Consider the following 108,484-nt stretch of genomic DNA (forward strand, 5'->3'; position numbering starts at 1 on the left):
AAGGAGACATCATCATACATCCTTAAAAATTTCTTTAATAGCCAATATGCACAAGAATCTCTCATGCACCCCTTTGGAATTAGAGGGAGGTGGTTGTTGTTGAAGGATAACATTGATCTTTTATGGTTCATGGGATAGCCCCTCTTTTGAAATCGCAAGGCCTAAGAGATATCCATGTGAGACTAGGAATGACACTTATGAAGCCGGAGACCCAAGAGGATGCACTTGACGAAGACCAATAAGAGTTACCCAAAGTTCTCATCCAACACCATCTCCTTGGGTATACGCTTGGTATCTAAAATTTTTGGAAAATCATCCAAGAAAATTTTCAAAAAACCATTTATCATTCCTCAAATATCTTTGCGGTTGTGTGCTGGAAAGACGCTGAAGCATTGCACCACCCATACATCATCACATAGGCATATGTGATGAATGTTGTTTTTAGTTGGTCGGCTAGAAAATCTACGGCTATGTAATTGCACCCACTCAAGCCATCTGTGAAAGAGTATAGACCATGGTCTGCCACATCTTCCTTGCTTGATGAAGGGGAGAGTGAAGTCATCCCTAATGGTGCTTTGATTGAGTGTCCAGAAGTCCACACATATATGGATCTTGTTAGTTTTGTTCTTGGGGATGAATATTATGGGAGAAAACAATTCAGGGTGCTCAATGGGGATAATGATGCTTGCCTCCTCCATCTTCTCTAGCTCCTCCTTCATTACTTCTAGTTTATGTGTTAAATCTCCTTTCTCACCAGTTGCATCCCCTCCTTTAATGGTATCCTATGGGTGGTGCTAATGCGAGGGTTGATGCTGCCAAGGAGGTCCTTGTAGGTCCAAGGAGGTCCTTGTAGGTCCATGTAAAAACTTCTTGTTGTTGGGAGAAGAAATCTTTAACTCACCTTAGGTTGCCTGCATCCTCCCACACCCATACCACCACCAAGATTGGTCAGGGAGCCTCATCGGTGCCTAAATTGAGTTCCTTAAGATCATCTTGATAAATAGTTAAAGAGAGAGGAATGGCCTCTATTGTGTAGCCTCATGAAGAAGGGGATCAAGAACTAGCTGCATCTAGGAAAATCTCCACTGAGCTCTTCTAGCCATGCTAAGGGTAACTTCTCCACTATTAGAGCTTCCTCCTTGAGCTTACAATGTGCTACTTGGCCCTCTATTTGATTGCAGGGAGCAAGATGGGGAGTAGGGTGTGGTGACTCGATTTGTCCTACTATCTCTTCGAGGGACCCACCGATCGAGTACAATAGTGATGATGGAACTCGGGCTCCCTAAGGCTAATCACTTATACTAGTTCTTTTGTAGCTAAGGGAGAGAGAAGGCCAATGTGCTTAGAGATGAGGTCCAGTCCACCATGAGAGTTTTCTACACAATCCATTAAATCCACTAGGTTTTCTCCATCATTAGCCTTATGTTGAGTGGGGAGCTCACTGATCTCCACCATGTTGCGTTCCATAAGGGCTCGACATCTTCTCCTTTGAGACCAAAGGGTTCCAATGTGTCATCTATAGAGAAACATCACCCCATTCTTTGTGAAATAAGTCCTTACCCAACCAGGCTCAAATCGTGAAATAAGTCCTTACCCAACCAGGCTCAAATTGTGTCATGAAAGGAAGCTACACCAGATCCTTCATGTGCCCCTTTTTATAATGATAAGAGCACACATCTTTCTCCCCATTGGGCTTGCAAGTTGTCCCTTCTCCCCAATCATGGACTACTTGAGCCAATCTTGAACATGCTAAATAGGTGAGCTTGCAAGATAAGTATGCCATAACTCGGTGGGTGGAGTATAGTCAAGCTGTAGAATCATTGGAAAAGTTCCATCGTGTCAGCTACCAAATGTGCCAGTGATATAAATGTGGAACGGCCACCTAGGCACGTTGTGAGTGTTAGCTCAAGTTGATCTTTAACATCTCAACACTGCCCCTCAAGCTCAACTCCATCTCCAAGACTCCAAGCATGCTACAAAATCTGTGAAGCTTCTTAGCTCCCAAGGCCTTGGTGAAAATGTCGGCAACATGCTCCTCTGTGCTGATATACACAGGATCAATATCTCCTGCCAAGACCTTCTCTCTGATGAAGTGATAGTGAACCTCTATGTGTTTGGTCCGTGTATGAAACACTGGGTTCCTAACCAATTGTATGCTACTAAGGTTGTCACAATATGACAACCACATGCAATCCCATATCTCCAAGTAACTTGTGTAACCAAGCTACCTCACATTCTTGCATCGCAGCACCAATTATATGCTACTAAGGTTGTCACAATAAATGACAACCACATGCAATCCCATATCTCCAAATAACTTGTGTAACCAAGCTATCTCACATTCTTGCATCGCAGCACCTTAATGCCAAGAAAGTATCTTAGCTCACCCAAATCTCTCACCCTTTCACATATCCTCTCATCTCATCATTCACATCCACATCCATTTTCATTACATCACATCTTATCACATCCTATTTACATCTTATCACATCCGTTCACATCCCATTTACATCTTATCTCATCCACTTTACATCTTATCACATCCGTTCCACATCTTATTCCCATATAGTAGTTTTTATTACTTTGATATCAATAATGGGACTTTTTCTAAATTTCTATCAACCTAGATAAAGTTTCTTTTTTTCGACGACTATTTCCATATTCCTTCTCAATTCTTCAATTGAATTATATTCAATATTCCTCTTTTGAATAAGAGAATTCATGGGATTCACAAAAATTAATTCTACCCATATTTCCACTTTTGATGATTGAATAATCATAAATTGAATTATACTAAAAATTCCTCTTCTTCCCATTTAATTTCTTGGATCTCAAATACCATGGGAATTCCTCTTTTTGCATTTGATTATTTGCATTGCAATATCATGGGAATTTCTCTTTTATCAACAAATAATTCTCATAAAATAAATTCCTCGAAAATAAAATATCCATTAATTCAATATGCTAAGAATTCCTCTTTTCCCATTTAAATGATTGAATTTCAAATGTCATAAGAATTTCTCTTTTATCATTTAAATATTTCTCATTGATAAAATAAATTTATCTAAAATTTATCATTGAATTTAAATAAAATATCCATTAATTATATGCTAGGAATTTCTCTTTCTCATCTAAATGATTGAATTTCAAATGTCATAAGAATTCCTCTTTTATCCTTTAAATATTTCTCATAGATAAAATAAATTTATCTAAAATTCATCTTTGAATTTAAATAAAATATCCATTAATTCCAATATGCTAGGAATTCCACTTTTCTCATTCAATTGATAATTCCAAATATGGTGGAAATTCCTCTTTCATCATTTAAATTTATCTAAGCATAAAATAAATTTAACTAAAATTTCTCTTAAAAATTAAATAAAAATCTCCATTAATTCTATTATCCTAGAAGTTTCACTTTTCTCATTTAAATGATTGAATTCTAAATATGTTGGGAATTTCTATTTAATCATTTAAATTTATTTATGCATAAAAATAAATTTAACTAAAATTCTTCTTTAATAAAATATCCATTATTTTGGTATTCCAATTTTTCTCTTTCTCCATTGGAATACATGGACTTCCATTGTCATGGGAATTTTACTTTTATCATAAAAAATGAATTACTAGAAATTTCTCTCCCTTAATTAACTATTTATGCATAAGCATTAAAAATTAAATTTTCCATGGTTATGAAGAGAATTATTCAATTAACCTAGGATGACTAATCCTAGAATATGGTAGGAAGTCCTCTTTTCATATTATGTATGAAAATGATTTATGTGTTAATTTTTCAAAAAATTTACCATAGCTCCGTTGCTATTACTGACAATTTTTAATTTTTATGAAAAGAATAAGACATAGTAAAATAATTATGATAGTATAACTATCTTTTAGCATTAAATCTAATTTATGGATTTATCCCATAATATTACCATATTTTTCAAGCATATAAGTATAAAAACCATTTTCTTAAACCTCTAGCTTCACAAGCCTAGAGTTTGATTTGTGAATAGAGAATTTCTCCATGAGAAGCATTAATTGAATATAGAATAGGTCATAGGAATGACCATTCTTTAGGGGAGAGAGATATTCTTTTTAAAAAATATTTTAATTTAAGCATAAATAAAAACTTTATGTGTTTAATCACTAAAATCCATTAGAGAGCTTCAATTGCATTAAAAATATTTTAACTTAAGCATAAATAAAAACTTTATGTGTTTAATCACTAAAATCCATTAGAGAGCTTCAATTGCATTAAAGAGCCATTCAATTGAATACTTCTCAAGCTTGAGAGGGGTTGAGAAGTGAGAAACATTTAGAGATTAAGAAAAAGACCATAAATCACACTTTACCTCTTATTTTGCTTGATTCTTTAGTCTAAGGAGAGGCCCCCAACCAATCAATTGGTTTAGTATGTTGATGAAGACTCCAAAGAAGGTTGAAGAGAGAGAGAGAAGCTCCAATCTCTTCAAATTATAGAGGATTTTTAGAGGATAATAGAAAATATCATTATTTCAATATAATATTGGCATGGTATAGTTCACATATTTTTTTACAAAGGGCTAAGGATCTATTTGTAGGTGAGGGAGGCCTTTAACCAAGTCCAACTAGTTTCTAGAATTTACCAAATTCAGTTTGGCTGAATTTGGACAAGATTTGGACCAGTTTGGCTCCCTTTTTTATTTGGTTTGATCCAGGAGAAAGGAGAGATAAAAATATCTTATTATTTTTGAGTTTAAAACTCCTCCACACATGTGAAATAGGTGTCTCCTTGAAGGCTCCCCCTTTCCTTACCAAGGTGTCAAAAATGAATGATTACTCCAAAATATCTCATTTTTTTAGTAATATTTCATAATTTTTAACTAATAAATCTTGTACTCAGCCAACTCTTCATCTTATGTGGGCATTTACTCATTTTTGGGTATTTTCTTTTATTCATTGGATTTATCTCATCCCAATACTTGGATAAATCTTATTGGTCCATAGGAACCTTAATTGGACCATAATCCAAAATTTCAAAAAATCTTGACCCTTAGGCTAAGGTCTTTTAAATCATTTTTAATTAATTTCAATTGCACCTTGGAAAATTTATTTTGATTTTCTATTTCAGGGAAACATATATTTTGATATTTGTAGAATTTACATATCCAAAAATATCTCAATATTGAATTTCCACTCTCTAGAAATTTTCATCTCACTAAGCTACAACATTTGAGAATGTTGCATCAAGACATCCTTGTGTCGATGTTATCCTTATTGAATTCAATGAGGATAGCGAGAGGGAGGTTCTCACAGTGAAAGCTCGATTAAACAAGTAAGAGAATATATGTTTTGAGACTCTTTGAATTAGGAATATATGTTTTGAGACTCTTTGAATTAGGAATATTCGACCTACTATGTTTCAATCTTTCATCATAACCTTAAATTTTGTTGCCATAGGATGAATCAAGTGGGCTATATTTCTTCTTTCCTTATGAACAAAGTGTGCCTCATTAGGGCACTTGGCAGTGTTGGGGCAAACAAAGAAACAATTATGAAGCACACTAGAGAGATAAGCAAAGCATGGATAGACAAGCATGCCTCGACACAAAAAAAAGGGCCGCCTATCTTGGTATAACTGTGAGCTTTCCAAACTTTCCCAAATAGTATTCCAGATAAACCTTCAATCTTTAGACACTTGCAATATATGATTAACATTTACATATTATCCACTAATGTTGTAATTCATGAATAATAAGATGAGTACCTCGTAGTAGCATCCACCCGAGATATTGACCCTCTAGTAGATAATTTGCATGCATATGAGTTTGAAGAGAAATGGAGAACAAAATTTTATAAAGATGAAAGAAAGTGGAGGCATGCTACAAGGCGAGTGGCAGTGATTGCAAATCCTGCACAAGGGGAAGGTTTCTTTGAGTAAGAAATCCTACACTTTTTCCTTTGTCTATTTCGTAGGCAACAACATTTTATGGTTTTAATGTTGCGGTTTAATTTTGGTATTGTGTTGTAAACGACTAGTGCAAGTTAATTGGGGACGAGAAACCAGATTGTTTGACAGAGGATAGGCTATATAGCCTCGCACAGCTAGCTCGTTGTTGCCAAATGACCACAAAGCACAGATTTTGGATATTTTGATTGATGGCGATTTGCAAAGGTTGAGGATTCACAAATCCCTAAAAGTACGTAATTGATATTTACAAAGTACTCTATTTTGTTCGAATAACAATTTCAATGGCAACGTAGCAAATGCAAGTTTATTCAGGGATCAGCTTTGAAGAGAAGTCATATGGCATGAGATTGGAGCACAAGGTGTAGCCGTCCTTGTAAAAATATAAGAAAAGTACAAGGTAATTTTTCCAGATACATTCCTGGAGGACCTCACCAATCTTAAGAGTTTATATTTTGGAAAGCTGTTCAAGGAAATGGTGGGATCCCTAAAGAAACAAGGTGTGGTAGCTTCAAACCCTGCTGTCATCAAGGCTACCGAGAGTGCTGTGTTCAGGTGTGTAACATTCTACAAAGCGTACTTACTACTTAGTTATACTCTTTATATTTGTAAACTGAATAGAAATAATAATGTGTAGATGGATTTGTAAGTGCCATGCGGAGAGATCTATTGTAGATGTGCCTGTAATCTTAAAAGACTGTCACAATCCAAAACATGAGAGCACTATGTATACACAGCAGCAACTTCAAGACCTTTGGGATGCAGGGATATACGAGAGATGCCCATTGTTCCTTGACTTTCCAAGTGGTAAATTTTCCAAGAGTGAGAAGGAGATGTATACTCTGGCTTGTAAAGCAAAGCAATCAACCATGGTATGAACTATACAATTAGATATTTTACTTTATTTTAAATATTGTTTCTTATATCTTTTTGAATCGTGAATTCTATTGTGAAGCCTAGAAGTCTACGTGACAAATCACATGTTCAAGGCAAGGGTAAAGGTCTTATATATATGAAAAATGAAGGGGATGATGATGATAAAGGGGCAAAAGTGCCAGAAAAGGATGCAACGAAAGGAAAGAGAAAAGAAAAGGCACTACAGGAAGAGGACGACTCTGATACCTCTCCATCAGAATATGACGAAAGCGATTCTGATGATAGCACTCGCAAGATTGAGGTAACCCCAAAAGTTGAAGAAGTTGGTCATGCAGCAACACATGCAAAGGCACTCTTTTATTTGTGGTTCATTGGTATTATTGTTACATTGTTTGGATACTAACATAGATTAAGTTATGGATTCAAATAAGCTTGGCAAGAGGTGAAGCGCCAAATGCACCATTGCGATCTATTAATCCACCTAGCCTGGGTGACCTGACTCTAATCCAAATAAATTTGCCAAATATGATTTTACTCATTGGTAATGATAATGTAAAGAATTTGTGTGGTGCATGCACTTATAAAATGTATGCTTTGTAAGAGTGTCTCGTCGTATCATGATAGTAGTCCTCGACGCTCCGAGCGAACATCAAAGTGCTAGTTCCTCTACCGTTATAGAAGCCTCAGGGTTAACAGGTGTAATAATCAATTGTGACCATGTGTGAAAAGATTGTAAAGGTGTGTCTTTTATATCATGTAATGATAATTAATGTATAACTCTACTCAACATGGTGTGACAAGACATCATTCTACAAAGATTACTGTGTATCAAGTGGCAATCATTATAGCTCACACCGAGTGCTCTGGCTTTTCCTTAGACACCCTGGTGAATGTGCGATATACAACGCAGATTGGAAAGGCCTTTGGACAAGCGGTAAGCAACACTAACCATAGAGGTTGCCAATGAACATCACTTTTTGCAGAGAGAGACGTTATTTGCACGTTTAGCACACGTGGCAAAAAAAATGTGAAACCAAATATCATGGAGGATATATATACATAGCAATGCCCCTTTGTGTAAGGACTCACACGAGCATTTCGCAGCGCGTATTAGAAATACTATGAGCTGCCACCATGCAACTTGGCACTCTCCACACCATGGAATGTATGCCTTGTTGCCATGTCGCACCGGACAGAAGCTCTTCCCCTGCGCTCAAAAATCCTCAGCTCGCTTTTGGAACGGGCGTAAGAGCTCGCTCCTTGTGGTGGAGAGTGTGGCGAAGCGCAGCCCCAAACGACTAAAGTACCAATTCACCAGCACAAGAAAGGTAACCCAATTGGGAAAACTTCACCTCATTCACATGCTTTCTTTCATTCTGTGGCTCCTAAGTTCGAAGATAACCTAATTGGGAATTGTCACTGAATACATCTTTATCTGCTTAGTTCAAGGTAATCTTATAGCTTTGCAAGTCTAAGGTTAACCCAATTCTGAAATGCCTTCAATCCCACTGCACAAAGGTCTAGGAAAACCCAATTGGCTAATTACGCTAATTTCACTGGCCATCCATTAAGTTCTTAGGTAACCAAACTGCTTTATGTATCAAAGTTCTAAGGTAACCCAACTGCTCAATTTTGCTCAATCTTAAGGTAACTTAAATGCTCAGTTTCACTCAGAGCTAAGATAATCCAAATGCTCAATGACACTGAGTTCTAGGTAACCCGGATTCTAGATGTCACTAACAACATGGTAGCATGTCCGAGCCCATCAACTTATCGGTGGGCAGCCCTACTGCTGGATGCAACTGCAGCCTTGCAGTGTTTTTGACAAGGGTGTTACGATGGGGAATGTTGTGAAGCCACCCTAAGTTCTAAACTAAACTCAAATGACTAAGTTTAAAGTAACCCAAATGCACAATCTCACTTAGTTCAAAGGTAACCCAAATGCTCAATTTTCCAAAGTTTTAACGAGAACCAAATGTGTAATTTTACTGTTCTTACTTGAGTTTCAATCTCACAAAGTTCAAGATAACCTAAATGTCACTGTTTTTTATTGAGTTCTTAAGTAACCGAATGTCACTGGCGTAACTCAATTAGCATAAATAGCATTGTCTATCCAACAAGTTGTAAGTTTACCTAATTGCTTGGCCATAGCATTGAAAATCTAAGGTAGCCACTGAGCTAAAAGGTCACTCAATCGTAGTCATACCCAGTAAAGTTACTTGCATTTATTTTCTAGTTACTAAGTTCAGAGGTAAAACAAGTGCTTCATTTTATGTTTTTTTTTGTTTTCTAGTCACCGTATCCAAATGCTCAAATCTTCTGGAATCTTTTGGCTAGCCATTACGTTTTAAGAGAATGCAGTAGGTATAATTTCATTACCTAGGCCCCCAGTTCTAAGGTGATTGATGCCTGTGAGGTTTATTCACTAAGTTCAACTGCTGCCCCCACCTCTCCCGCTTTACCCTTGCTGCCCCCACCCATCTTCTCCCGCCTCTGCCCCCCTTCTTCTGCACCCGCCTCTGTTGCTCCCGCATTCTGCTTCTGCCTTGCTGCCCCCGCCTTGTCCTCCCCCGTTTCCCTTTTTATTTCAGCAGCATTTTTATTTGGATTCAAGTCGGCCGCCCACACTTTCTCGATTGGCTTTATGGCTTCTTCTGCTGCAGCCAATCTTTCGTCACCCCCGCTAGCCAAGAGAATCATCAATTTTTCACAAGATGAGCTCACCTCTCTTTAGCACGACATGTCCAGACCACCCTTGTTGCGAGAGTTTATGGTTCCCACCCCTCTCGTTCGCAGGCTTGTGAATGGCTTCTAGCAGCTCTCCCTTCGGAGCTGATTGTGCACTTTGAGGATACTCGTTTGCTTGGTCGAGGCTTCTTCCTAGTGGACTTTCATTCTTCAAAAGCTACTTCTCAGGCTTTGGCTGGCAGCCCCTTCCCTCTTGGCCCTACTAAGATTTTCTTCTTTCAGTACCAGGTGGGCTTTGATCTAGTGGCGGAGGATCAGCGCCTTACCCCGGTCTCACTGCGGTTCCTTGCTCTTCCTCAGTCCTATTGGAAGCTTTTAGCTTCCATAAGGGCATCCTTTGGCTAGGTTCTAGAGGTACGAGTCCTTCCAAGCTCAGCTTCCGCAACTGTTACCGCCACTCTTGACAGTGTACCCCGAGTCCTTGTGCTAGTTCCTGATCCATCAATTGTTGACAATCATATTATGCTTCAGAGACCTGACGGATCTCATTTCCGCATGGAGATTGCAGGCAAACTTGACCAGTGTCAGATTTGTCGTCGACAGGGCCACATTGCTAGAGATTGTCCCAGATCGAGGGGCCATACTAGGAGGCGGCGTGGTCCTACCCATCAGATGCCTTCTGCAGTTGCCAAGACTCCAGTTGCTCCTTTGCCACAACAAACCACACAACGTTGGGTTGTGGTTAGGGACGGCAGGCACCCTCGGACCCCCGTACCTGTCCTTTTACCCACACTCCTTGTAGAGCACCCTAACCCTTATGCAGCTCTTGCCTCACAGGATGTTGATCCTTCTTTGGAGGATGAGGCTTTGCAAGCACATGGTCTGGATCCTTCACAGGAGGATGTTGCATTTGTGAGGATTATATTGTTAATCTCTCATAGTGTGTACTAATTACTACTTAAGTACTTAACAAGAGACTTCAGGAGAACACTTGAGAGAAGATTGAATTGAATTCATTAAACTGAGTACAATAGGTCTCTTATATAGGAGATGAAGAGACACATTTGAAGAGGCATGTCCTTTGACGAAAGGACATGACCATAGACGAAAGGACACAACTTTAGGCTAAGGGATTTGTCTATTCGATGTAGAGGCACAACCATTCATCAAGGGATACAACCATTCGTCAAGGGATACAACCATTCGTCGAAGGGATGTGGCTATTCGATGAAGAGGTACATCCTTTGGCGAAGAGTCGCAACCAGTCGAGGCTAGGGGTTCCCTTGGCTGGTTACTCTTTGCATCTGCAACAGGAATCAGCAATGAAGAGAGAATCTGATACATACATATGTCACAATCGTGACATTCCCTCCCAATTAAAATAAAAACCATGTGTCAAATGATAGACATCCGTTTGTCAAAGAACTCCTGAAGAAGATTAGGGTACTGCTGCATGTCTTCATCTGTTTGCTAAGTGGAAACAGACTCATCCAAATCCATCCACTTCACAAGAAATTCTCTAATCAACTTTCTTCTTGTTTCCTTCTGTCGTACGTCAAGAATTACTTCTGGAACAAGGATAATATGGTCATCTTCAATTTTTGGTACATATGAAGAAAAGTCTGGAACAGGCGAATCTCCTTGAACATACTGCTTGAGCCAAGAAATGTGAAAAGTCGGATGAACCTTCCCCCATGAAGGTAAGTTCCAACTTGTAACTGACAACTGAATTTTTCTGAAGAATCTTGAAAGGTCCATAGAAGCGAGGTCACAACTTTGGAAAAACTGACTTCACTGTTTTGTAGCGGTGAGGTGCCACATACAACAAGACCAAATCTCCTTCTTGAAAAGCTGCATGTCGACGATGCTTGTTGGCCTGTTTTTGATATTTTTGTTGCACATGGACCAATTTATCTCGAACTTGCACAAGCACATCTTGCATCTCCTGAACCAACTGATCTGCCAACGCCACTTTGTGTTGTAAAACAAAGTTTGTAGGCACAAGAGGAGTATGCCCATATGCTACTTGAAATGGTGTCAATCCAATTGCTGAATGATGGGAATTATTATAAGCAAATTCCATGAGTGGCAAATAATCTTCCCACGATGCCAAACGGGCTTGAATGTATTGTCGAATCATTCTGAAGACCACTACAAGAATCTAAGCATTGCCTTTGGATGAACGAGGCAAAGTGGTGATAAAATCCATACTGATACTTTTCCATCTCTCATTGGGGACTAGCAAAGGTTGAAGTAAACCTTGAGGAAGTTGTCGAGAGGCTTTCATTATCTGACACGAATGACAAGCTTTGACAAATTTGATAACATCTTGCTGCATCTGAGGCTTGAAGTATGTAACAGACAAAAGCCGATATGTCTTGTTGATACCCGGATGAGCAACATAAGGAACTTCATGATGCTCTTGAATGAGAATCTTCCGCAATGAAGTATTGTGAGGCACACAAATGCGATCAAAAAAGAACAGCAATTCATCTACGATGGTGTAGGCTGCAAACATGTTTTTTTTTTTTCCGAGAAAAGATCCTTTCATTAGTTATATAAAAAACGCCCGTAGGGCTACAAAAGATCTCGCCTGCTTAAGAGAGACAGAGCAGTGAATACAGCATGGCAGCCCGGGAGACTCTCCCTAGGTGCTGCAAAATACAAGCATCAGTACAAAGAACTGAGAGGCTAAATCATACAATAGGGGGGGGAAGAGCCAAACAGGTGGCCTGTAGTGCCAACGGGGGATCCCGTGTGTAAGGTGTAGAAAGGGCCACAACGCCAAGTGGTATGAAAGGCCTGGCGCCGTAAGATCGCCTCATCCGAGTCTCCCCGGATGCGGTCGTACTGTCCTCGCAGGGTGTGGATCAACTCCTGCCAAATCCCCCGTACAGTCTCTGCTGGTGACTCCAATCTCCCCTCAAAGGCCGTAAAGCACCGGGCCCTCCAGGTGAACGAGATGGTGAGGCTGCTGAGGAGCTCCCATCGTAAATCCCTCTCCTGTGTCCAGCTGGCGGACGAGAAATCCGGTGCCGGAACCAGGCGAGGCTGGCCCCTAATAAATCTGATGGCCTGACTGCCCTGCTCCATCTCATAGCCCATAGCAGGCCCTGACAAAGTCGACCAAGTAGCGGCACCCCACGTAAACATACCCTCTGGAGAGAGGGGGGCCAGAATACGCAGCATCCGCAGCCAAATCTGCTGCGCCTGAGGGCAATCCCAAAGGCAATGCCTCTGTGTCTCCATAGGGTGGCCGCATCGGACGCAGGCCGCCGGAAGACCGCTGTAAACAAGCCAAGTACCAACTGCTGAGCCCCTGTGGGGCGACCAGCCACCACTGAAAAGTCGAGATCCTGCGGGCCTGTCGACTAGCCCAGAGTCGAGCCCAAAAATCCTCCAGGAACTCCTGTGAGAGTCCCTGTAGTCGCCAATGCCCCGCTGCCGCTGGAGAGACCGTCCTCCTCGCCGTCAAAATATGTCGCCCCAGCCGAACAGTATACTGGAAAAAGGTGATCTCTGTGGCCTCAAGGGATGCGTAAGGATCATGCCACTCGTACTCCCCGGGGTCCCACTGTAGCCGGGCCAAGGGGCGCGATGCATATGCCCATATGCGCCAATCCGGGAGCACATCAGCAGGGTCGGGTCAATATGCCACTTCCGAGAAGCGGCAGCCACTACCCGAATCCTCTGAAAGGTGCACTCTGCAACCAAAGGCGACTCCACCTCCACTCTCTGGAGTCTGCCCTCATCCTGAATCTCATAGTAGAGGCAACTGCCATCCTCAGTGCAAGCTCTGACAGCAATCAGGATCTCCAACTGTGTAAAGGCTCCCATCCACCGTGGGGCCACTGGCTCGAGAGGCGTGAACCACTCCTCCGTGAGTGCCTCCTGAATATCATCCCTCATAATCAACCCCCCTTTGAAGTGACTCAGCCTCTCCACCTGGATCTCCTCTGGTAGACTGCAGAAGGCCTGCCAGTCTCCAAAACTACGAGCTGGGCCTGCCGCTAAAGGCCCCCAGGCTAGCCGAGGCCGAGAACCCAGCATATGACCCTGCTCTGTGCGAATCGCTGGGCTCCAGATGAGCGGCTGTCTGGCCCGCTCCTCAACACAAGAAGGAGGTCGCTGAGAGAGCCCCGGTCTCAGCAGCTCCCAAGCTCTCAGGATACTCAAAGCAAATCTGTCCTCCCATCCTCTACTGAGGCCTGTCCTCCTCATCTCGATAAAGATCCAGCGAATCTCTGGTGCCCAAGTGCCCCCTGCTGGGGGCGCCCGAGCCTGCAGCCGCTGCAAGAGGAGCTCTTTCCAAGGCTCAGCGCCCGGAAGCAACCCCCGAACGATAAGCTTCCCCAATAAAGCTCTACTCTGATCAACTGGATCTATAATGCCCAAACCTCCCTGAGCCAGCGGAAGTGTAATAACTGCCCATGCAACCTTTGCCCGAGTTGGCTGACCGTCCCGCCCAGACCACAGAAAGTTCCTGATCAGCCTCTGTACCTGGCTGATGCAAGAGCTCGAGAAGATCCAGCAAGACATAATGTACCACATGGTCGCTAACAGCACCTGATTTGCCACCACCACCCTCCCAGCCAAGGATAGTCGAGCTGTACTCCAATACAAAAGCTTCTTCCGAATGCTCAGAAGAAGCGGGGCAATCTGCTGCTCAGGTGACAAATCTAGGCCAATTTGGCATCCCAAATACCGCACTGCTGTGCCTGGAGGAATCCATCTAAAACCGGGGTCCGGGCTCCATGCCGGAGTGGGAGCACTACTGATCCAAAAGGCCACTGTCTTGCGCCAATTGATCAATGCTCCCGAAGCTGCACTAAAAACCTGGAGCGACTGCTCTGCCCGAAGAAGATTGGCCTCTTGGCCATGCAAAAATAAGCCCGTGTCGTCTGCAAACTCAGCATCAAGCAGGTCCTCCCCCCGGACTGGGAGCTGAAGTCCTCTCAAACCGACCTCCTCTGCCGTCAAATACATGCTCATAGCCTCCGCAAAGAAGAGAAAAAGAAAAGGGGCGAGGGGACACCCCTGACGGACTGATTTGGTCAGCTCAAAACTCGGCCCCCGTCCTCCTGCAATCAACACCTGGCTGCGAGCTGTGGAATACAGAGCCGCCACCCCTCTGATCCATCCTGGCTCAAAGCCCAGGCGAAGCATAGTGCCCTCTAAGAAACCCCAATCAACTCTATCGTATGCCTTCTCAAAATCGAGAAGCATCACGACCAAGTCCTCGCCAAGAAATCTAGCTCGGGCCGTCGCCTCCCAGAAAGTAAAGATGTTGTCAAGGATACTGCGCTCCTTGACAAATCCTGTCTGAGTAGCATGAATCAACTCCCCCAGGAACGGCTGGATCCTCAAACTCAAGGCCTTTGCTAAGACCTTGTAGACAGTATTGAGGATCGTAATAGGCCTCCAATGCCTAATATCATCTGATACTCCCTCCCCCTTGGGGATAAGATAGATCAAGCCCTCTGAAAAGCTCTGCGGCATCATCCCAGTGTCCAAAACATGCTGAAAGCCCCTGCGGAGGCCTGGCCCCAAAAGGTCCCAATAGCGCATAAAAAAGGCCGGCGTCAGTCCGTCCTCCCCTGGGCAACTATGTCGCGGCAGGACCCTCAAGGCCTCGGCAAGCTCAATCTCTGACAAAGGCGCACCTAGAACTGTACGCATACGGTCTGTGACCCTCCTCTACACATGGGCCCACACAGTCTGTCTGCAAACATCTCGATCCTCAGTGGCAGGCTCCGCTGAAAGCAGGTCTCTATAGAATGCAGTGGCAATGGCTCTGATCTCCCCGAGCTTAGTAGCTACCGATCCATCCGGTCTACCAAGCTGGCGGACTCCTGCTCGCGAATGACGGGGCCCAGTGATCTCAAAAAACTCTCCAGTCACTCTATCGCCAAGCTGCGTCCACTGAGAGGCCTGACGACGATAGTAAAACTCATGTCTCTGCTCCTCTACCTCTCGAACCTCCTGGCGTGCCTGGCTCAGCTGGGATGCCACCCACTCACATGCAGGCTGCTGCTCCTGAAGGCGCTGTAGCGAAGCAAGGCTGCGTCTCAGCCGATGCTCCCGCTCGCAAATCTCTCCCAACCGTGTCAAAGCTGCAGCATGCAGAAAAGAGCTAAGATCGATGAGTCCCTGGGCACACTGGCCCGCTGCATCCTGGTCAGAGCACTGACTATCATGCCAGATCCTCTCAATGTCCTCAGCGAGACTGGGATCTGTAAGTACCCTCTCTGGGATCCTCAACTACAAGCTGGGCTCCCGTGTCCTCTCCTCCAATGTCAAGATAACTGGCGCATGATCTGAAAATGAGGTGCCAGCGAGAATGCCGACGGAGCTCCCTCGCTCCCCTAACCAATCGCCCACATAAAAGCGATCAATCCGTGATAGATTAGTCCCTCCCTGTCGGCGATCCGACCGGGAGAAACTAAGACTGTCCTAAGACCGGGAGAAAGCCCCATGCTGCCATGCATCAGTGATCCTCAGTCACATGCACAACCGATCCCAAGCTGCAAGCTCCGTGCCGTGCACTGTAACATGACTGCCTCCCACCCTATCTGCCGGGTCCTCAAGCATGTTGAAGTCTCCCCCGACACACCAATGTGCGGCCTCTGGCAATGCATCCGTAACTTGGGTCCAGAACTCTGCTCTGGCACTAGCATGATTGGGCGCATAGACGTTGAGCACGCCCAATAGCTCATCATGCATCCTCAGAATGACATACTGTGCTCTACCAGGCACAATGATCCCTCGATCCACAATGGCCTGCCGCCATACATCTGCAATGACCATGCATACTCCTCCCTGTCCACCCAAAGGACCAAACCCTGCAAACCAAAAAGTGTCCCATCTACCAGGCATCACGGAACCATATCTCCGGATCCTGCTCTCACCCAAGTGGTGCTCCTGCATCATCAAAATATCAATGCTGCCACCAACCAGGCATCTCTGAAGCTCCTGCCTCAAGCAACCACGATAGCGTATAAAATGTGCTCCGCCAAGGTCCTGTACATTCCATGAGATGATCCTCATGGATGCCCTGCTGAGGTGGATGCTGTCTCAGCCATACGGCGGGCCTTCGCAAGCGGCTTGGATGGAGAGTAGTCCCCATCCGAGCGGCTGCGAATCTACCCACCCGGTGTGCTGCAAGAATCCCGGATCAGGCGCCAGTGGCTGTGGCCCATGGCGACTGCCTCCCGCTCTGACAAAGCAACCTCGTGTATACACACATATCCAGGGTCGCGTGCTAAGTCTGCCACTATGCGAACGACCAAATGCCGAATCCCTGAGGTATCCACACTCCCGGGATCCAAGAAAAAATGAGCCAACTCCCAAAGTCGGCCTATCACATCTGTCACCTCCAGATTGCTCATGTGATGAGAAAACTCAACTGCCTGAGTCTTCAAAGTGCTGAGAGCGAGCTCTAGAGTCCACTCCCGGTCGCAAGGGCCACATAGAGGGAACGAGAAGGCCACCGCTGAGTCTAGTGCCTCCTCTCCGCGGGCCGGAGGTATCACTACATGAACTCGGATGGGTGCTGGCTCATGGGGGCCCTCTGCTCCAAAAAGCCGTGTGAAGGTATAATCAAAAGCCTCCGAGCGTTGTCTAATGCCAAGGCGACTCAGCCGACTGTGGATAGATGAAATCCGTGAAGCCCTAATCGGCATAGGTCTCCTCTGTGATGCTCGAGCGAGGTCAGTGCTCAGCGCTCTCCGGACTGCAGGTGAACGCCAGGGAACTGCCAGGGCCTCCCGGGAAGGTGAGGCGGGCGGAGGGGGAGGAGGGGGAGGCGAGGGGGGTGGAGAGGGAGCCGCTGCCGAAACCGGAGCGGAGGCGGGAGGAGGCGATGGTGGAAGCGAGGCGGTGGGGGGGGGACGGGGGTGGGGGGGGTGGGGGTGGGGGAGGGGGTGCTGGCATCTCCTGGTCCTCAGTCGGCGCCGCGGGGGTCTCCTCCTGGAGGGGAGAAAAGCTGTTCCTCACGGGAACCCAGTGAGGCTGAGACTGTGGCTGCTGCTGCAGCGGTCTCTGGACGTGCTGCTGTGGCTGTCTCCCTCGGCGGCGCCCCTGTCCAGGCTGCCACTCCGAGGCCTCTGTGGCCTGAGCAAGTGTCCCGGAGGCAGCCTGCCGAGCCGAATCTGTGGGCGGGCCATCAGTAGCCTGCTGTGGTGAGGGTCGGGGTCTCCTGTGAGGGCAGGCCTTGGCCAGATGGCCGACCTGTCTGCAAATGAAGCACTGATTCGGGAGCCCCGAGAACTTCACTCTCTGATCTATCCATCCCCCCCCTATCCTAGGTAGCTGAATGACCTTAGGAAGGGAGGAGATGTCAGACACCAACACTCTGACCGAAGGTAGCCCAGCTGCTCTGGCCACCACTGAAGCAGCTGAGGGGCCAGTCTCTAGTACCGAGCCCACCAATGCTCTGAGCCGTGGGAGGAGCGGAAGATACTCCCGGCGGAGTCCAGGGAAGCAAACTGTAACATGAAAAAGGCGCTCTCCCTGCTCCGCCGCTGCTGGATCAAATCCATGCTGCCAAGGTCTGAAGAAAGCCCGAGCACCCCGGATGTCAAGGGGACTCATGGCAAGGACCTTGGCAACACTCTGGGCGGCCTCGAACTCGATCTGGTAATGTCCACGGCCCAATAGCTGTACATCCAGGATCTTGCCCACATCTGCAAGAAGGCGGGCCTGAAGAAGATCCCGGATCTCCCCTCTGCTGGGGTGAGTGCCGACTATACGGCAGATGGTGGAATGTGCCTGGAGGCATTCCACCTCTGGGCGAGGCTCGCTTCCTCTTCTGGCGAAAGAGAAAGCCTGATGGGGGTATCCTCAGGGGCGATCGAGGGGGCTGCAGAAGAGTCCCTCTGAGGTGGGGCGGGAGGAGCCTCCATCAGAGTCTGAAGCTGTGGCGAAGGCGGAGCGAATGCGATACCTGCAAGAACCGAGCTGCACGCGAAGGGCGGAGAGGGAAGGCGGGAGGATAAATTTTTTTTTTTTAAAGAAAAGGAAAAAAAAAAAAGAGGAAGGGGGGGATAAGGTGACGAAGAAACAGGGGGGCGGGAGCAGCGCGAAAGGTGAAGTGGGGGCGCGAAGGCGAACTAAAGGGGGGGGGGGGGGGCGAAGGCGAACTGAAGGGGGGGGGGGGGGCGAAGGCGAAATGAGGCGCGAAGGCGGACTGAAGGGGGGGGAGCGAAGGCGAACTGAAGTGGGGGGGAGGGGGGCGCTTCAGCGCGAGAGAGGGAGAGAAAGCGAGGAGAAGAAGGGGGGGGGCGTGATGGCGAGAAGAGGGGGGGGCGCAAAAGCGCTGGAAGGCGGGGGACAGAGCGCGAGGAAGGGGAGGCGAGGGGCGAGCAGCGCGAGCAGGGGGGTGACGGCGGGAGCTTCAGCGAGCGGCTTAAGCACTCTTCTTTGGCTGCAAACATGTTTATTTCTGCAAGACTGGGATTAGAAGATTTGAGAGCACGGAACGCATCTCCAAAATCTCTATCATTCAAAGACTCATTCTTGAAACAAGCAGGGATTTCCATTTGCACATCTGTGATGGCAAAATTAGTGGCTCGAGGCATCTGCAACCACATTCTAAAGACCAGGAACATACTGGATAGTCATGTGAAAATTAGCCAAGAATTCAACCCATCGGCCTTGTCGAGAGTTCATTACAGGCTGAGTGAAAATGTACGTCAGAGATTGATGATATGTACGTACAACTGAATCTGCTCCAAGAAGATAATGTCTCCAAGTCCGATAAGCATGCACGATTGCCAAAAACTCCTTATCATATACAGGATACCTGCTTTGAATGGCTGAAAACTTCCTGTTGTCAAAAGCAATGACACGATCATTCTCCACCAGAAGCACGATCTGAGGCATATGTCATTACATCAAAGGGCTGGGTGGGATTTGCAATGGCCAAGACCGGGGTTGTCGTCAAGGCATGCTTGAGATCATTGAAGGATTGCTTAGCTTCAGAAGACCACTTAAGTTTATCCAGCTTTGTCAATTCTGTCAAAGGGGCATCAATCTCTGAAAACCTATGCACCTTGTTGTGATTAAAGTTAGCAAGTCCCAAGAAAGATCGAACATCTGAAATGGTGAGAGGCAAAGGCCAATCCACAATCGCTTGAATCTTCTTAGGATCCACTGCAATCCCATTAGCAGAAATGATGTGACCAAGATATTCCACATGGTTCTTGAAAAATTCGCTCTTCTTCTTGTTGATGTACAGCACATTGGTGCGTAGTACTTCAAAGACAATCTGTAAATGCTCTTTGTGATCGACCAAAGATCGTCTAAAAACCAGAATATCATCGAGATAAACGATCACAAACTTGTCTTGGTACGGCCTAAAAATTTCATTCATCAGGGTCATGAAAGTGACCGGGGCATTGGTTAACCCAAAAGGTATGACCAAGAATTCATAATGGCCTTTTTTTGTCCAAAAGGCTGTCTTGCATTCATCACCATTACGGATACGAATTTGATGATAACCGGACTTCAAATCAATCTTGGCAAACATCTTTGCACCAAGCAGCTGGTCGAACAACTCATCGATGCGAGGCAAAGGAAATTTGTTCTTGATTGTCAGCTTGTTGAGAGCACGGTAATCAATGCAAAGCCGCATTGATCCATCCTTCTTTTTGACAAGCAAAACCGGGGCTCCGAAGGGACTTTTGCTGGGACGGATGTGACCTTTTTCCAGCAACTCCTGTAATTGCCTTTGTATCTCTTGAGATTCAGAGTAAGAAACACGGTATGGAGCTCGGGTTGGAGGAGGTTGACCTGGGACAAGATCAATCGGGTGATCCACAGGGCGACAAGACAATGTCCGTCATAGTGTGTACTAATTACTACTTAAGTACTTAACAAGAGACTTCAGGAGAACACTTGAGAGAAGATTGAATTGAATTCATTAAACTGAGTACAATAGGTCTCTTATATAGGAGATGAAGAGACACATTTGAAGAGGCATGTCCTTTGACGAAAGGACATGACCATAGACGAAAGGATACAACTTTAGGCTAAGGTATGTGTCTGTTCGATGTAGAGGCACAACCATTCATCAAGGGATACAATCATTCGTCGAAGGGATGTGGCTATTCGATGAAGAGGTACATCCTTTGGAGAAGAGTCGCAACCAGTCGAGGGTAGGGGTTCCCTTGGCTGGTTACTCTTTGCATCTGCAAACAGGAATCAGCAATGAAGAGAGAATCTGATACATACATACGTCACAATTGTGACAGCATTACAGTTACAGGATGATTGTACCCTTGAGGATGATGTTGCGCATTCACATTGTCATGATACCTCTCCAGTTTTGAGGACTAGCCTTGGCTTTTCCTCGGAGTGGGAGAGAGAGGTAAGGTTTACATCGTTAGATTTTCGCTCCCTTCCGTATGTGAGACGTACTTCCGTCTCTAAAGGGGGTCCTTCGTCGACCACGAGATCTGGTCGTTCCTACTCTGAGTCCTTATGAGGATTGTCTCTTGGAACATTCAAGGTCTTGGGGGGTTTTTTCCGCGTTGGCGGAAATAAATTGTAAAAACACAGCTTCATTGTGCAGTTACAGGTAGACCTATGGATGTATTGCTCTTGCAAGAGCATAAACTAGATGCTAGCCAGTGTGGGAGATCAAGCAAGCTTCTCTCGGGACACAGCTTTTGGTCACCAACTGTTGGTATCAAGGGTGCTGTCTATATCCCTGTCTCAGCTTTGATCTTGCCTTGCATCATTGGACATGGTGTCATTTTGCCTACGAGAGTGCAACGGATCCTTCTTATGCAGGGTACTACACGCATTGGTATTCTCAACCTCTATGCTCCTAACCATAGAGGTGAGAGGATTGTCTTCTGAAAATCTCTCACTACACTGATGCCTCTTGCCAACCATTGGATTATTGGTGGGGATTTTAACATGGTTGAGATGCCAACGGATAAAAGAGGTGGACATGAGGGCTTGGTGCATCCTCTTGAAAGAGCGTCCTGGGAGAGGTTTATACTCTCCATTCATGGCAGAGATTGTTGGCATGAGGAGGACATTTCGAGAAGACCATCCACTCTTCTTTATTCATGGTCTAACAAGAAGGGATGCACGATGTATTTATGCACTGTTAGACAAATTTTATGTGGATGATTGGATGCTTGACAAAGGGAGGCATACTTTTATTGCTACAGGCACCTCTAAATCGGATCATTGCCCAATGGTTTTATGTATTAGAGATCCGAATTGCCATGGATCAGCACCCCATGTGCGCATCCCTGATCATCTGTTTTTAGATGCAGAGCTATCACGTCGTATGCTTGATATTTGGAGATCTCATGATTTCTCACAGGCCTCTCAAAGCCTGGCCTCTGCTCTCTACTCTGTGATATTAGTGACTTTTATCACACATGTGCCCTATCTAAGAGGCAAGGAGCCTTGGATTTAGAAAGGGCTATTAGACATAGACTGGCTGCCTTACAGAAAGAGCACGAGAAACATCCTCATTTTTAATGGGTTGCAGATTCTTTATGTATTGTTAGGGCAAAACTTCATCTCTCTCTTGAGCAACGTGCAAAGTACCGTTTCCATGCCCAGGAATCCTTTTGGACACAGATGGGTGGCAAATGCAACAAACATTTCTGTGCTACTCACGGCCCATCTCATGCCAGAGAGAGTGTCAGGCAGTTGCAGGATTCACTTGGCACCCTTTACTCAGATCCTCTTATGGTTAGAATCCATTGCCACATTTGATCACTGAGGAGATGTGTGCCGCTCTGGATGCCCCTTTTTCTATGCAGGAGTTCAGTCATGCTCTTCATTCCTTACCTCATGGTAAGTGTCCAGGGGAGGATAGCCTCTCCCCTGTTTTTTCATTACTTTTTGGGATGAGATTGGGACTGAGATCACATCGGCTCTCCAGGAGATGTGGGACACAGGTTCTATGCCTTCTTCTCTCACTGAGGGGCTTACTTATCTTATTCCTAAGAGTGGGGATAAGACATTGATTGGCCAATGGAGACCTATCACCTTACTTGGGACTGCATATAAGATTCTTGCTAAGGCAGTGAGCATCAGATTGCAACCAATTTTGCAGGATGTCATCTCGGATACTCAGAATGGATTCTTATATGTTAGGAGCATCTTTGATAACATTTTCTCGTTTTGGGAGGCCGTCAAATGGGCTAAAGCGAGCAATCAGCCCTTAGCCATTCTGCTCTTGGATTTTGAGAAGGCCTATGATAGAGTGGATTGGGACTTCCTTGAGGGTCCCCTTAGCCATATGGGCTTTTCTCAGAGATGGATCAAGGGAGTTTCATGCATGTATCGTGATGCCCACAGTAGAGTTCTTGCTTGCGGTGATAAAGGAGAGCGGTTTTAGATTTCTCGCTCAGTACGACAGGGCTGCCCATTAGCCCCTTTATTATATATCATAGTTGCAGAGGCCATGAGCATCATTCTCCGCTCCACTGTTGGTATTTCAGGATTGAGGTTGCCTCTTCGTAGTGATGAGGAGTTGGTTGACTCTGAGTTAGCTGATGACACAGCCCTGTTTTTGGAGGCTTCACATATATGCTTATGTTCCTTCCAGGTAGCACTAGAGGAGTTCTGTTTGGCAGCAGGGGCACTCATTAATTGGCACAAATCTATTGGTTTTTGGATTAGTGATTCACCGAGAGTTGATTGGGGTGCAGAGCTTGGTTTTACTTGGATCAACAGAGGATGTACTGCTAGATATTTGGGATGCCAAGTTGGGATAGATATTTCTCCTGCACAGCAGTTTGCTCCGGTACTTATGAATATCCGGAAGAAGCTCCTCCATTGGAGCTCCAGGAGATTAGATTTAGCCTCCAGAGCTATTGCCAGTATTACAGCATGGCAGATCTAGAGAGCTAGATGCACGGAGGCTGTTGAGGGTGTCCAGATTTTTGGGTCTCAGTGCATTAGTACTATATGGGGTGATATCATCCACACTCTTATGGCTACTTGGGCTCGCATTCAAGGGCCCTCTCGTTCTGCGTAGGCGAAGCGTGTGATATTTATGCGGGAATGGGACCATGGCATCTTCTTTTCCTCTAGTACCACAGGTCTTACATGGCATCATGATGCTCCTCAGTGGTTGAAATCACCTTACATATTGGGGTGATTCTATTCTCTTCCGGCTTATAGCTGTGATTGTTGTATGTTTTTCTCATACTTAATAGAAGTCTCTTTCTGAAGAAAAAAAAAATGACAGGCTTCTCCTCACTCGACAGATGCATAGGATCCCTACTCTCAGGCCTTATTGGGAGAGCTATGATATTTCTCTAGTGATACAACGCAGATATTAGCGTAGACTTTGGCACTCATACAGAAGGAGCCAGATCTCTCATTTCTTTTGGTTATTCTTACATGGTGGTCTCCCCACCAATTAGTGGAGATCAGTTTTCGGTGTAGCACCTTCTTGCCCGAGATGTGCGGCAGATTCTGAGACAGTACAACATTGTTTATGGGGATGCAGCACTGCACAACATATTTGGGGTTTTGTAGCCCAACTTATGGGCAAATTGAGTGGCCGAGCCATGCATGTGACTTGAGGGACAGTTGCTTGGCTCTCCCAGTCTGGTTCGCAGCTCTTTTATGAGGGCAGTGATACAGATTCTGCTATTTTCATTCGTAGAGGTATTGCCCAGCATGGTTTACTGCAGGATGTCCCTCACTCGTGTCTAGATTTTTGGGTCGTGCATTAGTACTATATGGGGTGATATCATCCATATTCTTATGGCTACTTGGGCTCGTATTCAGGGGTCCTCTCGTTCTGCGCACGCAAAGCGCGTTATGCGGGAGTGGGACCATGGCATTTTCTTTTCCTCTAGTCCCACACGACTTTCATGGCATCATGATGCTCCTCAATGGTTGAAATCACCTTACATATTGGGGTGATTCTATTCTTTTCCAGCTATAGCTGTGATTTTTGTATGTCTTTTTCATACTTAATAGAAGTCTCTTTCTTTTTTTTAAAAAAAAAGTGCCAGTACCCATCACCCAGCCATGTCAATGGTTGGCTACTCTCCAGTTTTTCTAATAAGGAAACCTCATTGCACTTCATGGATATTTGTCCATCTTTTTTCATATTGACTTTGACGACGATTCCCCCCCCCAATGACTGTCCCTCTTTATCGCTGAGATATAACCTCTAGTTAAGGTTATCATTTGGGGCATAAGAGTTGAGTGCTTCTCTCTCTCTCTCTCTCTCTCTCTCTCTCTCTCTCTCTCTCTCTCATGATTCACAGTTGTATCCAGACACATGCACACTTTTTCTTTTCTTTCTTTTCTTCCGATGACCGGAAGAACACAGTTGTATTATTTTTTGTCTCATAGGCCGACTTTGGCCTCTCATAGACGTTAATATATATTTCTTTCTTTCTTTCTTTCTCTCTCTCTCTCTCTCTCTCCGCCTCCCTGACCTCCATGACAGATTTCTTTGGGTCACAGCCACCAACTATAGTGGCCCGACAAGAGAAGCAACAGGACCAAGGACGATCCGGATTTACAACGGGCACTCAAAGGTAAACAAGTTACTTCCCAAACTCAAGTTGATCAAGATTTTACCACATTTTCAGATTTGGCTAAGGGAATGACTGTAAAGCCCCGTGAGCTTGCTCTAGCTTATCTCATCAAATGGGGTGATGTGATGGAAAATGAGGCAATGAGGCTGGTGATCTCACTCTTGTGAAGCCACTCTGCCTGCTGCCCAAACAGCCTGTGCAAATGCAAGAACCTGGACGCATGTAGTGTTGGTGCATTCCACCAAACTTTGCCGAGTCATTGCTTGCTAGTATGCCACTGGCAAGGCCAGAAGTTCATACAGTTGACTTGATCCTTGGTAGTTCGCCACATAACCGGCCGGCCCATCGGGTTAGTACGAGTCAGCAGGAGGAAATTATGGCATAGGTGTTTACACATCATGGAATGCCCAAATCCATAGTGGGTGACAAGGACCCAAGAGTTACCAATTTGTTCTGGAGCATCTTGTTTGACAATATGGGCACCACGCTTAGCTTCTCCTTAGCCTATCATGTATAGAGTGAAGCTGCAAATTTTTTATGAGAAAACCATGTGGGTAAAGTATTTTCATTTAGTGGAGTTTGCATACAATAACATGTTGCGCTCCTGCACATGCAAAGCTCCTTTTGAGATTCTTCATGGTAAGATGGTGCTACAACCAATACTCTGCACAAAAGATGAGATTTTTGTAGCGGTTAAGTAGTGTAAGACATTTGCAGGATGCCTTTGTGTGGACAGCCATTCAGAAATCTCAAGAAAGGCACAAAAGGATAGTCGACAAGCATCAATGAAGGGAGATGGACTTCGTGGTTGGCGATTGGGTCCTGCTAAAATTTGATAAAGCTAGGCTCAAGAATAGGTCTAGTAAGGAGGGAAGCACTGCCAAGATTTCCACCAATAGATACTATGGGCCATTCAAAGTGATCAAGAAGATCAATGAAGTGGCATACAGTCTTGCATTGCTGAATTATTGGAAGATCCATAATGCCTTTCATGTTAGCCTCCTACGCAAGTATGTGGGCTTGAGTCCACTGAGCCAGTGATGGAGGATCCACCAGAGGTGGAAGAGATTTTATAGCGAGAGCAGGTTGTCTTGTAACACGCAGAAGCTCTGAGAGTCTTCTTTCAGCCCTAAACACTCCTGGCAACATTCTGATGCAAAACGCAGATATAGAGAGAGAGTAGAGAGAGAGAGAGTTGGAAATTCAGGTATATTCATATAGTACAAAAAGATACTCTTACACACAGCCCTAGGTTGCCTTGAATAAAAGGTGAATAACACCCAAAACTGTCCCCCTATGGGACTCCTACTGACCCAAACCCCTAGAGGGTTGAATGGTTAGAACTATGAGCATCTTGGCCTATTTATAGGCTCTTGAACCAATAAATGAGCTGGCCGACTGCTGGTCGGCCAGCCAACTGGCATTAATATCCTTAAAGGTGATGCGCCTCTGCAGCCGCCTTAGTCTGGTCAGCCGACAGCCATTTTTAGCAGCCGACTGGCATTAATATCCTTAAAGGTGATGCGCCTCTGCAGCCGCCTCAGTCTGGTCAGCCGACAGCCATTTTTAGCAGCCGACTGGCATTAATATCCTTAAAGGTGACACGCCTCTGCAACCGCCTCAGTCTGGTCAGCCGCCGACAGCCATTTTTAGCAGCCAACAGTCCCCTCTTGCAGCCTGCCTTGTCATCCTGGTCCCCTACAGCCAATTCAGCACTTGATGCTCCAAAATCTAGTCTTTTTCCGGTTCATAGTCTTTATCTGGTTGCCCCCTTCTGGAATTCGCCTTGAGAAGGTACATGGCATTGATCATGCACATGACATCCCCCTCTGCTAAACTTGATGACGGGAATCCAACCTGCTCTTGGATGACTGTCATCATCCCAATCTTTTCTCAAAATCCCTCTGTCATCCATCCATCCCTGGCAACCCTTTTCTCTGAAAGCCCGGCCTGTTCTCCAAAACACTCTGTCTCAGACGAAGATCTATGCATCTATTCCATCTAGTCCACAATCCATTCCTGCCCCGACTCTGAACACTGTCTTGGTCTTCATTCCTGAGAAATGAGTCTGGCACTCTCACATCGCCCTTGGAGGATAAACCTCCCTGGGACCGTTGCCCGGGAACCTATCTGGCTCACAGGACTGCCATCCCCTTTGGCTTTGTGGAACACCACCAACAAACCTCCTGGGAGTTCTTCCCGATTCTGTGCTCCTTGCCTTGGGCTTTGAATCCGTGTACTTTCCTTTACCTTGGACCTATACACCATCATATGGGACTGAATTAGTGTTTAGCTTTGCTGAGCCTGATGCTCTGATACCAATGTAACACGCGGAAGCTCTGAGAGTCTTCTTTCAGCCCTAAACACTCTTGGCAACATGCTGATGCAAAACACAGAGATAGAGAGAGAGAGAGAGAGAGAGAGAGAGAGAGAGAGAGAGAGAGAGAGAGAGAGAGAGAGAGCTCGAAATTTAGGTATATTCATATAGTACAAAAAGGTACTCTTACACACAACCCTAGGCTGCCTTAAATAAAAGGTGAATAACACCCAAAACTGTCCCCCTATGGGACTCCTACTCACCCAAACCCCTAGAGGGTTGAATGGTTAGAACTTTGAGCATCTTGGCCTATTTATAGGCTCTTGAACCAATAAATGAGCTGGCCGACTGCTGGTCGGCCAGCCGACTGGCATTAATATCCTTAAAGGTGATGCGCCTCTGCAGCCGCCTCAGTCTGGTCAGCCGACAGCCATTTTTAGCAGCCGACTGGCATTAATATCCTTAAAGGTGATGTGCCTCTGCAGCCGCCTCAGTCTGGTCAGCCGACAGCCGTTTTTAGCAGCCGACAGTCCCCTCTTGCAGCCTGCCTTGTCATCCTGGTCCCCTACAGCCAATTCAGCACTTGATGCTCCAAAATCTCGTCTTTTTCCGGTTCATAGTCTTTATCTGGTTGCCCCCTTCTAGAATTAGCCTTGAGAAGGTACATGGCATTGATCATGCACATGACATCCCCTCTGCTAAACTTGATGACGGGAATCCAACCTGCTCTTGGATGACTGTCATCATCCCAATCTTTTCCCGAAATCCCTCTGTCATCCATCCATCCCTGGCAACCCTTTTTTCTGAAAGCCCGACCTGATCTCCAAAACACTGTCTCATATGAAGATCTATGCATCTGTTCCATCTAGTCCACAATCCATTCCTGCCCCGACTTTGAACACTGTCTTGGTCTTCATTCTTGAGAAATGAGTCTAGCACTCTCACATCGCCCTTGGAGGATAAACCTCCCTTGGGACCGTTGCCCGGGAACCTGTCTGGCTCACACGACTGCCATCCCCTTTGGCTTTGTGGAACACACCAACAAACCTCCTGAGAGTTCTTCCCGATTGTGTGCTCCTTGCCTTGGGCTTTGAATCCGTGTACTTTCCTGTACCTTGGACCTGTACACCATCATATGGGACTGAATCAGTGTTTAGCTTTGCTGAGCCTGATGCTCTGAGAGTCTTCTTTCAGCCCTAAACACTCCTGGCAACATGCTGATGCAAAACGCAGATAGAGAGAGAGAGAGAGAGAGAGAGAGAGAGAGAGAGAGCTCGAAATTCAGGTATATTCATATAGTACAAAAAGTTACTCTTACACACAGCCCTAGGCTGCCTTGAATAAAAGGTGAATAACACCCAAAACTGTCCCCCTATGGGACTCCTATTGACCCAAACCCCTAGAGGGTTGAATGGTTAGAACTATGAGCATCTTGGCCTATTTATAGGCTCTTGAACCAATAAATGAGCCGGCCGTCGGCCAGCCGACTGGCATTAATATCCTTAAAGGTGATGCGCCTCTGCAGCTGCCTCAGTCTGGTCAGCCGACAGCCATTTTTAGCAGCCGACAGTCCCCTCTTGGAGCCTGCCTTGTACAGCCAATTCAGCACTTGATGCTCCAAAATCTGGTCTTTTTCCGGTTCATAGTCTTTATCTGGTTGCCCGCTTCTGGAATTAGCCTTGAGAAGGTACATGGCATTGATCATGCACATGACATGTCTTCCACAAAGAAACGATTTTGCCTAGAGGTCGCCTAGAAGGGACATTGGGGAAATTCTGCAACTATCCGCCATGGATGCGAAATGGTTGATCAACAAACTCTGAGAGAGTATCCACATCTGTTGGAAATATATTTGGAGGCTTTTCACATAGATATATACATACATACATACATATACATATACACACACACAACTTAAGAACATATTCATGCCAAGCTTTGCAAGAAGCGGTGATAAAAGCCATCGAGTAGTGGGAGATGTCACCATTTGGCTCCTTAAGCATGATAAGCTATGATGTAAGTGCATCATTAATTCCAAAATCTCTTCTTTGGGACATAATAATTACTAGTGTGACTGGCGATTGTGTCTATTTTTTAAGCCAGTGTGATTGGTAATGCTACATGGCTAGTATAACTAGTACCAGATCAAGAGGGATGCTCAGTCAGATTGGCCTCGATTTGTCACCCGAGCAGCAGATTGCCCCGCTTCTTCTGAGCATTCGGAAGAAGCTATTGTATTGGAGTACAGCTCGACTATCCTTGGCTGGGAGGGTGGTGGTGGCAAATCAGGTGCTGTTAGCGACTATGTGGTACATTACGTCTTGCTGGATTTTCTCGAGCTCTTGCATCAGCCAGGTACAGAGGCTGATCAGGAACTTTCTGTGGTCTGGGCGGGACGGTCAGCCAGCCCGGGCAAAGGTTGCATGGGCAGTTATTACACTTCCGTTGGCTCAGGGCGGTTTGGGCATTATAGATCCAGTCGATCAGAGTAGAGCCTTATTGGGGAAGCTTATTGTTCGGGGGTTGCTTCCAGGCGCTGAGCCTTGGAAAGAGCTCCTCTTGCAGCGACTGCAGGCCCGGGCGCCTCCTGCAGGGGGTACTTGGGCACCAGAGATTCGCTGGATATTCATAGAGATGAGGAGGACAGGCCTCAGTAGAGGATGGGAGGACAGATTTGCTTTGAGTATCCTGCGAGCTTGGGAGCTACTGAGACCGGGGCTCTCTCAGCGGCCTCCGTCTTGTGTTGAGGAGCGGGCCAGGCAGCCGCTCATCTGGAGCCCAGCGGTTCGTACAGAGCAGGGTCATATGCTGGGTTCTCGGCCCCGTCTAGCCTGGGGACCTTTAGCGGCAGGCCCAGCTCGTAGTTTTGGAGACTGGCAGGCTTTCTGCAGTCTACCAGAGGAGACCCAGGTGGAGAGGCTGAGTCACTTCAGAGGGGGGTTGATTATGAGGGATGATATTCGGGAGGCACTTACAGAGGAGTGGTTCACACCTCTCGAGCCAGTGGCCCCACGGTGGATGGGTGCCTTCACACAGTTGGAGATCCTGATTGCTGTCAGAGCTAGCACTGAGGATGGCAGATGCCTCTATTATGAGATTCAGGATGAGGGCCGACTCCAGAGAGTGGAGGTGGAGTCGCCTTTGGTTGCAGAGTGCACCTTTCAGAGGATTCGGGTAGTGGCTGCCGCTTCTCGGAAGTGGCATATTGACCCCGACCCTGCTGACGTGCTCCCGGATTGGCGCATATGGGCATATGCAGCGCGCCCCTTGGCCCGGCTGCAGTGGGACCCCGGAGAGTACGAGTGGCATGATCCTTATGCATCCCTTGAGGCCACAGAGATCACATTTTTCCAGTATACTGTTCGGCTGGGACGGCATATCTTGACGGCGAGGAGGACGGTTTCTCCAGCGGCATCGGGGCATTGGCGATTGCAGGGACTATCACAGGAGTTCCTGGAGGATTTCTGGGCTCGGCTCTGGGCTAGTCGACAGGCCCGCAGGATCTCGGCTTTTCAGTGGCTGGTCGCCCACAGGGGCTCAGCAGTTGGCACTTGGCTTGTTTACAGCGGTCTCCCGGCGGCCTGCGTCCGATGCGGCCACCCTATGGAGACACAGCGACATTGCCTTTGGGACTGCCCTCAGGCTCAGCAGATTTGGCTGCGGATGCTGCGTATTCTGGCCCCCCTCTCTCCAGAGGGTATGTTTACGTGGGGTGCCGCTGCTTGGTCGACTTCGTCAGGGCCTGCTATGGGCTATGAGATGGAGCAGGGCAGTCAGGCCATCAGCTTTATTAGGGGCCAGCCTCGCCTGGTTCCGGCACCGGATTACTCGTCCGCCAGCTGGACACAGGAGAGGGATTTACGATGGGAGCTCCTCAGCAGCCTCACCATCTGGTTCACCTGGAGGGCCCGGTGCTTCACGGCCTTTGAGGGGAGATTGGAGCCACCAGCAGAGACTGTTCGAGGGATTTGGCAGGAGTTGATCCACACCCTGCGAGGACAGTACGACCGCATCCGGGGAGACTCGGATGAGGCGATCTTACGGCGCCAGGCCTTTCATACCACTTGGCGCTGCGGCCCGTTCTACACCCTACACACGGGATCCCCCCGTTGGCACTACAGGCCTCCTGTTTGGCTCTTCCCCCCCCCCCATTGTATGATTTAGCCGTTCAGTCCTTTAGACTGATGTTTGTATTTTGCAGCACCTAGGGAGAGTCTCCCGGGCTGCCATGATGTATTCACTGCTCTTCTCTCTGTTAGGAGCAGGAGAGATCTCTTTTGTAGCCCTACGGGCGTTTTTTACATAACTAATGAAAGGATCTTTTCTCGGAAAAAAAAAAAAAAAAAAAAAAAAAAAAGAGGGATGCTCAGTCATAGTGGATTCAACATTGGATTATGTATTACATGTGGACTCGAGGGCTTCTAATCATATGATAGGAGGACATGGAGAGTGGTTTCATGAGTTGAAGCCCATGACTAGTGTAGGTTGCTTCACTCTAGTCACTAGTAGGACTAGAGTCTAGGGGCTCCGCTAGTACTTTCCATCTCCAGTGTGACTAGAATTAGCTAGTGTGACTAGTTGTTTCTTCTCTCCACCTAGTGTGACTAGATGAGGCCATTTTGGCTGGCAACTGCCCTATGGATTGGTAACAAGATGGATTTCCAAATTTCATGTATGGACTTTGACAAATTTCAAGCTAAAGTGTTTGCACTCATGCAATTGGAAGGCTGGGCACCCTCTACACCCATAAGTGCCAGACACACTCTCTATGGCCGACAGGGGGTGCTCAAGACCATGTTAAGCAGGGTGGGTATCTTTGTGGGCTGGCATTACACTTGGCAGAATAACCTCATGGCCATTGTTGGCCGTGTGCACTCACTCTACATTTAGCTCATGGGAACCCATTTATCTATTTCATGTGAATGTACTCTTAGTACCTTAGTATTTAGGACCTTTCATATTCCATGACTTTTCATATCCCCACATATGAGTGCATAGAAGCATAACCATCATCTTCCGTTGTGTTTGAACGCTCATGAATGAAGTGTGTTCAATGGCAGTCTCTCTCTTTCTCTATGTATTCTTTGTGTGTGTGTGTGTGTGTGTTCATTGTTACACTTTGGTGACCACGATTATTCGAATCCCCCTCTTTGGTGAATTCGGGTGCTTGGGAACTTCAAGATTCGCCGCTATCCTGGTAACCTTATTGCTCTAAGGTTGTGGGCTGCATGAATATGGCGGGCTTTGTGATGGCGGTGTTAAAATATAAGCCCAACATTGTCCCTTAGCCATATATCAAAAGGGGCATAGGATATGTACAAGCCTAAGGTTGTGTGTAGCTCCCAATGACATAAGCAATGATGTCAATCCACTCATGTATCCAATCATATGGGATGTATCTCTCAAGGCTATTTATGCCTCATGTAGTTGTTCATTTGTATAGGATCAATGATATGAATGTTATCAACTCTCTTTCATCATGAATGGCTCATTCACTCTCCCGTCCTAAATCTAACATGGTATCAAGAGCAAAATCCTAGGAAAAATAGGGTGATATTCTCCCCCTGGAATAGTGGATCTCACCTTTTTTTCACCAACCCCCTGCCAGTGGAGGACTCCCAGCAGCGAATCCAGGCCGCTTTAGGGTGTGATTTCAACTAGAGAGTTGCTCATTAGGTCTAGGCGCACCGTTTCGTACAGTCAATGCTTGGCGTTCGAGAACAGCAGCTGCGGCATTAGCAGGCTAGCAGGCTAGCGCATTGTTTTCCCTAGCTTGCTGGTCGTACCGCAAATGCGTTGTATAGCGGCTCCCTCTGTTGCCATTGCCTTAGGGCTTTTGAAGCCCTGTATTTGAAGCCATTGCCTTAGGGATTTTGTCACAAATGTGGCCCAATCATTGTTGTGTACACCCATTTTTTCACACCTTGATGTTGTAGAGAAGAGAGCACACACCCTTACGCTATAAAGGGGGGCCTCTATCTCATTGTTTCAAGGAGGGATGTTGTTAGGCAAAACCTATTGTTGAGTGTCAGTTGTCCATGTTTGGCTTAAGGAGGGTGTTAAAATATAAGCCCAACATTGTCCCTTAGCCATATATCAAAAGGGGCATAGGATATGTACAAGCCTAAGATTGTGTGTAACTCCCAATGACATAAGCAATGATGTCAATCCACTCGTGTATCCAGTCATATGGGATGTTTCTCTCAAGGCTATTTATATTTATACCTCATGTAGTTGTTCATTTGTATAGGATCAATAATATGAATGTTATTAACTCTCTTTCATCATGAATGGCTCATTCACTCTCCCGCCCTAAATCTAACAGGCTGGATCTGCTAGCTTCATGTGTTACAAGACCTAATGGCGATACTCCTCATGGAGAAGGGGGCTAAGTGGTTTTGAAGGTGGCAGTTCCTTTGGCGATGGCAGACGGTCCGACATTTGCAAGGGGACGGTGACGTCATCCGAGGTCGGATAATCATCTCTACCGGTGTTGGAATTATTAGAATTATTTGGCATTTATGGATTTATTTGATGGATATTTATTTTATATGCAAGTGATCAATCTTGTCACATATTTTGAGCTTAAATTGTGAATGTCAGTGCAGATCAGTGGTGGCAGGGTTAGTGTGTGGAATGTGCATGGATCCACTGGGCTTGCACCGACGGAAATTTATTGACGCATGGCGCGTGGCGATTATTTATGATCGGCAATGGCAGTGATATTTTATGTGCAACATTTTGATATACATTAGTTCTATTTCATGAGTGAACCTTAAGAGTGTTCACACTTTTGTATTTAGGCTTATGCAAGCCCAAAGTGGAGATCCACTCTCATGGTGGGGGAGATTTAACCCATTCTTGTGTCGCGTGCATAAGCTTTCATCTATTTTGAGTCTTGATTATTCTTCTCATGTTTATTTTTATGGAGGGTCTACCGTGAGCTTCCAACAACCGGCACCCACCGTTAGGCGTGCTAAAGACATTAACAACGTTAAATTTGGTTGGTTGCCGGAGTGATCAAGGTGCTCAAGTAGTGTTGCTGCTGTGCATGATTGAGGCTAACGTCTTTGCACCACGCGCGGCGCAAAAGGAAGCCTGAGGAAATAGGTGGCGATCCGCTCATGCTGACGTCATCGAAGATGGCCAGCATTGATCTGGGAGGTTGGCGCTTCTAACAAGGTGGCAGTAGTTATCCAAATCCAGAGGTTGACCCCGACAGCTCCCAAGTCCTACATCATCACCCATTGTCTGCATCATAGCCTGTCCGCCAGCCTCCAAATCCGAATTCCGCTGCCGAATCAGAGAGTCCATCATCTCCACTCTCATATCTTGAAGTTGCCGTTCCTCTGGATGCTGATGTTCTGACTCTATCCATTGCCTGTCTTGATGTGGTGCTCTAGCTACCACTACTGATGGCGCTTCTGATCTGATCATGCCTATTGCTTAACATTCATTCTTTTGAATCAATTCGTAGTTCGGTGTGCATAGGGTGGACTTGAGCCTGACTCATAGTAGGAATGCACAAGGTGACCATGTCGGAGTTCGTGGAGATGTAAGAGGAGCTTTGCAGCATTGTGTCCACCCATCGACAAGGTCTACCATTGTTCCACGCTGAGGGGGGTCCGACGTCTGAATCCGAGCAGTTCCGGATCAGCATCAAAGGTCCGAATCTAGAGTCCGGGAGTTCCGGCCAAGCCGAGCAGAACTGGGACGAAGTCGGACGTCAAATGGAGCCAATCCAAGAGCGCTTGAGTTTGATATTGACCTTGATTGCCATTATGGGGTGGATATGGTGGGAGTGGAGAGTGCATGGGAGAACCATGAAGGCCAGAAGAGCCAAGAGGAGCTCTCGAACGTACCTAGCTTCATATGAGATGGATCCCAGGGTTTGGGAGATGGTCAGGATTACAATGATGCTATGCAGTTTGGGCATAGAGTTGCCAACGTGATTCTTGATGTTCCTGATGTTGTGTCTCGTGATGAGGCAACCTCACATGGATTTTGTGGGAGAGCTCTCCATGACATTCTTGCAAAGAGACACAGGTTATGTGATTTATATGTGATTGAGTCTACTTCACCACATGATACAGATTCTAGCCATGTTTATGATAATGCTTTTACACATGATGCGGTGATACATGATGATATGGTGGATGATGATCTCATCTAGATTCTTGATGATCTCGAGCTATCTTTGGCAGTATTGATGCCGATATGATGAGTCTCTTTGACTCTATTGATGGTGATCCAGTGTTGCATGCGCAAAAGCCTTGCCGTATTGATCCACAACCCTAAGCCTAATTAAGAACAAGATGCGGATTTAAACATAATTAAGACAAAGGAGAGAAATAGTTGGTGTCAGGATTTTTCTTTGTATTATATGGTACAAAAGGTTGCTTAATGAATGTACATGGCTTAGGCCCTTGGTTAGCCCCAAAGGGGTTGATGTGTGGCCCGTGGCCCTACATCTTCTACTGACTTTGATGAATGATGGAATGATGAATCAGTGACTTGGTATGCTGAATAATGAACGATGCTTATATATATGTTGAGAGGGGCTGGTCGGCCAGCTCCAGCAGCTGTCGGCCAGAACTTGGACAAGAAAATAGACAATAAAATGCCATAAATGCTGTGCTTTAATTCTTCTGCTGTCCCACCTTGCTGGCCTTTGTCTGGATGGTGTCCCACCAGTTGCTAGGGCTTCTGCTGGCTGCCGATAGGTTGTCTACAAGCAGTCGACAGAGTCCCGTGCTCTCCTAGTGATGATGATGATGATTATGTTGTTGATAATAATGATGATGATGATTATGCTGCTGATAATGATGATGATGATGATGTTGATGTTGCTGCTGATGATGATGGTATTGTTGATGCTGATGCTAATGATGCTAATGATGATAGTGCTACTAATGCTACTGCTGATGATGCCCTAAATGCTGACTAAATTAGGGATTAATGATGTTCATGCTGAATTTTAGCCATGGCACAGGTGTGTAGGTGACATACAGTTCTTCATGTGGGTGTGGAGACTCGCATTGAGTCTATTGCACATGATGTTTGTGATCCAGATTTGGAGGTTCCATCTATTGAGCCTACTATGCATGGTGGTGGTGATCACATTGATGTGATCTTATTTGATGGTTCTCTAGGTTCTCATGATATTGATCTTCATGCTGATCATGTTGATGGTGTTTTTATGGATCATGCATTGTGCATGGATGATGTGCTTTTTGATGATTCTCTTCATCATGACAATGATGAAGTGATTATGCAGTTTTTACTTTCTCTTGATCATCATGATGATGTTGCCCATGTGGATGTTGTTTCTCGTGATATTATTTTTGAAGATGCTATGGTGATCCATGATGATATTGATGATGTTTTTATGCATGATGGGATCCATGTTGATGGATTTTTCCATGTGATGGAGGGTTTATCCCATTATTTTGTGAGGCTTGATGGGGCTGATTTGCCTATCCATGCAGAAGTGGGTTTACAGCTATTCACAGGAGATATATTCAGCTTGTTGCCTATGATGGGTAACATGTTGAGATATCGAGCTCTAGTGAGGCGGTGGCCACTGATGACCCGCCTGGGGGATAGGCCCCACACTTACACCACTGGCATGGTTGGTGAGATCATGGGAGATATGCGGTCAGTGGGATGACAGGCTGTGTGACAGCCATTCTAGAGACTGGCATAGTTATAGCGCCAGCTCATTTAGTCGGGTTCACATTATAGAGAACCCGTGTATGTATTTGGTTGAGTACCTTTCATATTGTGTGTACTCTTATTCTTGTATATGGTGTGTTGAGTGTTGTGTAGAGAAGAAGATTTTCAGCCTCTCACCTTGTGTGTTCTCTATTAGGGTTTTGTGAGTGTGTGTGTGTGCTTGCAAGAGCTCAAGCTCTCTACCCCCCTGCATCTTTTCATGGTATCAGAGCCTGGTTCATGCTAAGGGCTGAGCTGCAAGCAAGAGAACCACAGGAAGCGGTACGAGGGTAAGAGCTTCAACTACTCTTCCCTATTGTGTTGGTGACTACACCCTTGTCGGGAGCTGTACGGGAGGCACCGGCAAACGGTCTCTGATTGAGGAGCTTTCTTCGCGGGAGTAAAGCTATAGGGCAACTATACAGTCCTTCGGACTAAAATTTCCGGGCCGAAAACGCGTTTCGGGCGTGTCTGGACCTCCGTTTTTCAGAAAGCAGGCGATTTCGAGCACTGCGGGTAAGTCATCGATTCTCTGCAGAACTCTGTTTTAAGAACTGCAGGAAGACAGATTGACTGTGCAGACACTGTGGGTGCTGCAAAGAGGTCTACAGTTGCCATTGGGTGTATGTATGCACATTGAAGTCACTGTTGGTGACATTTGAGAGTACTACAGTACCGCTGTGCAGAAAATACAGCAGTTTGTGCAGAAAAACCAAAGTGCAGTTTCTGGTAAAATTGTGTGTTTGGCAAGATGTCAAATGATGGGATAACTCAGATTGTGGCTGAGAAGCTTGACAAGAATAACTTCCATGCTTGGAGGTTCAGGTTGACGAATTTCCTGATGGGAAAAGGTTATTGGGACTACATAGAAGGTGAGCATGAAGAGGCACCGGAGATACCGGATATAAATCCGACTGCTACAGATGTGAAAGAGTTTAAAGACTGGAACCAAGGAGCCAGGAAAGTAATGTATTGGCTTTCCATTAGTATACAGGACACCATGATTGGGCACATTCAGGATGCCAAGTCTCCCAAGGAGGCGTGGGACACCTTGGTAAAGCTTTATGAAACAAATACCAAGGCACGTAAGATACAGTTGAAGAATGAACTTCATACTGTGGAGAAAAAGAGCATGTCTGTGAATGACTATGCGCTGAAGATAAAGGGTATTGTGGAATCCCTTGCATCTATTGGTGTGTCAGTAGATGATGATGACAAGGTGGAAGTCTGTCTACGTGGTCTCGGGCCACAATACAAGGCGTTTAAGACGTCTATTCAGACTCGGGAAAACATTCCCAACTTTACAGATTTGGTGTCGATGCTGATTATTGAAGAGAAGAACTTGGGTGAAGACCAACAGTCTTCACAAAGCAAAAACAGTTCAGAGCAACAGGCCTTCTACACGAGTTCAGGAAGAGGACGAGGTAGAGGAGGCCGTGGACGCGGTCAAGGAGGTGGCCGAACAGGTAATCAGAATTATGGCCATCAGCAGCAGCAACAACAACAGTCCCAGAATCAACAACAACAACAACACGCAGGTGGAAGAGGCAAATTCAGAGGCAGGGGGAGTCAAAGAGGCCGTGGAAATTGGCAAAGGCAATATAATGATGCACGTGAATGCTATTATTGTGGTAAGCCTGGACATGTGCAGTCAGAATGTTATAAGAAGCAGGCTGACATGCAAAATGGGAAAGTGCAGCAAAACAACTATGCATCCTCAAGCAGAAATAATGAGGATAATGAAAGGTTGTTTGTTATGCAGCATGTCGTGAATGCCATGTCTGAAAATGTTGATGCAGCACAAAAAGATAATGTATGGTATGTGGATTCAGGCGCTTCGAACCACATGACGAGTCATGGGGAGTGGTTCAAGGAGATGAAAAATCCGGAAAGACCAGGTTTTGTGGAAACAGGGGATGACACAGCTCATCCAATTGCCCACGTTGGAGATGTGCCATTGTCTATGCAGGATGGCAAAGTGAAGTACCTTGCAGATGTACTTCATGTACCGAACATAACAAAGAATCTGGTTTCAGTTGGCCAGATGATTGAGTAGGGTTTGCAGGTTCGGTTTAACCCTGATGGGTGTTATGTTGAAGATTTCAAAGACAAGTGCAGGTTGGTTGCAAAAGGCAACAGAGTGGGCAGAATGTTTACGTTGAATGTAGACATGCCTGAAATGAGTGCTGCGATGTTTGCAAATGGTTCAGGAATTGTTGCAGACATAGACATATGGCATAAAAGAATTGGACATGTAAATGTGGAGAGATTGAAGTCTATGCAGACAAAAGGAATTGTGACAGGGCTGCCAAAATTTAAAGTGGAAGGTATGCATAAAATCTGTGAAGCATGTCAATTTGGGAAGCAAACAAAGCATGTGTTTCCACGTAACAGATATGTGAGCAGAAATGCACTAGATGTTGTGCATTCAGATGTATGGGGTCCTACGAAGACCATATCTATGGGAGGCTGCCGGTATTATGTGACTTTCATTGATGACCACACAAGGAAAGTGTGGGTATATTTCATGAAGGAGAAGAGTGAGGTGTTCACTCACTTTCAGAATTTCAGAGTTTTGGTTGAAAAGCAAACAGGGAAATATGTAAAGTGCCTAAGGTCAGATGGAGGGGGAGAGTACTTCTCCAATGAGTTCTCTGAATTTTTGAAGAAGAATGGTATTCAGAGACAGTTTACATGCAGATACACTCCGCAGCAAAATGGAGTTGCTGAGCGGAAAAACAGGCACATTGTAGAGATTGCGCGAGCATTGATGGAAGAGAAGAATATGCCACATTGCTATTGGGCTGAGGCTGTTTCTACAGCAGTATACATTATGAACAGGACTCCAACTGCAGCCATACATGATGTAACTCCAGAGGAGAGGTTTACTGGCAGAAAACCAGATTTGTCTCATCTGAAAGTCTTTGGATGCATTGCATATGTGCATGTGCCAGATGAGCTGAGAACTAAGCTGGATCCGAAAGCTGAAAAATGTGTGTTTATTGGATATTCCCTTGAGCAAAAGGGATACAGGTGTTATAACCCTACTACACGTGAGTTGAGGGTAAGCAGGGATGTTGTCTTTGATGAGATGAGCAGCTGGTATGCTGCTGAAAAAGAAGCTATTGGGGCTGATGTGAGTGGAAGTGTGGTTGCACAGAATGCAGGTCAGCAATCACAGTCTTTGAGTGGACTAGGAGAGTCCTCATCTAGTGGGTCTGTTGATAGACCGTGGAGTGGCAGGCTGCGTCATAGTACCAGCCGTGCAAATGTGATTAGTACATCACGTAAAGGAAAAGAGAAAGTGGTTGAGCCCCTTGGTATGCGTGACATTTCTGCAGGGCATTCTCATGTTGATGGAGAGTCTAGTGGCTCAGATATGAGCCTTGATGAGGAGCTTGGGATCCCAGCTATGAGAACACCTGGTGTAAAGAAGGCAATGGAAGCCATGAATGAAAAGCTGCGAAGATCAGGGAGAGTGAAGAACCCTGTGCAGAGATTTACATATGATGGTTGTGGCACATCACTATGCATATATGGCAAAGGTTGTGCAGGTTGTAGAGCCCACATGCATTGATGAGGCTGTTGGAAATGTGTGTTGGGAGAAAGCTATGGATGAGGAGATGGATGCACTATATGGAAATGAAACTTGGGATTTAGTGCAATTGCCTGAAGGCAAGAAAGCCATTGGATGCAAGTGGGTGTACAAAGTTAAACATAACAGTGATGGAAGCATAAACAGGTACAAGGCTAGATTGGTAGCCAAAGGATATGCGCAGACATATGGGATTGATTATGAGGAAACTTTCAGCCCAGTTGCCAAGATGGCAACGGTGAGAGTTGTGATAGCAGTGGCTGCGTCAAAGCAATGGTCTTTACATCAGATGGATGTAAAGAATGCATTCTTGCATGGGGATTTGCAAGAAGAGGTGTATATGTTGCAGCCACCTGGATATGAGGATGTGGGTCACCCCGAGCATGTTTGCAGGTTGAAGAAAGCCTAGTATGGCTAAAAGCAAGCACCAAGAGCATGGTCTGACAAGATTTCTGAATATCTTGTCACTATTGGCTTTCGTGTAGCCAATGCAGATTTCTCATTGTATGTGAGACATGGTGATAAGAGGGGTTGTGCTTGTTGTCATCTATGTAGATGACTTGATCATTACGGGGGACCATGATGCAGAGATCTTTGATGTAAAGATCTTGCTTAGACAGAAGTTCGAGATGAAGGATCTGGGGAAGCCCAGATATTTCTTGGGCATTGAGGTGATTAGGTCACCACATGGTATTGGATTACTGCAGAGACAGTATGGCTTGGACATGTTGTCCAAGTATGGTATGACAGGCTGTAAGCCTATTTCTGTGCCATTGGATCAGAATGGCAAGTTGAGTGCAGATTCAGGAGAGATCTTGGAGGATCCTACTATGTACAGGAGCATAGTAGGAAGTTTGATCTACATGACGATCACCAGATCAGATTTGAGCTATGCTGTTGGGTTGGTGAGTCAGTTTATGCAGGTTCCACGGAAACCGCATTTGGATGCAGTGAGACGCATACTGAGGTATGTGAAGTCTACTTTGCATTGTGGACTATTCTATGAGACTGGGACAGAGATATGTGTACATGGGTACACAGATGCTGATTGGGCTGGTAGTATCTCAGATAGAAGATCTACCAGTGGATTCATGTTTTCTTTGGGGAGTGCTGCTGTGACTTGGAGCAGCAAGAAGCAGCCTACGGTTTCTCTATCGAGTACAGAGGCCGAGTACAGAGGAGCTGCTATGGCAGCATGTGAGGTAGCTTGGTTGAGAAAGCTACTTGCAGATTTGGGTCTATCAGTGGATAGACAAGTTGTCATTTTCTGTGACAACATTAGCAGTATACAGTTGGCCAGGAACCCAGTCTTTCATGCTCGTACGAAGCACATAGAGGTCCACTACCACTTCGTTAGAGAGAAGGTCTTGGCAAGAGACCTTGACCTTGTTTATGTCAGCACAGAGGATCAGGTCGCTGACATCTTCACCAAAGCATTGGGTACAGAGAAGCTCCGCAGATTCAGGGCTTCGCTTGGTGTACATGAGATGGAGTTGAGCTCGAGGGGGAGTGTTGAGATATCGAGCTCTAGTGAGGCGGTGGCCACTGATGACCCGCCTGGGGGATAGGCCCCACACTTACACCACTGGCATGGTTGGTGAGATCATGGGAGATATGCGGTCAGTGGGATGACAGGCTGTGTGACAGCCATTCTAGAGACTGGCATAGTTATAGCGCCAGCTCATTTAGTCGGGTTCACATTATAGAGAACCCGTGTATGTATTTGGTTGAGTACCTTTCATATTGTGTGTACTCTTATTCTTGTATATGGTGTGTTGAGTGTTGTGTAGAGAAGAAGATTTTCAGCCTCTCACCTTGTGTGTTCTCTATTAGGGTTTTGTGAGTGTGTGTGTGTGCTTGCAAGAGCTCAAGCTCTCTTCCCCCCTGCATCTTTTCATAACAGGACATGCGGATCTTTATGGAAATTTTCCTATACTCTTGCATATGATGGATGTTCAAGCATATGCTTATGGATTATATGTTGCAGCAGGAAATTATGGATTTTCTATGCTATTGGCATGTGGATATTATACATTTATGGTTCCATGTGTTTATATTCTTTGATGCTGATATGGGGGATATATTTCTTGGAGGCCCTCCTTGTGCTAGGCAGCACATAGAGAGGAAGGAGAAGATTTATTTTATCACCTCAATTGATGACACATGTTCTTCATGAGGATGTTTATGTGGATCATGATCATGATGCTTGTTCTTTTGATAATGATATCTTTTATGACACTGTGTCCGAGTTAGAGTATTGTGATGCTCTAGATGATATCCTTGTGGAGGACTATATTCTTGCTCTAGTACCTATGGCGGATCATGGTGATTCCATGGTGTTTTCTTTGGTGGATGATCCGACCATCCTTGCTTGCTTAATGCAGTTGTTGCTGAGATCCTATTTGGCATGGTTTTATGGTGATGATTTTTCACCTTATGCTTCATCGACATATTTTCTTGGTGTTGTGCCATCTTGGGCACATGTTCCAGCTGGAGATTCAACATTGATATATGTACCAGTTGCTGGAGGATCTTCAGCAACATATCTTTTTGGTGATAGGCTATTCTTGGCCTATGATGTAGATGCTAGTGCTTCATGCAGATTTTTATGTTTCACTCCACGTCTTTGGAGTATGGATCTTCTCATTGATGCATGGTTTCACATATTCATATTGTTTGATATAGCATGGTATCATATATACATGTTATGTGCACAACCTTGGCATGACACTGATGTTTGTGGGTTGGAATCTCGGATTTGTTCTGATACCAACTGAAAGATCCCTGTCCCCTCCGCGCAACGGATTCGGGGGTGCTAGCAGCGGAAGTAGCACTCCTTGCGCGGTGCAGGGTCCTCTCACTCGGGGCCTCGCCCACGGATATCCGGACAGGAGACTAATTCCTCGGTTCTTCCAAAACCGAACCCGGAAAAACTTCCCTTGCCAGATCCGTCCAGTTGGTGTGCCAGGTGTTGGCCGTGTGGATTCACTCTACATTTAGCTCATGGGAACCCATTTATCTATTTTCATGTGAGTGTACTCTTAGTACCTTAGCATTTAGGACCTTTCATACTCCATGACTTTTCATATCCCCACATACGTGTGCATAGAAGCATAACCACCATCTTTCTTTCTATTCGAACGCTCAAGAATGAAGTGTGTTCAATGGCAGTCTCTCTCTTGCTCTGTGTATTCTGTGTGCGTGTGTTCATTTGCCTTCAACAGCCATCTACCTCACTCACCACCCTCTCCAATCCTCGGTTGGACTATACACCTCCCTCATTGAGCTGACCTGCACCATCTCCACGCAGTTGTACGGCCAGAGATGTTGCCCACCTTCCGTACGGTGCTGTACGAACTGCATGTGGCACCTATTGTACGACAAGTGTACGACTTGCTGCCAGCGTGTTCCAAATGCTGCCCAACATCCATACCCAGCTGCTGTACAGCAGTATGCTATGTATCTAGTGTCCCTGCTGCTACAGGTGTCTGCATTGGTGGATTCCTGTGTGCCTGGTGACTATGAAGATGAAGACTGGGGAGCGTTGTCCCTGGGTGCATCCTTGTCTTGTGTGAGACTGGGCTTGGCCTGCGAGATCCATACAGGCCTGCTCAGAAGCTGGACACTCCCCTTGCTTTGGGCTCGGGCGGTGGTCTCCCCTTGCCTAGTGGCTTGGGCAGAGGACGTGGCTTGGGCTTGGGTACCTGTTTTCTTGGATTCCATGTTGTATGTGTGTTAATATATCTTCAAACTTAATGTATAGTGTGTTTTGGTCTTTTGTCTTGCTGTCTGCTCAAGTAGAATAAATCACTGAAGAGTTAATGCAAATTTTTTTGGTGTTAACAGGTATCAGAATCTGTATATGTGTCTGTAGATAGCCTTGGTTCTAATGTTTGGAAACTTGACCCAGTTATACAATTGCTGAAGGATGGAGCTGTTGGAGTCATTCCAACTGACACAGTGTTGGTCTCCCATCGTTCCCTCTTTTGTTTCGAAGAAGCTATGTGTTTTGTTAATCAATAAAGAGTCCATTGTGGTTTCTTGTTGACGTTTGAAGTATAACATGGTGACTTTTTGCGCCATCTCAGAGTTCAAATTAAAGCATAATCTATTTTTCACTAATAGTTCTCTATCTCTCTCTTCAATTAAATAGATTAAGGCTCTTAATTTTGTGAAAATTGTGTCAGAGAGTCTTGTGGAAACATTATCTTAACATGCATGAATCTAATAGGCAGCCTGGAAAGCTGAACATACATCACACTTTGACATAAGGGCTTGATCACAATGACCAGAACAATGCACGCTCAGTTCTGTCAGGACCATTTTCTGCAGATTACAGATGATGCCTTCATTTAGAAGCCCGGCTACATCTGGAGACATATGTCACATGCCATGTGGATAGCGGGCCAGACAGACCCAAGTCTAATCATATCCCCTAAGAGTAGAGATTGGGAGAGTTGAGGACATTTTAAAGGGAGGACAAGATCTCTCTAGAAGTTGAGATGGAGGATGGCTACCTTTTTAGATGTCCTGTGTACTATGAGATATGAGGGAGGTTTCAGTGGCTCTATAAAGATGGGTTCGGTCCATTGTCATGGGTCATTGACTTTTTGGACCAACACTGCTTAGCAATCTATCTACATGGAGTTGTTTCAGCCCTTCACCTGCATCTTGTGCTTGTGTTTGCTGGGAAGTGATCTTCTCATTGTTGGATAAAGTAGAAGGAGCCTCCTCCTTACTGTACCCTAGAAATATGCACTTGCGGCATTTTGAATCCCACTTGGTCATGTTTTGGAACATGCGTAAAATATTCACTTCGAGAAGTCTTGAACTAGGCAAGTGAAGGTTTCTCACCAGAGCAGGCCTGATGGGGAGTCATCCCCATGACTAATTTAGTGCAACTCCTGCCAAGAATATTGCCACATTGTTAACTACCTTGGCCCAGAAGGTATCCTTTTCCCTTGAGCATACTCCAAGCTACCTTGACCACTGTTTGATTCTTCTTTTCTACAACGCCATTTTGCACTGGACTTTGAGGAGTATTGAGTTGATGCTTGACTCCTTGCTTCTTGCAGTAGGCTGTAAATTCCGTTGAATTGAAATTTTCACCCCAGTGTCCGAAACATCTTCAATTTCTTTCTTGCCTCATTTTTTATTGTTGCTTGCCAAATCTTGAATTTTTCAAAAGCCTCGGCCTTATCCCTTAGAAAAAATACCCTCATCTTCCTAATGTAGTCGTCAATTAGCAACATGAAGTAGGAAGAACCATTGAGAGCATTTGTTGGCATTTTAAGCTGGCCTCTTGTGGAAATGGTCGCCTATGATGCTTGCTTATCATGCAAGCTTCACATGCATGTGGCATCTTTGAAAAATCTGGTAGATGTGCCGCAATCCCACTTTTCTGCATCTCTTTCAAGACTACATACCTCAGATGCCCAAACCTCTCATGCCGCAGCTTATTGGTATGTCCACATCGGCCCGGGCAGAAAAAATTGGCAATTTGTAAAGGTTGTTGCATCTCGCTCCTTTCCCAATGACATTGTCAATGTACCTACGGTGTACATATTATTGGCAAAATGCTTTAGTACTAAGCATATGTAATATACTACCTTTTGCATAAGAAAAATATTAGAGACGTTTAGTGCATTTTAAGATTTGGTATGGATTTGGTATGAAATCTATGCATCATGCACACTGTACGATACACACACACACACTCTCTCTCTCTCTCTCTCTCTCTCTCTCTCTCTCTCTCACACACATTTTTTATTTTGAATCCCCGCTGTCGTTCATGTCATCCTGAAGCTACCATCGTCTCTCTTAGAGCCCTCCTGTTGCATCTCTCTCTCAGAGCCCTCCTGTTGCATCTCTCTCAGAGCCCTCCTCAACGCTGGCAGAGTTATGCAGAAGGGCTTTTTATGATGTTCCGCACCAGCCACTCATCCCTCGCCCCACCGAGACTCCACCGACCTCATCGGTTTTCTTTACTACCGATATGGTATCTCGAGCTAAACATAGATTCCAACATGGGAGAGCTCAGGATCACACCAGCTTACAGGGTGAGCATTTCATTTATGCAGCTGACACACTCTCTCCTTTTATTGCTTAGGGCTCTGGTAGAAGGTTTCCCGGCTGAGTGGACGATGCACACTATTGTACCGATCCACAAAGCTGGGGACATGTTGGACCCCGGTAATTACAGGACTATCATGATTGGTCATACCTTGGCCAAACTCTATGGGGCTATCCTGGAGGCAGAATTGAGCACACACGCTGAGAGGGAGGGGCTTCGTGCCCCTGGTCAGGCAGGTTTTCGGCGAGCCTTCTCTACTATTGATCACATTTTTACCTTGAGACGCCTGATTGACCAAACTCGGGCACGGAGACAGAGACTCTATTGCTGTTTTGTGGACTTCCGCAAAGCCTTCGACACAGTCCCGAGAGAGCGCCTCTTCCACCGCTTATAGACACTGGGCATACCCCCCGACATGGTGTGGGGGATTTACAGATTATATGAGCAAGTGTTTGGACGAGTTAGATGCCCAGGGGGACTATCAGATATGATTGCCAGCACCATTGGTGTGAAGCAGGGCTGCCCTCTCTCCCCGACACTCTTTGGCTTATACATCGACGAGGTAGCAGACTACATCGTACACGAAGGAGGCTCTGGGATTGACATCTCAAGTACGACTGTCATTCTATTATATGCTGATGATATCATTCTTGTGTCGGATACTCGGACAGGGATACAAAGGCATCTACAGGCCCTGGATACTTTCTGTGCGGAGCGAGGACTCACAGTGAACCTTGGGAAAACCAAGGTTATGGTCTTTCATACATCAGCAGCAGTCAGATGCCAGACTATCCTTACACTAGCCCGGGGACAGGTAGAGGTGGTGGGCTCATATGTATACCTTGGGTTCACATTTACCAGCTCATCAGGGAGATTCTCTATGGCACAGGCAGCCAGAGGCAGAGTGACACGAGGGTACGCAGCACTAGCAATTTTGGAACGCCAGTGTCACCAGGCACACTTCGAGGAGCCCCGTACTAAGGGGTGGCTATTTGATACACTAGTTACTCCAGCATTGATGTATGTAGTAGCAATATGGGCACCAGGTTTGGCTACATCCTCATGGACACAGATAGAGCGCCCTCAGATTTTGATGCTCTCACGGATGATCTGCAGCAAACCTTCAGTACCACATGATATCCTTCGAGCGGAGTTTGCTGTACCACCTATGTTAGTAGAGGCCATGTTCCAGACTATATCTTTTATGCGCAGGATGCGGGAGCTCCCACTAAATCGGGTATCTCGGGCTGCTTTTGAGGCATCCAGACAGCTTGCTGAGGAGGGACATACCTGGTCATGGTACTCCCAGGTGGTTCAGTGGATATCATCACACAGGATTGATATTGACAGATTACCACCCTTACAGTATGACCTAGCTGCACCCACAGACGCCTCTCTCAGACAGAGAGGAACAGAGTCATGAGACATGACATTTGGCAGGCCCACATACAGGAGACTTGGCTATCTCCCAGTCAACCACTCTCGACGAAGATGCTCTACTACAGAGACCACTTCTTGAGCACCTCCACAGACGGCTTCATCCAGCGACCACGATACTTGGAGGTCCACTTATCACATGGAGCCAGAGTAGCCATTGGGCGACTAAGGGTCTCATCACACCAACTAGAGATCGAGAGTGGGAGAGCAGCACGCATCCCTCGAGCAGAGCGCATTTGCAGATTATGCCAGACGGGGGTAGAGACAAAGGAGCATTTTGTTTGCCAGTGTGGTGCTTTGCAGGAGATCAGGGCATGCTATCCTGAGGTTTTTAGAGGGACCACATCACTTAGACAAATTTGGGAGAGATTGGACCAGAGACAGCTAGGCAGACTACTACTAGCACTACAGTGACACAGGGAGATCTTACTTCAGACACCCGCACATCATAGCAGAGGAAGACAATCCCAGTTGACTGACTTCTTCCAGAGATTGGCACCAGTAGCCCTGCCACACACATTGGGATTGGGAGTGACATCTCAGCGAGCGGAGGAGATTCGAGCTAGGCGACGACCCAGACTAGCCGGCTACCAGACACCACGGCTACACCACAGAGAGATCACAGCCATCCGGTCTCGACACCAGCAGGAGGTCCAGGAGCAGCTGGCACATTTTCGCTCTGATCCAGGACGCATGTTCGAGACATTTACGGCATCCTCAGATCGGATGTATGACATATTGTACCCAGACTATGGGACTGGATGGAGTTAGGAGTAGATAACATATCATACTTGTATCACCCCTTCAGCATATAGAGATGCATTAGTAGCCCTAGTACTCCATCCACACCCTCTCGTTTGTACACCACCATTGAGTCCCCTATGGTCGTGTTGTCATGTACATTTTATTCTCACTCCATTTTCCTCTTGATGACTGGAGGAACATCATTGTACTACTTGTTTGTCTCATAGGCCAATTTTGGCCTTTTGCAGACGTTAATATATCTTTCTTTCTTTCTTTCTCTCTCTCTCTCTAGGAGCTCCTAGTACCTTACTTTTCCTCATAGTTGTTGTTTCAGTTTCAGTTAGTTGTTTAGTTGTTTTAGCTTTTCTTACACAGACATTGTATCAGATCCACCAATTGTTGTAACCTTTTTCGTCTCATAGGTCATTTTGGCCTTTTGAGGACGTTAATATATCATTTCATTTCTTTCTTTCTTTCTTTCTTTCTCTCGCCTCCTATGATGGTAGAGGCCATATTTCAGACTATATGCCTGCTAGACAGATTCAGAGAGATGCCACAGGACAGATTGTCATACAGAGCTTTTGAGACATCTAGACAGCTGGCTGAGGCAGGAGACAGAGGATCATGGCATGCACAGGTCACACATTGGTTCTCACAGCATGGCCTAGACATGGATCATCTACCACCATTCCAGTATGACAGGGATGCACCACATATCCGTCTCTCTCATAGTGAGAGGAACAGAGTATTGAGACAGGATCTATGGCAGCTCTATACACGAGAGACATGGATATCGCCTACACAGCCTCTTCCACTGAAGATGCTATACTACAGAGATCACTTCATGAGTATCACTGATGATGGATTTATAGAGAGGCCTAGATACATGGAGGGCTTTTTACCACACGGCTCCCGAGTGGCTATTGGTCAGCTCAGAGTTTCATCACACCGATTGGAGATTGAGACTGGCAGAGCAGCACGGATCCCCCGAGAGGAGAGGGTATGCAGATTGTGCAGAGAGGAGGTGGAGAGTGAGGAGCATTATGTATGTAAATGCAGAGCATATACAGCCATCAGAGAGAGATATCCCATTTTATTCAGAGAGCCACATTCCCTACGCCAGATCTTTGAGGCAATAGACTAGCGCATACTGGGGAGATACATTCTAGACATACAGCGCCACAGAGAGACATTATTACAGGCTCAGACAGCTCCGGAGGGGGGGCGACAGACACAGATTACTACATTTTTTCAGAGATCCATCCCCCTCCCAGCCCCTACACGGCAGGGAATTACTCTCCGGAGAGCAGAGACACTTAGAGCCCGCAGGAGACAGAGGACACCTGGCTTTCGAACACCACACCTATACCAGAGAGAGATGACAGAGATCAGAGGTCAGTTTCACAGAGAGGGTGCGGAGCGACTGGCTCGCTTCAGAGCACACCCAGGCATGTTCTTCAGGGAGCTGTGGACACCCCCTTCACTGATGTATACCATTTTATACCCCCAGTATGGTACAGGATGGAGCTAGCTACGTTGCATATCATGATTGTATACTCCATGCATATAGCTTTGCATTCTCGTAGTAGTAGAGCTCCATCCCCTGCACACCCAGATTCAGCTTTTTTGTTCAGTACTTTTTCATTTTGTTGGGATGACAGAGGATACCCCATACAGGTACTCCGATTTGTCTCATAGGCCGAGTTCGGTCTTTTGGAAGACGTTAATAAAATCTTTCTTTCCTTCTTTCTTTCTCTCTCTCTCTTATGATGTTTAACCGAGCCATGTGTGAGGGTTTTCCTGAGACTTGGAATATGTCCATGATTGTTCCTATCTTCAAGTCAGGGGATCCCATGCTTTCTGGGAATTGTCGTACCATCATGATTGGTCACACATTGGCTAGATTATATGCATCTATTCTTGAGCAGGAGTTGAGTAGATGGGCAAAGAGATAGGCCATACGTGCATCAGGGCAGGCAGGGTTCAGGAGAGGTTTTTAGTGGCCCACTATTTTCCTTGAGGAGAGCAATGGAGACCAGATTGACCAGAGCTTATGCAGCATTGGGGAGACTAGAGAGGATGTGTTCGTAGGTTCAGTTTCAAGAACCTCGAACAAAGCTCTGGCTCTTTGACACTTTGGTCACTTCAGCCATGCTGTATGGAGTGGAGATATGGGGACCCTCAGTGGATCACCACAGCCGAGCTGTTAGCACTGATGGATGGAGATGTATGGAGAGGCCCTTGGTTTCTATGATTTGCCGGATGATTAGGGCCAAGGCCTCCGTACCACATGATATTATCCGTGCAGAGATGGCTGCCCCCCCCATTGGTAGTAGAGGCACTCACTCGGATCAGTCTCCTTTATACATAGCACTTGGGCTCTCCCTAGAGACAGATATGCTCGCTTAGCCCTGGAGTCTTCACGACAGTTGGCATCACAGGGAGACGGATCATGTTGGTATGCACAGATGACAGCTTGGTTCCAACTGCATGGCTTTAGTATGGACAGGCTACCTCCATTTCAGCTAATAATGTGAATATGGAAGTTGTTGAACCCATCCCTACGTAGTACCCAAGGGCAATCGTATGCTAGGTTGGCCCATGTCGACTACTCTACATTGACCCAACCAACCACAGCACCCGACTAAGGTAGTAATAGACCAAACACGACACATACGGTCGTAGGGTAGCTTCGAGACCCATCTGAGGTCATCTGGGTGCTCATTTGGGCTCCCCAACCCGAGGATAGTGTGTCCGGGTAAGATGTCCCTCTACCCTTAATGCAGTATGATATGTGTATATCATCCCACTATCGGAATTGGCATAATGCCAAACCTACCTAAGCTGTCTCTTAACCATCCGGCTACATGTGGCCTCACCCCAGTGTCCAAACCGAGTTTAGCTGGGCGTAAAGGACTCCTTACAATGTAGAGCTAGCCGGTGCAGCCAACATGATGAGGGTGGAGCATTGATTTCCAATAGAGTAGTAGTCGACTAGGTGGCCCATGAGATGAGGGGGAGCACTCTCAGTCTCGAGGGCAAGGAAAACCTTCCTTTTACATGGTTTGATTTATGACTCAAATTGGCTGATTTATGCTGTCACCTCCATTGGTGAAGCTTTTCCTTGTAAGGCTACTTTGCTGAGTGCATGTGATCTGGCTGGTTTTTCTAAGGAACCGGCTCCTAATAAGGCCAAGCTGTCAATCAGCGATTGTTGATGAGGTTTGAATTTCTTTCTTCTTCGTAGTGATGCATTCATTTGGTTTCTGCTTCCATCACTACGAAGAAGGCAAATGAATGTCTTTCTTCTTTCCTCCCATCCATGCTGCTTGTCTTTTTCAGCCTCAAGCCAAAGTCCCTCAGCTTCTTCCTGTACGATCTTCTTTCGCTTCTCGCGAAAGTAATTCTGATTCTTCCTATCGATGTCGATGATCTGCTTCAGCTTCTTGCTGAGCTCTTGCCTCTGCTTTGTGCCTGCTTCTTCAGCTCCCTGTCAAAGTCTACCTTCCATGTCCTTCTCAAACTACAGCTGACATTTCAAGATGTTTTGTTTTTCCAATTATAACCAATCAGGCAAGTTGGAGTGCCTATTCTGCAGCTCGGTTTCTCTGTATTGCTGCCCCTTCCTTTCATTTGATAGGAAAGAGTGAGCTGATTAAAAGTGGGAAAATGGATTAAGCCTTAAGCTTAGATTAACACTTACATACACACAAAGTATTGATTAACACTCACAAACACACAAAGTATTGATTAGCACTAAGCATAATGAGATTTATCATAATGAATGAGACAAATGCATAAAGACAAGAGAGCATAGTTTCCACTAAGGATAACTCGGGATTATACTAACCAAAAGAGGTTACAACACAAAGTACTCTCTACACACTATTTAAAGGTTACATCACAAAGTACTCTCTACACACTATTTAATGAGTGAGAGCTAGTTGAAATTATAGGCCTCCATGAGCTAGGTGCCGAGAACCACTTTCCTCTCCACCTTTCCTAAATCTACTCCACCTCTCCTTCACAATAGGGAGGTGCCTTGATTAGTGGAGATTCATGACACCTAGGAGAGCCATCAGCCCCTGACGTGTCACCATTCTAACCTAGCACTAGAACTTTAGACCAAGACCTTTATCTAATAATCCAGTAAGGATTAATGTGACCTTATACCATAAGGTATGGATGTAGATAACCTAAACTAACACCCTCTCTTGATCTACATACATATCGTGCAGGATGTGTAGATCAGTGAACACACACACACAGTGTAAAATGAAAATGCCCACTAGCGAAAAAGATATCCACTAAGGATTACAAAATTAAGGTATCCACAAGGATAACAAGGTAGCAATACATGCTATGAAGTGTAGCAACACATGCTTTAAAACACATAAGTAGCTTCAATGATAGTGCTAGCCTAGTCCGTTGCCACTGCTTTCCCTTGGTCTTTAGCCTTCTCTCCATCCTTATCTTTGGTCTTTTCTTTGCCTTCGCCCTCGTCCTTCTTCCTTTTGTAACAATCTTTGATCACATGCCCTTTCTTTATTAGGTAAAAGCACATCCTTGGAGCCTTCTTCTTCTTCTCTCCTGTTGCATAAGTTTACTTGTCCACACCTGGAGAGAGAGAGGATTTGCTAGCCTCTATTCTAGTCTCCTCCATGATGAGTGATGACGAGACTGAGTTAAGAGTGAGATTTGGATGATCGGTTATGGCAGAAACACATTGCTCATATGAAGAGGGCATGCCAGAGAGGAGTATAAACAGTGCTTCCTCCTCATCAATTATAACACCAGCTCCACTAAGCTGGTCTATAAGGCATCTAATGTTATCAAGGTGGGTTATGTTCACTCACCATTATATATAGACTCACTCACATATTTCATGCTGTGTGGTTTTGCTCTGATCTCTCGTACATCTGGTCCTTTCATCCTTTTGCCCTCACATGGTATCAAAGCTATGGTGAGAAAAGGGATTGAAGACCTCGAGAGCACACAACATGGATCATCTACCCGCACTCCCGGAGGACCCATTCTTCTCACTAGAAGTTGTTTCTCCAAACTTTGATCTATACCACATAGGGAATGGGACTTCTTACTCAATGGAGAGCCCCGTTCAAGATCTTACTTTGGGAGACAATCAACCCATGTACATCCACTCATCTTCACCAGCTTTGCCATCACAATCGCCCTTTCTGACTTTATTAGATTTTGTTTCCAGAGGGGGATACATTCCTTCTGCCAATGTGGCTTTGTGGGACCTTGGCATCCATCATCTTCTCTCTTCTCTCATGGTCCCCTTTTTGGCCTGTGAGGGGGTGTGTGAAACTAGTATTTTCCCCAGTCCTAAAAAGGGGATTTTTCTAGGTATTTTTGGTTTTATTTGGGGATTTTTGTCTTGGCTGCTGGCCGACAGCCTTTAGGCTGGCCGACCAGCACTCCCCCTGAGTATATATAGCTTTGCCTCATCATTCACCTCAATGTACCATCATTGATCATATCCGGTACCACTTCATATGCTGCTACTGCTGCTTCTGCCGGGCTCTACACCACATAGCTTCATCATCCTCACCCTCACATGACAGCACCTTAGCGTTTTCTCATCTGGCCTCATCACGAGACACCAGCCCACTCTTTGCAATAGGCCACACAGTGGGACAGCAGCCCTCTTTGCTACATTCAGCGTTTTACATCAGCATTCATCAGCGCTTACATCATGTGAGCTGGTTCCTTGATGAAGGTAAGCTCTGTTTCAAACTTGCAGCAGACAGGTGCGTAAATATTCAGCAGATAGAAGCTCCACAATGAGCTGCAAATCACAAGTTTTGTTACTTGAACCAATGGTTTCCTTTACTCACAAAAGAAGGCGCTCACTCACCAAGTATATGAGCTGGTTCCTTGATGAAGGTAAGCTCTGTTTCAAGTTTGCAAAATGGGTCCAATCCTACCTCTCTCACTCAGAGAATTAAGTTGATGGTGTTAGCTCAAATCCGCAAATGAGATGAAGCTCCCTCTCTCTCTCTCTCTCTTTCTCACTTGGCTTGCCACAGTGCAAGGGAGTTTCTCACCTCTCAAGGGGTTGAGATACACAAAGCTTCTCTAACTGAATCTAATACAGGCCCAATTACCCACTCAAACTATCTCACAAAAGCTCTAATAGAGATGCTATTCTCTCAAGATAATAGCCCTCTCTTCATCAAGGCTCCTAATCACTAAGGTTAAAAAAACCCCAATGCAAACCTATTGTTCTGATACCAATTGATAGGAAAGAGTGAGTTGATTAAGAGTGGGCAAATGGATTAAGCATTAAGCTTGGATTAACACCCACATACACAAAGTGTTGATTAGCACTAAGCATAATGAGATTCATCATAATGAATGAGACTAAACACAATGATTAACTCATAAAGACGAGAGCATAGTTTCCATGAAGGATCACACAAGATTATATTAACCAAAAGAGGGTACATCACAAAGTACCCTCTACACTATTTAATGAGTGAGAGCTAGCTGAAATTATAGGCCTCCATGAGCTAGGTGCTTAGGTCTACTTTTCTCTCCACCTTTCCTAAATCTACTCCACCTCTCTTACACAATAGGGAGGTGCCTTGATTAGTGGAGATTCTACAAGAACCACCCAGCCACCATTCTAGCCTAATGCTAGAACCTTAGACCAAGGCCTTTATCTAATAATCCACTAAGGATAAAGGTGACCTCCATAAGATATGGATGTAGATCACCTAAACTAACATCGCTGATTCATCATCTGCCATTTAAAGAAGTAAGAGCATAATTAGATTCATAATGGCTGATGATGCTAGAGAAATAGATAAAATCAGGGCAGCTAACTCGGTGACTATTCCTCCTCAATTGTTCATCAATATGTTTTGTACGAATGCGAAATGGCCATCAATTGCTTGAAACACAACACCAAAGACACTGCTTGCATTTTTAGCCCTGGATGGCACTGTCTAAATCTCACTCTGATACCACTGACAGGAATCTTAACGTACAAAAATAAGCACCTGAGACCAATAGACAGCATGCAAAACTGAACCTACATCCACACTTTGACACCAGTGTTGGGTCCAACAACCAGAATGCAACACCCCCACCCCGCTCTTCGTGCATAAATAGATAGGGAATCTGAGCAACGTGTTTTTCATCTTCTCTTTATCATCCTCACCTACTTTCTTCTCCGCTTCCTTGGTTTCTCTTCCTCCTCTCTTCTAAGTTCTTGCCAAAGCACTACTGCAGTGTATAATTTTGTTTTCTGGTTGTTTCTGGAAATATCTTGTTATTTTTAAAACATTCTTACTTTGAAACATTGCTGGTTTTCCTCAAGGAGCACAATTTTTCCTTACAAAACCTCAAAAACCTCGGAAAGAAAGCTTCCTGTGACTATGCTTGCAATGCAAGGCTGTTTTTGCTACTGCATGTGATCTGATAGCAAGACGTGGACAGAAAAAGAACATGGTTTGCCAGTGAAAATTTTCAGATATACGATGAGTTTGTGGGAATATATTCTGGTTGTTAGTCTTCAGCTTGTTGTGGCCTTGATGCGTCTTCTTTTAACAAGTCTCTCTACTAATTTTGAACTTGTTATGGACAGGTACGCAATTGTGTGCGATCTCAAGGCTCCAACATCAATAGATCGCATCTATAGGTTTTACTCCCTTCACCATCAAATTTGAAATGACGTGACAAATTCTGTAGTAGACCTGGATCCAAATAAAGCTTCTAAAAGTCAAAAAGCTGCTTGATATTTTGTTCGAGTTACACACATATGCACACGCACACGTGCACACACTCGTGTGTGTGTGTGTCTATCTATCTATCTATATACATACATACATACATACATACATACATACCTATGTGTGTTGCGTGCATGTGTGTACATATGCACACGCACACCCACACACACTCATATATATCTGTCTATCTATGTGTATGTAGGAGAGTGTGCATGTAGACACACACGCACGCGTGTGTGCACACACACACATGGATATAGATATATATACATATGCGTATGTGTGTGGATATGCATATAAAAACAATCTTTTAATGAAAATGGTAGTCATTCAGATCACTAAATATCTTCTTATGTTTGCACAGAGTGCAATCATTATCTATTATCCATGCGAAGTACATGTTTGATGTGTATTTCAAAATAGACAGACCAAAACGTGTGTGTGTGTGTGTGTGTGTGTGTGTGTGTGTGTGTGTGTAGACACACACACGTGAACATAGCCTTTACAAAAAAAAAAAGTGTGTGTATAGAGAGACAAAGGCCTACTTTTTGGCCTCCATTGGATTCAACATTGTGACAGCTGTCATAATAAATAAGGGATTATTGTTGACCTTTCCACAAGATTGTGGTAAACATAACTTGGGTCTGCATCACATGCGAGTATGGAAAACTATTACTACACTGTTGTGGCCTTTTGAACCCATCCCACCCCTGGAAGATAAGGATAGACTTCATGATTGGCAACTTGTTGGTCATACCAGTCCTCTTCGATTGGATGCGCTTTCAGTAATGTGTACAAATTGTTGCTTCCTTCCCCATGGATCCAGCCTTATGCTAATACTTTATGTGGGAAATGCATAAGAATGCGAAATGGTGAAAACAAAGGCTTCGACTAATCTGGGTTTGTAAGTTGCCTCTCAAACAACATTTATTCTTATGCAGATGCCTTGTGGGAATACTTCCAGTTTCCACTTTTCTGGCAAAACAACATATCTCCATGATAGATGTTGTAGGTGTGGACGACATGTAGAGTCTGTACCACATCTTCTTTGGCATTGCACAGAGTCAAGGACTTTCTTGCAAGCACTAACTCACAATCTCCAAGGACATTTTCCATCCTTCAAAGGAGGAAAACTCCTATGGATTTTTAGTGTTTTGCTATTTTGCATGGCTAGATTTGACACTTTCATGATCTAGATGAGATATTGGGCACTCTGGAATCTGGACTATTTGGAAGGCTAGGAACCATATTATGTTTTGATAGCCTTCTCTAGATGCTTATGCTTTCTTTCGTGCCAATCTTCGTGAGTTTCAATACAATTTTAAATAGCTGTACCATATCAAATGGCAATATGTTGTTTTCCTTTGCCGGACATCAAGCCGAACAGTACCACAGCTCTCTTCTCTCTCTTGTTCCTGAAGTGCAGGCCGCACAGTGGTACCGCAGTCGGGCGGGCTCCTCTCTTTGTTTTGCTCAAGTTGTACAGAGGTACAACAGTTGGGCCATTTCTTCTCCTCTCTCTTCACCACTCCCTCCTGGGCATTGGTTTAGGGGCTGTGTTCGGAGGTATCAAGGACTCTTTTGAGAGCCTTTTTCGGGGCTGTTTTGGCACAGAGTTCGGCATTGGGTTTGACAACGCACTGGGCTGTTGATTCATATTGCAGGACATGTGTGGCTTCTGAGGCTTGACATGACAAAACATGTATGGCTTGAGAAGCTTGACATGAGAGAACATGTAGGCTTGACATGAGAGGACATTATGTGGCTTATGAGGCTTGACATGATAGGACATGTGTGGCTTGTGAAGCTTCATATGACAGAACATGTATGGCTTCTGAGGCTTGACATGACAGAACACGTATGGCTTCTGAGGCTTGACATGACTGGACATTATGTGGCTTATGAGGCTTGACATGACAGAACATGTATGGCTTGTGAAGGCTTGACATGACAGGACATTATGTGGCTTATGAGGCTTGACATGATAGGACATGTGTGGCTTGTGAAGCTTAATATGACAAAACATGTATGGCTTGTGAAGGCTTGACATGACTGGACATTATATGGCTTCTGAGGCTTGACATGATAGGACATGTGTGGCTTGTGAAGCTTGACATGACAGAACATGTATGGCTTGTGAAGGCTTGACATGACAGGACATGTGTGGCTTCTGAGGCTTGACATGACAGAACATGTATGGCTTTTGAGGCTTGACATGACAGGACATGTGTGGCTTGAGGCTTGACATGACAGTACATGTATGACAGATACAGCCTAACATGGTGTGTTTTTCTTACAGTACATGTATGGCAAATGTAGCCTGACATGGTGTGATTTTTTTTTCTCAGGACTAGCAACCCTGGTGCTTACCTTGTATTCATGTTTTTTTCCGGAAGGATTCAAGATTCTTGAACATTCAGAAAAGCGGCAACTTTGCCGAGTATTCTATGGTTACAGTGGATTTGGAATTATGGTCTTAATAATCAGATTATGGCAATCCATCTGCAATACTTGAAGGGTATTTTCCCACTCATACCAGGTTTATACAATTGTTGACAACTATCTTATAAGACGACGGGGATGCCACCATTTGGTCCCTTTCAGTCTTGACCAGTGTATCATACACCAATCGGAGCCAAGGTGTGAACAGGGATTTTCCACACAGAAGCAGGGAAGTCACAGGATGGAAGACGCCTGTGTAAAGCCAAGGCTTGTTGCAGAACTTGTGTGAAGGCTTATCTGGCATGTCTCTATCTGAAGACGGATTACAAGACATGAGTTTACAGGATTTTTACTCACTTATGGTTTATAAAGATACTTGTTCACACTTACTTCTAAGTGGGTGGACATATGGGGATTTGGACAAGGAGCATATACATGAGGTGGACCTAAAATTTTAAGCCATGTGTGAATACTTCAAGTGGGTGCCTAACTTTGCATGGATCTTGCAAGCTTATATATATATATATATATATATATATATATATATATATATGTGGCGGCTGTTTATAACTCCCAAAAACAAGGGTATTTTTGATATTTTTGGAGAGGCTGCCACTTTTGGCACAAAAAGGGGAAAAAGCACATCTATTTTTGGGTGGGTCGTCTCTATAATAGCTTTGAGGCATGATCATTGTTGGGTGGCAACATCACGTTCTCTCATTTCTTCGAGCGCCGGCCTACAGCAGTTTTTCCTCTCTTCCCAGTTTGCTGGTCGTACAGCAGGCAGCAGATTTTCCTCTCTGTTCACTGGCCGTACATGTGGGCAGCTTTCTTCTCCTCTTCGCTGGCCATACTCTGTAGTAGGTGGCTGAGTGCTGATCGCACAGCAAGTGCAGCAGATTCTCTTTGCTGGCCATACAGGTGGACAGCACACTTTCTCTCTCTCTTCGCTGTCTGTACAACAACAGCAGTGTGTTGGCTGTACAGAAACAGTTGTTTTCCTTTGCCGGACATCAGGCCGAACAGTACCACAGCTCTCTTCTCTCTCTTGTTCCTGATGTGCAGGCCGTACAGTGGTACAGCAGTCGGGCGGGCTCTTCTCTCTGTTTTGCTCAGGTTGTACAGAGGTACAGCAGCTGGGCCATTTCTTCTCCTCTCTCTTCACCACTCCCTCTTGGGCATTGATTCAGGGGCTGTTTTTGGAGGTATCAAGGACTGTTTTGAGAGCCTTTTTTCAAGGCTGTTTTGGCACAGAGTTCGGCGTTGGGTTCGACAACGCACCGGGCTGTTGATTCATATTGGTTCTTGGAGCGGTTTGTGCTTTGATTCCTGTGCAAGTGTTTGCTGAGGAATCTTTGTGGAAAATCCGGTGCAGTTTTGCACCCACCTTGGTTTGTTTGTAACCCTTTTATTCATCGGAATAAAGCAGTTCCTACAAGGGGCTGGCCGTTGCGGCTCAATGCAGTGTTTTGAGATTGTTTCTGGTTATTTCCACTGTGTTTTCATATCTTTGTTTGGCATCTGACGTCTCTGTTTATTGCTCCAGGTCCCCGTCTGGTTTCAGACATCCCACACCTCAACCCTTTAGCTGCATCCCCTTAACCCGGACCCTAGCAGCATCCTCTTCCCCTCGCCCAACCCCTTTGGGCATCCCCTCACCCACTCACCCCCTTTGGCGGCCACCCACTAATCCCTTCAACCTTCCCTCGCAGACGACCCTCGTCCTGTCCCAACTCACCTTCCGTATTCAACTTGCTCCTCCCTGCCCGAGTCAGTAGACTCCTCCTCCCCATTACCAATCTTTTTTTTTTAAGGCCAAAAAAAAACTTCAGGCGTCCTTCCTCCTTTCCTTCCTCTACCTTGTTTGCCAATGTTTTCTCTTCTACCATGATGGCCTTACCAATACTTCATCGCCCGCTTCCCCCGGCCGCTGCATTCCCTTCTACGACACCCAAGCTTCTATGTCGGCATCTTTAATGGCCATCGATGGAAACTCTACAGCGGTGGAGAATCCTGGTTCCATTCTGCGGTCGTCTCTACCAGGTACCGACTTTACTGCACCACAATCTCCACCTCCCACCTCCACCGTGGTCTCCAAGGTACCTTTTTCCACCCCTTCTTTAATTTCATATGATTCCTCCTCTTCCTCGAGTTCTTCGGATGAGAAGGTTGTACTGCCCCCCTTCCAGCCGACCCCATCCACCACCTATACGCCACCACCATCTCCGTCCTCCCTCTTCTTCTCCACAATCTGTCCGCCTTCCCTCTTCTTCTCCCATTTTCACCCAACCTTTCCACCTTCCTGCCACTCCATCCCGTACCAACCCATTCACCATACTTCATTGATCCCCATCCATTCCAACTCCCAGAGTTTACCCACTTATTTACACCCACCCAGCTAGCCACTTTGGTTTTGCAGGGTCTACCTTCTCTTCCACCCTTGCCTACCCTTGATGCGTCCCTCTACGCCTCATTCCTCAGCACCTTCCCACTACTGCCTAATGGGCAACGCCTTGCCTCCGCTTACATTGCACAACTCCTTTGGCCTCCCGAACATTTGGTTTTTCACCGCCGCTCCAACGCTCGCATCCTGGATATTTCCCTGGTTGAGCTTTCTGCCGCCACCATTGCCCTGCAAGCTCCCACCCCTTCACTTCCCAGCTCCCGCGGGCACTGTCCACCTCTATGTTTTATTTCACTATTTTTTTCTAGCCCGTGAAATCCCCACTGCTCCACTGCCCTTCCTCTCCATCCATCACACTGAGGCCTTCTACTGTTTGTGCACGAGTCACACTTTTCCACTCTGTCATCTGTTGTATTATGAGTCCCTCCGCCTTCATTGCCACCATTTTCGTACCCAACTTAGTAGGCCCGACGCCACCTCCTTCACTTGGCCTTCTGCTCGTTTTCTCACATATCTTCTACAGCAGCCACCCATGCCTCTTCCCTCTCCCCCGCCTTACCAACCTCGTCAATCCACCCCTTCTGTATCTTGCATCCGGCCTAGAGTGCTACGTGATCTCCCTCCATCCTCTCGCTGCCGCACTGCTTCCCCCGCTCCGCCACCCATTCCACCTAAACCCACTATAAGCAGCCCTACATCATCCCACTGCACACCACCCTCACTAGTAGCTGTTTCTGCCCTCTCCACCATCCCATCTTCACTAGTAGCTGTTTCTGCCCTCTCCACCATCCCATCTTCACTAGTAGCTGTTTCTGCCCTCTCCACCATCCCATCTTCATGAGCAGTTGCTTCCGCCCTCTCCACCACACCATCTTCTCGAAAATCTCCTGCTCCTTCAGCTGCTCAAGCGACACCCTCAATGGTGACTACCACCATCCCTGCTGTCACCTCTACAATCGGCTCTGGAGGGCCATCACTGCGTGCTCCCACTCTCGGAGCCCCGCATGAGGTGATACTCCGTGTCGATCGGGAGGAGGACACGGAGCGTATCGAACTTCCTGATTCCCCATTCTCCTACGGTGCTCCATACATTTATGTGGGAGATATTCCATGCCTCCGATTTCCTGACCCCCAAGAGCAACTCTCAGTGCCACACCCTCGTCGAGCTCGTTGTATCGTTTGGGATCTCGATAACCTCTCCACAGATCTTCGCATCTACTCGGCGTATCTCACCGACTATATTTTTGAGCTATCCATTGATCGCCGCCGTCAACGGGATCGCACCCGCCACGTTGCGGATACCATCCGTAGTCTCCAGGCTCACGTCTCCACATTAGAGCAGCACTTGTTGGATACAGAGTCCGAGCTCACCCACCTCCGCTCTCCATCTTTCCACAGCACTGACGAGGTGGTCAGATTGCGTGATCTCATGGAGCAGCAGAATCGGGAGCTGGTCTCTTTACGAGCCCAAGCTACAGAGTTGGATACCCTCCGAGCATCTCTTCGCCCTCTCCAGTTCCTTCTCACCGGTCTTCCCACTTCTTCATCAGCTGGCGCTAGCACTTCTTCTGGCGCACCTAGCACTACTTCTGGCAGTATTTAGATACACTATTTCATGATGGACATTTTCAGTTGTATATACCATCTTTTTATGATGTTATTTTTGTCTGCACTCTTTTTTTTTTCCCAGAAAGAGACTTCTATTAAGTATGAGAAAAACATACAACAATCACAGCTATAAGCCGGAAGAGAATGTGTAAGGTGATTTCAACCACTGAGGAGCATCATGATGCCATGTAAGACCTGTGGTACTAGAGGAAAAGAAGATGCCATGGTCCCATTCCCGCATAAATATCACACGCTTCGCCTGCGCAGAACGAGAGGGCCCCTGAATGCGAGCCCAAGTAGCCATAAGAGTGTGGATGATATCACCCCATATAGTACTAATGCACTGAGACCCAAAAATCTGGACACCCTCAATAGCCTCTGGCATCTAGCTCTCCAGATCTACCATGCTGTAATACTGGCAATAATCTCCCAACTGGTGTCAATCCTCTGTCTAGGGGGTGTATAATTAGAGTGAGGAACATCCTGCAATAAACCATGCTGGGCAATACCTCTACGAATGAAAAAAACAGAATCTGTACCACTGCCCTCATAAAAAAGTTGTGGACCGGACTAGGAGAGCCAAGCAACTGCCCCCCAAGTCACATGCATGGCTCAGCCACTCAATTTGCCCATAAGTTGGGCTACAGGACCCCAAATCTGCTGTGCAATGCTACACCCCCATAGACAATGTTGTACAGACTCAGAATCTGTCGCACATCTAGGACAGGAAGGTGCTACACCGAAAACTAATCTCCACTGATTGGTGGGGAGACCACCATGTAAGAATAACCAAAAGAAATGAGAGATCTGGCTCCTTTTGTATGAGTGCCAAAGTCTATGCCAATATCTGCGCTGTATCACTGGAGAAATATCATAGGTCTCCCAATGAGGCCTGAGAGTAGGGATCCTATGCATCTGTCAAGTGAGGAGAAGCGTGGCATTCCAAACAGTGAAACTGAAAAAAGGAAGGCTTTTCAAAGGATCGAAGGCATCAATCCACTCCCACTCTCCTGGATCCCACTGAAGATATCTGATAGGACTGCCACCATATAGCCACAAACACCAAGAGCCATGAGTCACTATCTGAGGAGAAGGGTCAATGAACCAGTGCTTCCCCGAGCGACCAACAATCCTCACTGGACTAAGCCTAGTGTTTGGTATGATCTCCTCCATACTACATCTCCTCAATCTCCCACCAGGCATGATAGAATACATGAGGAAATCTGTATCATCCTGGCCTGGCAGAGCAATGACCTGCAGAGGTATGCCTATCCTTGAAAAAACTTCGGATGATAGTCTCCGCCGTGAAAGGTCCCAGAAAGCCATTCATGCGGAATAGCTGCATCAATCTAATCAATACGAATGCAAGAGCCCCTAAGATGCTGAGTGGATGCAACTCTCCGATCCTCCGGAAGACTCTTAAAGGTCTTCCAAGCAAGAACTGTGTATGCGCATCTCTCCCATCCTGACCATTTCATATACTGAGATGCACCAAGTGGCCGACCAGCCTCATCCCTAATGAACTTGTTCCACATAATAGGTTGTCGATCAGTCTCGTCCAAAGACCTAGGAAGCCTTTGTCGCAAAAAATATCTCATGCTTCTCCATGCTCTGACAATGGCTGCAATAAGAGGGGAAGATGGTGCCCTAATATCAGCTGCACTCTTTTCATCAGTGTATTCAGCATAATGTAATCAGTGCTTTGCACTCTTTTCATCATTGTACTCGGCATAATGTAATCAGTGCTCTGCACTCTTTTCATCATTGTATTCCGCATAATGTGATCAGTGCATACCTGCATCTTTGCATAATGTAATCAGTTCTCTACACTCTTTTCATCATTGTATGTCCCAAAACGTAATCAGTGCATACCTACATACCTGCATCTTTGCATAATGTAATAACCACATCATGCATACTTTCCATATGTCAACCTCAAGGCAACTTACTTTTATCTTCCTCACCAAGGCCGGTGAGCACTCTAGTGGTGAGCGACCTGGAGCCACCAAGGGTGCCCACATGGACTTTCCACCTAGATGTCCACATGGTGGACTGTCCACCGCAATAGCGTCACTGTGTGGCAGTCACAGTGAGTCAACAGAGGCACCAAGTATTGGGATCATCAAGTGGAGATGCACCACCACAACCAACACAAGGAGGTGCATTGAAGGCTCCAACGGCACTAACGGCACCAACTGACACTCCACCGGCATCTCTAGAGATAGGAGATTCCACCAAAGGCTACGATGCCACCCAAGGCATCCACCAAAGATAGGAGATGCCACCGACTCGACCTCAGGCATATATGGCCCCTCGTCCCATCTTGGAGGACATCCTTATTCGGCAGCCCTATCTCACTTGGAGGACATCCTCATGCTCATCCTTGATACCACTTTGTACCTGTTTAGTACCCCTTGTTCTATCATCAGCTGGAGCTGTGTCATCCTCTTCATTGTGACCTCTGTTAAGTGTGCACGGTACAGTGAAGGACATGTATCAGTGTTCTCTGAGTAGTGCAAGTGTTTTCATTCCTTCCAGAGTCTCGTGTCTCCTCATGTTGTGTTCCGCTTCATAGTGTCTTCTGTGTTGCGCCGTGAGCATCGAGGACACCGGACATACTGTCCAAAGAAGAGCCACCATATAGTGTGCTGGGCAGCCAGCTCTGCTACAATACACACATAGTACGTACATTTGTATGTGTGTGTGTGTGTGTGTGTGCGCGTGCGCACTTCCCACTAGTAATATATCCTTACTAAAATTTAAAAAAAAAGTGTGCGCATGCGCGCGCACACACCAACTCCATATAGCATGTGGTTGCCTCACCTTCCAAAAAGTGCAGAGAGTTGCCAAGCCGGGCAACCTGATTAAATTGGCGCATGGCCATGTACGTAAATACCCATTTAAGAAATCTTCAGTATCAATACCTGCCCTTTTTTTTCCCGACTGGCCTTAGGCCCAAGATCCTCCCGTAGTTTCCGTTTTTCACCGCTTGTAGGCGCATTTCACCGCCCGAAAGCGCTTTTTCTGCCTGTAGGTGATGCCGCCGAGGGAGCACCTAGTGGGGGTTTGAACCCAGGACCTCCCGGTCCCAAGACAAACATCTCACCACTTGAGCTACCACCTCATTGGCCATCAGTACCTGCCTTTGGTCTGTAAAGCATTAGAAATATGTTAACCCCTTCCATCAGATTGGAGCCAATCCAGGCTCACTGCATCAAAAATGTGAGGGTCCGGAGTGTATCTGATTTGTGCCCTTAAAAAGCATTCACTTAGGAGTAGCTGGTGGGAACAAGGGTCCTTCGTGCTCTCTTCCACTCACAACTAGTAACACATTCAAGAACTTACAGGAATAAACAAAAGACCAAACTCTGCTCATTATGTATTCAACTTCCTTATTACAAATCCCTTAGGCAAAGAAGCTGCCAATGGACTACTAGGCTTGGTGTGCATATTACAAGAAAATATTTTATTCAAGTTCATTCATCCTTGGTTTGAAGTAGCATAGCGCTGACAAGGGCACCAAACATGTTTTGCATGATAGTGTAAGATATTCTTCATTCTGGCATCAATATATGCTCCACAAGGTGGCCCTCTAGCTTCCACTTCCTGATTCTAGAGGCCTTGATGATGGCATGCAAAGTCTTGTTCTATTTCCCTTGGTTGGCTTAAGAGTGTGCAACACCTTGCACTCAAATGCACATGTTTTGCACAAATCATACTCAGCACCTTCAACACTCTCCAAAATACTATGAATAAGGGTTCCTAAGATGGTAGTACACACCCATTCACATACACGTGCAAGCACTTCACTCGTTAACCATGCACACACACATGTAAGCCTCCCTTATCATCCACTTTAGCTCATCCAAACCTTGAATTCTGCAGAGGTTTTACAGTCCTTAATGCACCCATTTAAACACTACTAAGTACCCCCATTAGGTTTGCTTAGAAGACTCCAACATGAGATGAGTAGCACAACCCTTCCAAAACAATCCCCCAAAACATGCATGTGCACACACACACACTCTCTCACAGTTTTCTAGCCCCTAACATATTTATTTTAAAAAAAGCTAAGGCAGCGGCCACCACGTAGACAAGAGAGTGGAGAATCCCACATGCCTTGCAAATTCATGGGTCCAGCCCTCTATGAGGCCCAAAGGGAGCCCTTTTATATACACATATGTGTGTGTGCGAGTGTGTGTGTGTATGTATCTATATATGTATATATGCACACATATATACATACCTCTTCTTCTTTTTTTGTAAAAACACTGTCTATATTAATGTACAGAGTGAAGCCCTGCACACACATACATATATAGATAAATATATATATATACACACACATATGCATATATGTACACATATAAATGTGTGAATGAATGTATGAATGTATTTGTGTGTGTGCACTGTGTGCATGCCCCCTGCTGGACAGCGGGGTAATTTAGTCATGTGGGCAAGGACCCACCAACATAACATATTTTAGGATGTTTATACAAGATTTTATGCTTAAGGGTACACTGATGAGACGGTTTTTTTGTTCTGTAGGATAAAGAACATGGATCCCAAAAAGGTAACATTGTTAATTGGTTAACAGTCTTAAAAGCTTTTCTTCAGAAAATTCGTCATGTATTTCCTTGTCTTAAAAATGGATGATGTGGTTTGTTATCAGCCTTTGAGTATATTATGTCGATCTTTCCAAGACATCGACACATACACAACTGGCTTTCCACGCGGGAACAGTCAAGGTCATACCAATATCTTCCGTGTTGCTCGCCAGTGCCTCCCGGGACCAGTATGTATGCTTTTTCTTGATCCACTATCAATATCCTAGGACATAAGAGGATGTTAAACATAATCTGAATCAGAAATTCAGTTCTTTTTAATTGATGACACCCTTTTGACCTACAGTATACATTTATACTCCCTGCTAGCAAGGAAATGCCTAAGCAATGTACAAACTTTGGTGGAAGTGCCGAGAGCTGTGCACCAAGGAAAAGCGTGGGTGTTCGCATGCCAAATGATGTCATTTGTCAAGCTATTCTGAGGGAACTGGATGGCCCTTTGATCTGTACAAGGTAAAAGAGTTCTGAATTCTCTTATTACCTGTTTATGCTTAGGGACAGGTATAGCATGATGTTCACCATAATGCTGTGCTGTAGGCCCTAATAGTTCTGCATATACATGCAGTGTGCGAAGGCCAGCTGATGATAATTGGCTGCTAGATCCAGTTATTATATCCGATACCTATGGTGCTTCAGAAGGTAAAGAGGTAAGATAAGGTCACGGTTTTGCATGGCCTGTATTTGCATCAAGTGTAAATCTAGATTGTAATGTTTATGTGGTTGTGGAGTTCAGGGTGTGGACTTTGTAGTTGATGGAGGTGTGCGAATTGCGGATCCATCTACTGTGGTGGACATGACGGGAACAAAGCCCAGACTCTTAAGACGCGGCAAGGTATACTTCTGGCTATTTATGTAGGAGTTTGGATGTAGGGCCCAGTCTTCTTTTGAGTCTGTTTTTCAAATCTGTGCTAATATTGAATCGATGGAGCAAAGTTAGGGTGCTTTGTGTCCAGTCTCTGCAGCCTTGAGGATTCGGTTGTATAACTTATGAAAGGCCTTTGTGTCCTCAGTATCCTCACTGCAACAAGCTCACCAAACTTGTCATGTAGACGGGTTCTTTATGATATTCCTGATGTGTGCCCGCAAGATCAGAAGGGTGACTCCAGAACTAGAGCTAGAGGGAGAGTCAAAGACAGGTTCTGCCAGAAGCAATGGCACGATTGATGGGGTCCATTAATTGAAAACCTAGGCAAAGCATCATGAACAGCAGTTGTGTCAACTGCAAATTAACTGCCCATAAGCTCAAGCACCATCTTGATCAGCAGGTGAAGGATAGAGATTCCTGCATGTATATACATGAATCCACTCCAAGTGTCATGAGTCAAATCCGACCATGTCAGCTACAATGTCAGGCTGGTAATCTTGGCCAACATTATTAAGCAGTGCTCAGTCAGTGATTAGACTTCGTTTGGGAAGTAAGGGTCTTACATTAGAGCCTTAACAACATCTCCTTTAGGGTTGAGGTGAATGAGACAATCTGATTTAGGCATCATACCTGTAAACCAATTCTCCTGTAAATCCCTGGTAATGTTTGTGCCAAACAAGGATTAAATAGAGAGAAACGACATGCAAGGGTAGAGATAAGAGGAACATAACCTGGTAGAATGAGAGTGTACAGGCAGAGGTCTTGGATCTAAATTTCTGTGGTAGTATGACTTTGTGGCATAAAATATAGATCTTTTTTCAATTTTGCAGGGAGTTGTAGAGGATTGGATGCTTATGGAACCCTTTAGCACTATTGAAGCCCCATCCGACTTTGCAACAGCTAATCCCTATGCGTAACGCAAGCCGCAATCTAAGTGCATTCTGTTTGATGTTTCCTTTGTAAATTTGTACAATAAACTGGCCATTTTGTCATCGATGTTACGTGGTTTTGTGAGTTTTTTCCACTAATTGTACTGTTTTTAAAAATATAAAGAAAAGAGACCATTTTTTGGATGTTCTTCTCCCAATGCTATTGTTGGGAATGTAATCTAACAGGAGGACTTACTAATATTTACAGTTACTTTCTTGTCAAGCACATGGATCAGCTATAAGGGAGACTTTTGTGTGGGATGCGAAGTTTCACACAAAAAATTGGTAATATTTTAAATGAATGAACGTTAGCGTCTAGGGAGACTCATCTTCTCATACATGTTTGTGCAGGCCCTACACACATTTACCCTCAACCCGACTTGCTCATGCCACCCTAGCCTACCCTGCTGCACACTACTCTTGCTGCCCATTTTTTCTCCCAGCTACCTGTTTTGTTTCCTTTTCGAGACTTCTATTAAGTAAAATAAAATCATACGAAGGGAGGTCTCAAACCAAAAGGTACGGAGATCTCAACCAATCAGGGGCACTATGCTGCCATAAAAGCCCTGTAGGAATGGAGGAGAAGAAAATACCATGGTTCCACTTCATAAATGTGTTGTGTTAATGTGTTGTGTTCTGTATGTGCAATTGTCATAAACATGAATACCCTCGAAGACTTGTGAGCATCTCCTCCCTCCCTGCCTCCCTCCCCCACTCTCTCTTTTTTTTTTCTTTGTGAAACCATTCTTTTATCTTATATTCGAGAACCCCCAAAGTGAGAGGCTCTCATTAAAGTACATCTAAAAACAGTGGAAAAATACTTCATAGTTTTGTTGATCAATATGTTGGACCTTAAAACTGTCATGCAATGACTAACGTAATGATCAACGGAAGTATACGTACTTGTCAATCTGAGGTTGTGCAAACACCTCATAATTACGATCCAGCCATATTGTCGTATAGCGTTGCTGGCGGCTCTCCCCTGGAAATGGAGGTTACTGGCGATGCTGAGTCGGACGGAAGCTGGCTGGACAGGAAAGGCAGGGCGACGGCTTTGAAGATCTTCGTCACGGTCTGATTCAGGCCTCTCAATGGCAAAGAGATCGCCAATCATGACCTCTCCATGTGGGAGTGCCTGGATGACAGAACCGTGGCTTGCCTCTACTCCCACTCCGACAGAACAACTTTCCCCCAATCATAGAAAGAGAATTGGGCAAATAATTTGAGTGTTTTTAAGCTTTGCCTGTGTGGAATCAGAGAACCCCATGGTCAAGTTGAGCCAATAGTGGAGTGTCAACCCCGTGCAGCCGCGTTAGGCATGAGAAGGTGGCCTCACCAAGCCCATACACTCAAGGGGGAGCTCAGCTCACGAAAAGAGGGGTGCGAGTCGCTAAAGTGACGGGGGCGAATCGTTGGAGAGGGAGGAGATGAGTCGATGAAGAGGGGGGCTGGTTGGTGAGAGAGGGAAGAGACGAATCGTTGAGAGGTCCCTCTCAATGGCAAAGAGATCGCCAATCATGACCTCTCCATGTGGGAGTGCCTGGATGACAGAACCGTGGCTTGCCTCTACTCCCACTCCGACAGAACAACTTTCCCCCAATCATAGAAAGAGAATTGGGCAAATAATTTGAGTGTTTTTAAGCTTTGCCTGTGTGGAATCAGAGAACCCCATGGTCAAGTTGAGCCAATAGTGGAGTGTCAACCCCGTGCAGCCGCAGGCATGAGAAGGTGGCCTCGCCAAGCCCATACACTCAAGGGGGAGCTCAGCTCACGAAAAGAGGGGTGCGAGTCGCTAAAGTGACGGGGGCGAATCGTTGGAGAGGGAGGAGATGAGTCGATGAAGAGGGGGGCTGGTTGGTGAGAGAGGGAAGAGACGAATCGTTGAGAGGTGGTGGGGGCGGGGGTGGGTGAGTCGTAGGAAGCGGTGGGGTTAGGGCAAGTCGCGAGGGGCTGGGTTTGGGTGAGTCGAGAGGGGTTGGGTGTCAGACAAGTCGCGAGGGGTTGGGTTTCAGGGATGAGTCATGAGTGGGGGGGGGGGGGGGGGGGGGGGGGGGGGGGGGCTGTCACACGAGTCGTGAGGGATGGGTGAGAGGGGGTTGAGGGCATGGTCACCATGAAACTCGTTTCGGTGGCTTTGAAACTCGTTTCACGTTTCAGTATTGAAACGTTTCATGTGCACATTGAAATTATATCGTTTCATGTGGGGAAAAAGGTTGTGATTTTGTGTGCTTTTTAGCTTTTATAATTCTTTCTCTTTCTTTCTTTCATCCTGTTTGTTCTTTCTCTTCTCTTTTGTATGTCTTCTTTATTTACTGGTGATAAATATGCTAATATCATCTTGTAACTATTGGCAAGTACCTTCACATTTTATGTATATGATCGTTTTGGTCCAACGTTTCATCGTCCATCTACCTGGTGTTGAAATGTTTTGTTCCAAAATAAATCGTTTCCGCATCATTTCGTTTCGTTTCGATAGTGAAACGTTTCGCGGTGACCTTGGTTGAGGGACGATTTGTGAGGGAGGCTTGAAAGTGGAGGCGAGTCGACAAGGGAGTGGAGTTGGGGGTTTGAGGTGAGGCGAGAGGGGGGGTTGGTGGAGTCACAAGGGGGGTTGAGGTGAGTCAACAAGGGGGCGTGGGGTCAGGTGAGTCATGAGGAAGGGGTGGGATGGGTTGAGTCGTGAGGGGGGTGGAGAGAGGTAAGCAGCCGAGTCGTGAGGAGGTAGGGGTTGGGTTTGAGTGGAGTTGTAAGGGAGGGGTTGGGTCTGTCGAGACAACTCGGGGGCTGGGGGTTGAGACGAGTCGTGAGGGGAGGTTCAATGAGTCGTGAGGGCGGGCTGAGGGAGGTGGGTGAGTCGTGAAGAGAGAGAGTGGGGTTGAGTCGTGGGGGGTAGAAAGAAAGAAAGAAAGAAAGAAAGTTGTATTAATGTCCTCAAAAGGCCAAAATGACCTATGAGACCAAAAGGTTACATCATATCCATAAGGTACATCATCCTGGGTACAAAATAGTAATTAAGAAAGATAACAAAAATCTAGAACTATAAAATCTGATCTAGGTACATGAGCAGAGAGCTCTCATATCACCCTAATACATCTCTCATGGGCCGCTATGACATGGTGCTCAAGGTGGTAAAACTCAGCCGGCAGCACGAGAAGGTCCTGCGATGATGGGAGATGATGGCCCGGATCCTCCTATGGTGGCGTGGCCGTGGGCGAGGACCATGGGGTCTGGGGCGTCGAGCTCTGCATAACTCAGTGGCTCTGTCGAGTGTCACACCTCTTGGCCGAGCTCTTGCACTAGCCTGTGGTCTGGGTATGGTGGGTGGATCAGCCCTCAGTGTGTTGGTATGGAAGAAGTCGGTGAGAGCTCTCTGTGCTTGTCCTCAAGCAAGTACAGCTGATCTGGATCTCACTAAGGACTCCCTATGTTTGCGGAGCTCTAGAAGAAAAAGTCCAAGGCATCTCTAATCCGGGAGGTCCATGATCCTGGAAAGTGGTCCAAACCTAGTCGTAAGAGGCAGTGGAACCTCCCCCGAATCTCATAGTATACAGGGCATTGGAATATGTAATGATCCTCTGTTTGGGCTCTATGTGACAAAGCTGGCATATCCTATCCTCTAGTGCAGCCGCCCTCGGCCCATATCTGGTAGTCTCCACTCTCAGCTAGTGGGACGAGGTGTGGATCTGGCCGATCGCACATCTCACCCCAAAAGATAGATGTGTGTCCATGTAGCGTGGACGGATGATGAAACGATCCTCTATCAGGCATAGGAGGTGATCTCTGTAGAAGGCCATCTTCGTCCCTAGTGGACGACTAGGTGAACTCCATGTGCTCTATGTATCCAATCTCACAATGTCCTTCCTGATAGCCTTGTTCCGCTCTAAGCAAATGACGGGGCCTCTATGTTGTACTAGAACGGGAGGGGTGCCTCCATCTCCATGCCATGCATGCCAAACCAAGTGCCTACCTGTGCATACCAACACTTTGTCTCTCCCTCGAGTGTTAGCTGTCTCGAGGACTCCAGGGCTAGCCGGGGGTATCTATCTAGTGGAAGCTCCCATAGCCTGTGCCAATATGTCACTGTCTAGAATAGAGCCTCTGTCACTACCGGTGCAGCCCCCATCTTTGCCCGCATAATCTCATGTGGCATTGATGGCTTACTCCATATCATGCGCAAGATCATTGCCAGAGAAAACAGGTTGAGTTGTGGGAGGAGAGAGAAAAAGGGTGAGTGAGGGGGGTTGAGGGGCGAGTCGTGAGGGGGTTGAGTTGAAAGGGGGTAGGGGAATCGACGGTGAGGAAAAGGTGAGTCGGGGGCAGGAACCAATTGGTGGGCATGGTGGAAGGCGGTGTGGTGGTGCCCTAGCTCCAAGTTAGCAGGCCACGAAGGGTCGGCACGGCAACAATGGCGCGCATTTTGTGACAGGGCCGAGCACGAATAACACCGAGCCTGAAGGGTGCTGAGCCAGTGACGAAGGCGATGATGTCCTCGCCACCCTCATCTCCCATGCTCGGCAGCCTTTGCCGAGTTCGCCGCCCAGTGACCCTACCCCTGCACTTGGCTTCGAATCCATCACCCCACCTGGAGACGTCTGCTCACGCTTTCATCGACTCTGCTTGCAACCGCCCCTGCACCCTTGCTCCGCCACAGTGCTACTGAGCCTTGTTCCAGCATGGTGAGTTGATGGATGGAACCATGAATGACATGAAACCCCAAAAACAGGGACCGAGTCAAAGGAAAGGGGAAACTCGGATGGGAGGCCTTTTTTTCTTCTTTCCTTCTTTTTTTTCTCTCTTTTTTTTGGGTGGTAAGGTGGGTGGACGATGGTTAAGGGCAGGCTGCAAAGGAGGCTTCTAGGCGATAAGCCTTGATCCTTGAGCCGTTTATGAGTGGAAGAAGCAGGCCGTCCAAAGTGCGGAGTTGCACAGCGCCGTGAGGAAGAATTTGGTGGAGGAGAAATGGTCCTTCCCAAGCTTGAACAAGCTTGGTGCACCAGTACCAATTGGCCTTCCTAGAACCGGGGCTTCCTGAGATGTTAATCATGCCATGCCTTCCTTCTGTGTTGTTCCACCTCCAAAGCCTGGTTTGCCAATGCATGGGTTTCGTCCAGGATGGTTAGACAGAGCACCGAAGCACTGTGGGTAGTGTCATCCTTGCGGGTGGTCCCTACTCGATATGGCCCCTGGTTGAATTCGAAGGGCAAGACGGCCTCCAGGCCGTGGACGAGCTGAAAGGGACTGTGGTGTGTCATGGCTTTGAAGGTGGTTCTGTAAGCCCACAAAGAGCCGAGGAGGGCCTTTGACCAGTGACTGGGATGTTGATGGCACAGTAGTTGGGTGCTTGTCGGCCTTGTGGGAGAGAGATTTGACCATCTTGTGCTCTCAATGGCGACCCGTGACGGGTTCTCCTAGGCCTACAGCCCCATAGTGCTCGGAGAAAGGGTTGGAGTCGCTTGGTACCTCCGTGTGATGTCCACCATGTAGGATGTCGGGCCTTCCGCTGCCGCTTGGAGCCAGTCAAGTAGTTCCGACTCATCACCATGGGGAACAAGGCCTTCTTCTGGCATAGGCCAAGAGGTGGGCTTCTGAGAGTTGGCAGATGAAGTGGGGGCTACTATGGCACAGATCCCTGGGTCCAGACCTTCCTCCAATTTTAGCTCCTGTGGGCCATGCTCTTGAGGAATCCACAATCGGTCTGAACCCCAATCATGCAGGACACCTGTACTTCGAAGCCATGGTCGACCAATGGGTAATGAGTAGGCCCCTCTAACTTCAAGAAAGCCGGATCACCACAAAGTCCAGCAGGAATGGAATCCCGTGGATAACTACAGTGACACCTTATACCAGACCGCGATGGGGGTCACCTCCCATTGGTCGGCCATCCGAACACAAAAGTTAGCTGGTCACGTTACCTTGAGACCTACTGCATGGAGTGTGAATTATAGCATGAGGTTTAACCCAGAGCCACCATCAACAATTACCCCGGAAAGTGGGGTACCATGAATCTCCACAGAGAGGCGGGGCTCCGGTAGTCAATAAGGGAGGGACTGGTCCACATGCAACTGACAATGCCTGAAGGGTGTGGAAACCCACTATACGGCCCACCATGCCGCCCACCACTAGAATTGGTGGGCATACCATTGAGTTGCTCCAGTAGTGCATTGAGACATTGTCAGACACGGGGGCTAATCTGGAGAAGATCAAAGAGGTTCACTGTCATTGTATTTTCCTTGAGTAGATCCTCCACAGAGAAAGATGTAAGCTGTGGTTTGGAATGTGGGAGAGAGGGTGTAGGTGGTTTTTCCGACACGGAGGGTTGGTTGTGGAGGTCCTTGAAGGCTTGCAAGAAGGATTGATCTATGACTGTGCGGGGGAGTAGAAGAGTGTTATCATAGGGCTTATCCCCCATTTGCTCTTTAGGCATGGCCTTCCTTTGTGATCGGGTGACCACTATGGGGAATGGTGGATCCTCGTGAGTTGGTGGTGTGGGTGTGATGGACACACCAAGGGTGGAAGAGGAAGGGAAGGAAGTGGACGGTGGATGTCCTACTAAGACTAAGTGGGTGGCAGGGGGTGGGAATGTGAAGTCAGAGGAAGTGGATGCCCTTTGCTTGGAGAAATGCCAGGCATAATGATCCTCAGATTCTGGACAGTGCCTGCAGGGCGGAGCACATTCAGGAAGAGGGCATCAGCTTTGGTAATGGCCATATTCTCCACATCTATAGCAAAGGATGGGGCAATTGCGGGGTTGGGGAGGGCAAGTAGGACGGTTCATGGGGACTACTGCCATGGTGGCTAGTGCAGGAGGATTAGGAATGAGTGGTGGGAGGTAGGTCATCTGAGGAGTAGGTTGGCAAGGGGAAGGTTTGTGGAACAAGAAGGGCGGCTATGGTATAATGGGCTAGGTTGGGGGCTGTAGAGGCGAGGTGAGGGGTTTGTTGCTAATGAAGTTGATGGAACCCCTTGAGATAGTAGCAATCTTTGTCTTCATGTCTCCTTTTTCGCAAAAGGAGCAGTACCTCCTCTTTGGGCGACTGTGAAAATGCGTCCATAAGGAACAGGTTTTAAATGTTTGCGAACTAACTGCTGTTCTAGCTTGCCCATGAAAGTCTTGGAAAGACAAGAGGGAAACTTGCTAGGAGATTCTGCTAAGTGTGGGATACTGGGTGGGAGATCATCCTTAAAAATGTCTAAATGAGAAATGAGATCTGCCACCTGAGGGACTGAAGATGATGAGACAGCGGCGGTTATCGATGAGATAGAAGCTGTCTGAGCATAAATCAATGCTCCTTCTGCTCCCTTGTGGATAACCTGACTGGCCTGGAGATGAGAAATCATATGGATGCCAAGAATGCTCCTATCGCCCCGAATCATGATAGGCTCAGGAAAACCTTTAGAGATAATAAAGGTGTCCTGCCCCCAATTGGAAATAGGTTCATACTAATGAAACCACTGGATTCCTAAGATCATGTCACATCCCAAAAGAGGAGCGACAATGAAATCTCGATGAAATGAGGCCTTTTGAACTTCAGAGGAAAATTGTTGTGCCTTCTGGGAAATGTGGGTGCAGAGACCAGGTGTGAACCCGTCTACCTCCAAATGATAGGGCACTAAGGTACAGCTCATGTTGGTAGCCAACTGGGGAGAGATGGCGTCCTCAGAACTACCCATGTCAAAAAGGATGATGAACTGTCGGCCCTTGGCAGAGCTATAAGCTCGGATTAGGCTTTTCTGTGTGGTTGTTGCCTCAACCTATGCTTAGCATCAAGTACCACGGATGCCATGGAATGTATAGAAGGTAAGATTTGAACCGCATTGGTGGTAGCAGGCAGGTTTGGAGGAGCGGGGGATACTGTGGCAATTGTGGCAGAAGACTCTTTGGAGGCTTGCTCCACTTGCCTTTTTGGACAATCCTTCTTACCATGCCCAATGGTATGACAGAAAAAACATCGGTTTTCTGACTAATACTGTCTTTGCTCCTCTGGAGGAAGATAACCTCCAGTGATGCCTGCTTGAGCCTTTTCCTCAGGGGTCTTCTTAGGCTTGGATTCCTTACCTCCTGAACTAGAGCTAGGACTGGTGTTTATCTTAGTGTCTTTAGAAGACAAATTACCCTTCCCCTATTGGGGTTTGGTATTGGACTGTGATGATTGCTTGGGCTTGCCTCCGTTCATCTTCATTTCTTGATTCTGAGCGAGTGTCAAAGCCCGGTCATATGTACTAGGTTCAAAGTTACGAACTGTGAACCGAATGTTTTGGATCCACGAATGAATTGCTCCATCTTGGCCTGCGCAAATAGCCCTAACTGCTGTGCTAAAGTAATAACCTTTCCGGAAAACTGAAGCACTGGGGATCCGTTCTGTCTGAGTCAATAGAACTCATCTGCCAGACCGGTCATGTACTGGGGCGGGAGAAATCTGGTCTTCAGGTCATGAACAAAGATGTCCCAGTCAAAGGCTGTGACACCTGTGGTCTGGTCTATATGAATACTAGACCAATGCTGCCACCAAGTGAGTGCCTCACCAGTGAGATGGGGAGCCGCTAAGTGGACTTTATCTTGTGGGTCTGTGATCCTAGCTAATGGAAAATGAGCATTAAACTGATGAATAAATTGATTAACTGATGAATGATCACACTTACCATCATACTTACTGAAGTTTGGTTGACTGCGAATGACGGTGGTTGATGGTGCTGTGGACTGCGGGCTGGTGACACCTATGGCTGGGGATACTGAGGAGAGCTGCTAATACCTCAAGTGTATGGCCTCCTTTTCCTGTTGGTGCTCGAGAAACATTCGTTCTCGATCAAGCTCATGTTGATGTTCCCGAGCGGCGAGTTCAGCCTGACGCCGGTCTTCGTCGATCCTGCGTTGGGCCTCCTCATAGTCCCATCTTTCTGCTTTTTCTTCTTTCCTTCGGACCTCATCCTCTCTCCTTTGTTGTTCCATATGAAAGAAGAGGGAGATGTCGTCGGGTGCTGCTGGAGGCAGAGGAGGAGGTGCTGCTGCTGCCTCCAAGAGTTGGAGACGCTCCATGAGCAGTTGGTTCTGAGCTCTAAGAAGAGCTATGGTGTCTGCTGTAGGCAGAAGAACATGGTCTCCTTCGAGGGAGACGTCTTCCGACTGACGAGTACTCTCTTCTGTAGACATGATGCTGAAGTCGGTGGTCGTGCCGGAACACAATCTAACCATCCAAGGATGCCCCCACGCTAGGATACGGTGTGTGTGGACAATCTGAATCTGATACCAATGTAATATGCAGCGGAAGTCTTCGTATTGGAGGATCGTGTCACACAAATGCTCACACCGGCCTCTGCATCCTGAGTTTCGTGAGTTTAGCAATCCACTTTAATACTTCAAACTTGAAAGAGATATGAGAACTATACACCAGATTGGGTCCCAAATTACCCAGTGAAGGGCCCCCTATCCCGATAACGAGATAGTATTTGCTTTATTACTTTAGAGAGAATGATTGTGGACTATAGATAAGCCAAACGCAAGATCTCGGAGGATCGAAGGCCTGGCTGAACTGTACACGGCTGTAGAAACACCTCAATGAACTGATCTCGAGCCTATGCACTCTTCCCAAAGGCATGAGGAAGGGCTGCACACCTGAGGCTAAGAAAGGACTGCAGTGGACTGTTCTAAGCTATGTAACTATGCTGTAAATGCTTATGAATGATATGTTACCTTCACGAGATGATTGTTGCATGTATGGATGATGCACAGAAGGCAGAATACTGTTGTAGAACTGATGCTGGACTGAAACGCAGACTGTAGACTGAAACGCAATTCTGGAAAGTGCTGTAGATCTGCAAACGCAAGACTGGAGTGGACTGAATGGCTGCTGGTGGTGATATGTGCTCAAACGCAGAGGGTAAACTGCTGTCCTGGGGCCTGGCAGGGTACTGTATGCAGGTGCCTAAGGGCTGATGGTCTGAATTGCTGCGTTTAGGGTACAGATGGACTGAACTGCAGCGTTAGAGACTGTGTAACTGCTGGCTACTGAATGGACTGCATGAAGGGGCTGCGTTAAGCTGCAAGGAAGACTGAAAGCACAAACACAAGCTCCAAAGGCAGGGACCAGTCTAGGCTGAAGGCGGGGAATGCTCCTGGTGCTGAGGGTGAAGGCGCCTAGCTCATTAGCTCATTGTAGACTAAATGGGAGAACTAAGCCCTATGCAAGCCTATTTATACTAACTAGGGGCTGGTCAAGTTGGCTGGTCATTTATTTAATAAAGTTTATATTTATAAATGACATTAAATGCTAAATAAATACCATAAAATATGGGAAAAATACCAGATAAATCCTAGTAAATTCCCTAAGGCTTCTGAGATGTTCTAAATGATGCACAGGCATATGAATGCATGTTATGCAAAATGCAGAGTGCTTTCTGATGCGAACCCTAAGACTTCTACTGACTCTATATGCATGAATGATTTTCTCCAAGTGGGTTAAGGGACTTGACTGACTGACTGACCCGCTAAGGCTGAGGAATGACCTACGTAGCTCGTGCCTGACTTATCCTGGACTGAGGATGTACAATGGGGTCACGGCGTACGACAAATATCATCCTACTGGGTTCTAATAATATACAAATGTTGCACTGATGATGATGATCCAGTTTGTCACCATGCATTGAGTGCAGAGTGCATGTGACACACACACACACCATCCCTCCCCCACTCTCTCTCTCTCTCTCTCTCTCTCTCTCTCTCTCTCTCTCAGTCTTACAGTTCTATTCTTATAACTGTAGGACAATCAGTTTATTGTACTTTTTAGTCTCATTTAGTTGTTCTCTTTGATGAGACACCAACTTCAGATGTACTCTCAGTTTTGGTCCCATAGGCCACTATGGCCTCTTAGAGACGTTAATACATCATTTCATTTCATTTCTCTCTATAAGCCCCCATTCTTGCAGAACTCTTTAATGGAACCCTCTCTGAGTAGGCAAGCAGGTCGCACATGAGGAGGCAAAGAGCAGATGAGGAGGCAAGCAGGTTGCACATCGAACAAGCGAACACATCACAAAGACTCAGGCGAGCAAGTCGCAAGCGAACAAAGATGAAGGCGAGTAGGTCGCAGGCGATCAGGCGAGCAGAATCGCAAACGAGCAAGCGAGCTAAGACACACGCGAGCAGGGTCGAAGGCATGCAGAGTCACTGAGTCACTTGCCAGCAGATTGAAAAGTCACAGGGCGCAGGTGACATGTTCACAGATCGTAGACGTCTTCCCTCTCTCTCTCTCCCCTTGCAAACAGTCAAGCGCAGGAGGTGCAGTCGGGCAGAACTTTCTCTCTCTCCCCACATTGAATTCTCTCTCACGCTCTTGTGAAGGGTTGGCAGGAGACAGAGGCACACAGGCGACTGGCTGATCCTCTCCTTGGGCACACAGTCGGGTTGCAGCATACGTGGGTGGTTTTTCTTTGAAAAAGCTGGTCAGCTGGGCACACAGGACAGAAACGATCTTCTCTCTCTCTTTGGCGACAGGTCTAGACTGCACGTGGTAAGACTTTTTGGTGTGAGAAGGCTAGCGGGCTTGACCTGTGCGCCTGCTCTATGCGCACCCTCTTGCACGCCTCTCTGTTGTACTCTGTGCGCGGCTAGTTCTCAATTCTGCTCCGTTTTCCCACCCACCCTTGCTCAGGCCCCCAAGGCAGCAACTAGTAGGGGAAAACATGTCTCAACCTGGAGGGGGAACAGGATGGTGAGACAACCTTTCACACCCCCACGAAGGCACCAAATGCCTACCGCGCAGAAGACTGAGGGAAGGAATCATGTCCCCTGGCTCACGAAGGATTACGAAGATGGCCCGACGAGATGAGGCCCTTTATGAGGAGCTACAGCTTCACATAAGGATAGAGATGAACACCATGCGACAGGAGCTTGAAAAGGAATGGACCGAGCAGATGCATGCCCAAAGGAAAGTGATATACGAAACGCTGAAGGAAGAGATATATGTCCAATTGAAGGGAGAAATGCAAGCCCAAGTACGGGTTGAGATGGAATTAGCCCAAGCCTTGATGACACGGAAATGAAAACAGAGATACAGAAATGGAAGGATGACATGCTCCGAGAGATTGGCACAACAATTGCATCGTACAAAGGCACTTTGAAGACATGTATGGCTGACCGTGAAAAAGACATCACAGAAATGCAAAACACTTTGGAATCATGTAAGGCAAAAGTGGCTGCAGGTGAGAAGGAAATGCATTCATGGGCTGAAATTGCCAGTGCCACAAAGAAACAAATTGAGGAAGTCAACCCATGGATTGAAGTAGTAAAAAAACAGAAGGATACACCAGTCAATAAAGTAGAGGTGATGAATGCTACATTGGAAGAGGAAGCCAAGAGACGGGCACGTGCCTTACATGTACATGTAGTTGGGTGGGAAGATAAGGGAAATCCCCAAGAGGATGCAAAAGCTCTTGCAACAAAAATTGGAGCCACTGATGTACCCATTACCGGAGCATGGCGAGTAGGCAGAGATGAAACCAGGGCGAAGATATTGATCATCAGGTTTGGTGACTTGGAGAAGAAGAAGGCCTTCCTCTCCAAAAGGATGGCCCTTAAGGGGGAAAAGATTTATTTGGATGAGGACCTTACACTGGCACAGATAGCACACCGGAAGGAACACATGCCGCGTGTGCTTGAGGCAAGGAAAGAGGGGAAATGGGCGGTATACAGAGATGGCCGAGTCATCATTACGGAGAGGAGGCCCGCTTGACGGTGCGCGGCCTATGAGACCTTGCGATTCACGGTGTGGAATTGCAACAGAGCCCTTAGAACAGATGCAGGATACTTTGAGGATACTTTTAGACACAGTGATATTGCTATGTATACGGAGACCCATCAGTGCACAAACAAGAGGCTTCTTGACGTCCGGGGTTATAGATGGGAATCAGTTTTCTGCCCTAAGCCACGCACAGTGGGAGGTACCAGAGGATCTGGAGGAGTGGCAATACTTTACAGGGAGGAGCTTCGTGACAAAATACATGTGGTACATAGAGATACAGATGCGAGGTACATGTGGGTCCGAATATGCAGAGGGGGGCTCCGCGAGCTATATGTGGCGGTATGCTACTTTCCCCCAGCCGACTCCAGGTTGCACCATCAGGAGAGTCGCCCTATATACCACTATATGATGATATCATGAGGTTTGCCAGCATGGGAGACATATTACTATTGGGAGACTTTAAAGCATGTACAGGCACAGAGCAGACAGAGTTGTAGGATACTCAAGAGGTTATGTACCGGGAGATCACGGCAGAGGATGTAGGGTTGTAGAGATCAGCACAGAATGAGGGGGAGATTACAGATTATGGTAGGCATTTTCTCACACTCGGGAGTGCACATGGGTTGGTCATATACAATGGCTTATCGAGATGGCAAGGATCAGATGCTCTCACACACTGGAACTCTAAAGGGGGAGCGAGCACAGTGGACTACCTGATGGGATCTCCTTCATTGATACCTAATGTGCAGGGTTTCACGATTCCCAATAGGCCCATTGGCATAGCAGATCATGCATACCTGAGTTTCACACTAGTAGGTAGATCCCCGAGAGATGGGCCAGCCACTCATCTACCTAGGTACCCGAGATATCAGTTCACACGTGAGACAGTTGGGGTTTATCGAGATGCAGTATCTGATGGCTTGTTCGCTTTAGACCTGCATAGCCCTCTGGACGAGATCACGAGAGGATTGGAAGGTGTACCACATGCATCCGCCTCATATGCGTTTCCCTGCACTATGATCCCTTCCACCCACCCCCGCAGCACTGCCCAACAGAACAGTTGGTATGATGATGAGTGTCGTGAGACACGAGCACAGCTACAACGTGAGATTGCCATTGGGTCTCACACGCATAGACACGCCAAGATGATCTTTCGGCGCCTTGTGCGGAGGAAGAAACGAGCCTATCTGGCTAAGCTAGAGGAGGAGATCTACCAACTCTTCCTAGGGAAGGATAGCAAGAGGGCATGGAAGATGTTTCAGGAGAGAGAGCCTGGTACTCCGATTACTGCACCTGAGGCATGTCATACTTATGCTAGAGAGCTATATGATGCACCAGAACAGCCCCCCACCCCCCCTCCACTGGGAGCTAGACCGGCTAGCAGCACCTTTTTTACTATGCGGATGGTGCTAGATGCGATAGACAGGTTACAGAATGGAAAGGCACAGGATCATGATGGGCTAGTTGGAGAGCACTTCTCATATGCACGAGACACTTTGGCTCCGCTCATCGTACATGTGTTTAATCGTGCCATTTGTGAGGGTTTCCCGACAAGCTGGACAGAGCATATCATTGTACCACTCTTTAAGAGTGGGGACCCCATGGTACCAGGCAACTACAGGACAATCATGATTGGTCATTACTTGGCCAAATTATATGGCTCTATATTGGAGTCGGAGCTGAGCCGATGGGTAGAGAGGCATGGTCATCGAGCACATGGACAGGCTGGCTTCAGGAGAGGATTTACTACCTTGGATCACATACTGACACTTCGGGCACTTATTGAAGAGGGCAGGGCACAGAAGAGAAAGATATACTGCTGCTTTGTGGACTTCCGCAAAGCCTTCGATACCGTACCACGTGCCAGGCTTATGCACAGATTGCATGACATTGAGGTACCCGAGGATATGCAGTGGGGGATATATGCTTTGTATGAGTCTATGACAGGCAGAGTCCGAGCTCTAGGCGGACTATCTGATAGGGTGACCAGCACGATAGGGGTGAAGGAGGGATGCCCGCTATCGCCCACCCTCTTTGGACTGTACATTGATGCGGTCTCTGATTATGTAGACAGATTGGGAGGCCCAGGGGCATGCCTGGCAGGGGTGTTGATACCCATCTTGTTATATGCTGATGATATTGTTCTAATCTCAGACTCTCCGGAGGGATTACAGAGACACCTGGATGCATTACAGGCTTTCTGTGCGGATAGAGATCTGATATAGTGAACCTTGGGAAAACCAAGGTTATGGTGTTTAACACCACACAGGCATGGGTGACGAGATCAGAGCCTCAGTTCACTTTCCGAGGGGAGCCAGTAGAGTACGTCAGGTCATATGTCTACTTGGGAGTTACTTTCACAGGACCGCGTTTCTCCCCCTGAAGGAGGCAGCAGCAACTAGATTAGCTCGAGGGCATGCAGCCTTGGGGGCACTTGAGAGGCAGTGTGCACACATACAGTTTCAGGAGCCACGCACCAAATTGTGGCTATTTGATACGCTTGTCACACCGACCCTCCTGTACGGAGCTCCAATTTGCAGGCCCAGTATACATCACAGATCTCAGAGAGGGACAGATGAGGGATGGAGGCAAATGGAGAGACCACTAATTATGATGATTGCCCGCATGATTCAAAGCAAATCATCGGTACCACATGAGATTGTTCGGGGTGAGGTGGGTGCCCCACCAGTAGTAACCGAGGCCCTATTCCAGGCAGTTACCTTTTTACAGGGGCTATGGGAGCTCCCTCAGCAAAGGTACTCCCGATTGGCATTGACCTCATCCATACAGTTGGCAGAGGATGGAGATACTCATTGTTGGTACGCTCAGATGAGATCATGGTTTGACCTACATGGTTTTCGGATAGAGGCACTACTATCCTTTCAGTACAATCTGGATTGTCCATTTTTGGATCTCACCCGCTCATAGCAAAACCGCGTGATCAGGATGGATATCATCAGAGTGGACACAGAGAGGACATGGACTAGCCCCCTTGGGCACGAAAATGGCTCATTACAAGAGCCATTTTCTACACTCTCACCGGATGATTTTATAACCCGCCCGGCGTACATGGATGTACACCTATCACATGGGATACGTTGTGCCATTGGACAGATCCGGACCTCATCACACCAGCTGCGGATTGAGACAGGGCGATATGTGCATCAGATCTTGGATGATCGCATTTGTCAGCTATGCTACTAGGAGGTAGAGACAGAGGAACACTACATTTGCTGATGTACAGTCTATTATGAGATCCGAGGGAGATATCACTGCCTCTTCCGAGAGGGTTTTGGGCCGTTACGCAAGGTCATGGAGTTTGAGGATCAGAGATGCCTGGGATTGTTTCTACTTGAGCTCAGGAGACACAGAGAGACCCTCTTGGCAGACAGGAGGCCGAGCCATGATGTACCTAGACAGAGGACCCTTACAGATTTCTCCGGCACCAGCACCAGCAACCCAACCCACACACCTCCTGATACCTCCTCCATTGGGCCATCAGGGCACCGACCACGCTCCCAAGGAGTCACCACTGATAGAGCAGTTATCTTATGTCGTGCTCGTCGGCCACGCCCACTGGGATCCCGACCACGGCATCCTCACCATTGCCAGATCAGAGCCATTATTGCTTGGCATCGGAGGCGCCTACCTCGCTTCTACGACCTCTCCATTCTAGACAGCCCCATGGCGGAGATACTTGATCTAAGGAGAGGACAACACTTCAACTGATCAGCATCATGGATCTACCTGATATACATTTTTCAGTATTTTCCAGTATTTTCTACTCAGTATCATCTCGGAGTCTTACAGTTCTGTTCTTATAACTGTAGGACAATCAGTTTATTGTACTTTTAGTCTCATTTAGTTGTTCTCTTTGATGAGACACCAACTTCAGATGTACTCTCAGTTTTTGTCTCATAGGTCGAGTTCGGCCTCTAGTAGACGTTAATACAGCTTTCTTTCTTTCTTTCTCTCTCTCTCTCTCACACACACGCGCGCGCGCGCATGCACACACAACAATGAAGAGGATAGCAAAGTCCAATGTTGGGAGGACATCACCTTGGCAATCCCCATATATCTTTCGTGTATGCCCCTTAAGAAACCTTTTTCAAAGTAGCCCTGAGGCCACCTAAAGGAGTAAGGATAGACAATGCTACCTAAGTGGGGAATGCCAAAGCTGTTGTGTCCACCCACTACAAGCTAAAGATAGATAGCTAAGATCTGGTCTGACATGTGATTGCTCTAGGGACAATCCTCAACCTGGAGAAACTTATTTTGCTGAGTGTCACGACCAGAGGTTGATTATCTAACAAGCATGTTGCTATCTGTTTTCTTAATGAGAAGGTACTTATAAGTTGAGGCTCATAATGAGATAATAGAAGGCACATGAAGATATCCCTACTACCTGCAAGGTCAAAGCTTCTCCACACTTGCGTCCACCATGGTCCCCCCATCCAAAAATATACCTAGAGGGTTGGTGTTGACAAGGTTAGTTGCAGGAGAAGTGTGTGTGCCTTGAGATGTGAGAAATGAAAAATTTGTGATGCCTATAGTGAAATATGCAGGTGACGTGCATGGACAACAACAATGAGCGAAAGGTGTGCCCTTGTGTGTGCACTTCTCCAACTGAAGGGCTTTCTTCGTCTATCTTGTTGCTTACTTCGACATTTTCTTGACAACCCATTTTGTGGGGAGTCCAGATAATTAGATTGTTGGAGGCATGGCAACAGACATGTGCATGGCTTTGCCCGTAGCTGCAATGGAGCTAGGCGGCCTCGGTGGCTCAAGGGGTTTGGCGGCGGCGTTGAGCACTTGGGATAGAGGTAGTGTGGATCGATTTGGTGGTGTGGTCTCGAAGATGAGGCCACAGAAGGTTCTTGCTGATTTAAGGAAGGTCCAGGCAATAAGTCGTACCATGGTCCAGACTTACACCTGCTATGGTCCCTCCATCCAGAAATGCGCCTGGACATCTGCAGGTGATGTGCATGGGCATTGGGCAAAACGTGGGTCCATGTCAAAAATTCTTCCGATGAAAACTCCAACACTCTACTTTCTTCGATAGTTATTTATGTGCTTTCTTCGATTCTTCCACATGGTTTAAGAAAGGGAACTAATTGGTGGTTGGTGTGTAACGAAGCTGGCTGATAAGGTGGGTTTGAATGAGATTGGGTTGTCCCCATGAGAATGGAAGAATTTAGAACCACCAGTTGGGTTCATACATTGGTAGACCACGCATGATGGGTTGCATACTGGACATGGCTGAATTGATGTGGATGCTTTCTGAGCCTCTGTTTGAAATGTTGGTGGTTATTCCACTCACTTGGCTGAAGCATGGTGATGTCGACGAAAAGAAAGGAAGCATTACAGAGCTACCATGGCATTGGTGTGAAATTTGGGAATGCCAGACCATGCTGACCTTGGGCATGTGACGTTGCTTTAACCTTTTGGGTGTCTCTACCTCGCCTAGCTAGCATGGATGTAGGCAAGTTTTATTCCTTGGAGGAAGATGTAAAGTGTGGTAGATTGAATCACTACCTTGTGTAAAGATCGCAAATTGGGTGCATGGATCCGTCGGCTCCATGGACTACGATTGGGATACCCATTTGGGTAGGCAAGATTGAGGCATGCCGTGCACGGATGGAAGGCTAGTAGCTCTTGTGAGTGTGCAGACACCAAAATTGTGATTCATGGATGGAAAGAGGATTGGACCAAGCAAAACGAGACTCAATGGAGAAGACGAAACAAGACAATTGGATCGGAAGCAAGCGTGCAAAGTGTAGACATGGGACATGAATACTGCATGTGTAAGAATGGAAACTAGTGTCAGAGTGCCTTGATAAGGTGTGGTTGAGACCATTGGGTGCGAGTGGCGAAAGGCATGGATACATGGACCACAAGGTAGGAAGGACTATCCGAATCTATGTGCCTAAGTGCTGGTGGCGAAAGGATATGAGTGGAAGGCATTGAATGGACACCATAAACTTCCAAGAGTCTGTAAGTGGTAGCGGATTCGGGTTTGGTTTGAGTGGGATTTGTTGTTAGACTTGTGGGTGGTTTGGCAATTAGACTATACAGGTATGTACCTACAAGCAAACCACTCAGTTGTACTAACTCTACCCTCCGTAGGGAACACTCCTCCCACTCAGTGGAGAGCCAAATTAAGTAGTAAAACGGGTGAGAAGTGTTTTACCTTCACTTACCTCTTTTTGCACTCCCAGCATCGGTGGTGAGTCTTGTTGGGCAAATGTGACTACCATTCCGGGCATGATAATACCAGTCTCTACACACCTATTGGGACAGTTCCAATACCACCAATCTTGTACGCATCATGAAGAGGTGGGCGGAGAGGCTTGTTAGATGGCCTCCTAGCTCTTGAATCATGTTCAAGCCTTCCAGAAGAGTAGGTCCCCAGGTTGGTGGACCTGTCATGTTATCACCCTCGAATCCAGAGATTGGAATTTTGGCAAGACTATATCCAGCCTTTTTGAAGTATGCAGTCGGGCTTTCGAGTAGGGTTTGGTGGATCGATCTTCTTATAGCAACAAAGCATTTGCTTCACTTCAAGAGTGAATGCCAACAGAGCACGCTCACAAGTCTGCCCATCCTTTGAGATGCCAGCCTCAAAGTCGCCTGGAGTAGAATCAATAATCAACACAGTACCATCAGCCTGTGAGGGTCCAGTGATCATGCTTTTGATAAAGACACGTGACCAGGAGCATCAATGACAGTGCAGTAGAACGAACTTTCAAAGAGCATTGTCAGCAGCAGTGAGCCCACGCTCACGTTTGGCCTTGAGTTCATCCAACACCACACCCATGCATTCTCAGCTGGCTGCCTTCGCAATCCTCTCAATCAAACGCTTGTCAATACCACCAAGCATGTTAATGAGATGGCCCATGTTGGTCGACGTTCCAGAGTCGACAAGGCCAACAATACTAATGTGAGTTAGTCTCCCTACCTAGAGCTGCCACGTGCAGAAGACGGAAATGTTCCGAAGGTCAAGAGTTCCATCACAGGGAAAGACCGGCCGCATCAAAATCATCAATGTCTAGGTACCTTGCTTCAATCAAAGCGTGTGTCGGAGGTGTCATCATCACCGGATCTTCATTCTTGGCCGAGGAGAGGAGCTCCAGGAACTGAATTAGGGTTTGGCACAGCAAGCACACTCACAGAGAGAAGCAGGTACACACAAGATGATGAGAGATACAAAGAATAGGATTTTTTTTTTGGCGAGATTTTTTAGCGAGTGCTTTTTCGTATTCAGGCGAGCGGTTTCTCTCTCTACACTTCTTGTCTACTCCTCTCCCTCTACTATGACACCTATGAGATGTGTTAGCACTACACACCATGGGCCACTATCATTGTTGCAACTCATTTACAAAGACACCATATGATGATCTAACACTTCCATTACATTCCAAATCAAATTTTACAAGATCACAGCATGAGAAACACTTACGGGTACTTGAACACACGCAACAATACATGAAAACATGTGTGTACACAATGTTCTTTACTTCCATGGGCTACTATCATTGCAACTCATTTAGACAACACCATATTATAGTCTAAAACTTACATTGTATTCCAAAGCTTATCTACAGATCACAGCATTACATAGCAAACTCTGGCCAAGATGTTGAATACACGACTATCATTGCTACTTCTTTACAAAGACACCTTAGAGAGATGCAACTTCCGTTATATTTCAAATAAAAATAGCAATACTGTAGCATATTATGACAAACACCTGCAACTATGTTGAACACATGCAACACTATATAAAAGCATTTTGGGCCTCAACTATCATCTTCGCCTTCTTCGTCTACCCTAAATTTGCAATGAAGGTGGCAACTTCAGCTTGAAGAGGAGCCTCCTTTGCCTCTTCAATGATGCCAAAAGCTCTCCATATCCCAGTGGATGTTGTTGCTTTCACCTCTAGCATGTTCTTACTAGCAAGGTCTACCACGTTCTCTGTTGTGAGCTTCTTGTAGAGCTCCTACACTTCAGATGTTATTGTCCATGCTTCCATAAGAGCATCCAATCTAAGTTCCTTTTCTTTGAGGTGCATGAAAGTTTGAAGAGCTTTTCTTAAGATGCTTGCAAACGTAGTAGTATTAGAGAGATTGCTGGATGAAGCCATGATAAAAGAGTTTACAAAGAGCTTATTGCAATATAAAGATATAAGGGGAGGGTGGGGTGAGGTGGGATGTGTGCCTAGAAGAAGAGTATTGGAACATGGCAATCTGCATTGTATTTATAACTTCTCAGAAATAAAAATTGCTATTTAAAGCATAAGATTACTATTTTAGGCATAAAAATAACTATTTTAAGCTCAAATGTATTTATTTTAAGGTCTCGCTTAAACTCTCTCTCTCTCTCTCTTTTCTTTCTTTTCCTTTTCTTCCGATGACGGAAAGAACATAGTTGTATTATTTTTTGTCTCATAGGCCGACTTTGGCCTCTCGTAGACGTTAATATATCTTTCTTTCTTTCTTTCTCTCTCTCTCTCTCTCGTGTTGTTGAGATCTCTTTGCAATTTCTCCATCTCTCTCAATTGTCAATTCAATTTCCTAAACGGTCACAAAAGAAGCTAAAAACAATGCCATTGACATAATTTGTACATGTGACGATGGATCCACACAAAGAACGCTATATCGGATGGCGGAATCTAGGCGTCCCTCATAGCGAACTTGCCACCAGCCAATGTGTCAAAGAGCCTACATTTCCTGCATTGTGAACAAGCATTATGTTTCTACCTACATAATTAAAAAAAATTAATGCGTCAAGAGAGTTAGAGATCTTACTCTCCATTTGAAATATGTGCTCGAGCAATCTCTACTAGCTTGGGAGTAGTGAATTTGCTAGCCGTTTCACCCGACCCTGGTACGAGATCACTTTTCTAAAAAACTCTTTTTCACAGTTGGGATTGGCAATTTGTGCCAGCTCATGTCCCCTCTTAGTAAATAGTGCCTTCGTCTCCTTGAGAGAATCTTTGTAGTTCTTGTCAAACATTTCTACATTCAGCTGATACCTCCCTCAGGCAAGCCACTGATCTTGGATGCACTTGAGGTACGTGACATCGAACTCCGACAACAATGCGTTTATGTTTAAGAAAATATTTCAAAATCAAAACATGGATTTACTGTGGTTTGAGAAAGAGACGCGCACACGCCTTGAAAACTAATTGTGACAGGAGTGCCATGGGAAGCTTCAGTCACTTGGATCTGTTAGGTCCCTGATAAGTAAGCGCTTTTTGGGCCCATGCACGATCAACATCATTGAACTTTGACAATAAGGATTGTGGATCGGCAAGACCCACACACTGCATCATAAATATATCATGTGCCATTGTGTTCGGCACATAAAGCAAGGTATATGATGATATATACAATGTTTGTTCATTTGATACACAAAAAAACAAGAAACAATCCACTTACTTGTTGATCAGTCGGAGGTCGTAACCGACTGCACTTCGACGGTCAAATGAAACAAGTGCTTTGCCAGGGAATCCCTCAGAGACAATGAATGCCACCATTGTCGATTAGCATGTGCTCTCCTCGATGCTTTTGATTAACCCCTCGATGGAATCCTCGTTTGTACAAATTGCTAAGTTTGTAAGGAGGCAACAAAGTGGCACTCTAGGATGGCGGGCTATGATTATCGACCAAGTGGTTCTCCACCCAATTCATGGAAATGTGTCAATCAACCATTTGGCCAAAAATCTCTTTTACAGACTCCTCTTCTTCAACAATCTTGGCGCTACTGCTGACCACACGATTGTCAGCAGGCGCTGAAAAACCAGCCCCCAGAGTCAATTGTAATTGAGAGATGTTCGTTACCTCGCTTGATGTGGCCACTTGTGATATGCCCACGTCTTGCGATAGTGTGATATCATCTTGTGATAGGCCCACTGGTGAGCCCTCCACAAGCCACTTGTGATATGCCCATTGGTGATATGTCCTTTGTGAGCCCTCCGCCCAAGCGCCCCCTCCCCTCCATATCCTCCATCAACGCGCCTCACGTCCCACCTCTCCTCCATCAACGTGCCCCCTATCCTCCATCAACTCGCACTCGCGCCCCACCTCTCCTCCATCGACGTGCCCTCCCTCTTTTCCTTCTATGCGCCCCCCCAATCTTGAATGCATCCCCACGCTGCCCTCTCTGTCGCCCCTCTCTTGTGCTTTTGTCATGGCCACGCTGTGAGGGAAATACCAAGCCCAAACCAAACATCATTTAAAGGTAAATGGAGTGTATATAAGTTGGTGTGTGATGGATCCATGAAGACAAAAATGACGTGTGTGTAGCCAAGTGTAGAGGCGCAGTCGTGAAACCAAAAAAAGAAACAGTATGGGCGATCAAGGGAAGCGAATTGCACAACATTTTAGAGAAAACGAAGGTGGCAACGGGCTTATGAAGTGAATTGGGGAAGGTTTTGAAGGGTGGTTCTTCGAGTGTGTAGCTGGAGCGACCACTAGAGAGAGAGTGAGGGCAACTGAAGTAGAGAGAGATCCTGCAAATCAGTTTGATTCGTGGAAGGTTGCAGGCTAGCGTTCTTGCATATTTTGAAGATTAGAAAGAAGAGGTCAGTGCAGTGTGAGAGCTGAAGACCAGAGAATTGGCTAGGAGGTGTATCCCCTAGGTTCTCTGTGCAACACCTCTTAGAAACTTGGTTCAGACTAGAACTCCTCAACTATAGCTACTGAGTGTCGGCTGAATGCAGATTTCTATGAAGTTTTAAGTTGTGGATGAAGGTGTTGCTGTGAAGAGATGTTGCTAAGGTGTATCAGTGGAGGACCCCAAAGATTTTTGTACTGTCTGGTTTTGTTTCAATGAAGAATAGAGCGTGTGGAGTTTGAGTTTTGTGTGAATTGATAAGTTTTTGTGCTATGGTGCTATACTTGTGTTGTTCTGATTGAGATTATGGGGGAGGAACACTTGTGAGTGAAGAGCTGAGCTCTGTTGAATCAGAACCGTGTCAAACAATTAAGTTATGGGTCAGCAGGGTCTAACAGAGTCAAATAGGGTCAGCTGAGCAACAAAAGCAGTTATCTTAGGGTATAGAAGGTGAGAACTAGTCTTTCTGAGTTGAGAGGAACCTAGTTGGGGTTTTGTCTAATAGTTAAGACTATCAGTAGGGCAGCAGTCAGCAAGTCTGAATTTGGGATGTAGGATGGTTCAGGTATCAACTCACTATCAGTTGTGCTGTCAGTTTTGAGTCAGTTAAGTTGCATCTTGCTAGGATCTATGGATTTTGAGGGCATGTGTGTGTCAGAGGACACTATGGTGGAGTTATCTGATTCAGCTCAGTCTACTGTATCAGATCTGAGTCAGTAAGGTGTCATCAGAGAGCAACTGACTTGTTCAGAGAGGTTGTGAGGGTAAGAACTTGAGGTTAGTTGACGTTGGAGGAGGGTTGGAGAGCCAGGAGGGCATTTATTTGACTGGGAATAGGAGGGAGATTTTTTTGTCAGGTTCTAGTTGGCTGAAGGTCAGTAGGGATGTATTCAGACCAGCTGTGTCAGCAGAGGGTCATAAAAGTGTTTAACCAGGTGCTAGGGTTTAGGGTTTGATGTTAGCTAATATCGTAGGACTTTTGTGGAGCTTGGAGGACAGTTTGGGAGCTTGGCGGACACATATCTGAGTGGAATCAGCAGCAGGCATCCGATTTAGATTATAGTGAGAATCTGATCAATTGAGTGTCGGTTGGGAGCTATTCTGGTGAGCTGGAGGTCAAAGGAGGTCAGCTGAGGACTTAAGAGTGAAGATCGGAGCTGCTGGAAGCTAGATCTAGCCTAGGAGAACAGCTAAAGGAATTAGCCGAGCTGGATTGAAGGGTGTTGAGGTGTCCATTTGTGTAGCCTAAGGGTTAAGTATAGATTCAAAGCTAACCGGTGCCCTTGGAGCTGGGATCTTAGTGTCTCCTACTAGTTCTAATCCCTTACATTTTCTTCTTGTGTGCTTGTTGGTGGTGTTATACAGGCCATCACCCAGCAAAAATAGAAAGATAGCATTTGTCGCGGCACACAGTACTCTACATGACCACCATTAACTCGCAGACCTTTTGCCCTCATTTTACCAGAGATACTCTAGGTGCATCATCTTGCAAATCTTTGGCTCTCATTTTGATATTCTATCTGCATCTACATCTCTATACGTCTTCCTGCTGGCAGTACGAAGAGGTTATGGGTATCACCATGACGACTCGCTCCAGTGTTGACTAGCCTCACAATAATGAGCGCAATCACTACCTCCGTCAGACTGGCACCACAACCGACACATTCAAAGCGCCCACTTTCAAAAGAAAAAAGGCCAAGGCTGCGCTCCCTTGGCCATTTTTCTTTGTTTAAATTTTCCCTTCAAGAAACTTTTGCCCTCATTTTGCCTGAGATACTCTATGTGCACAATCTCATAGACCTTCGGCTCTCATTTCATCAAGGATACTCTACGTGCATCTGCATCTGCATCTCTATACGTCTGCCTACTGCTAGCGTCGTTGAGTAGTGAAAGCTACGAAGAATAGCCTGCGTCTTCCTCTCCCCATGTGGAAAGCCATGGTGGGTTTTTTTTTTTTTTAAGGCCCAGAAGCTCGACCTCCTTTGAGGAAGTTTTTTTTTTTTTTATGAAGGTGTTGGCGTTTAGGGTGATAATGTTGAGATAATGATAAGTGATGATGATGTAAATGATGCTTGCCTTGATAATGATGATGGTATGGTGAGCACCATGGAGGAGCGGAGGGGAGATATTTTTTTGTAAAACAATTGGCTCTGTTGCACCATTATCATCATCTCATCACCCTACACACCAACACCATCATGTTTAAAAAAACTACCTCAAATAATGATGATGATTGGCCATGGTGAGCATTGGGACAAGCCACGGCCACTCACAACCCCATAGGAAAATCTTCCCAAACAAAGTTCACTGCCTCTGTACATAGGGCTCCGTGATGGCTCAAGTTCTTGCCATTATTTATTTTAGCCAACCATACCTAAATCTTTCAAATAACAATTATTATGACAATGTGATTATTTACTACTTCTAGTATACCCTTTTTTGTGTGATGAGTACCCTTCTATTTGGGAGACCTTCTGCCATGTCTTGCTCGATTTTCTAGTTTGCTCAAGAAAAGTTGCTCGAAGTATGGTAGAACTCCTAAGGCCTTTATCTTTAGCCCCAAAATTCACGTACAGAATTGCGGTACAAAAAACTATGCGAATGATGAGATGTAGATGACATGTGTACCAGTTTGCAAGGTAGATTTGTTCACATAAACAAATGAATCAGGTCAAGGTCTACTCAATAAAAAGTTTTTACTCTAAAATATCTACAAGTCTCTCATACAGACTTTCTTCCAATTCTGGCTCTATACTAATAGATCTCTTGTTTTATGAGACCTTTGTTCTCCTGAGGTCATGATGAAAATAGACAATGTTCTTTGTTTCAATGCATAAGATTTCAAGGGGAGAGAAGCTGTGGTATTGGGAACATTCTAGTTACTTAATTCATTTCTCCCATTTATTGTCATGTTTATAATGCTCCAATTTTTAGTTTCAAATAGTTTCCAAAAAGCTTCATGTCTTTTGAACCTAAAATGTAAATATTAAGTCTAGATTTTCATCATAATGCATTTTGGCATAGTAAAAATTATTGGTTTGTGCCCTGAGAGAGGTTTTTTAATTATCTTGTGAGCTATTTTTGAGAAATGTTTTAGAGTCAGAATTTGAAGAATGTATAGCAGAGGTATAGATAACTTAGAGTAGTAAACTTTTTCGTCATTGAGTTATGTAAGACTTCTTCATCTTCATGCCCAAACCTACCCTCCAGTTGGTGTACAATCTTTTTACACCTCTACGGTAAATGAAATCTCAGGTTTTTTTGTGCCAAAGTGACGTGATTTCATGCAAAAGTTTGTTCATTACTTGTGCTTACACGTGCATCAAAACAATGTGTGTCCACAATATTGCTCATTGCAACAAACATTGTAGATGGCATTGTCTTTTCTTTTTGGGATTGTATTGATAGGATTCGCTCATTCTTTATTTTTCTCATTCCCACTCAATCATTGTTTGGTATAGCTCATTAAGTAGGGTCTCTAAGAAAATGAGGAAGTCATTAGGGGATTTGAGAGGTCACTTTTGGGCCGCATAAGAATGTCCAATCAGCATAGAGAGAGAGAGAGAGAGAGAGAGAGAGACATTAAAAAATACTAGAGAACACTAATATAAATAGACTAAAAATAATTAAAAATTAAAATTATATCATTCTTCTAACCTTTTATGAAATAGTTAGTATCGAAGAATGGCCGTGTCATTAATATATTAGTTTTCAAGGACATACATAGAATAAGTCGTTATAAATTTAGATATATTCTTCATATCAATCACTATATCTCTAAAGTGCAAACTTTCACGCCAATTATCTTCTTTGTATTTTCTACATAGTATCTAAGTCTCATTTTGAAAAATAGAAACATAAAAACTATGGTGAGCTATAGAAGAAATTAAAATAATTATCATTTCAAAAAATAGAAACATAGAAACCATTGTGAGTGGTAGAAGAGATTTATATAATTATCATATAGAGATTATAAGCCACTTAAGAAATGAAACAAGGTGAGTACTTTGACTCCATTAGAGGCAACCAATATGAGAATACAAAGAAAGAAGAACTATTGGATAAAATTGATGTATACATGGGAATGAGGGATAATATATGAAGCATAACCTTGGGGGAATAGGTCCAAAGGTCAAATCTATAATCATGAGTAGTAAAACTTTTAAAAGAAAAATTGGTGCAAGTCGGCAGGGAATCAAGTAGGAGAGAAATCAAGGAGAGAGAATGTAGCTGATTGATAGCTCAGGGCTGGAATCATGGAGAGAATATGGGAGCATCTCATTTAGTATCTTAAGTAAGATTAGGGTCACCTAATCAAATGTACTCAAAGCCTATATAATGAAGCTCATATTCATGAATAAAATAATCCTTACGTTTTATATTATTATGTTGGTTCTCTATTAATTACTTTGCTTATTGTTAATCAGTAAATCATGTGCTTGCTTAGACATGTGCTTGCTTAGACTTAATCCACCATGATAATTCTTATGTTTGATCAACATAAGTATCAAAGCCTTGTTATTCATTCTGTCTTCTAGTCTTGCGCATCATTGCTCGCTTCACTCTCCTACGACCTGCTATACAGTGACCACATACTGACTACTACTACGTCAATCTCTTTTTACTTGCTAGAGACCATAATCGTTGCCGCTCTTTCGCGACGATGACCTCTTATAGCATGCTCTATCAGCATGGTACTGCGCAACACTTCATCGGCTACATCAGCATTGTACTGCTTGCGCAAAGGCCCTGTGCATTGTTCGTCTCAGCTAGAGTGTCGCAGACTATCTTTTCAATCCTATAGCCGACTCCACGCACCACCTTATCATCTCAGCTCTGTGCACTACTCTGTCTTCAGATTGGTGCTTTGCTTCAGTCGGCATATGAGATCAAGTATATCAGCATTTAGCATCAAGGTACAATATGAACATAGAATTTGTCAAACCACCTATTGCTGATGGTCAACGACCTGCTGAATCAGTCAGACGACCTGCTGCTATTGACAATTGACGACCTGACATGCTGCTTCTCTACTACAAATAATCAGACGACTTGCTCTGCTGACAATCTGATAACCAGGCTAACAATCCATGACTTGTGCAGACAATCAACAATCTGCTGCTGCTGACAATCCACGACTTACTGCAACCTGCTTTGCTGACAAGCCAACAACCTTGTTGACACCTAATTTCTAGTCAGGTTTACTTTTTTGGTCGGGTTTACTTTTTTTAGGCAAGATTACTTTTATGGTGGGATTTACTTTCCATGAATTAGCTGACGGAATCCAAACATGGAGTCAGATTTCGGGGTTTGATATCTGAGGCATCTACGTGAGTCAGATTTCGGAGTCAGCTGCTCTATAACTGAGTCAGATTTCGAAGTCAGCTGCTAACTGAGTGAGATTTTGGAGACAGCTACCTGAGTCAGCTGTCTGAGTTAGCTCTCGGACTCAGGGCGTCTAAGTTAGTTGTCTGAATCAGATGTCGAAATCAGTTGTCGAAATCAAATTTCATTCCACATTTTCAGATTTTGTCCCACATTTATTCTCATGCATATCTAATTCTGGGAGATCTCATTACTTAAACCATTTGGGATTAATCTTTGCACTTATTTTCTTGTAAATTTACTACCAAGATAGATAAATTTTCATACATGGAAGACTAAGATTAAATACATTAATCAGAAAGGGGTTGTGGAGCATTGCCAATAAAAGGAGAAAGGAGAAAAAGCCTACTACCAGGGAGGGGAAAGCATTGTCGGTTAGTAAGGATGAAAAGGCTCTTGCCATCATAGCTTTAAGCTTGAGCAATTAGTTTATCCATCACATAGATAGAAGAAGCACTTCAAATGAAGCTTGGGAAGAGTTGGTTGGTACTCAAGCTAAGAGCTCAAAGATCAGCTTCCTACTTAAGTTAAACAGGGGAGAGTCTCTTGCCTCTCACCTAAATCTGATGAGAAGCCTAACCACATAGCTTGCAAGGATTAACTTAAATATGGAAGAAGGTGTATGCATTACATTATTGTTAAAAAGTTTTCCCCATGAGGACTATAGCAACATAGTCACCACCCTCACCAACTTGCCTTCTCCAACACTAGCTGACATCACTACAACTCTTTTGGAAAAGAAAAAGAAGATTAAAAGGCAAAACACCACCAACACCACTTTGCCTATATTCCAAGATGAAGCCTACTTCACAAAAAGGCACTTCCACAAGGGATCTACATTAAAGCCAACATTTAAAGAAAAGGAGAGAGTAAGTGCCACTTTTGTGGTAAGCTTGGACACTTCGAGAAAGATTGCTACACCAAAAAGAGGCTATCTGCAAACCTGGTGGAGATCGAGAACCTGTTGATGTTGTGGCCTCTCATAAGGCCAATTTTGTTAACATTGATTGGACCCTCTAAGGGCTCATAATGATCCCAACTCATATTTAAATCATATATGCCAATTGAATCCTCTCATTTTGTAAGCCAATAGACCAAATTTGGAGTGAGACATGGGGCTAGGGTGCCCAAATGAGTCTACTACCAATGCAACTGGGGTGAGTACAAGGTTGGGGGCATAGGAGTTGGTACATGTGTGATCAAGCTATGTAGCTTTCCATGGTACTACTACCAGGGTTGAGTATTAGGCTGATATAGACAATGGTGCATCTATTGAGCTAGGTACGTACCAACGTACACTGGGCTCATGACCTTCAGTAGGAACCCAGTTTAGCATTGTATAAGGACCTGTACTAGGGACCATTGATACATCATTGGATATGGATTCAATGGTGGAATCCCCAGTCCCAAGAAGTGAGAACCCTAACCAAATCTCACCAATCAAGCTAGCTACCAGTCTTTTTGGCCGCATAGCTCGCTACCTCAGAGGTTCGACCTCAACCACTACCTCTGAACCAAATCTTATGTCTTATAGACCACATGGTGAACGAGTTGAGGTAAACTCCAGAGAGACATCTGGTGTACTCTCATCGTTGCAAGAAGGGACGTTCACGTTGATATCCATGTCCATATAGCTCTTGTTGCACTTGCTGCAAACAACTATGACCATCGAACCACCCCCTGCACAAGTTCTTATGCTCGATGGTAGGACATTAGAAGTGTAGGCAGTAGAGGCACTAATCCAAGCTTCTAGAGCAAAGGAAGACGACACTTTGCAATTGGCATAACGACGATTAGTAGCCCAAATAGCCCAATACACCCAAAACGAGTCCCAAACAAGGATTGTGCAGGTAGTGCCTAAAAGTCTCGACACAAGCAATAACATTGCGTCTACCTTAGGGAAAGATCCAGGCTTGCAAATCATGGATCAACACCTTCTCACAAACGATTAGGAGTATGACACATCAATAGAGACTGGTGGATTTCGCCACATGCGAATTTTATGGTTTTAGTTGGGAAGGGATTGTCCAATCGATAACTGGGACCACAACAGAGAAGGGACGATTGCAGGGTATTTAAGATTGCATATATGGGATCATTGAACATGAAAGGATTCAAAGACCTATGGCGCAAGTTGGTACATCCAAAGCAAGAATACCCAAAACAATGAGAGAAATGGTAACATCTCTTGTGAGCCCAACAGATCCTACTTTTGTAGTATCACCCGACTATACCATGGACCAACCCACATCTTCTCACCCACAAGGCCAGGTTGCAAGGACTCAAGAGCATAATAGCATGAGCTTCACCTTCTTAGATCCTAGAGTTTCCCGCACCCAAGACAATACTAGTACACTATCTCATCCAGTGACAAGCACCTCACCACTAACTATGGCACCTATGATGACTGATGCAGAATTGCCTTTGAGCCATATGCCCATGGTTACCACAAGAGCCAACACCACTTCACACATGGAGCCCCGTGTGTGCCTGGCATATCTAGTATTACCATTCCTAAAGGGGTTCCATCTCATTCTGGTGTGCACCCATGAAACATCCCTTCCCTAGAGTGAGTGTGCTACCAACTCCTGCTCTGCAAGACCGACTGTACCTAATTCCCACATGACTAAAGCACCTATTGGAGCGCGAGTAGGACACATACTGTATGTTACATATCTACCCCCACCGGGGTTTAGACCAATGCATCCTCATGCAGTGCCACGTGTTGCACCTCCACCTACTCCTATCATTGCTCCTGTTATGCCAGCACCAGCTCTACCCACAAACCCTAGGAAGAGTGATAATAGAAAGCATAGCACATGTTGTGAGAGATGGTGGTCGACAAAGCCATGGAAAGGCTGCCCAGATAGCCAAGCTAACTCTTAAATTCACTCGAGACGGTGATCCTAGGAGACATTCGAAAGTATTTGATCAAGTATGTAAGGCCCTAGGAGAACAAAATGAGATGCCTTTAGTCTAACATTAGACGGTAAGGTTGGGTATTGGTATAGAACTCTCAGGGTCAAGGAACGCTTGAACTTCACCACTCTTTAGGAGATTGTTCTTGAAGCAATTTGTGCGTGAAGGAGTCTTATGGGGTGTAGCTTCACAACTACTACATAAAATCGCGAGAGAAGAAGAGGAATCAGTTAGAGATTTCACTCAAGCATTTGAACTCTCATTGCCTTCTACATGAACGCTATTCGAATAATCAATTGTTGGATAGATTCATCCATGGGTTTAACCATGAAGTGATCTATAATGGCTTAGTCATTAGAGGGATCACTACATGGGATGAAGTCACAATAAATGCCATCCAACTAGAAGATAATCTCATGGTCAAAGGAGCTAAAGCATCAAATTCTAAATCTATTATTTTCGAAGTCACGGGTTGTAGCACTTCTACAGTTTAAAGCCCTTACTAAAGGCAACACTTTAGCGAAGATAAACTTCATAGATTTCATGAAAGCACTCCAAGAGGGATGAAGGCCAATAGAGCCCCTGAAAACATACATATATACCCAAGGAGAGAGCTTCAATGGTGCTCACTCTACCAACAAGGACATTCCACTGTCCAGTCCTAATAAGGGCACACTATAATGGTTCTTGTAATTTTTATGGACGTTATGGTTATGAGGCTTCATAGTGCAGCACGCGTTTGCAAACCCTTGCTAATGCTTCTAGGGCTCAACAGTTGGCTTTATCAGCCCCATCACAACCACAAGCCATAATGCCTATGACAACATCTCAACCCAATGCTAATCAATCACCACAACCTATTGCAAGGGGGATTTATAATGCACAAAATGTGTCGTTACCTCCACCAATTTTGGGACCTCAACCATCTCCACCAAGGGTCACACCTCTTAATCAAGTTCACTACAAGGAGCCTACTAATTACAAAGAATATGAGGTAGATGTCAAACCCACCCCCCATCTCTTTGAGGACCCCATACAGCTTCATCCTGACTCTTATGTTGTGGATTGGAGAGGGGGAGTCAAGCTAGTTTACTAACTTGCTGCGATGGGAAGGAGCCGGGACATTAATGCCCCAACTAGAAGAATGTCTCTTCAATGTTACCACTGTCAAGGTCCCCCATTGAGTTTTAGAATGCCCTCTGAAGTTTTCTCACCTCAACCAAGAAATGCCCTCAAACATGCCACCGACTACTTGTAACCACCGTTGTGGCATAGATCATTGGATTAAGGACCGCCCCAACAAGATTATGGTGACAAGCCCACAAACAGGACCCATCATCACACTCCTAAACATGATTGGGGCAAAGTAATCAAACTGAAAGGCATATCCTTAAAAAGCTAGATCACACACCTTTGAATGCTATCACCCAGCTCGTCTTTCACATTGTTCCACATATGTCCACATTACTTAATCCATATCCAATTCATATGTATTCCTACCCAAAACCAACATGTTCTCGAGCAACGATCTGTGGCCTTGGTAGCAGAATCTAAGAAGAAGAAGAAGAAAAACAAGAGAAAAAGTCGGTTAAGAATAGGAAAATAAAGGAAACCAAAAAGATAAATCTTGGGACGCCTCAAGAGCCAATCTTCATTAGTGACCTAGATGAGGACTCAGACTCCTTGGACACAAGGCCTGATTCTGAACAAGGTAGGGAATACCCTCCAAAACCAAGAGCATAGGGAAGGAGACCCCACGGGAACATGTAATTCCTGAAACTAGATCACACATGATAAAACTTGGCTCTTATCCTGACCCTCAAAAGGAGATTGAGCAACTCCAAGAAATTAGTGATTTAGTTACAAAAAAACAAGAGGAGTTTAAACCAAGACCCAAGCAAGTGAGAGTCTCAAATACTGTACATCCTAGTAACTTAATGCCTACTACTGAGATTTGCAAACCTCTAGATGTACCGAGTGTCATCAAGGAAGAGACTAAGGCCTCCACGTCTCATAGTTTGATCCCTGATTAGTTCAAGGGACAACTACCATATGGAAACCCTGAGCCCATCTCGGAGATGGATTTTCCAGTCTCACCGGCACCTATTTATGGAAAGGAGGTCAAGAATGCACCACTAAATATCCCGAAATTGTTAGACTTTATGGCCTCACAAACCAATACAACTATAACCTCCTGATTGAGTGGATATCCTAAATTGTTCTAAGCGATGACACTTTAATGGAGAAATCAATGTCGGATTACCACTATTCGCTAACATAAATAAGGCGCTTCCTCAATATACAATGGAGACACCTCGAGAAGAAGAAAATACCAAATCTATGGTTAAAATTCCACTAGTAACCGGAGTCCTTGATGGTGGTGCAGGAGTCAGTATAATCACCAAGAAATGCTGGGAGAAGATGGCCAAGCCACGTCTAGAAGTCTTAGACATCATTGTTAAGATGGCTGACGGGCCTATCGTCAAACCAAGTTTATCTCCATTTCGATAATCCCATCATCAAAGTTGATCTTGTTGATTGGCCACATACATCCTATGGGTAGTGGACTTTTTGAACAACGTTCACACACCACCACTTATTCAGCCCCATTGCAATACTGCTATACTTACAGAGAAGAGACCAATGTACGGAAGGACCCACCCTACAAAGATTCTAAAAAATAAGCCATTGAGCCTGAAGATTATCTAAACTAGATACATATGATGGCTACAATCGATAGCTGATACCTAAGGTCATGCCCCTATGAATGATTCGTGATCTACCTTTTAATACTGAGGGGATTCCAGATGGGATGACTCAAGCTCAAGCACCAATAGTGGTGAGGGGTCTGAAATAGAGACTGAAGCGACACCGACTCCTCAATCACCCAACAGTGGTGAGGGGTCTGAAAAAGAGACAAAAGCGACACCAACTCCTCACAAGAAAAACAGAGCCTACAACATCCAAAGAAACTTGAGGGAGTAGCTCCAAATCTACTATAGATTCCCAATCTAAAGAAAGGAATAAAGTTAGTCAAGATGCCAAGGAGAATCTCCAAAGATGGCGGAGATATAAACGTTATGCATTGAATCATCATAAAAGACTTCAAAAAAGAACAACGACCGCCCAATGGCTCTAGTACATGGGTGCAGTTGACTTACATCAAAAGTTTATAGACGATTTGGGAGAGAAGTTACAAGAGGTCAAGTATTGTAGATCACTCCCAATTAATATAGCTAAGGTGGAAGTCTTTGATGAACCAAATCTGAGTCGCTCAGCTAAAAGGAAACAAAATCGTGAGCTTACACAGGAGCGAGAGGCTAAGAATGCAGCTAAAGTAGTTGACAAAGGTAAGGAAAATGTGCCTGATTTACGCCCAGCACCTGAGCATTACAAGCCATACACCATAGGGGAACGCAAGCTAGAGTTTGATAATGCCAAATGTAGTCCCACAAGTGAGAGTGGAGGAGTATATGAACGGGCCTACACAGGTCAAGTAGACTTGGTTGAACTAGGAGAAGATCCTAAGCCTGTCTATATAGCCAAGGACTTAAATAAGGCCGAGAAGGGATTTCTTTGCGTGGACATACCATGATATAAAGGGATCTCCCACAAAAGTGGTGCAACACACCATCCCCATGGTACCCGAAGTTAAACGAGTCCAAGAACGACCCTATCCAATGAATCCCAAATATGCAAGAATTGTTAAGAGATCAATAAACTCATTGAGTGTGGATTTATCCATGAGATTGAACACTCAGAATGGGTCTCACCCATTATGGTTGTGCCCAAGAAGAATGGAAAACTTTGTGTGTTGATCTCAAGAAAGTGAATGCTGCCACACGCAGGGATCACTACCCCTTGCCATATTCAGAACATGTGCTCGAATGAGTTACGGGTAAGGAGGCTTATATCATTTTGGATGGCTACTTAGGCTATAATCAAATTTTGATTGCACTTGAGGACCAAGCCAAAATAGCCTTTGTCACACTGAGCATAGTGTATATGCTTACAGAGTTATGCCATTCAATCTAACAAAAGCACTAGCCACATTCCAAAGATTGAATACTGCTTTTAAGGACTTCTTGGGAAAGTTTTTCAAAGCTTTCTTGGATGCTTTGTGCATTCATTCGTCTTGGAAAGAGCACCTATCGTACCTAAAAAGAGTGTTTGAAAGGTGTCGATTTTATCACATATCATTAAACCCTTACGAATGCCAATTTTGGGTGAAACACAGTTATTATATAGTGTCCAAATATAGGATTTCCACTAATGAGAGAAAAATCAAGGTCATCTAGGAATCACCCCCACCAACAAACTACAAGAGTTGAGAGATTCATGGGCCATGTCAGCTTCTACTACCGTCAGTTTATTCTTTTCTATGTAGAAATAGCTCGTCCTTTTTTGTACTAGCTATTGATTGTATTTATATGGACCGAGGAGTAAAGCCTTGGCTAGCGCTCCAATCTTGCGAACACCTAACTGGGATCTCATCTTCCATGTACACATAGATGCTTCTAATTTTGCAATTGGATGTGTCCTAGCATAGCCACGGGAATAGAAGTTGGACTATCCTATAAGTTTTGTAAGTCGGCAACTAGATGACGCTGAAATCAATTACACCACCACTGAGCCACCACTGAGCATGAAGGGCTAGCAATGGTTTAAGCTGTAAAGAAATTTCAATATTACCTTCTTGCTAACGAATTTGTTTTCTATGTTGACCATCAAGCCTTGTTGTATCTAGTAAACAAACCATGCTCCATGGAAGGATCACAAGATGGTTATTGATTCTTCTCAAGTTTGATTTCACAATAGTTGTGAGGCCTAGCAAGAAACATGTCATGGCGGATCATCTATCCCGCATACCTAATGGCAAAGCACCAATCGGGGTTGATGAGACGAGTTATCGGATGCTACGCTATTCAAGGAACTAAGAAAGGATTTAGCAAGAAAGGTGCTAAAAGAGACTGCACCTTACTTATTACCGAAACTCTTTCTAGATGAGGTAAGGATGACATACTAAGACGTTGCCCCAAGGAGGATGAATACTTATACATCATCAAACAAGCACACCAAGGGGTAGCTAGTGGACACTTTGCAAGCGACGTCACAATAAGAAAAATACTCCAATTGGGGTATTGATGGCCCATGCTCTTCAAAGATTCTGCACTATTTGTCAAGGGATGTGACAAGTGCCAACATTGCGCAAAGCCACAAAAGGAGGACATGATGCCATTGCATCATGTCAGAGTCAACCAACCTTTTGAAAAACGGGGCTTATATTTCATTGGCCGCCCTATTAGTCCTGTTGCACGTGGCACACAAGCACGCTTCATTATTGTTGTCATAGATTATGTAACCAAATGGGCTGAAGCAAGAGATTCACAAGTGAAAAGGATGCCATGGCAACTGTTAAGTTTCTCTATGAGAATATCATTACATGCTTTGGATGTCCATTTGAGCTAGTGAGTGATCAAGGTAAGCATTTCATCAATGATGTAATAAAAAATCTCACTAACACATTCATGATCGCTCTCACCATAAGTCAACGCCATATAACCCACAAAGCAAATGGCCAAGCAAAGAGCACCAACAAGGTTCTTATTTCGATATTGACAAAGACTGTTGAAGCTTGATGCACTGAAGACTAGGAGTCTAAGCTCACAGCAACTTTATGAGCTTATCGCACATCATACAAAGTTACAATTGGTTGAATGCCATTTAAGATGGTGTATGGACTTGAGGTTGTAATGCCTTGGGAGTTTATGATCCATAGCTTAAGAGTGGTTGTAATTAAAAGCTCGATTGTAATGAATTGGCTGGCCAGTTATTTGTTTTAGAACAACTTACAAAGGAGAGAAAATCTACCTTGAAATGGGTTCCCAAGATTTATCCATCCATTTCATCTCAACTAACCAAGAAAGGAGGACCTCAACATATAAGAATCAACGCAGGAAGTCCAAGTTACAAGTAACCCCAAAATGGATCCCCAAACGTTTATTAAAAGCTCAAGACTACACGAGGGTAACCAATATATTTGGATACCAAAACATAAAAGTATACCACTAGTCTTACTTCCACCACTTACAAATTCTCAAATCTTCTCATCAATAATGGATAAAGACTTCAATAGCTCAAATGCCAACAAAAAAAAAACTATTGGAAAAGAACCTTCACCACCAATGCCCAAAAAAAGTTTGGATTCCAAAGAGAAATCCTATCACACAAGACGTGGTGATTGATGGTGAAGTCTCTACATCACTAAAGGTTACAGAACCCATTCGTTTCTAAGTCCCAACCCGATTGGTTTCCCTAGAGCGACCCACTACGCAAGTGTCAACTCCATTGCTCATCTATATTGGCAAATCATAAGCTCCATCCGATCTTATGAGAGCCCTTTACTGCCATTAAAGCTAGAAGTTAACATGCCACAACAAGTAGCAAAGAGCACTCCTAGCCAACAAACATTGATAGAGCAAAGTTGAAAGGGATGGTTACAAAAAACCTAAAATACCTTTTGTCATGAGGTCAAGGTATGATAGAAGGAAGGAAGGAGGAACTTATGCTAATATCATTACTTTTACCCTCCACGTTTTGCTCCCCAACAAGGTTCGTGTCCATATCAAGAGGGATACCCCATGACAATATAGCTTGAACCAACAGTGTAGCAATATAGTAACTATACACATAGTAAAAATCCAACTAACTATATATATTAAAATTTTATTTAAAAAAAAGATGAGAGAGCACATACCAAATAAAAGAATGAAGTACAACTCTGTTGTGACTACAGACCGAGAGCATGGACTTTTCGTGGACCGACATGTGACCCTATCCTGGACCTAGATTGCCAAGAATGATACTATCGAGGGCAGCTAAGTATTTCTCCTTCCCAAACCCACTCACGTTATTTTTATGCAACACTAGGGGATAGGTGTTGTGGAGCCACCTTTGTGGACCTGTTCTACCTATAGTTCCATCCTCTTTCACCATGCCTTGCCTGTAGGCATCGCATGTTGTACACAACGTCCTACTTATGTTGGTAATATAGAATGTATCGTAGGTGCTATGGGATAGGACTATCATAGTCCATGGTAGGAGAGACACCACAATGACACAATTACGTGAGTGTACATTACCCAGTGGGAGGACCCTATCAAAATAGACTTGCACAAAAACAGCTCATAGAGCAAGGGAGGAGAGCAAGAACTTATGGACTTACATTGTCATTTTTTGGAGTAATATGTCCGAGTCATTGTCCCTTCT

General features: G+C 45.5%; 2 protein-coding genes and 1 pseudogene across 3 annotated transcripts; 2 read left to right on the forward strand and 1 right to left on the reverse strand.

Annotated features, from left to right (window-relative positions):
* Window positions 1-7,898: 7,898 nt before the first annotated feature.
* On the forward strand, window positions 7,899-69,783 carry LOC147619837 (DHBP synthase RibB-like alpha/beta domain-containing protein). Of its 2 annotated transcripts, none has more exons than XM_086825684.1 (9): window positions 7,899-8,154; window positions 44,523-44,642; window positions 56,543-56,596; window positions 67,690-67,714; window positions 67,814-67,936; window positions 68,053-68,219; window positions 68,332-68,413; window positions 68,500-68,598; window positions 69,462-69,783. In XM_086825684.1, the coding sequence occupies exons 2-9, from the start codon at window positions 44,605-44,607 to the stop codon at window positions 69,546-69,548; spliced, it is 675 nt and encodes a 224-aa protein (XP_086681810.1). In that variant the 5' UTR covers window positions 7,899-8,154; window positions 44,523-44,604; the 3' UTR covers window positions 69,549-69,783. The 2 variants fall into 2 exon arrangements, with proteins under 2 accessions (XP_086681810.1, XP_086681809.1); XM_086825683.1 differs by having other exon boundaries at window positions 7,912-8,154; window positions 44,523-44,638.
* Window positions 47,451-50,319, forward strand: LOC147619838 (uncharacterized). The gene is made up of 2 exons (XM_086825682.1): window positions 47,451-48,058; window positions 49,568-50,319. Exons 1-2 carry the CDS (start codon window positions 47,501-47,503, stop codon window positions 50,072-50,074), a joined length of 1,065 nt encoding a protein of 354 aa, XP_086681808.1. The 5' UTR covers window positions 47,451-47,500; the 3' UTR covers window positions 50,075-50,319.
* Window positions 69,784-88,452: 18,669 nt separating the features above from the next.
* On the reverse strand, window positions 88,453-92,487 carry LOC147619839 (elongation factor 1-alpha pseudogene; annotated as a pseudogene).
* Window positions 92,488-108,484: the final 15,997 nt, after the last annotated feature.

Source organism: Cibotium barometz, chromosome 32, assembly GCF_041138505.1.
Source record: "Cibotium barometz isolate CiBa-2024 chromosome 32, ASM4113850v1, whole genome shotgun sequence".
Classification (NCBI taxonomy): Eukaryota; Viridiplantae; Streptophyta; class Polypodiopsida; order Cyatheales; family Cibotiaceae; genus Cibotium; species Cibotium barometz.

Excerpts from the sequence above, each read along its gene's own strand:
- LOC147619838 (XM_086825682.1), top strand. The coding sequence starts at position 47,501 with ATGGTCTTTCATACATCAGCAGCAGTCAGATGCCAGACTATCCTTACA. Across the intron at positions 48,059-49,567 it reads CCTGGTCATGGTACTCCCAG|GTCACACATTGGTTCTCACA; the intron begins GTGGTTCAGTGG and ends TGGCATGCACAG.
- LOC147619837 (XM_086825683.1), top strand. The coding sequence starts at position 7,948 with ATGAGCTGCCACCATGCAACTTGGCACTCTCCACACCATGGAATGTAT. Across the intron at positions 67,715-67,813 it reads AGAACATGGATCCCAAAAAG|CCTTTGAGTATATTATGTCG; the intron begins GTAACATTGTTA and ends GTTTGTTATCAG. Across the intron at positions 68,220-68,331 it reads GGCCCTTTGATCTGTACAAG|TGTGCGAAGGCCAGCTGATG; the intron begins GTAAAAGAGTTC and ends ATATACATGCAG.